At 37.4% G+C, this 121,324-nt stretch overlaps 1 protein-coding gene and 1 long non-coding RNA gene across 3 annotated transcripts; one reads left to right on the top strand and one right to left on the bottom strand.

Annotated features, from left to right (window-relative positions):
• The first annotated feature begins 3,687 nt into the window (after positions 1-3,687).
• Positions 3,688-120,979, top strand: LOC127652635 (signal transducer and activator of transcription 5B-like). Of its 2 annotated transcripts, XM_052138894.1 has the most exons (20): positions 3,688-3,940; positions 74,068-74,132; positions 82,746-82,880; positions 82,999-83,155; positions 85,125-85,214; positions 87,715-87,889; positions 88,463-88,593; positions 89,162-89,313; positions 89,856-90,011; positions 93,710-93,889; positions 95,739-95,826; positions 96,095-96,217; positions 96,609-96,701; positions 100,587-100,793; positions 105,873-105,967; positions 107,405-107,547; positions 113,266-113,421; positions 115,160-115,211; positions 115,964-116,068; positions 117,860-120,979. In XM_052138894.1, exons 3-20 carry the CDS (start codon positions 82,753-82,755, stop codon positions 117,981-117,983), a joined length of 2,355 nt encoding a protein of 784 aa, XP_051994854.1. In that variant the 5' UTR covers positions 3,688-3,940; positions 74,068-74,132; positions 82,746-82,752; the 3' UTR covers positions 117,984-120,979. The 2 variants fall into 2 exon arrangements, with proteins under 2 accessions (XP_051994854.1, XP_051994855.1); XM_052138895.1 differs by lacking the exon at positions 74,068-74,132.
• Positions 43,379-46,589, bottom strand: LOC127652642 (uncharacterized). Its single transcript, XR_007971748.1, has 4 exons — positions 46,446-46,589; positions 45,302-45,397; positions 44,335-44,518; positions 43,379-44,197 (listed from the first exon to the last, which is right to left on the bottom strand). It is a non-coding gene; the product is annotated as an uncharacterized LOC127652642 (long non-coding RNA).
• Positions 120,980-121,324: the final 345 nt, after the last annotated feature.

Below are 121,324 nucleotides of genomic sequence, written 5' to 3'. Positions count from 1 at the left end.
CTTACATTAAACCTTCTGTTAAAACTCATGCATTATTTGAGCTACAAAGTTGTATATCTTTGTTTTTATAGCCTTTATAGGGTTTACTGCATTGTGTCATCATGGCAACGTAGTTGTAAAATTGCTCATAACTTTACACAGAAAAGGTTAGTGTGCAATTTTAACACACTAAAATCAAGTTATCATGTACAGTTGAAGTCAGAAGTTCACATACACTTAGGTCGAAGTCAATAAAAATGTTTTTTTTTTTTAACCATTCCTCAGATTTAATATTGGCAAACTATAGTTCTGGTAAGTCGTTTAGGACAGATATTTTGTGCATGACTTTTAATTGACTATATCACAATTTCAGTGGGTCAGATGTTTTCATACCCTAAGTTAACTGTGCTTATAAGCAGCTTGTAAAATTTCAGAAAATGATGTCAAGCCTTTAGGCAGTTAGCCAATTAGCTTCTGATAGGAGGTGTACTGAATTGGAGGTGTATCTGTGGATGTATTTTAAGGCCTACCTTCAAACTCGGTGCCTCTTTGCTTGACATCAAGGGAAAATCAAAAGAAATCAGTCAAGACCTCAGAAAAACAAAATTCTGGTTCATCCTTGGAAGCAATTTCTAAATGCCTGAAGATACCAAGTTTATATGTACAAACAATAGCATGCAAGTATAAACACCATAAGACCATGCAGCCATCACACCGCTCAGTAAGGAGACGCATTCTGTCTCTTAGAGATGAATGAGGTTTGGTACGAAAAGTGCAAATCAATCCCAGAACAACATTAAAGGACCTTGTGAAGATGCTGGAGGAAACAGGTAGATAAGTATCTATATCCACAGTAATACAATTCCTATATCATAGCCTGAAAGGCTGCTCAGCAAGGAAGAAGCCACTGCTCCAAAACAGCCATAAAAAAAGCTAGACTACAGTTTGCAAGTGCACATGGGGACAAAGATCTTACTTTTTGGAGAAATGTCCACTGGTCTAATGAAACACAAATTTTACTGTTTGGCCATAATGACCATTGTTTTGTTTGGAGGAAAACGTGTGAGGATTGCAGCTGTAGAACACCATCCCAACCGTGAATCATGAGGGTGGCAGCATCATGTAGTGGGGGTGCTTTGCTGCAGGAAGGACTGATGCACTTAAAAAAAAACCGATGACATCATGAGGAAGGAATTTATTGGATATATTGATGCAACATCTCAAGACATCAACAAGGAAGTTAAAGCTGACCTAAGACAGGGAATTTTTTCTAGGATTAAATGTCAGGAATTGTGAAAAACAGAGTTTAAATATATTTGGGTGTAAACTTCTGACTTCAACTGTATTTTGTTTATGTCTTATGGCTATACTTTTGAAATAGTGAGTATTTCAACATTTATGGACTACATGGCCCCCATTCCCTTCCATTGTAAGTGCCTCACTGAAACCAAGATTTTCTGCCTAAACGGAGGTAGTCATATTTACCTCTAATTTTTACAAACATTGATGATGATGAGTGAACCATCACGCCGACCGATCACGGTAAGTTATAGATTCTACTAACTTTATATATCAGTTTACGTAGTGTGCATATCCTTCGTTATATTGTTTAATTAGTATGTAAAGTAGTACAGTGTGTCAAAGGTGTTGGCACACATTTGTTAATAGATTTTGAGTTGTTGAGTGGGCTGCGCAAACTCATATTTGACAAACAGAGTGTGCGCATGTCCTGAACGGTTGAAGACATTTGACTGCTATTTACCCCTTAAATAACCCTTAAGGACAATACCCTTACAATTATAATGTAGGGGTTTCTTGCACGTGGGAGCTGTTCTACTGACACTGTCAGTTCACTGCGACAAGCCAATCTTGAACATGAAATGTTTACGCATGTGTCTGTATTCATATAATTCAACCAGCAGGGGGCAATGTTAGACTGTTGAATGCGACTGTAAATCACAACACCCAGTCAATTAGCATGTGTTTAGGAGCTAATGAGATAACTGCACATATTTCAAGCAAAGCCTATAAAGAAAGGCGTGTTTTAGTTAATCAGATACCTTGTGTCTCTGGTATACATTCTGCTTTGACTGATGATATGAGACATGAATGCATTGCATTCTCTCTTTCCCAGCACTTACAGTGAAACCCATTTAGCACGCCTTGAATGTGCTTTGATCACAGCTTGCATCCATCTGCAGGTTGTTTTTCCAACCTGGATCCAGTTTTCTCCACTGCTGTGCGTGGAGAAACCTGCTCAGCGGTCGTGTTTTACATACTATTAAATCACTGTCTCCGAAGCAAGACAGAAGAAATAGGGGGTTGCAGCTCTGCCAAAAGTTTATGTTCCTCAGGATTTGGCCATTTCCCAAAACCGCACTCTCCTGTGCTGGGTGAAGGTGCTGACCTAACAGCTGAACCCACTGTTCACACACAAACTATGAAGGAATAGGCATTTCATAAAATTGTAACCTAAATTGTAATCTATTTCAATTTCATTTTACCCATAAAAATGACTTGCATTGGTGTAAACTAATTTGTCAGTTAAATGTATTCAGATTCAATATTATTTTTTAGTTGATTAAAACCAGTTAAAGGGATAGTTTAGCCAAAAATGTAAATTCTTTCATCCTTTTCTCACCCTCGTGCCATCCCAGATTTGTCTGACTTACTTTCTTCTGCTGAACACAAACAAAATATTTTTTTTTAAGAATATCTCAACTCTGTTCATACAATGCACGTCAACAGGGTCCAAAACTTTGAAGTAATCAATTTGATTCCAGTGATTAAATCCATAACTTCAGAAGTGATATGATGGGTGTGGGAGAGAAACATATCGATATTTAAGTCCTTTTTTTTTTTTTTTACTATAAATCTCCTTTGCTTTCACAATCTTCTTTTGTTTTTGACAATTCACATTCTTTGTGCATTTTGCCACCTACTGGGCAGACAGGAGAATTTATAGTAAAAAAGGACTTAAATATTCATCAGTTTCTAACCCACACACATCATATTGCTTCAAATAAAATTCGTATTGATTGCTTTTATGCAGTCTGTATGTGCTCTTTGGAGCTTCAAAGTTCTGGTCACCATTCACTTGCATTGTATGGACCTACAGAGCAGAGCTATTTTTCTAAATATCTTCGTTTTTGTTCAGCCGATAAAGAAAGTCATGCACATCTGGGATGGCATGAGGATGAGTAAATGAGAGAATTTTCCTTTTTGGCTGAACTATACCTTTAATTTAGTTATGTTATCAACTGATGCACATTTTTAGGTTACAAAATAAGTTTTACCGTATATATTCTAACGCTCTTTGAACTGTCCACGCAGACTTGCTATTATTACTACAATGTCGCATCTCGCATACTGTATTAACAGAACCTCGCACACCACTGCGGATGAGTAAACAACATAACTAAGACACCCAGACTTATAATACTAATTATATCTCGTCGATTCCAGAGGAGATGTGTTCATATATTTCAGCCTTCAGCATGTACATTTGTGTGAGCCTCAGAAGTTCATAGTCAACAGTTTAAACGCGTTATGTCGCTCAAAGACCGCTCAACACGCTTATTCGCTCATGCCCAATCAGCAGTCCTCGCGCCCATCCCCTTCGTGGCACTCATATCAGCCCCTTTAAACATTTAAAAGAATTGTTGCTTTACCAAAGAACGTCAGAGAGACCATATTATCAAAAGTCTGAAGTGAGTTACCCTAAATTTGCCCGTTTCCTTGCATCAACTGCTCGTCTCTCACCAGTAAAACAACACCGGAAGCGGGTGGTTAGAGTGAAGTAAGCGAGAGGGAGGAGGGGTAGAAGCACATGAAAACTGCGTAGCCCACTGGTAGTTGAGATAGACGGGGCAGAAAGGTTGCCTTTCTGGGTCGCAGGCGCTATCTGGAGCTTTGCTGTACTTTTATGCGAAACGACAGCGGATTTAAAAGACCTGCCGAGGTACGTTCCCTGCATCTATGTGCTTTTAGCGTGCCTTAAATATTGTTCGTTTATGTCAAATGTTGTAGTTCTAAAGGGCATAGTTGTCTATAAACAAATGTCTATGGCTGATCTGGTTGAGGCTTCACGAGGTTGGACTTTTAATGCCAAATACGTTGCTCTCACTGATTTCAAAATGTGCCATTCTCGTGACATGACTGAAGGATCATATTTGAAGGGTTCCTGTTCAGTTCAGACTGCGCGTATTTGGTACTGGTGTTTCGCAAGACACAAGCTCTTGCCCCCTGTTTTTATCGGATCAACAGGAGTGCAGCCCCCTCCAGCACGGCTGTCAAGACTCACGGACAGTCCAGCTAACATTTCCAGCTCCATTCCAGTCTGTCCAATACTGCTCCATAATCGCACGCGTACTTTGAGCGTTCATTCTGACACATTAAACACTTTTCGGAAAACAAACGTGCCTTTTTATATGCTTAAGTTTCTACATTTCGAGAGTGTTTGGTGGTGATTGAAAACACAAAATAGGCCTATATGAGTTGCTCGTGACGTTTTAAAATAACCATGGCATATTGTTATAAAAGGAGATTTATATCGAGCTTATGTGTGTTATTAAAGCCATGCGTCGTGCTGAATTGTAAACTGCCCTTCTGTTTCAGGTGTAACATTCATTTAGCCAAGAGACAGACCATTTTTAGCTCAACGAGTAGCGGATAAACAAGTGCAAGAAAGCTGTGCATGTGCGCACATATGTAAATGAGCTTTAATAATTATGAAAAAGGCATGGGAACTTTTTAGAATCCTTTTCAACATACTGCAGCTACTTGAGTGTATTAGTTCCTGACACCCGGCAGTTGCACATCCGACACATACAGTGAGAAAGTTGAAGGCATGTTCTCTCTCATTTTCCCCTTTGATATTATCTTCCACAGCAGATTCTTTTATCTCCCATCATGCACATTTTTAGTTTCCGTTCCACAGCGGTGCGTGCGTGCGCTTTTGTGCGTTAACTTATAGATAGAAACAAATCGCGCACATATATAGGCTATCAATGTTTTGTTTTAATGTTTGTTGTACACACGCTCGCGTGCGTGTGCACGTGGTACACAGCTCGTTTGTAATTATGCCTTTGAAACAGAAAGAACTTGTTTCCGTCAGCCACAAAATCTGTTGCTAATTTATTCGCATTACAGAAAACATTATCACTGTACAGGTTTTTTTGTTTTGATAAGCGTGCTCTCAATGTTGGAGAATTTATTTTTGTATTATTGAGAAATTATTATTTTTTTATTTTAAAGGTAAGATTCAGAATCCCTTGTTATTAATGACACCTGTGGCCATTAAGTGAACTGCAGTCAGCTACCCGTTGCTCGTGCTTTCGCATGTGTACACACTCCATATGGTTGTGAGCTAGCATCGGCCAAAACAATGACGTAATGTACAAAAAGGCTGAACGTGATTCACTGACATCATGCTGACAGATGAGGTAGCATAATTAAAATTACACAGTTATGATTGTTTTACTACAAACTTTGAGACGAAACTAAAACTACTTATCAGCTAACATAGCATACTCATCCACACATACAGCTACATACTACCGAACTATACCAGACAGTTTAGAGTTATGTTGAACTATTGTATGTTTATATGTCATATGTTGTACTATGACTAAGAAACCAGCATATTTGCTTAAATGTATACTGTATACCTGACTTTTAGCGTAAAGAGAATATCGTTTAAATTATTTGAAAGTTACGAAGCAAGGTAGCTTGCAATTCGCCAGCATTAGCAGGCAAGATCAAGTTAGTTGAAATTACACAGCTCAATCCTTATGGCACTATATTTCACATGTTTTTCAGTTATGTAAGCTTACTTGTCCAATAAGAAGAATGCCAATTGAGGGTCGGTTTTGATCCCCAAAACCAAACAAAAGTCCCTCCAGGAAACAAATGCCCTGCCGATGTTCACTCTAGTTTTCGCTCGTCCACGATCACATTTCCACTTAGCCAGACTGAAATCAGTATATAAATGTTTTGTTTTTTTGGCCTTCTCGGAGATTGTGTAGGAGTCAGTGTTGTGCTGGGATCTCGACGTTTGCTGGATTCCATCTCTAAGATAACGTTACCAAGTGTTGCAGTATATTGTCGTAGTTGAATAGCGCTGTTTGAGGCAAGGCTCTTGGAGCGTGCATAAATGTCACATTCTTTGGATTTTCCCGGCAAAAGCGACCCGCTCCCTTCGCATGAAAATCAGTCTATAGGCTTTAATAGGCAAACTAGGAAGCCTGGGTAGGGCTCATTTTTTAAGTTGTGTTACAAGCCGTTCACACATTGGCAAAAAAGGCCAATATTACATGAAAATTGTTACATAATACACCTTTAAACTCATAATATGAACAGTGAAGACTTGCACGTTGTTGAATTATTTGATTTCAGTAACATTACTAGTTACTACTGCAATTAACCAAATATATCCATTAGATATGACTCAACATATTAACTTTCGGGAAGGCATTTGACACGTGGCTTCTCATATATGTGGCTTCATTAATAAATTACAAGGAACAGCCCATCTGCTTAGTTGCATTTTGTTGAGGTGAAGCACTCCTTTCTGGTAATGGATAAATGCATCACTGACCATGTTACATGTCGTAAAAATGTTACTAGTTTTACAGGCATCAGACTGTGATAAATTGATGATTAAAGTTGATTTTTAATCCAGTTTAGTATATTTATTACATAAGTCTAGATGCAGCTTTGCATCATTTGTTGTGTGTTAGCTGAGATGGAGTAGGTTTTTTTAAGACATTTTTTTCTTACATAAAAGTTTATGTTTGTGATTTAGCCTGGATAAATACAGTTCTTGATAAACACTTTACTGAAGTGGCAGTTTTAGTCTTTCATTGCCGTTCTTTATGTTGTGTTTTCAGTTGGTAGTCATTTTACTCGGGAGGTGTTTAATTAAGACCACACAAGTTTTATAGCAGCTGGTCTGTCATGACAACAAAGAGTAAACGAACAAATAGCCTTTTGTTTCTGCAGGTTTACAAAGACAGTTCTGTGAATGGTTTATATGAATTCATTTCCTGCCATTAGAATGCATTAAAATGTATATTAAATTTATAAACTGGATTGTTTCTAATTGCTAATCAACATGCCTACATTTGCATAAAGATTATGTGTATTTATGGTTTATGCACTAGAAAAAGAAGAAAGATCTTTGGCCGTTAATGTTTGTTTTACAGATACCCTGTTGATTTATTCCACCTGTAGAGAAAAAGACAAAACTGCGCTCTCTCTTCTTAACTAACTTTGTATTATCTAAGCTTTATGTGTCTCTTCTCAGTTTAATCAACATGAAATGTTGCACTTGCACAAAATTGTGTAAGAACCTCAGGTCTGTTGAAATATTACATTTCATAAATAAGTGAACTGGAGGTGAGTTTGAACATTTAGTCCCGTTGGCACGCTGTACATTTATTTAGCTGGACTGTACAACCTAGTGTGTGACCTGTGCTGCCAAAGTTTGTGCAGTTTATGTCCTCTTCTCTGAGTTAACACAGCATTGGAGATGATGGACTGGGACATAATTGCTGTACAGGGAGTATGTTCAACATGTTGACAAGCACACTTTGTACTGACAGAGACAGACAGATAGCAATCCAGAGGAAGCTTAAAGTCTGTATATTAAAATAAATAGGCAAAGTTGTGTGCTGTAGTTTGCTACATTTGTTGGCCATTTCCATGGATCCAAAGGATCTTCTTTATCCAGCTCTTGGAAATGAGAGAGGATTTTAAAGTCTGTACATCAAGATCAGGACAATACCGGTAATGTTAGCATCTTTTTCCAGGCTTCAGTTGTCAAGTACTCTGGTTGCTATGGCAAATGAAGTCAACATATAGCGTGTAGATTCCACTGAAATTCATAAAAGTTATCATATGCTTTATCATTAAAGGCCTTTCCAAGGAAAGCCTCTAATTTACAGCTTCATTCTGGTCACTTTAAATAAGTGTAATAAGTGACTATTTATGTTTGGGGAGATGACATAATCTCCTTGCACTGACGGACAGCCCTCACGGTCCTCCTTTTCAGTCTTTGCCACATGGACTGTTGGATAATAGTTCACTGTGAAGTTCACACCAGTGTGGCCTTGGCAGAAGGGAGCATCTAGGTTGCATAGCGGCCACAAAGGGGGCACTTGTGAGCACCCTTCTGAAACCTAAAATGACAATTCTTCCAGACTGCAGGTTTGAAATGTTTCTGTATAATTTATATATACAGTATATGTATAAGGGATAGTGTGTATTTAAGGTGCTGTATCGCCATCTCATTTCAGCAACCCATTTTTATGTTTTTGGAGTCGGCATTAGAGAATTTGAGGAAACGAAAGCAAGTGAAATAAGAGAGTGATGAAGTGGTTTCCTCACACTGTTTATTTGTTCATAGAAATGAATATGGTCAGTTTCATGCAGTAATGGGTCACTTTTAAACTTGGACTGTATGTTGAGTGGCCTATGTGTCTACACTGTAAAAATTTGTTTATAATTATGTTATGACAAATTCATTTTTACCATCCATTTAACTTGTACATTTTTGTTATTTCAGTTTTCAAAACTTGATTTTCTTCTTCAGTGATTAAATTCAAAGTTGTTGTAAAAAAAAAAAGTGCAACTTTGGAACCACTTTGATTATACTTACACATCTAACACAGCATTAAAGTTAGTTTTCAATTTTAGTGGGTTACATTTTTGTGTAAAGTGTGAGCAGTTGAAAACTATGCAGTTGCAGAGAGCCGTTAACCAAAAACTGAACAAAATACCTTGCACTGACCAACATAATGAGATTTCAAGAGTGTGTTCTACTTTTTTGTTTCCTCATTCTATATTTAACTAGCTCTCAAATGCACTTTCACTTTCTCCCTTTGTTCTCGCTCTGTGCATCTTCGCTGGCCTCTTCCTAATTTTACCTGAGTGTTTGTGTGTGTTACTGGGGTTTACACATTATCTGATGAGTTCTGTTTGTTTTGTGATTCACACGTTCTTGCAACTGACCTTGACTGCCTCACCTCCCTCCACCCACTTCTTGTCATGTTCAGTGCATTGCTTGGATAGATAATCAGAGCATCAGATGAGGAAGAGAGAAACTGCTGTGGTTTATGTAAGCCTATTAGCAATCACTCAAATAAAGTGGTGTTTGTTGTAGAAGAGGTAAGTCTTTGATCTTGAATGCTAATGCCTACATCATTTGTTCTGGAGTTATCCCCACCTACCTGCTGTTGTGTTTCTCGTGTGTTGTTTTGGAGATCTAAAGCCTAGCACACAGTACACAACTCAATCCTGTCTTCTTTGATGTTGTGAGGTGGTGACTGGCCCACGACAAGAAGTCTTTCTTATCTTGCCGAGGAGTCTTCAGGTGTGTGCAATGTCCCAAAAAGCGTGAGACCGACAATGAGCAACAGCCAATCAAATACAGAGAGTGAGCAAGAGAATAGCAATGCATTGACTACATTTGCAGAGTGCAGAGTGCCAACTGCAAGTTGTATATTGTGTGATTGGCTTTTGTGCTCATCCATGCTTTAGTCAATCAGTTATGTGACCTAGCCATTAACAGACATAGCCATTCCATTTGGGGAAAAAAACTAAATTCTTGTGATAAAGCTGGAAAAATTAAAAGATTTCGATTTTTTTTTTTCATGTTTGTATGGATGTAGATCTGATTGAAGTATGTAAAGCATGGATTATATTAAATATTTATACAGCTGTCAAAGAGAATGAAGATGCCTCTAGGGTGGGATTTACTGTCAAAGATATAAAACAACGTAATGACCTCTCTGATTCAGTAATAACAGGTCATGACACGTACAACTTGGACACTAATCAGACTAAAACTTTGCTTATAAGTATACTTGCAAATACTAATAAAAGTGTCTTCTGAGGTTTGACATATAGCCGCTAATATAAGTTTGTGTAGTCAAAAAAGTTGGTAAAAAACAAGCCAAAAGAAATTGTATAATGTAAGGCTGACACTATGTTTTAGGTATATTTTTGTAAAGTGTAGGTTCATTTATTGTTGTATTACTCACCCCAGTATGTATTTAAGCAATATCACATGAGCGAGAGCACTGTGCTGGTTTAGGGCTATATAGCATGATTGCGAGTGTGATATTGCTTATATACAACAGCTCAATAAACAAGTAAATTAAAAATTAGGAAAAGCTGAGTACGGAAATATATAATTTAAACGATTGTGTATAGAGAAATAGGTTTAGAGTGCATTTCAATATGTTTTTTTTGCTGAGTTCAGTGTGAAACGAAGAGATAAACTTCTCTCCAGCATCTGGATACAGCACCGCAAATCTCATGTAGTCAATCTAGTGAACGCATGCAGTCTACTTAGTGTGTCCAGCAGGTCTGTGAAAACTGGATGTCATCTTTTGAAGTGCTGTCAAATTATAATGTGATGTGCTCAAAAACGCATTTTGCATGGAACTACTTTCTTACGCCACGGATCAGAATCTGCTGTTGCTGGTTCAAACCAAATGATTTGTCCAAGCCTCTCAAAAACATGACTTTTGAACATCAAGTATCATGCTTGGGCTGTTTCTAGCATGTTATTGGAGAAACAAGTGTGTGTGTGTGTCTGTGTCTGTGTCTGTGTCTGTGCCTGTGCCTGTGTCTGTGCCTGTGCCTGTGTCTGTGCCTGTGTCTGTGCCTGTGCCTGTGTCTGTGCCTGTGTCTGTAGTCTTTCTCTATAGAAACCGCAATCTCTATTTTCTCTCCAATATGAAAACTCCGGTAAGAGGTAAGCACCTTTCAGCTATGATGAGCCTTACTGCTGAAGTTGTTAATTTAAAGCCATTTAAAGCTATTTTATAGCTTTAGTAGTAATATGAGCGATCATGGAGTGTTGTTGATTGTAAACACTGAGTGACGCTAAGTCACTTCATGTCACCAACTGGCTCATATTACATACAAAAATGTTTTTTTTGCCTCTACCTGCTGGCTTAAATATACAATGTTACAAAATGAAATGTAAAGCGACAGATAGCTCTTTACACATATGGACCACTCTTACACTTTAGTTTAGAACGGCATGAACACAAGCGGAGTGTACACACAGTAAAGCGTCCGAGTGCTGATTGTGTGAGGCCATCAGTACTCATGGAACGTCTCTTGTCCAATCAGATTCGGGACAGGAACAAAGTTGAAAAAACTGTTGTATCGAAATAAATAATGAGGAAGTTTAAGTGATAAATATGGGAATGTTCAATAATAACTGCTTTCTGTAACCAAAGTGACTGTCTAAACTTTTCAGGAGTTAAAACAACATTTAGGGGCAAGTTAATTTCATATATACAGAATTGCATGTGATAGTTGTTTGTCATGCTATACAACAGCCAAAATGAGCCTCTCCCAACCTTTACACACATATATTGTTATTATACAAACTATTTATAACATGGCAAAAATAGGGGCATTGTGTGGTCAAAGAGCAAGACAACTCATGTTAAGTGTTTGGGCAGAGGAGAAAAACAAATAATTGCATGTAATGCCAAACAGTTTAGAATTAAAAGTAAATCCTTAAAGACATAAATATTGATAGTGAGCCTACAGTTATTATCTGTCACTATGATACAGACATTGCTTATGGCTGTTGTGAGTTAGAGGCAATCTTGAAAGTCATTGAAGACCACCAACATCATCAATAAGTTAAACAACAAGTTCATCAATATGTATCATTTTCCCTTAATAAGCAGTAATTAAAAGCACTGTATATAAAAATTAGATGGTAAAATAAGTAGGCTTATGTTGTAATGTACTACTGTATGTGATTGTATGCGGATTGAAATTATGCTTCACAAATTATACACACTCATTAAAACAAATTCAATCTTTAATATTCTGTAATCGATTACTCGATTTAATTTGATTACACAAATTAAAAAAATTCCTCATTCAAAACTTCCTTTAAGGAAATAAGGCGGAAGTGACACAGTCCACGCATAAGTGTCTGAACACATAACATAAAGTATCTCTTGTATTAGAGCATATCACTTTAGATTTGAAAAACAATGTAGTTGACCTGAAATACCATAACATCACTTGCAGCAATGCAACAGCACTTAAAAAGATGACATCCAGTTTTCACAGATCTGCTGGACACACTAAGTAGACTGCATGCGTTCACTAGATAGACTGCATGAGATTTGTGGTGCTGTGTCCAGATGATGGAGAGAAGTTTATCTCATCGTTTCACAATGAACTCAGCAAAAAAACATATTGAAATGCACTCTAAACCTATTTCTCTATACACAATTGTTTAAATGATAAAATATAAAAAACATAAAATAATGTAATGAAAAAGTCATTGTTGGAAACAAATACTTTCTGTTCTGTAAATTAGACTGAATACAGATGATCTAAGAAGGTTATTTTCAGCAAATTGTGGTTTGCATTCTGTTTAATTTCCATTTGAATGTAAATGTGATCTTACTCATGTAAATTATGTTTCATGATTATTAAGTTTGTAATATGCCCCAATTCTGATACATTTTGAATAGTTTATCGCCATTATTACATACAATCGGGAGAACCGGGACCTTTTCAGGTGGGTCGATCGAGTAGTGGGCCACTCAAAATACTTGAAGTTTGACAAAACGGACCTATCTGATTAGACAGCACAGCATATCCGCCTCATAGCGGGACCTGTCTGTCTCACCCACACGTGGGTGGCTGATTGGTGGGAAGACATTGCATCTGAAAAGATAAAATAAATTATTTCCATGGCCTGATTTTCCATATAAGACTGCTGAGTTAGTAGTAGGCAAATTAATATTCAAAAATCTGATTCAGAAAGATTCATATATCTAATATGTCATATCAGGTTGTGAATCATAAGCATTTCACTGTAAGAGGACAGAATCACTTAGTGAGAATGTTGGTGATGTGTGTGTGTGTGTGTGTTAGTTTGTTTGTTTGTGTGGTAGTGGTGGGGGCAGCAGATGTCAAAGTTCAGAGCAGAGGCCCGATTAGATTATCTGTCCATTAGGTTCAAAGAGCAGTCAGTTTACCTAAACTACAGATGACCTGATCCATCTACTTGAATATTTGCAGATTATCCAGTCAGGACAAAATATGATCTATCTCTCTTTCTACCTATGCATCCATTCAGCCATGCTTGCATCCGTCAGCTGATCTTTATTGGTTTATTTGTTTTTGCAGCTGTATGCATTGGCATGCATATATGTGGCTAACATTGTAGTTCTGTTCCAGTTGACTTGAAGTGAATAAACAAATCAAACCTGACTGCTCTCTGTCCACCATGCTGTGTCTGTCTCTCTCTCTCTCTCTCTCTCTCTCTCTCTCTCTCTCTCTCTCTCTCTCTCTCTCGCTGAAAAATCTCTGATAGAAATGCCGGACATAAAGCCAGAGTGAGAGCAGAGAGGAGAGCATTTCTGTCCTGTTTAAGCCTATTACAGGCTTACTGGACCAAGCAGTTCACGTTAAGCATGTAGAAAATGAGAGGAGAGGGACACAGTAAGAGATAGATAGTTAGTTATTCATCTGAGGGCATGAAAAAGGAAAAAACACTCCATAAAGCTGACTCGTGGCGTGGAAAACCTGTACAATGACCGCTCAGAGCTCAGCATAATTATCATGAACCACAAACAGATATACACAATCAACCGTTAATCTTCCCAGTCCTTAAAGAAAATTGCATACAGTAACATCCAATGTCCAACCGCTCAACCTCTCCTGTACAGCCATTTCCCACTGTAAAATGTAATTCTAATGCACTCGGTGTGCCATTCTCAAAACCAATTGAAACCAATAAACACATTTAATATAGGCCTAGACTATGCGATTGGCTGCATTTTAGAACTTATTTCAGATCGAATTATAATGCACATAATTTGTGTTAGTCTGAATTAAGACTTATTGTAGGGTCATTTAGTCGTCAATTTCTAAAAATAATATTGGGTATGAGCAATATAAGCAAAAATGTATATTACAATATTCTAAAAATATTTGGTGGATAACGAAATGCAGTTATACACATTTTTATGGAAAGTGATTCAAAAACTTTGTAACTTCAAAAAAGTTGAAGTCCTAAGTAATAATTGACTTGTCATGTCCAAACAATTCTAACAATAAATATCTAAGTGGTCACACTGAATATTTATTTAGCTTTTGTCATGTATATTGTATGATGTTAATTGTTAAATCAAAAATATTTGATGACTTTATTATTATTCAAAAATGTGAAGGAAAAAAAAAAAGTATAATAAAGGATGTGTTTCAAAACCTTTGACCGGTTGTGTGTGAGTGTATGTATGTTTATACAGTGTAGCGGTTAGCGCGCAGCTGGCGACCCTAGTTCGATTCCCTCTCATGGCCAACACCAGTGACGACCTGGCCTCCCCTAGGTCGACTCAGCCTAAAATGAGTACCTGGTGCGGTGTGTAAAACATCGCCACCGGGGAGACAAAGGCGGTCGGGCATGGTGCTGGCCACCCACCCCCTTGTGTACCTTTCCGGCCTTCATAGGTGCTTGCTAACAGCACTTGCCCCTACAGTCAGTTAAGGCTAAATGGGGGATCTTTGTCTTTGTTTTTTTGTGTATGTGTGTGTATATATATATATATTATACATTTTAGCTTAACACATTCCACGTTTCTAAGGCATTCAATTGCATGTGTACTTTAATTGCTTCCTTAATTTACAATAAATTTAAAAACAAACTTCATCAATCATGATTTCTGTATGAAAACATTTAGGTTTTATGCACAAATATGTGCATATGCAAGGTTTGTGAATGAGACCTAAATTTTTTACTTTACGCAACATTCTGCTTTGTGTTTTTTGGGGGTCTGAGGCACTATGCTATATAAGGACATGACGTTTGCCGTTTTGACAGAGGGATTACAGAATACCTTCAGGAGATTAATTTACCACAAGACAAATCTTACAACAGTGCAGAGGATGATGATGAAAGTTGTACACACACGACAATGATCCATAGGCTTTAGGGATTAGCACTAGCTGCTCAGACGTGTAGCTGGTCTTCTAAGCTGCCACCACAAATCAGCAGGTTGTTACAGTGTGCAGATTGAATGTTATGCCTATATGAAAAGATCCTATACTCCTCTAATTATCGCTTCACTTCTGTCCTTTTTTGTTTTGTCTTAACCACTCCTCTTAGATATTGAAGTACAAAATTGAAACAGTTCAGGACTCAGTGGGTTATAAAGTTTAATGGTGGTGAATGTTTAGTTAAGGGATTTCAATATGATGCAGTGTAAAGACGGAGCAACTTTCTGCTCTTAAGTTTATTCTGTGCATTGTCTAGAGCTTCATCAGATTTGTCGTGTTGTCGTGTGGCAGCAATTATCTTGTCGCAAATATTGTATTGCGCACTGTTGGCATCAAGACCGGAGAAATGTAGCCACACTTTTGATCTTTTCCACATCTTTTACATCTATGGGGGTTGCGACACATACACTCTACAGCCTCACGTGTGAGCCGCGTCTCAGGGCATAACTGCCGCAAACTAGTGGTTTCCCTTGATGCCTAAACACAGCCAATCACCTGCACTTTTAGATTTGGGCACATCTAGCACGCTACATGCTTATCACTGACGTTGATGAGATTAATCCCTTAGGTAACAAAATTTGGTACCGAACTACAAAACATTTTTTGATACTCGATTCGGTCAGCAATTCGGTCGGTGCCTAAAATGTATCAAACTCGATACCCAGCCCTACTTAAAAGTGGTTGTTATGGGGGACCAGGAAAAGTTTTACTAAAGCAATGGAGATACTGACTCTGTTTAGAAATTTTCTGAAATGCATATATTATGCAGACAGAAAAGTAATTTTACCAATACATGACTTTAAAGCTTATATATAAAGTAATTGAAGTGTGTAGTGTCAGTTTCTGGTCTCAACTAAGGCTTCTAGCCCTAACTATTACATTTGCTTTATAGTGTGTTAAACTAAATAGTTTATTTATCATATGTGCTGTAATGCTCCATACAGGAATACAGTAGTTCCCCCAAAAATGAAAATCCTGTCATAATTTTAACGCCCTCATGTCTTTTCAAACCGCTGTGACTTTCTTTCTTCTGTGGACCACAAAAGAGATTGCTTCGCTAAAGCAACTACTGAATCATATAACACTTTTAAATACATACATTTTTCTTTGATTATGAATGTACATGGCCTTCTTAAGGGACCTTTTAGTCCTCTTCCCCAAGCTTATAAAATGCATTTTGTTTAATCCCTTTCTACATATTTTCCCATCCCTCTTTCTCTGCTTGCTGTACAGCTGCTAGTCCTGTGCAGCGTCAGCCAATCAATTCTTGTTGGTGCTGGTGTCCACGTGGCTCAGCCAATCAGCTCTCTCAAATTCACATCCTCCTGCATGAACTGTGGCTGAAAGCCATACTAATCTCTGAGTGGGGAGGTGGTCTCATCCCTTCTCTGTCTTATTTAGATTAAAAGTGTGAATTAAAAATTAATGTTGAAGGCATGAGAAGGAGAAAGAGTGCCTGCAGCAACAAACATCAATGGTTTAACAAAGTAAAGTATCTCATGTCTCACTGCAAGAGCAGCATTGAAGTTGTTACAGTGAATGATATGGATGCACAAAACAGACACAGGAATTTTGTGGTGGACAGACAGCACATTCAACAGATGAGTTTGAGTTTGAGTTTGAGTTTGTGTGTGTGTGTGTGTGTGTGTGTGTGTGTGTGTGTGTGTGTGTGTGTGTGTGTGTGTGTGTGTGTGTGAGCGTGTATTTATCACTTTGTGGGGACCAAATGTCCCCATAAGGATAGTAAAACCCGAAATGTTTGACCTTGTGGGGACATTTTGTCGGTCCCCATGAGGAAAACAGCTTATAAATCATACTAAATGATGTTTTTTGAAAATGTAAAAATGCAGAAAGTTTTCTGTGAGGGTTAGGTTTAGGGGTAGGTTTAGGTTTAGGGATAGAATATAAAGTTTGTACAGTATAAAACCATTATGTCTATGGAAAGTCCCCATAAAACATGGAAACACAACAAGTGTGTGTGTGTGTGTGTGTGTGTGTGTGTGTGTGTGTGTGTGTGTGTGTGTGTGTGTGTGTGCGCGCGCGCGCGTGTACCTGTCCCTATAGTTCTTTGGGATAGAACCACACTGTCACTTTGCATAATACGGTATAAACCACCAATAAAAAATGTAATGCTCTCTAACTTTAAACTGAAGGAATCTTGGCACATTGAAAGGAAGGTGGAAAATTGCAATAAGAATTCAGGCACTCGGTGTGTGTTTGTCATATATGTACAGTGTGGTCCAAAAGTCACAAGTGAAAATGGTTCTGTTTTGCATTTTCCTATTTTGATACAAAAGTTTTTATTATAAATAATTATCAGCACAACATTATGACTAAAAAGTTTAATTAAAATTTTACATGAATTTCATAATTTCTAAATACTTTGTAACTTTCCCTTTTGCATGTTTGAGCGGGCATGAACACCACAAGTGATGCGTGTTAAAGGATAGTTCAACCAAAATGAAAATTCTCTCATCATTTACTCACCCTCATACCTCATATGTATATGACTTCCTTTCTTCAGCAGAACACATTTGAAGAAAAATAGAAAAATATATCTGCGTTCAGTAGGCCCGTATAAGGAAGTGGATGGTAACACATATATTGATGCTCCAAAAAGCACAGACAATCAGCATAAACGTTATCCGTATGACTCCAGTGGTTAAATTAATGTATTATAAAGTCACACAATCACTTTTGGTTAAAAAAAGATAAATATTTAAGTCATTTTTAACTATAAATCATCACGTCTGGTAAGCAGTAGTATGCACGTTCATGAGAGGGCTGAGGTCACTGTCTTTACAGCGATGGCATGGCAACTTTCCATTCGTTGAAGCAGACACTCTCTAATTCTGTTGGCATTGCCTACATGTGCACCACCACGTCTCCTGAGCGCTCTGTCTCTCTAAGGCTTTTTGTTGTGCTGCTGTTGCAGCCTCCTACATCTCCCTGTGCTCCTGGTCAGAGCTTTAACGCTTCATAAGACATTAATTTAACCCTTTTTTTTTTTTTTTTCCTAAAAAAATTATTTCCAGGTGTAAATGAAAAATACAATTAAAAGATCCCAGATTTTAAGTGTGGTCACTTTTGGACACGAATGTCTTATCTATGTGTACACAGTAGCTGACCAGACAGTGGTAAAAATAAAGGTGTTATTGTTCCTTATATAAGGACTGGTACAGTAGTGTTGTATGCTCTGTTATGGTCCTTGTCATCAGTCCTGATAACTACTGTACTACTTTGTTAAAGCTGACCTTGGATTTGCTTTTTAGGAGCTCTAGGGACAGCAATTACTAGTTTTGTGTTTCTGTTTAATAACTTAGTCTCCAAAGCACATTAATTGAATGTTCCTGATTAAAAATAGATAAATTCTATCAAGAGCATCTGTGGCATGCAGTATATTACCAGAGATAATGTCAACTTGTACCTCAGTTTGTTAAAACAAACACAAATTTGTTTACAGCCATTTTTCATAAAATTTGTAATTCTAAGCGTAATGTTCATGCACGTGGTCACGGGCTAGAATGCTTGCTTGCACTGTCTGTGTGCAAACTGTGGGTGTATTGTATATTAATGAAGTAGCACAAATTACAATTTGCTATTTTCCTGAGGAATAGTTAATTGTGCTAAGACGTCTGAGAACCAGTTATATTCTCGCCGCAAAGTCTAAACTCAGTTCCTGCATTTGCAGTTTGGGGATTCCACCATCAGATGATATCAAATAGCAGTCGAACACTTTAATACTAGCCATGATTTGTGATTAATGATGAGCACCACATTTTCCATGCATAGATAAAGAGCAAAGCAGTAGCTGGGTTTCCCTCGAAAGGTTTAGCATTTTTTTAAGCACATTTAATTTTTTTTTCTAAAGAACATATAAATCTTTAGGTGTTTCCATTCACTACGTTATGCACATTATCTTTTGGTCTGAAAAAAATCTTGAATAATTGTGATCTGAGATCACTGAAACGCTTGGTGTTGTCACATCTTAAAAAATCAACAGTAGAACTCACGGCTATGTTTAATAGTGAAAGTAAGAGCATTTACACAAACACATTGCAACGAGAACTTACAGGATTGGGACTAAACAGCTGTGTGGCCACAAGAAAGCTATTTGTTAGTGAAGCTTATCATAAAAAACTAATTCAATTTGCTAGGAAGCATAGAGATTGGACTGTTGAGCAATGGAAAAAGGTAATGTGTTCTGATGAGTCCACCTTTACCCTATTCCAAAGCAATGTGCAATTCAGGGTAATAAGGGAAGCACATGAAATGATGCACCCGTCATGCATAGTGCCCACTGTACAAGCCTCTGGAGGCAGTGTTATGATCTGGGGTTGCTTCAGTTGGTCAGGTCTAGGCTCAGCAACATTATGCACCAATATAATGAAGTCAGCTGACTTCCTGATTGTACTGAATGACCAGGTTATCCCATCAATGTATTTTTTGTTCCCTGATAACACGAACATGTTCCAAGACGACAATGCCAAGAGTCATCGAGCTCAAATTGTGAAAGAGTTGTGCAGGGAGCATGAGGAATCATTTTCACTCATGAATTAGCCACCGCAGAGTCCTGATCTTAACCCCATTGAAAGTCTTTGGGAAGAAAACTTTACGGAGTGGTTAGACACTCTCATCATCAATACAAGATCTCGGCCAAAAATGAATGCAACTCTGGATGGAAATAAATGTTGTGAAATGTTGCATAAGGTTGTCGAAACAATGCCACGACGATGCACACTGTAATCAAAGCTAAAGATGATTCAACAAAATATTAGAGTATGCAAGATTCTTTGAATTATATTACACATGACCAAACTAAAATAAAATTTTTACTAACCTACCAAGGCTTAATGCATGCTTGCACGAAAATACCAAAACTCAATGGCCATGCCCACATATATGAAGCATGTAACGTATCGCAAAGCACTGATCTTAAGATGTAGTGCTCTTAAAACAGTGCCCATAGACTGCATTTGACAGCATGCTACTGTCGATAGAGCTTTACTTGTCCTTAACCAGGAATATTCCTTGTTACACAATCAATTGGAATCTTTTAGTGTGTGTGTATGTGTCAGGTAATGGGTTAAATTATTTGTTTTTGTGTGGGTGTGTGTGTGTAACGGTGTGTATTGGCACTCTTAATATGCTGCACACACACAAATACACAGAAACCAGAGGTCTTGCCAGTTTTCAGTGACTCTAATTGTATGTTGCATGCATTTGAGGACCAGATATGTCATGCTATTGATTAATTCCTTGGACACCATAGCAACTAGTCTTGCTGTTTGCATCAAAACAGTAGAAAAATGTTGAGTGAGAACTCATGTAGTAAAGAAATGCCACTCTATAAACTTCCGCAGTACTTTCTGTTACAGCAACACACAAACAGCTATTTAATGCTGCTGAACAGACTGTTGATGCTCACTAAGGCTAATGCTAGTGTCAGCATTTAGAAGTTTTAGTTGAAATTACTTGCCCTACATGTATTGTAGGCTAAGCTAACTCTTAGAGGCTAATCAGCGAGAGGGAATTTAAGTGAAGGATATGAACAATTTGCGAAATCATATTGCGATTACTTTGGCAAATATGATTGTGATTTGAACTGTGATATGATAAACATTCAAATCTCATATTTCTGCTTAGTTGTCAGGGCTAAAAGAACATAAATCATTCTCAAAATGATGATATAAATCAAAAAGAAAATCCTGACTTGAGTAATACCTATCTCCTCTTTTCTTTGCATTTACATTGATAGACTATAAAGTGGTTTCCCATCTCTTTTTTTGTCCACATTAGTTGTGATGAGATCTCTGTCTACTTCTCATGAACAGTTTTTTTCAGAATGTGACATTTAAGAACACAATGCCTTATAGACTATATGTGTGCTTACTGGGGTTCATTGTTGTGTTGAGGAAAAACCTTGTTTGCCATGAAAATACTGTCATCTGGGAGACATTTTTTTTTTGTATGAATATTTTTTCATACAAAAATACTTTTTATTCATTTTAACTATTTTTATTAGCTTATTATTATTATTATTATTATTATTATTTTATTGCACCTTAATAGCCTTTGTTGCTGCCATGGTAAAAACCAATATAAAGCAAATTAAAAGGAGAAAACATTTTTACATTTACTCAATACATTTTTACATTACATTTACATTTATGCATTTTGCGTACTCTTATCCAAAGTGACTTGTTGGGCATTCAAGGTGCGTCTATACTAGTGTTGTCAAAAATATCGATATTTCGATAAATATTGATACTGAAATATCTGAACGGTACCAATACTAATTTCCCTAAGTATCGATACTAGCCGAGCTGTCACTTTCACTTCTCTCCAAAGGCGCGTTGACAAACACCACACACACTCGCACTCCTCTCATTCGCTCTGGTTAAATAGCAAAAGTGAAGTGAATGTAAAGATGGCGAGTGCATGCGGCGCCCCCGCGACCAGTTTTGTTTGATAAAGAACACAGCAGGAGTGCTATCTGGAAATATTTTTGATATGAAGCCAGACATCCCAAGTCTCCGGAAGTTCCGGAGTCTCCCGCATATTGATAGCTTCTCCCTGATGCCCGCAATTTAGTTCAAATCTCCCGGAATCTATAGCGCACATGCGAGACAGAACATACTGCACGCATAACATAGATAGCGCGCACACAACATACATAGCGTGCACGGCAGAGAGGGAGAGAGCGAGAGACCTTATGAAAGCTAGTCAACCCAACCCCCTTGACGTTTAAGTATCTTTTGTTGACATTGAGATTGGATTTGATTTGACTTGGAAATACAAAAGATTGCACTTTTTATTTACTTGCACTTTATTGGTTTTTGAATGTATGGCAATCTGAGAGGCTTTTGAACAAGTGCAATACCTCAGGACATTTTGTTCATGTAAAATATACCTCATTGTCATGTTCTAGACAGTTCTACCCTCTTAATATTGTGGCAGTTTTTTTCTCTGTGGTATCGAAAATGGTATCGAATATCGATATTTTTCAAGGTATCCTATCGAAGTTAGAAATTCTAGTATCGTGACAACACTAGTCCATACATTGTCAGTATGTGTGTTCCCTTGAAACCAAACCTAAGACCTTGGTGTTGCTAACTCAGTTGTGCTACAGGAACATAGATTAGTTCTAATCTGCTCCAGCAGGTAATGCTCAGATGTGGTTTGAGGTAACACTGGTGCTGTTTGTCATTTATTTGACACAGTCACTGGCATAACTAAAACATTCAGACTGAAAAGCAAGCAGATATGAAACAACTTTTGTAAGTACATTAGTTTAAGCCCTGCTGGGTCTGTGTGTGTGTGTGTGTGTGTGTGTGTGTGTGTGTGTGTGTGTGTGTGTGTGTGTGTGTGTGTGTGTGTGTGTGTGTGTGTGTGTGTGTGAGCGTGTATTTATCACTTTGTGGGGACCAAATGTCCCCATAAGGATAGTAAAACCCGAACTTTTTGACCTTGTGGGGACATTTTGTCGGTCCCCATGAGGAAAACAGCTTATAAATCATACTAAATTATGTTTTTTGAAAATGTAAAAATGCAGAAAGTTTTCTGTGAGGGTTAGGTTTAGGGGTAGGGTTAGGTTTAGGGGATAGAATATAAAGTTTGTACAGTATAAAAACCATTATGTCTATGGAAAGTCCCCATAAAACATGGAAACACAACTGTGTGTGTGTGTGTGTGTGTGTGTGTGTGTGTGTGTGTGTGTGTGTGTGAAGAGGATATGTGATCTGGTGAGGGTAATTGAGAATCAGTGGCTATTTGACCCCCGTCACATGACGGACTTGTAAAGGTTAAAGTTTATGGCTGAAATGCTTGTGTTTTTATCTGAGAATGAGAAGAGAAGAAAATGAAGTAAAAAGGTGAAGAAAAACATTGTCTGTGATTGACTCCAAACACTAATAGAATGTTAGCACAAAATAATTTCCATAATGAAATAAAAGGTTTGCACTGTGCTAGAGGACAGAAAACATCAGATTTAATCAAAATAGTGAGGTTAATTTGGCCTTGTGCCAATCACAGCCCTGTTCACACGATGCTTCGAGCACATCACAACCGACCAGGATAGGAGGCCTAGGTGAGGGCTTCTGGATTTAATAAATCATAAAATCTCAAATAACAATTAATATTATATTCAAAATGTTACAATATACGTCTACTCATTTTACAGCAACAACAAAAATACACAGCTTTGAAATATGTACCATTTGACTTAAGAGGTCAGTTTGCCCCCCACCCACCATGCTGAGTTTGTTGTTTATGTAGGGAAAACTGTGTGCAGACGCAAAAACGTGTTCAGTGCGAACGGCCCATTAAATAGCTCATGCACACACTCAATTAGCATTTAAGTGACTTATTAATAAACATGTTAGATATACTAAGTTAAAATAAAGTTTCTGAATATATTCAGGGGTTTGTTTTATAACACAGGGTTATGGTGGTCAGGGAATACTTGGAAATATTAAATTGATTTCCAGGCCTAGAAAAATAATGGAAATTTCTATAGGGTTGTATTTGTGATCAGCTAAAATATTCTATTGACAAGATGTTTTTCTTTTTGAGTGCAATATTGATTAAATCCTTACCCAGGAATTACAAACAAGTGGAAAAATCATGGAATTTCATTGGTCAAAATGTGATGGGAGCCCTGATAATTCATTTTCTTCACCCCATCTTCCTCCCCTCTGTCCCTTCTCTTAATCCATTTCCTGGAAGAGAAATGATTCTGGCGATGCTAGTGTAATTGGTGGCTTAAGTGACATATTTCTCTCTGGCTTTGCAGGAATGAAAACCTATTCACCTCATGCTATGAGATGATGCTTGTGTGTGTTTCTGTGGAGGAGGTTTGCATCAATCTGAGACATAAACAAGGCGGTCTTAAGGCAAATTCACACTGCCCCAACAAACACCAACTGGGTTAACACAGTTTGTTGGGGTAGTATGAATTTTCCTTTTAAGGATCTTCAAGGCATGTCCCTCACAAGTATGAGAATGCAGTGCAATGTCCAGTGTTTTTACATTTTTTTTGTAATTACGTACGTGTGTGTGTGTGTGTGCGGGTTTGGGTGGTTTACGAGTACAGTTTTTTTTGGTTACAAACTGGTAATTTCAAGGGTATTATCCTATAAATGTGGTATATGAGGACATTTCTAGTGTGCCTATAATTCAAATAATAAAAAAAAAATCATACTAAATGATGTTTTATTGAAAATGTAAAAATGCAGAAAGTTGTTTGTGAGGGTTATGTTTAGGGGTCGTGTTCGGAGTTAGAATCTATATTTTGTACAATTCAGATGGAATTATAAATGTACACACAATAGATTGTCAGTGAAAGTGCTTTCAAGACCTTATCAGACAAGCCTGAATAACCAGTGCTGTGTGTTTGTGTGTGAAATAAAATGGGCGTGTGTTTATTTGTTTGGATTGATTTTCTTTTTTACTGTAATCTCCTGATTTCACATTAGTTAGAGGAAATTCTAAGTGGACACAGATTATATTTTGAAAGTAAATGTACCGTCCGTGCCTTTAATGGAATAGTTCACCCAAAAATGAAAATGTTCTCATAGTTTACTCACCCTGAGATGTGTATGACTGTCTTTCTTCAGATTTTTAGAAGAAGATAGAGCTCTGTCTGGTCCTTATAATGGATTTCCAATACATAGATGGACCAAAAGAGCTGATATATTCTTTAAAACCTTATTTGTGTTCAGCTGAAGAATGAAAGTCACGCACATCCGGAATGGCATAAGGGTGAGTAAATGATGAGAGAATTTTCATTTTTGGGTGAAGTATTCCTTTAACCTATAATTCTGAATAACCAGTGCTGGGAGATTTGATCTGTTTTCAGAATCTTTGCTTACTGTCATGCATGAGTCCATGTTGCTTGTGAAAACAGGCTGTGGGGAATCCTTAAAAAAAAGAGTTTTAAATTAACTGACTTTTATTGATTTCACACTGTTGAATGAGCACAAATTACACCTTATCAGAGCTTTTGCTCTTATCGTAATACGAATACTTGCCGACTAAGTAATTAATCACAACTTGTACTACATAGAGACATAATTACAGGTTTTCACCTAAATGAAGAGGTTTAGTTTGGATGATTTGAATAGTAAAGGCCAATACCTGTGCCTAGACAACTTCCATTTTTGATACAATTATAGTGTGTTAACTTGCCTAATATAGAGCTCAGTGTGATAATATACCTCATCCAAAACTAATTTTTTTTTTACTCCTTACTGAATTTACTCCTTTCCATGAAACACTTACCAAAAACCCTTCTTATATACTAAATAAATAAATACAAATGTAAAGGTCAAGTGTGTAATTATCTCCTTTCTCAGTTAAACAATCAGAGATAAACATTGACTTCCTCAGCTGTGTAAACACTGTGGCTCTGTGCCGTTTTATTGAGTGGCCCGACAGGTCACCTTGCGTGAGTTTGAGGAAGAGTTACATGTTTGTCTGAACAATGGAACAGTGTGTTTGAGAAATCTGCTTTAGAACAATTCTTATTAAAGCAGTTGAGTTTGATCAAGCTAGTGACTCAAGAATTACACACTTCGCTTTAAAAGACTAAAATACAATAGAGCATTACAATGCACAAGAATTGACATGTATTTTTGAATGATGTAATTGTATTAAAAATGATGGGAAAAAGTATTGATTAAAAGTTGTTGATTACAAGTAGAGAATAAATAGCCTATATTTAAAGTACAGTATTTTACAACATATTCAGATATATACAATTTAGTGCTGCTGATTTAACATGTTAATTTAGTGTGATTCATTCTGAAAAATTTATTTGTGAAAAATATTATAAAAAAAACTTTATCATGCCCCCGACCTGTATGTAAATTCCTTAAAAAGGAATATTCCTACCATCAGAGCAATTAGTTTTGCCTTTTTAATTACTTGTACAGCTTGACACAGTGTCCTAAAAACAGCATTTATAACAAGAAGCACTGAAAAAGACATAATGCAACCAAAGTGAGACGCTCAAAGTGTTACGCCATTGGCTCTCGGGTGTCTTGGGACCGATTACAACGGCCTCAATTTTGGATGTGCATGTAGTTTTTGAATGAGACGTGCCGGTAGAATCAGGATGACACAGGATCAGGATGCCTCTATGCAGGGGGGGATATTTGTACCAATTAAAACCTTCAGTTTCACTCTGCTACTCACACAATGGCATCATATGGTTTGGAATATTATAGTGCATTTTTTAAATAAATGATGGTGGCTGTGAGAGGACACTAGGGGTCACCTTTGACGTCATCATGCAGACGTGGATGATAATGGGTTGAAAATGTTTTGTCATTCTTTTATTCAAAACATAATAATAATCTTAAAGATTTAAGAACTATATCAGATGGTATAATAAAATAAAAAAAAACAGGGCATTGTTTGCCCTACATTAGAAATTTGGGGCATTTTTTGGTCACTTTTGGGGGCATTTTTGCCACGAGAACCCCTTAATGTCTGACCCTGCATCACTGTTCTATTACAAGCATTCTTGGTGAGAGAAATGTCATTTATTAACACAAAATTTGATTAAAACTTGCATAATATAAAGCATACCATATAAAGATGCAATAGTGGCATCTAGCAACAGTGTGGCCCATGACACCATATTTCCTCATTTGCCCCAATAGAAAAAGTTTAGACACCCCTGGTCTAAATGCTTTACATGTCTGTTGCCACAGTATATATTACTTAAATGATCTGAATTATAATATTTATTAAACCTATATATGATCTTTATAATTATTTTAATTATTGTAAATTAAGTTTATTTCTGGGCTTTTTTCAGGTAATATTGGTATTCAGTTAACTGCAAATATTTTGATGAATTAATCGCACACCATGCAATTAACCTGATTCAAATATGTAATCGATTAACAGCCCTACTACAAAGTAGTTTGAGTGTGTTCCTTTCAAACACAAAAGGAAATCACTTTTTATATGGAGAAAAGATGCAATGAAAGTGAATGGTGACTGACACTAACATACTGTCTAACATAACAATGTGTGATCCACAGAAGAAAGTCATATGGGTTTAGAACAACATGAGGGTTTGTGAATGAAGACAGATTTTTGGGTGAACTATCCCTTTAACTGCATTCTGCTTTCAGGCAGGGGACCAGACAACATTGTTCATTAGTCTTGATTAAGCCTCTCTACCTCCTCTCTGGAACTTTAACCTCATGGGTCCTTGTTACCACACATAGACTGCATCTGAGCATGTGTGTGTGTGTGTGTGTGTGTGTGAGAGAGAGAGAGAGAGAGAGAGAGAGAGAGAGAGAGAGAGAGAGAGAGAGAGAGAGAGAGAGAGAGAGAGAGAGAGAGATGAAGGATAATCTTGGAAGTCCTTGTTGGCCTATTTGAGTAAGCATGAAAAGTTTGAAAGGGCTTGTATACATGGGATCACATCCTATGGGCCCTTGTTACTATCACAAACTATAGGCCCTTTTTTTGTTGCACCTGAAAGTCACCAAAAGGTCAGTAACGCGTGTGTGTGTGTGTGTGTTTCCAGGTAGGGCCTACAGGCCACTGTTGATACAAACGGATCCACTGGTCAAAGTTGGAGAAACTTATAGGCTTTTGATTTACATTATTCTTTGCTACTTTACTGTGTAATCATATTGTTGTTTTAATGTAGAAAGTAAAAAAAGAATTATTGCACCTCGACTTGTAATTGACCAAAATGCTCCGTTCGACTTTTCGGAGACCCACTACTCTTCCCTGTGGAACACGGAAGCTTGACCTCTGACCCACTTTCTGTAGATCTGAATTTCTGCAGTTTGAATTTTAGAATATTGAATTTGGTGTTCTGAATTTCTTCTTCATCTTGAAAACTTGAAGCTGTATTTTTTAAAACGGGATATTTACGGTGTTAGAATTCAGAACCAAAAATGTGCTGTTTGAAAATACATATAAAATTGTGCCATAAAAACAAAATTCTATTTGAAATTCAAAAAATTCAAATTCAATATGAAATGTCAAGGATTGGAATTTAAACCTATTTAAAATACAACGTAATTTTCATTTGGCAAAATCACACTTATAATTAAAATTCAAAAGTCTATAATTCAAATTTACACAATTCAAATTCTAATTGTTTTGGCATATTTCTGGCTCCATACTAATTGCTATAGTGAATCATTGCAGACTTGTGCAATTTCAGCGTGCCTCAGCAGTTCAGCAAGTTTCAGTGAACCGGAACATCTCTCGAGGCTTGGAGGCATCATTATATCACTAATAGCAGTGACATGGGCTCTGAATGGCTTTTGTGATTCTTAAAGTTTGCATTGAGTGTACACTCAGTGTTCGATTTGTAGAAACATTTAAAGGGGGATGGTGGGGTGAAACGTCTCTTTTGTTGGTGGGAAATCCCTCAAAGATCAACGGCAGCCTAGCTGTTTTATTTTCTTTTACAGGTAATGCATGTGATTGCCATACAATTCTTATTTAATCATGACAACCTTTAATATCATTAGAAAGGTGCCCTCCAGCTTCGATATTTCCCCCACACTTTAACTATATAAATGTTACAGTGAGATTTATTTCTAAACATGAGATTTAATATCTAAACATCAAAATGACTGTTATGAAAATGAAAACGTAATAAAATCTCACAAACCAATTCAGTGGTGTAATCTCCAGTCAGTTTTTACTTTCATTGTTTTGTAAAAGATGCAAGGAAATTGAATGGTGCAAGGAAAGGGTTTGATTGTAGTGGACACATAACTGAAAAGGCATATGTGACATTGGAAAAAGATATGTCTCCTATATGATAAAATATGTAATCTGATTGTGTCTTTCTGGCTGCAGTGGTTTGCTGGTGGGGTGGTGTAACCTTTTCTCTCTGAATCCCTGCTGAGATAACAGAAAATTTTTTTTTTTTTTTTTTTCAGTTCAGTGACTGGTGATTGTATGTATTGATGTTCTTTTGCAAAGCAATGCCTACCAGAGAACCTTATTTAAATTGAAGTGAAAATGATGACATCTCAAAGATGAGTCAATTTTGAACTAGCTCTTTCCGATCTGATTTGTGTATATGTGGCTGCATGTGTGTGAGTGCAAGTGTGCATATGTACAAGTGTGTATACAGTGTGTTACAGATTGATGAGACAATAGTGCACTCAAGCATTGAATGGGAAGCTCACTCTATGTGAGGTGAATAAAATGGAAAAGAAAGTGAAAAAAAGAAAGAGACGGATTGATTCGTAAAGACATATGTTCTCTTGATTGTGTTCTTCTTCAGGCAGCCTATTCGCTGTCGAGAAATATGTAATATAAGCCTGGATAGACTGAAATATGAATTTGTTCACCACAAAATGTTATCACAAAAAGCTCTATAACTCTAAAAGAAATCTGTTATATATATATAGATATATATATAGATATAGATATAGATATATAGATATAGATATAGATATATAGATATATATAGATTTTGCTGTTTCGGGAGGAAATTAGTGCTTTAATTCACCAAAGTGGTATTCAACTGATCACACAGTATAGTCAGGACATTACTGATGTAAAAAACAGCACCATCACTATTTGAAAAAAGTCATTTTGATCAAATCTAGACAGGCCCCATTTCCAGCAGCCATCACTCCAACACCTTATCCTTGAGTAATCATGCTAAATTGCTAATTTGGTACTAGAAAATCACTTGCCATTATATCAAACACAGCTGAAAGCTATTTGGTTCATTAAATACATGTTAACATTGTCTTTGTGTTAGTTTCGAGTTGTCACAGTATGCACTAGACTGGCATGTCTTAAGGTCAATATTAGGTAGAAATGGCAAAATAAAAGAAACTGCTTTCTCTAGAAACTCGTCAGTCAATCATTGTTTTGAGGAATGAAGTCTATACATTGCTTGAAATTGTAAAAAAATGAAGATTTCATGCAAAGGTAGACACTACATTCTTCAAAGACAAAAGAGAACTGTCTCTAACAAGGACAGAAAGAGATGTGGAAGGGCAGATGTACAACTAAACAAGAGGATAAGTACATCAGATTCTCTAGTTTGAGAAATAGACTAGAGACTGACAACTTCATTGAATTCTACCCGCTCAAAACCAGTTTCATGTACAATAGTAAAGAGAAGACTCAGGGGTGCAGGCCTTATTGGAAGAATTGCAAAGAAAAGATTAGAGTGGGCAAAGAAACAGACATTGGACAACAGATAATTGGAAAAGAGTGTTATGGATCTTAACCCCATTGAGCTTTTGTGGGATCAGCTAGACCGACAAGACAGCCACATCTATGGCAAGTGCTACAGGAAGTGAGGGGTGAAATGTCACCTGAGTATCTGGACAAACTGACAGCTAGAATGCCAAAGATCTGCAAAGCTGTCATTGCTGAATTTTTTTTTTCAAATTGTAATAGTAATTTTTCACGTTATTAATGTCCTGACTATACGTTGTGATCAGTTGAATGCCACATGGTGAATAAAAGTACCAATTTCTTTCTATAAGAGCAAAATCTGTACATTATTCTAAACTTTTGGCTGCCAATATATATATATTTGCCATGTGTGAATACGTTTTCTTTTATTATTATTATTATTATTATTATTATTATTATTATTATTATTATTATTATTATTTATGGTTAATTATGGTTAATAGTGAAACTGTTAGTTACATCCCTAACACTCACCCAGCAATGTGTGTCAGGTTTTGCCTATATTGGCTCATTATCTGCATGTGCTAAAAGGGCTGTGCAGTGTTTTAGCACCAGAACCTCAGCTGTCGCTCTCTCTCTTTTACTAGAGGCAGTGTGCATTAGTTGGCACATTTGCTTTTTGGTTATATAAGAAGATTAACACACTGCTTATTCCCTCTTATGTGGAAGGCACACACACACTTACCCACTTGCACAAATCACTCATGCACTCATTGGCACTGTTCCCTTGCCTCTTCTTTTAAAGTTCATTTCGGGTGAAAAGGGGAATAGGAAAAGAACCTTGGACACCATTAACAGCCAAACAGCTTTTTTACATGCACTCACTACAATATATTTTTTGATATTATGACATACTACAATAATTCATGATAGAGTAAATTAAATTTTATTAAATGTTTTTATTTAGTTATTTGTGTGTGTGTGTGTGTGTGTGTGTGTGTGTGTGTGTGTGTGTGTGTGTGTGTGTGTGTGTGTGTGTGTGTGTGTGTGTGTGTGTGTGCAGTGTTTCTATGTGTACAACAAATTTTGCCTAAATCTGACAAAACCTCCCTTTCAGGACATTCAGGAACATCCTCGTTTGGAAAAACATTTCATAAATACTAAATATTTATTAGTATTTTTTTATTTTTTTTATTTCAATTCTAAATTGCAAAAAGTATTCATTAAGGGTAATTATATTTTTATTTTAGAGTAATTATAATTAGTTTTATATAAAAACAGTAGAAGTCTGTTTAATGCTATTATTTTGATATCCAAGTCAATGTGTGTGAGTGTTTGAGTGTTTGAGTGTTTGAGTGTGTGAGTGTGTGAGTGTGTGAGTGTTTGAGTGTTTGAGTGTGTGAGTGTGTGTGTGAGTGTGTGTGTGTGTGTGTGTGTGTGTGAGTGAGTGTGTGAGTGTGTGAGTGTGTGAGTGAGTGAGTGTGTGAGTGTGTGAGTGTGTGAGTGTTTGAGTGTGTGTGTGTTTGAGTGTGTGAGTGTGTGAGTGTGTGAGTGTGTGAGTGAGTGAGTGAGTGAGTGAGTGAGTGAGTGAGAGTGAGTGAGTGAGTGAGTGTTTTCTACATTTTCTGTCGATGTTCCTGGACACGTAGTTTCCCAGTGTAAATTACTGGGAAGAGCAGCCTGGCCAGATGGTCTTGAAAGTGATAGAGTACCCTGACATCACCTCTGAGTAACCAGAACAAGGTGTGTGTGTTTGTGGTAAAAGGAATTTTAAGTGTTATGCAGCATCAATTAGCTCAAATGACAGGAAACAGTCAAATGTAGTTCATAAATCAAATTAAAATTCATGAGTTTGTGTTCCTGTTTAATTGTTGCATAGCCACATATTATGAACTGATTTCAGCTACACAATTAAAGCTAAAAAGTGCTTTAAAGTGTAGATTTTTTCCTGCAAACTTCCGCCACTAATATAGATCAGGGTTTCAATTTTTTTATTTTTTTTTTTTGGTGCCAAGCACCAACAAAAATGATGGTCCCCTCATAGAGGACCCTTTTTCTTAAAAAATGAAGAAATCTATATGTTGTCATCTATAAAACGAATTTACACTAATGAGTCAAAACATTGTGACCACCTGCCTAATATGCTGTTGTCCTCGTGTGCCGCCAAAACAGCACTGACCCGCCGAGACATGGACTCTCACTGAAGGTGTCTTGTGATATCTGGCTCCAAGACGTTAGCAGCAGATCCTTCCAAGTCCTGTAAGTTGCGAGGTGGAGCCACCGTGGATTGGACTTGTTGGTCCAGCACATCCCACAGATGCTCAATCGGATTGAGATCTGGGGACTTTGGGAATTTGCCATCAGGGAATACCATTGCCATAAAGGAGTGTACCTGGTCTGCAATGATGTTTAGGTAGTTGGCATGAAATTGACGTCCACATGAATGGCTGGACCCAGGGTTTCCCAGCAGAACATTGCCCAGAGTATGAACAGCTCACCGTCCAGACGCACTCCAAACTTTCCAAACAGATTAGGTGATGTAGATTGCAGAGTATTATAATACAAAAATGGAAAATAATGAAGTACCGTGTCGTCGTGAAATAAACTATCCATACCTGGTGTTCCGCTTGAGCAAAACTTGTCTGTCAGGGCATCTAAAAAGGAAAAACTGCACCGTTATATAATGTATTTAATGCATCCTTTAATCAAGTTCAAATAAATAGGAAGCGGGCTGTATAAATAAGCACAAACTCCGAAACTGGCATATAGTAGTCGCGAGAAAAATGCTTCTCAAGTAAATTTATATTGTTTTAAGGATTTTTAGATAATGTTAAATGTAAAAAAATACGAAAACACTTAATAACAATAGTTTTTTTTTTTGCAGTGAATTTTTTATTATTTAAACAAAGTATAAATCCAAGTAGTTTTTCTCCTTTAATTCAGTGAATGTCATTTATAGGTATTTTTAAAAGATGATTCTGTCCTCTTTATTGTTAGTAAGCATGTTTAATACAACCTTTTAAGTCGGGCACAAGCTGAATAGTTAGTTAAGATTTAATGATTAATCGTTGCAATAATCGTCTGAATAGTCGAATAATCGTTCTAATAATCATTAGATTAGTCGATTATAAAAATAATTGTTCGTTGCAGCCATACTTCCCACAGTGCATCCATCACTGCCATCACTTCCGAATGTAAAAGGCACACACATACACAGCCGTCCAAGTAATGTAACAGAAAACGGGACTCATTAAATAAGACAATATTCTTTCCCTACTCCAAGGTCCAGTTCCAACGCTCGCGTACCCATTGTAGGCGCTTTCAACGGCGGACGGGTCATAATGGGCAGCCCCATACACAGCAGGGTGTGATGCACTGTGTGTTTTGACACATTCCTCCCTTAACCATCATGAACATTTTCTGTGCCTTGTGCCACTGTAGATCTTCTGTCGGTTCAGACTAGACGGTATAGCCTGAACTGATTGTTCACTTACCATCTAATTTACCCAGACTTTACTATGTGGGTTTGTTAGGAGATGATCAATGCTATTCGCTTCACCTATGAGTGGTCATAATGTTTTGGCTCATCTGTGTATACTGTGTGAGGAAAGACGTAAGCAAGATATTATAAAGACTGACTTTTGTCTTTGAAAATGAAACTTGATTTTATATTTACATTTTACTAAAGCCACAAGATATTATCATAATAAAAAATATATATATATACAGGTGAAACTCAAAAAATTAGAATATCGTGCTAAAGTTCATTAATTTCAGTAATTCAACTTAAAAGGTGAAACTAATATATTATATAGACTCATTACAAGCAAAGTAAGATATGTCAAGCCTTTATTTGATATAATTTTGATGATTATGGCTTACAGCTTATGAAAACCCCAAATTCAGAATCTCAGAAAATTTGAATATTACATGAAATCAATTAAAAAAAAGGATTTTAAATACAGAAATGTCGGCCCTAATGAAATGTCGGTATAATCATGCATATGTACTCAGTACTTGGTTTGGGCCCCTTTTGCATTAATTACTGCCTCAATGCGGCGTGGCATGGATGCTATCAGCCTGTGGCACTGCTGAGGTGTTATGGAAGACCAAGATGCTTCAATAGCGGCCTTCAGCTCTTCTGCATTGTTTGGTCTCATGTCTCTCTTCTTTCTCTTGGCAATGCCCCATAGATTCTCTGTGGGGTTCAGGTCAGGCGAGTTTGCTGGCCAATCAAGCACAGTAATACCATGGTCATTGAACCAGGTTTTGGTACTTTTGGCAGTGTGGGCAGGTGCCAAGTCCTGCTGGAAAATGAAGTCAGCATCTCCATAAAGCTTGTCTGCTGAAGGAAGCATGAAGTGCTCTAAAATGTCCCGGTAGACGGCTGCGTTGACTCTGGACTTAATAAAGCACAGTGGACCAACACCAGCCGATGGCATGGCTCCCCAAACCAACACAGACTGTGGAAACTTCACACTGGACTTCAAGCATCTTGGATTGTGTGCCTCTCCATTCTTCCTCCAGACTCTGGGACCTTGGTTTCCAAATGAGATGCAAAATTTGCTCTCATCAGAAAAGAGGACTTCAGACCACTGAGCAACAGACCAGTTCTTTTTTTCTTTAGCCCAGGTAAGACGTTTGACATTTGAAGCCCATGTCCAGGACCCGTCTGTGTGTGGTGGCTCTTGATGCATTAACTCCAGCCTCAGTCCACTCCTTATGAAGCTCCCCCACACGTTTGAATGGCCTTTTCCTGACAATCCTCTCCAGGCTACGGTCATCCCTGCTGCTTGTGCACCTTTTTCTTCCACACTTTTCCCTTCCACTTAACTTTCTATTAATGTGCTTTGATACAGCACTTTGAGAACATCCAACTTCTTTTGCAATTACCTTTTGAGGCTTTCCCTCCTTGTGGAGGGTGTCAATGATGGTTTTCTGCACAACTGTCAGGTCAGCAGTCTTCCCCATGATTGTGAATTCAACTGAACCAGACTGAGAGACCATTTAAAGGCTCAGGAACCCTTTGCAGGTGTTTTGGATTAATTAGCTGATTAGAGTGTGACACTTTGAACCTACAATACTGAACCTTTTCACAATATTCTAATTTTCTGAGATTCTGAATTTGGGGTTTCCATAAGCTGTAAGCCATAATCATCAAAATTATATCAAATAAAGGCTTGAAATATCTTACTTTGCTTGTAATGTAACTAATATATTAGTTTCACCTTTTAAGTTGAGTTACTGAAATTAATGAACTTTTGCACGATATTCTAATTTTTCGAGTTTCACCTGTGTGTGTGTGTGTGTGTGTGTGTGTATATATATGTGTGTGTGTGTGTGTGTGTGTGTGTGTATATATATAATTATTTCATTATTATTACACTTTTTTTGTTCTCTGAAATTTTCCCCTAGCACCCCTTGGCGGCTTACCTGAACCCCAGTTTAAAACAAATCCTCATTTAGGCCAACGCCTCTCTCCAAGACCCTGCTTTGAGGGTGCTTTCACACTAGCACTTTTAGTGCACACCCGAGATCAAATGACATCAATGTTAGGTTTGTTTGGATAATGTGAACGCTGTTTTCCAAACTCGAGTGCACACCTGCAAACCGCACTCGAGTCCGCTTGAAATGGTGGTCTGGGGAGCGGTTCATGTGAACTTCAGTACTGATTGCTGCTGATATGAACGCCATCACCTACAAACATACTACTTTCTCTGGATTTCTCGAGGATCTATACTACACGACCACTACACACACAAGCCTACAAACACACCATCCTTCTCCACGCTGCATCAGATTATTATCTCCGCACTTGGATCTTTTGTCTCATCCTTTCTGACAGTTATCTAATTACAGTAATAAAACATCTGCCGCTTGTACTCACGTTGATGACGTAATTGGAGACATAAAACGGCCCATGGTTCGGACCCAAATAACATGATTTGTACAGAGACCAGGGAGAGGGGGGAGACATTTATTTAGTTTCTGGCCAAGCATTCGAACCAAGTGTAAAAGCTCCCTAATCCTTTTATTAATGCTCTGAAAGCATTAATACGATTTCTTAAATGTTTGAATGCTGTCATTCGATTACATTTTTTAATCGTTATTAATTGCTTAATTTTTTTGTAGTCAATCGTGATACATTTTTTATTTTTTTTTCTATCAAAATGTATTTATTTCCATCTTAGAAAAGAAAAGAAAACAACATGTAACAATATATCGCTTTATTAACATTTTCCAAACATTGACTTCCACAGTATAAATATAGAAGTAGCATTAAACGTTTCGCAAAGTCTAAATTGGAGGTTAACTAATGGGCATTAAATCTCTTAAACTCTCATCCTCCACAATAATAATCTGCTGGTAGTCTGTGGCTATCCACTTTCCTACATCTTGAATCGTGAAGCTGCGTTCATGATTCGTGTCAGGGCGTCAATGCCAGCATCATGCGCCACTTTGAACTCCACATGAAAAGCGCTTGCAGACAGAACTATCACCACAACACAGAATGAGACATTTAAGACATGATGTGCTTCTGTGGTAATTAAAATGCACCATACATAGGCTAACAATATATGATTTCAGTCCCATCTGGGCTTGTTTTGAACAAAAGATAGCGGTAAGAGGTCCTTTCTCTATCATTTGATCACTAACACGGAAAAACTGTTGTGTGTTTTGCAGTGTGCGTCAGTGTAATGACTCCGAGCAGACACATTACAAAGGTTCTGCCCTTCCTACAAGTGTTTATGCTGGTTTATGCTGTATTAACAATAAATGTGTAATGCCGAGTTTGCACTACACTATTTTAAGCCTGATTTTCGCTCGCTGACAGTTTTGTGGAGATCGCAGGCAAAAGCCTGAAATCATAGGCAAATCAGAGCTCGCTCCCGTGAGCAACGATCGCAATGTATGATTATCAAAGACGCGACCTGAGAGAAAATCGCTGATGCGTCGCTGAAGTCAGCAAGATATTGTTATATTGTTGAGATATTGTTGAATGTTAAATATCTGGACCTATCTGCGATTCCAAATCGTGCAATGTGAAATGTGTTTTGACTGAACACAACTGCAGCGTTGACCTACAGCCAACGAGAGAGCAAGAAAAGGGGCACGGGAAGTTTCAGTTGGAGGAGTCCTGATGTACCTGCAGCAGAACATCAACTAGCATGTCTGCGGTATCAAGAAAGTCTAATTTGACCGAACAAATGGAGGAAAAATTTGTGGAACATTGGCAGGAGCCCCAATGCCTTTTTGATGTTTGAAATGACAAGACAGACAGTTGTGTAATATGAATGGTTAAACTTTTTAAATGGACCACATGCCCAAGTGCATGACCTCAATGTTGTTTTACTGTAAATAATTCAGTGTTCCATAACAATAAGAGTCTGTTGCAGTGGAAAAATGTCAGTACACACTACAGACACTACTGTTCAAATGAAGTGTAAATGTTGTTTTTCATGCCTCTCTCTGTTTAACACATTTTCTTTTTTCTATAGCCCATCTGTGCCTAACATCTGTATAGATCAGTAAGCAACATTGCTATTTTCCCTCTCAAAGGGGCTTTTTTCATTTCAGTGTTCAGTGTCATGTGAAAATAGGAATCTACCCTATTGCGCAAGTTGTTTCGAGAATGCTTCAAGGGCCAGATTTTTCACATTGATTTGTGAGGAACACATTACTATACAGATTTTTTTATACCGTAGGTCAGTCATATTTGTAGAAACTGTAAGTTTTTGTAATTGGTTATGGTTAGGGCATAGGGGTTTGTACAGATTCCTAGCCCTAGAAATGAGCATTAGTAATATGAGTTCATTTTGATTTGAATGGGAGAACCAGCAAGATCAGAAGAACTTTACCTCTAGGGCTGTGTTGATACAATCAAATATCGATATATCGCAATTTTTTTTCTCATGATATTGTATCTATACTTTAGATCCAAGTATTGATATTTATCTATTTGTTTATTCATATAATGTAAACACACAACAAAGTTGGCACACTGTTACTTCTAAATCTTTTTAATGAGCTACATGCTCTTCATCGCACATCAGTATATAACTGAAATATACCCAAATGAATTGGAATTGATTGGTAATCTAATCAAATTATAATATCGTGATGTATTGCAATATATAAAATCGTGACATGTATATTGCAATATGTATCATACCTTGAGGTATGAGGCGATATCAGGGCTCGACAGTAAGGACCGCCCGATGGCCCGGGGCCAGTGTGAGAGAGCTTTGGGCCAGTTGCTAAATTTTTAACAATAGTGCAAGCAAACAACAAGCGAAAGAGCACAACATTTCCACCGAGAACCAAATCTTCTAACCGACGATTGAGCGTGATTCTATTTAGCTCGCAAAGATGCTCGAGCACATAATATACTGTGCACGTCAAGGCACAGTCGCGTCCATGCACAAGAACGTGCAGACACAGAGTGCACTCTCCTAGCACTGTCCTCGCTCTTTCAAGTGTCTTAGCAGCAGCTATTACCAATGTGTAGAAAATAGAAGGAAAAAAAACCCACTTAATGAATTTCATAACAGGATTGCACGTCTTACGCAACGTTTTAAGCAGACTTTGCAGTCTGCGTAGGGGACCAAGTCCCTTGGGGGGCACAATCTTACCCTAGGAGGGCACCAGAAAATCCACCGACTGCCCTTACTCACACGTTATATGTTATTCAAGGACCCGAAAGCAGTTCCGGAACACAGATGATCACTTCACGCTCATATCACTGATTTTAAGTATCCCTGCACATTCCGTGTTCACAGTATGCAAAATCACCACGTTTTTGGTTTATACATGTTGGTGAAAAGCAATAATCCACACATTGGAACACAAAAAATCTAAAGTTTCATTCTATTGGACTGAAAAAACATGTCTCTCCATGCATAATGTCTCATCATCATCATCTCTCCATGCAGCGTAGTCTGTTTAACATGCATGCGCTCTTGTAAAGGGACAGAGCGCTAGTTTTATTCCCACTGTAAAAAAGAAGATTGTGATTAAGTGCGAATGAAACGTAATGAACTTTTGTTAAACCCCAATTATACACATGTCAGGAAATCACGAGCTACTCAATATCCAAATGTAAGTATACATTTAATTAGATAATGTTTCAAAACATAACATTAATTCGACATGATAATGGCATTTGATATGAAAAGAAGCAAGATCACTATGGCTATTAGGATATTATTATCAGAGCTGTTCAGCTGTAGGGTGAAGATGAATATTCAAAACAGTCTACCTCATATCATCCTCATGAAACTCCTGTTACATTTCTCATTTCTGGACCATACAGGTATTTTAGTTTTTGTGCTTTGTGCATCAGGCTGTGTTGGTCTTTGTGTTATTTACACATTATTAATTCACAGATTAGGCCTAATATCCCCCTAATGTATATTACACTTCACAACCGATTTGAAGTCTCTTCTCAGGGATGCATATGTTTATTACATTCAGTCAATAATCACATTTTTAATTCTTTGAATCTTTGATCCTGTGCGTGAATACACCACACATGGCCAAAAGTTGCATTACAGCATGACTAAACGGGTGACCGAAAACCCGTCATCTGCACAACAGAACTCTTTGCTTAAACACAAGTGTAAATGGCAGGAAGGCTGAGGTTAAAATGATGAATTTATGAATTGATATCTGTAAAGTGCTTATATGGGATTACATAAGGCATAAATCATATCTTGCAAATTATAAATATGATTCAGTTTGGGGGGTCTTAAAACCTAAATATATGTAAAGAAATGATTATCTTCGGACACATTTTTAAAGCCATGATGGTAAAACAGCCATTTATAATTTTTGTGTTGGGGCCAGTGAAAATTTTGGCAGGGCCAGTAAAAATCTGAAGCATTGGCCCTACTGGGCCAGTTGAAAAAATTCTTAGCATTTAGCCCTGCATACCCTGCCCTAATCACCTCCAAGACTTGTTAGCAGACCACAAATAATGTTCCCTAACGAAAGTTATATCAAGATATAATCTAAGTTTAGCACATGAAAAAGTTGAATTTTTTATTTATTTTTAATCTGTCAGGAGCTTATTGGGAAATAAATTGCAGGATCATTTACATAAGATCTATTGCCCAAAGGAAATTGGGCAATTTTTGTACTTGTTTGGCCAAGCTGTGCTGTTGCCCAGTTTCCCTCTGCTGCTCTTATTCTGATTACACAGCAACCAGATGACAGGAACATGAGTGTGTTCAGTTTAGGCTCGCGCCCTTCAGCACGGACATGAGGTGTGCCCTTTGACCAAGTGAAACACTTGTGTTATGCGTATTACATACTGTAACCAGAGATCAATTTCTAAAAGATTTGATTTAAACTGTCTGGTTTAAGTTCTTCTAAAGCAGGGGTGGGCAACTATTTTTGGGATATTTGGGGACACATCGGGATTTAAGTAGTGCATGGGGTACACACTGTATTCCTTTTGAGATACAATGTTCTGCATTGATTTGGTTTTTGTATTTTTTTAAGCCCAGAAATAGTTGTGTACTCAATTTTCTGAAGTGTATCTGTGACTTGTGGGACTATTCTGCAATTGCCTAAAATATTGTATTGCTCAACAAAGATAAATACTTTTCTATCAGGCATTAAAAAACTGAATAAAGGCTCAGCTTATAAATGTATTTTACCATCTCTACTTCCCTGTTAATTTATTATTCAATTTAACAAACTCTACATCAGGGGTCTGTTTTAATATAAGAAAAAATTAAATTTATAGAACTTTGAATGTTTGTCGCAAAGTGCCCGAGTTTACTTATATTTTTCTAAAACATCCGTTTACATGCTAAAAGGGTCATGATGCGGGTCTCCTGGATGGTTTGACTTTCAGCACACAACTGAATAACACAGGCTGCATGACTATGATAAATGATTACTGCAAGAGTTAGATTAACATACAGGTGCGAAGGGACTTCAATATTTCTAAATTGCACAAATACAAAATACATTTACATATTCGTCTCTGGCTTGCTTTTGCTCGCATGTCAATGATTACCCCTCCTTGTGTATAAGTAGATATCTGTATGATGCAGATATCTACTTATACTTACTTATATTTAATTTAATCACTGAGAATATTTACCTGCAAAGTAGCACCAAACATCACAAGCAGCCTCAAGAATGGACACAGAGTAGCCGTATAACATTTTTCCTTGAGCAGAATATTGCGCTACAGATCGCTAATTTTGACTCAATGCAAGTTAACTGAAATATCAAATGGAAAAAAAAAAAACGCTTTTACCATAAATGAGCCATGGGCCACATTAAACCATGTGGAGGGCCTGATCTTTAAACAGTTGACATTGACAGTTGACATTGCCCATGTCTGTTCTAAAGACTTACTGCAGGTACAGAGAGCTTTTAAGGGTGATTGTTGTTCAATTATAAAAATATGTATATCAGCTTAATATGCAGAGACAACTAAGTAAGCCAATCTTATAATCAAGTATATTAATGATAAATGTCTTTGAAACAAAAAGCACACTGAATTGCACTAATTGAAAAATAAAAGCATTGCATTAACAGTGCTTGCATTTTTGGCAATTTCATATGGTTGTATATTTAAGCTGTGAATATTTCAATTGATTAAAAATGCAATAATATATCATGTTTTTTACAAATGTATTCTTTATTATTTAAAAGTTAATATTCAGTGCATTACAGTAGTGCCCAAGTACAATCTTCATTTGCTGCTAGTAGGATTCACCACTAGGTGATGCAGTCAGGTTTTGATGAAGACCAAAAGCAACAGGAAGAGTTCCTCACCAAATAAACCTTCATCACGATCTATGTGTCATCACATTCGGCTCTGATTATAGAGTTATCGAAGTTCCATCTTCCAAGTTACAATCCTCTTTTATCCTTTCCTTGACCATGTGACCAGAACCGGATCTGATGCATTTAAACTGACCAGTCAGCATACCACACTGTAACCCCCACTTTACACTACCAGAGTTGTGAACATTTGCAGACGTCCAATAACCAAACACCACAGCCATTGGGCTGATACAGTAGATCACTATCAGCACCATCTGAATGATTTGGAATGCAAAATGTCTCTTTACCTATAGAGAAAATGGTTATTGTAAAGTAGAAATGTATTCCATATGTTAATTTTAGTGTTTTTGCTTTAAAGCAACTGTTTCTTGCTTTGATTAAAGCAATATTTTCAGCCAAGAGTTTAATTACTCAAAAATACCTGGTTTTATCATGTGAAAAGCAGAGTTATATCCTCCTGGGTTGAATGCAATGATTGGGGAAGAATTCACTTGTGAATGACAAGACAAATGGCAGTCTGAGTTTGAATGTGTTGTATGGGCTGAAATATGTGCCACCAGAAACTGAATTTGAACCATTTATATTTGAATTTGAATGGCTAAACTTGAATAATTGCATTGAAAAACTGAATTTGAATCACATAATTTGAAATTGTATTGTTTAATTAAAATTGAATTTATTCAAAAACTGAATCTGAATTGTATCATTTGAAATTGAATTTATTCGTTTGGAACTGAAGTCCAATAAAATTTGATCCTCACTGAAAATTAAACTCTCTATATATCTTCACATTCACTTCTCACAATTCAGATTCAGTTCTCAAATTCAATTTCAAGTTACTGAGACAGACATCCGGGTAGTTGGAGGATGAAGGAAGAGCAATCGAGCGCAGATCGATAGATAGCGTTCATAGGTTGGTTTCACGTGACGTCACGCTGCTGCATCGCGAGAGCGCGCAATTCAGATGGAGGGCAGGAAGTGAAATAGCTGAGGATCTGCCGTCTGGCAAAATGCCAATGTTTTGTGTAGTTTACGGCTGCTCCAATCGTTCTAATCGAGAAAAGGGAAAGGGTTTTTATAGAGTACCGAAGATTGTCACTCATAAAGGTGAGAAATGTAAAAAGCTCACAGAACAACGCCGTAAAAAGTTGATTTTTAACGTACGTCTGCGGTCGGGAGGAGCAGAGTCTGTTAATGCCCGTGTCTGCAGCGACCACTTCGTCGGAGGTATGTTAGCTAGCCAACGTGTTTTTTGTGTCTGTGTTTATATAGCATTAGGTTGTCATTAAATGCTCATTTACTTAGTAATGCTTATTAAGTTACCGGTAGTCTAATATAGACTTGATTGGGGCTTTTAGGTTGCCCTAGCGCTTGTCTAATCTTTCGGAGTCTATTGTCCCATTGGAGTAAGGAGGAGGGAGAGGGATAATAATCAGTCAGTCCAGTACCTGAGCCCTCACACATGTAGTGTCCAATACCTGATCCCTGCTTCTTGGCTCTGATGATGATAAGTAAGAGGACATGGAGTAGTAGTACCTGAGCCCCGACACATATCAGTCTGTTAATATGTTTTCAACAAGTGTAATACTTTTATCCACTAGTCCAATTGTACTGGCTATATGTATTATATGTAATGAAATGGATTCTAATCTGTTATTGCACACCATGTTCTTGTTATTATAACAATTGTTGAAAAATCTAATCTTGTAAATAAACCACCATGTATAATTCTGTCTTCTCAATGGCATTTAATCTTTTCATTTAAATTATACAACAGCCAGAACTCACAAAGACCACACTCATAACAATAGTCAAAATGTAATCTTGTCTCATACAACCGTATTGATATAACAGCAATATCACACAGCCCACTTTCAAGAGTGCCTGGATCCTTTCATTACATTACACATGTGAGTTTGTAACTTGCTGTCCCAGTATTTCTGGAAGTATGCCGTTTCTAAAAAAGCCTAACATCATCCTAAAGTTCAAGATCGGGCAAAATCCTTTCAACAAAAATGTCATTGTGGTTCCACACAACAAAATCACAGTACTCAGCGTCTACAATGTGAAGCTGTCCCTGAACTTGGTAGTAGTAGTCATGAGTCCGGTCCAGCATGACATTATCCCCATCATTGATGAGGCAGAAGCCCTTTTCCCCAGCACACAAGCGCAGATTGGCTTCATCTTGGTGAGAGTGTGGACACTAAAATCACAGAGAGAAGGACACGTGAACAATAGATTAACAAATATATTTTCTGCCTTTTTGCTCAGTTTAGGACTTGAGACACGACTCAGTCTCGAGATTTAGGGACTTTACTACAACAGAGACTGTAATGTTACCTTAATCTTGCAGATGCCAGTTCTGTGACAGTCACAAGCAACAATCCCATCAGGGGAGGACCCCATGTATGGCCACTTGGGGTTCAGTCAGAGACCACTGTCCATACAGGAGAAGCCTGCATGCTCCCGACCCATCAGCTTCTCATAGACTCCTCTGGCTTGTGCTTCATGTTTGCATCCATAACTGTACACAGTACACATGCAAAACATGAAAAGGAAATGATTACTTAGTATTGGATGTGTAGAGCCAGTTCAGTGATTTAAATGCCATTTCCCTAACGCCTATACTTAGTTCTACTCCTGCATAACCATAGTCTTATAACCCTATAACTAACGTGCACCAAAGCAATGTGTTACTATACATTTCATTTAATATTCCACCAGTAAGATACATTTACTTAATAGACAAGCTTCTTTTTATCCAAATTATACCCTCTGTTGTCAGTGTTTCTTTTCTGGACATACACACTGTTTACACGAGGCCTTACCTCTGCCTTACCCTAATTCAAACCCTAAATACCTTGTAGCGGCTGTGGTGAACCTATATGCTTCTGGGTAGCATATGGCCTTGATCAAGCTCTTGGATGGTTGCTGGGGTTGGTCTTAATAGCTTGTTTCAGCTTGGAAGCAGTTATGCGTCCAGCTCTTTGCCTAAACCAAATCCTGCTTGCACTCTGACTTCGAGTTGCCCTCTCTACAGCCTGGACCTGGGACATGATGAGCTCTTCTAGCTGGAATACCTGGCATAGCTCTCCAAGCTCTTTGGGGGGTAGCTGCAGAGTCTCTGGTGTTCTGTATTCAAGAACAGTTTTAGGAAGCATACTAGATTTGGGGATGAATTCTTTGTAGTAAGGCTCCCTAGCCATCAGTGCTGCACTCCTTGGACAGTTTTTGCTTAAAGTCTCAAAAAACTAGCATATGTTTCTGACCCTCTCTTCACTCTTGGGCATGAAATTGATTTCCCAACCTGGTTTTCAGTTGTCCTGCCATCAATAGAACGGTCAAGCTTTTTTTTTTTGGCTTTAGCAGAGAAGTCGATCAGAGCTACTGGAGCAGCAGGAATCTGAAAATAAGTTAACACAAAGAAGATCATTAAGTCCACATTTCTGTGGTCCATAACATATCTATATGCAGTATAAATCTGGCGTATATCCTATGGCTGTGAGCAAAACAGGTAAGGCTATCATCACAGGATTGAGATGCCAAACTGTGTTTATGTGGGTCTTTGCTGTCTTAGCTTCTCTTTGTCCAACAGGGAAATTGTGACTGACCACATTGTCACAAGCTACACATGTTAAGGCAGAATATAGAATAGAAATAATTTAATAAAACCCCAACATTAGGTATGATGGAATATAATGAAAATCCCCTAAAAGAAGATGAAATGTAGGCTAGATGAAGACAAGCAATCTGCCTGATTAAGTAACCAAAGGGGCACAATATAAACATTAATTTAACATCATAATTTAGCCTACAGTTACAGTGTCCAAAAAATACAGTGTCACCTTACCTTTTTTACATGTGATGTCATCAGCCACTTGCACTGCTCTGTTGTGCAGGAAGCTGTATCGCTTTCTTTCGAAGTGTAAATGTGCTATTTTTGTGTTCTAGTCAAACGGAATTAACTAACTTATGCATTCAATTCAAATGAATAGGGCTAGTGCTATGGTGTAATTGCCCTGAAGTTTATGGCCTTACATTATGCTAGCACCTGCCAAACACAGCGACACATAACTTACACGCTTACTACTCTCTCTCTCTCTCTCTCTCCCTCTCAGTAACGTTACTCTGACAATGACAACCACGAGGAGAAGTTATCGGGGAAAAAAAATCACACTGAAGACATGACCAGTCTACTTGGCGGCGGCTAACACTAGCTACGTTTGCAACAACATTTTCACCGGAGGAAGAGGCAAACGCTTAGAAATAATAAACACCAGGCAAAAATGTTGTTACAAGAGCTAGTAGGCTACCATAAAAACGTGGGATTATAGCTACTGTTTGCAACGTCGGGAGAAAGATTTAATTTCCCCTGTTTCTACAAAATAGCTATAACATTAACAACAGTTAAACAAAAGATCGTTAGATCGTAAAAAAAAAAAATTCATTACCGTATTTGTCCCAGCCGAATCCATGGTGGTGGTGGTCACGCAAGTCAGGCAAGCACTTCTTCTTTGTTTCATGGCGGGTAACGTACTGTGCTCCAAAACATTGGTGCTGATTGGCCCAAGAGGAGTCCTGTGCGCCAATGAACGCTATCCTCCAACTACCCGGATGTCTGTCTCAGTAACTTGAAATTGAATTTGAGAACTGAATCTGAATTGTGAGAAGTGAATGTGAAGATATATAGAGAGTTTAATTTTCAGTGAGGATCAAATTTTATTGGACTTCAGTTCCAAACGAATAAATTCAATTTCAAATGATACAATTCAGATTCAGTTTTTGAATAAATTCAATTTTAATTAAACAATACAATTTCAAATGATGTGATTCAAATTCAGTTTTTCAATGCAATTATTCAAGTTTAGCCATTCAAATTCAAATATAAATGGTTCAAATTCAGTTTCTGGTGGCACATATTTCAGCCCATAGTGTTGGTCCTTGTCTGATTTAAATGCAAAACAGTCTTTTGAGACTTGAGTTGTGTAAATTAACCATTAGCAGCTCCTAATTTTTCCTCATAAACCAGGAACACTGTGCCCTGACAATTGACACACAGATAGTAAAGGGGTGTTTCAAACTGAAGAAACTATTTAAAATGACTTTTATTATTGACAAGTTAGTTTAATTTATTTATCAATACTGGCAATTGTCCAAGATCTCTCCCTGTCGCGCTTGGTCTTCATCAACACCAGATTGCACCACCTAGTGGTGAAGAATAGTAGCAGCAAGTGAAGATTGTGTATCGGCACTCTACTACTTTTCCTGCAATGCCAGGATGTACAATGTTGAATTTCCCCCCCAAAATATGTACCACTGAAATTTAAGAGACGAATTTGCAAAGCGAACTATAATGGACAGAATATTACCTGTAGAATAATAAAAATGAAAAAGAAAAATAAAATCTTTTAACTAAACTAAACTAAATCAGCTTGCTTTTTTCAATGATATTTGTCATTAATATACTTCCATAAAAGAATAAGCACTGTGACTTTGTGGACCTGTTGACATTGTTCTGTTTGTTTAAGCATCCCAAAGTGGTCTCATATACTTCGTAGCATTCCCATTTGTCTCAATGGCAGTTACTAAGGTGCATACAGCTCCGAAAGTACACAGCCATCTTAGCTTCGTAGTTTTAACTTTAACTCAGGGATTTGGTAATGGGTTCTTGGTGGTTAAGTCTAGTGACTTTCATAAATATGGTCATAAAAATGGTCTCCCTGTCGCACTAATGGATTCCTTAAAATTATAGAATCAGCCTGTGGATTACCAAAATCACAGCCCACAAACAATGGAAGATGACTAAGCAGATGCCATTGAATTTGATGTGTGGTCGTAAAGTGTCAGCAGTTGTGGCGTTACAATTTCTGTGTCACCCATGTAACTTATAGCTTTGACCTTCTCAGTGTCAGTGTAATTTGAAGAATGTATAAGAATATTCACAGCCCACAGGAGAAAGGGAGTTGTCTGGATAGAAAAGGGTTTCAATGGGTGATATGCGTAGCTGATGTTTGTGGCTTCCAGCATTTTATGTTTTATATTTTCAGGAGACAGCACACATAAAACATTGTGTTGTCTAACTGGAAGGAAAATATTGAGTTTAAATTGTATAATATGCCAAGGCTAACTGTGGAAATAATGTGCAAAATGGATCATTCTCAGGAATAATTTTTCATTTTTCATAGTTTCATCACAACTCCTGGCACAACGATATTGTTTGTTTAAAATTTGCTGCAACTAATCTAATAGAATGATTAATGCATTGGCCAATTGCTCGTCAGAGGGAAAGTTTTAAACTTACTAAACTATATAATATATATTTTGGATTATTATATTGTGTTAATGTCAATTTTCAGTTTATCTACATAGATCAATACGATTTTCTAACGGCTACAAATATTGACAGCTGAAGATTGTCAATAAATCTGAGAGATGAAAGAGATAGGAGGCTAACGTAACAGCATCTTACTTTTAACCACTTTAATCAGTTAAGTAAGACCTGATGGACAAGCATAGTCTTAAAGCTGCAGTGTGTAATTTCTGCTCCACTAGTGGCCCATAATATAATTGTAATATGTGTGTTTGCATGCCCGAAGAGACCCGGCACAACAACATTTGCTCAACCAGTGCTGTGAGTTGGGATGGGAATTCATGGACTACCTTTCTAAATTTGGTAAAAGGGGGGGATTGTTTGAACATGCTTTTAAACGGTCATTATTTTTGCAATTCTGTTTGATGCTGTTAGTGGCGGAGACACTTTTTGGCACAATCAGATTCAACTTTACATTAGATCATATTCCTTATGATAAAAGATTGCTCCATTAATTCCAATTTAATTGTTGAAACCTGCACTTGCTGCAATTTGTGGATCCTAACTATTATAGGTCAGTGCTGTTGCATTCTGTCTGATCTAGAATCAGAATCAGAATGAGCTTTATTGACAAATGTTCTCACGTACACAAGGAATTTGTTTGGGGTGATAGGAGAAAGAAGTGCACACAGAACATTACTGTGAGACACAGAATATAAAACAAGGCAAGAGTATAAATAGACATACAAATAATAGGACATAAAATAGAAGGGAGTATGTACATGTGCAAGTGGTTATGTACATTTATTGAATGAAAAATGTGAATTACATTTTTTTTTTTAATATGAGATATTGTGACAGGGCGGAGGGCAGGGCCGGGTCAGGATTTTACTCACCCGGTCCCTTATCAGGCTAATTAAGCCTTGGATAGGGATAAAGGCCGACTGCGGATGGTGGTGCGAGAGAGAGCGAGATCGTTTACGGGCAGCTGACCATCGTGTGTTGATGTTTGTGTCTTTTGGTTTCAGTTTTACATTAAAATATTATTTATATTGTCAAGCCGGTTCTCTCCTCCTCCTTTCCATTGAACCCCTTTACAGATATGTATTTGCATTATTGCACTATGGGAGTCCTGAAGCAGTTTAATTGTTCATGTGGTAAATGGCCTGAGGGTAAAAACTGTTATTGTGCCTGAATGTCCTGGCATTCAGTGCTCTGTAGCGCCGGCCAGAGGTCAACAGTTCAAAGAGGGAGTGGGCAGGTTTTGTGGGGTCCAGAGCGATTCTACCTGCACTCTATAGATGGGGTCTTAGAGGTGGGCAAAGAGGCACCAATTATCCTCTCAGCAGCCTTGACTGTCCATTGTAGTTTCCTTCTGTCTGATTTGGTGACTGAAACAAACCAGACCATTATAGATGTACACAGGACAGACTCAATGATGGCCAAGGAGAACTGTGTCAGCAGCTCCTGTGACAGGTTACTCAGCTGGCGAAGGAAGTACAACCTCTGCTGAGCCTTCTTCACTCACTTCATCATTTACAGGGTGACAGATCTACCATTAGATCATGGGTCTCAGTCTGGCTGGATTAAAGTGCGGCTGGAATTTGATGATTTAGCATATGGTGGCAGGCAGTCCCTTCTGCTATGTTTCAGTCAGTTTAATTCTGCTGTAGAGTGTCAATCTATACTGCAGCCTGTTTTGAGATTAAGGAGTGAGAGGGGATAAAAACCCAAACCTACTAAATGCAGATTTTACATTAGAATATTGACGTTTCTTATAAATTAGATCCCATGTAAGTCATGTCATTCCAAACCTGTATGACTTTCTTTCTTCTGTTGGATAAATGGAGAGAAATTTTGAAGAGCATTGTCATTGCTCTTTTTCCTAATGAAAGAACACGAAGCCCTTTCAGTTTGCATGTGTTTGAAGACAGCTTCTCACTTTCGGGTAAGCAGTTTGCTGTATGGCTTAAATGACAAAAGGCTGCAATTTTAATCATATAAAGATATAGTCTGCATGTGCTGCACACTTCAAGGTTAATGAGTGCTCTGCTCTCTATCATCTACTCGTAGAGCATGTGTGATGCACATATTGCATGTTTAGATGTATGAGCTGCCGGCTTGACATGTTCCTTTTGAAGTGTGCAGCACATGCAGACTGCGTATTTATTTCGGTTCTGGTGATAGCATAGTGTGTTGTAGAAAAGACAATGTGTGCTGTTTAGAAATGCAGCAGGATATGTAACCCTCAATAACTCACTGTTTAAGATGTATCTGATTACATAAAATGTGCAGTTTTACAACAACAAAAAGCCGTAATTTTTTTTTGAAAATGGAATTCTTCAATTGCTTGACAAAAATGTATTCATTTAGCAGATGCTATCCTAAGTGACTTACAAATGCGGAAAACAAAATGCCGAAAGTGTCAGATTTAGCAAGTGTAAGCAAGTGATTAATCATTAAAGTGCCACAATACAATAGAACATTTCAAAATTTACCATAACGTTTCTTTTAGGGGCTATACTTCCATCTGTTTTTAATTTTTCTGTGTAAACATGCGCTAGACGGAATTTTTTTCGCCCAGCATTTTAAAGATGCTTTATCAAGTAGTTCAACTTTGAAAACATGTTTCGAGACCCCTGCATTCTGTTACATTCTGGTGTGCTCCGTCTATTTGTCTTATTATTATTATTATTATTATTATTATTATTATTATTATTTCCTTTATTTTAACCTGGAGAATCACATTGAGATATTACTGTCTCTTCTTCCAGAGAGACCTGGTCAAGACGGCGGCAACATAAAGTTTCACACACAAAAATCATAAGATAACAATGCCACATTTTACATAATTAAGAACTAAATAGATAAAAGCGGATCAAGAAAAACAATTACAAGTATCCTTTAAAACATTGTGCAGGAGACGTTTAAAAATGGCCAGGGTAGGAAGTGCATCTAGATTAAGTACATTTTGCAGTTCATTCCAGGCACAAGGAGCATAAAAAGAAAAAGCACCTTTACCAGATTCTGACAGTACCCTTGGGACATTTAGCCGAATGTGAGAGCCAGACCTAGTATGGTAACTGTTTGTGTAATAAGTTAAAAGATTTGATATATAGGAAGGTAATTTACCTAAAAGAGCTTTAGCAATAAATAAATACATATGTAGCTTTCTCCTTTGATATAAGAATGACCAAGCTAGAGAATCATATAAAATACAATTATGCGTCCGTGACTCTGCACCCGAAACAAAGCGTAAAGCAGCGTGAATCTAATCTAATTTTCTAAGTAGAGAAGTAGCTGCGTGCATATATAAAAGATCACCATAAGATCACCATAATCAATAATAGATAAGAATGCACTCTCTACTATTTTCTTTTGGGCCTCATGTGGAAAACAATTTTGTAAACGATAAAGGAAACCTAATTTTGGCCTGAGCTTCTTCAGCAATCTATCAATATGTATGTCAAATGCTAATCTTTCATCCATACATATACCTAAGTATTTATAAGAACTAACTCTTTCTAGATGTGTACCATTTAAAGTTGTAATTGACATATCAGTTATCTTAGAGCGACCACGACTGAAGATCATGTATTTAGTCTTTTTTGAGTTTAAAACCAATTTTAACTGCGACAGTGAATGCTGCAATACTTGAAAAGCGTTCTGTAATTGCTTCTTGAAACCCAAGGACGAGTTCTGCGTGAACAGCCCCTTACACACTTGTGATATGAGTTGAAACTTGGTCATCACACCAGTCTCATGTTAACATGTGTAATGATTAAGTGTTACAGTTATACTTATAAAATAGTGTGATCTCTGGTGTTACCATCTTAGTTGCTAGCCTTGTATTGTAAATGTATCATTGTAGATACACAAATAACCAGTAGAGAAGAATCAGTGGTACTTAATGTTCCTTCAGCTGATAATTAGCTCAAATAATCACTCCCAGCACGCTATATTGATCCTCTTACAGTATTAGTCAGGGTACATCTAGAAATTTGCTCTTCCCTTTCAGTTTGACCTCTGTTTGATCCCTCTTCTTTCTCTTGGTCAGAGGTGCTAACTGTCATCATCAAATGACATTTGGTACACAGGATCATTGCTGACCTGTTTAAACTAAGCTTTGAACCTGTGATTATTAGCATACCAGCCACACTCTTAAACCTTTGCTCTACAAGCACGCTACCTCCCAGTGCAAGTGTCAAATTACAAGTTGATGGTCTTTTATTGGAAATTTGTGTGCTGATGAATTGCGTTAACTGAGCTCTGCCTCATTATGGCTAAAGTAATCAAAACGTTACATTAGTGAACAGAACACTGTCATTTCTGATGCCTTTTACAAGTGCCAGCTAAGTAAATTCCACACTGATGCAAATGTGTCTTTACAAGGACTGGTTTACCAGGTTAAAAAAGGCTCAGTGTGGTTTGCAAAAAGATTCTCTTTGCTAAAAACTAATGTTTTTAATTAGTTACATATGATATATTTCTTTTTTTTTCTCTCCCCTTTTCTCCCCAATTTGCCCAATGCCCAATTCCCAAGTCCTCGTGGTGGCTTAGTGACTCTGGGTGAAGGATGAATCTCAGTTGCCTCCGCGTGTGAGACCGTCATTCCGCGCATCTTATCACGTGTCTTGTTGAGCACATTACCGCGGAGACATAGCACGTGTGGAGGCCCACGCCATTCTGTGCGACATCCTCGCACAACTCGCCACGTGCCCCACCGAGAGCAAGAACCACACATTATAGCGACCACGAGGAGGTTACCACATGTGACTCTACCCTCCCTAGCAACTGGGCCAATTTGGTTGATTAGGAGACCTGGTTGGAGTCACTCGCAACTCCAAGGGTGAAAGTCAGGTAGTCAAATATGAGTTCATGAAATGTTCTTTTTTTCTAGTTTCATTATCTTCCTCGAGGTCCACTGATAATGTTGACGTGTTTTTTTTTTTCCACCAAAACACAATTTAGTAATATATGGTCTTTTTCCACCTGTATCAGGCCTTCTATCTGAAAATCTTGAAAAACCTGAAAAGGTTTTTGCACTTAAGATGTTTCACAAAAACATATGTCTTAAGATGGTTATTTATATCTTCAGCATTAGTGTGTCAATAGGAAAAATACATTTTAGACTCCCAAACATTACTTTTGCAGATAGAAAAGATTAGAATAGAAGACAGGGCACTCTGCAAGAGATGGCATTGCCCCCACAGTGCCCCACACTGAACATCGAGTCAGTCTGGAATTACATGAAGAGACAGAAGCATTTGAGACAGCCTAAATAGAGAGAAGAACTGTGGCGAATTGTCCAAGATGCTTGGTACATCCTAAAACTGTGTCCAGGTGTACCTAGGAGAATTGGGGTTGTTTTAAATGCAAAGGTGGCCACACCAATATTGATTTAGCTTTTTTATGTTTACTGGACTTTGTATGATGTTAATTGATAAATAAAAACTACTTATGGCATTATAGTTTTAAGACATTCTCACTATGCAACATTTTTCACAAGTGCCTAAAACTTTTGCACAGTAGTGAACATATAACGCACATCCAACACATTGCATCCGATTATATTATACTGTTCATCTCAAGCACAACTCTTAACACTCACACCCTGTCTACACCGGACACGAGAGGCGCGTTGCATCAACAGTAAACGGGTGTCCCGTTCCATTTTGCGCTGCCGCTACTACTGCCATCGCCAACAACACAAAGTAAAGTTTTAAAGTTTGTGTTGACGTGCCAGGTGTAGACAGCGTGTCAGCATCATAAACAATTAAACAACCATGACATTTGAAATATTAATGAATTGAAATGTTAACCTACATTTTTGATTGGGTCCAATTGTGTTTTTAACTCCCCCATATCCTTCAGTGACAATTCCTTGGCAAAGCTTGCCTTGTGTTATGTCTGCTTCACAAGACGCACACATCCAGTTTCCAGTAACATCCTGCACAGGTGCACAGCGCCAGAAACAAATCAAAATGGTCAAAGATGTCCATCCAGTGTGTTTCCATACACCAAGAATTAAAAATAGCTCTAATGGGTGAAAGAACAGTTTGTGGAGCAGTTTAAGCAACATAATAACAGGTGGCAGCAGCTGATGTAACCTCGTCTTCTCTTCAGAGTTGAAACTTGACATCTCTTTTAAAAGTGTGCCAGCACAACAGTCAAAGACATCTGTGTAGGGCATGCTTATATACAACCCCCCCACACACACACACACCCCAGCCCCGCTCATTTTAGTGTCCCTTATTTTAACCTTCAAAAGTGGCAATCCTAGATCGTCATGAAAGGTCAGTTGTGCTCTTGTGTGTGTACTTACAGTAACTATATAACTACATTTATTTTTGGTTTAGGGACATATTGTCCCCAAAGTCTCCCTTTGAGGTTGAATCATCCCGTTCTGGGATGTGCAAAATTGGTACATATAGAAAGCAATGTAGTTTTCTTACTCTAAAAATGCAACAAGTTTTTTTTTTTTTTTTTTCGGTGATGTATGGTTAGTCTATTCTTAGGAATGTCCCCATTTAGACAGCTATATAAACACGTGTGTGTCTGGACATTTCAATGAACACAAAGTTTATCAAGTGTAACAAGTGTGCATCTTTGCTTTATCCACATCATGTAATGTGACACAATGTAGGTTAAACTAGCTCCTTTTACAACAAAACCAATTGTCAGACAGTGAAACACACACCCACACACACACACACAAACACTTTTGCTTGGCTGTCTAATAGGGAACATACCATAGACTCTCATTAATTAATAAAAATTATTGATGGAAATAAAGTCCTACATTCTGTAGGAATTGAAGGAATCAGAGGAAAAAATAATGTTGATTCTAGCCCTACGTTTGCAGAGATATGTGCTTACGGTCTCTGACAGCCAGATACATTTAGGGCAGAAAAAAGAAAAAGAAAATCAGTACAAATAGGGGCATCATGCACCTAATTGTTTTGAGGCGGCTCCAAGGTCAACGTGTAGTCTTCCCCTGAATGAGGTGAATACTGTAAATGTAGTTTTCCATGTTCCGTGTAAGTTATAGATAATAAAACTAACTAAATGAACTTACTAAAAGAAAATTAACCAAATAAAATGGTGTATAATTTGTGTCTTGTATTTCTCTTTAAATCATCCATGCAAACTCTTATCTTATCCTTAAATAGGATAACAGACATTCAAACAATAAATAAGCTTAATAACTATAACAAAGGTGTGAAATAATGTAATGTTATTTAATTATGCGCAAATTTAGCCTGCCTCTATTTCATAAATGAATATCAACAGCTAAATTCTTTAGTTTGACATCTAATTTAAACCTACAATTTAAAAAAATCTAAATATAGAAATAAAATGGCACATAAAATATATCAAATATAAACTTTAGAGTAATCAAACCAAACATTATTTTACAAAACATAGCCTAACTCCCTCTTAGATGATAGCCTAAGAGCAGGGGCGGGTTTATGATTTCTGAGGCCTCAAGCATCCGACCAAGCCGGGGCCCCATTTTGAATATGTTTGTTTAAAAAATGACATAAAATGTATTTTAAATCATAATTTATTCCTACATTTAAAATGTTTAATGAAATAAAAATCTTGTTCAAGATAATTAATGCATGTTTTCCAGTTTTTCCACAATACAGTGACAAAAAAAGAATATTTACCTACATATACAGTGAGGAAAATAAGTATTTGAACACCCTGCTATTTTGCAAGTTCTCCCACTTGGAAATCATGGAGGGGTCTGAAATTGTCATCGTAGGTGCATGTCCACTGTGAGAGACATAATCTAAAAAAAAATCCAGAAATCACAATATATGATTTTTTAACTATTTATTTGTATGATACAGCTGCAAATAAGTATTTGAACACCTGTCTATCAGCTAAAATTCTGACCCTCAAAGACCTGTTAGTCTGCCTTTAAAATGTCCACCTCCACTCCATTTATTATCCTAAATTAGATGCACCTGTTTGAGGTCGTTAGCTGCATAAAGACACCTGTCCACCCCATACAATCAGTAAGAATCCAACTACTAACATGGCCAAGACCAAAGAGCTGTCCGAAGACACTAGAGACAAAATTGTACACCTCCACAAGGCTGGAAAGGGCTACGGGAAATTGCCAAGCAGCTTGGTGAAAAAAGGTCCACTGTTGGAGCAATCGTTAGAAAATGGAAGAAGCTAAACATGACTGTCAATCTCCCTCGGACTGGGGCTCCATTCAAGATCTCACCTCGTGGGGTCTCAATGATCCTAAGAAAGGTGAGAAATCAGCCCAGAACTACACGGGAGGAGCTGGTCAATGACCTGAAAAGAGCTGGGACCACCGTTTCCAAGGTTACTGTTGGTAATACACCAAGACGTCATGGTTTGAAATCATGCATGGCACGGAAGGTTCCCCTGCTTAAACCAGCACATGTCAAGGCCCGTCTTAAGTTTGCCAATGACCATTTGGATGATCCAGAGGAGTCATGGGAGAAAGTCATGTGGTCAGATGAGACCAAAATATAACTTTTTGGTCATAATTCCACTAACCGTGTTTGGAGGAAGAAGAATGATGAGTACCATCCCAAGAACACCATCCCTACTGTGAAGCATGGGGGTGGTAGCATCATGCTTTGGGGGTGTTTTTCTGCACATGGGACAGGGCGACTGCACTGTATTAAGGAGAGGATGACCGGGGCCATGTATTGCGAGATTTTGGGGAACAACCTCCTTCCCTCAGTTAGAGCATTGAAGATGGGTCGAGGCTGGGTCTTCCAACATGACAATGACCCGAAGCACACAGCCAGGATAACCAAGGAGTGGCTCTGTAAGAAGCATATCAAGGTTCTGGCGTGGCCTAGCCAGTCTCCAGACCTAGAGAATCTTTGAAGGGAGCTCAAACTCCGTGTTTCTCAGCGACAGCCCAGAAACTTGACTGATCTAGAGATGATCTGTGTGGAGGAGTGGGCCAAAATCCCTCCTGCAGTGTGTGCAAACCTGGTGAAAAACTACAGGAAACGTTTGACCTCTGTAATTGCAAACAAAGGCTACTGTACCAAATATTAACATTGAGTTTCTCAGGTGTTCAAATACTTATTTGCAGCTGTATCATACAAATAAATAGTTGAAAAATCATATATTGTGATTTCTGGATTTTTTTTTTTAGATTATGTCTCTCACAGTGGACATGCACCTACGATGACAATTTCAGACCCCTCCATGATTTCTAAGTGGGAGAACTTGCAAAATAGCAGGGTGTTCAAATACTTATTTTCCTCACTGTATTTGTACAAAACTGTGTGTGTGTGTGCGTGTGTGTAAAATCTACTACTTCACCCAGTAACAGTTTGGAATTGAGTAATATTGTAACCCAACAAATATTTATTGTTGTCCAGTTTGTCATTATAACATGATACAGTATTATTATTATTACTTTTAGGATTTATACATTAGTATTATATTCCTGTCTTATTTACTTTACTTTCACCTGGAGTTTGTATTAAACCATTGCCGTTTATCAAGTGCTGAAACAATCTGGGATAATGTTAAACATCGTAACAGTCCCCTCTTTGCAATCTGAACTTGTTCAGAACGTTAAATCTTTGTGACACCTGCGCTAAAAAAAACCCAATCTAGATACAGTTACTGATACAGAACGCAGGTGTCTCGGCATCCATTTTTTAAACCTGAAGCTCATGCATGTAAAGCTTAATTTTACAGTGTCTAAAAATGTGCCAGTCCTCCACGAGACACTGAAGAAGCAGCGAGACGTGGAGCAACATTTATGGATGTTCATCCAGTGCGTTTACACAGGAAACAATGGAAAAATAGAGCAGACGCAGGCAAAAACATGTTCGGTGTGAACATCCCCTAACTCATCCGTTCGTGCGTCTCTCGATCATGTGCGCGAAACAAGTTCGGATGGCCTATATATATATATATATATATATATATATATATATATATATATATATATATATATATATATGTGTATATATATATATGTATATATTATTTTTCATAAATCACAAACCGCAACCCACTTAAAGGGGTCATGACATGGGTTTTTTATTGTATTATTATGTTCCCTTGGGTGCAATTATAGTATTAATATATTTTTTTTAAGAAAAACTTTTAAAATCTAGTGATTTATGACCTTTTCCCACCCTGTTTCTCATCCTCTGATTCAAACAGTCTGTTTTGGGGGCGTTTTCCATTTAAGACTTCAGTGTTAACGCCCACTGTTATGATTGGCTAACGTCAGTGCCTATGTATCAATTATTGACGCCCCCAGCCAGAACAATATGCAAGTAAACTAAGTAAAAACACTGTGATTATTCATAATGAATGAAATTGCGCTTTAAAAGGTAGTTTAAAGTTTAAAATAGATTACTTACAGTTTGCGTCGTCGTTGTTCCCAGAATAGTCGGCACGGACTTATCTTTGAGCAACAGTTTTCTGGCAAAGCCAGCATCATATTGAGATTTGTTCTCAAAACAGTCATCCTTAAAATGTACAGAACAAACGCTTAAGTTAACACTGCCGTGACTGGGACGTCCGCAAAAAATAAACTGCATCCATTTTTCCCTGACGTCTGGATCTTTCGGCAGCTTATTCAGAGGTTTTGTTTGACCACAGCCAGGAACAGCACATTTGTGTGGCATCGTAATTTTCCTGTGCACAAGTAGTCTCTGTCAGAGCTCGCTGTCCATCGACTGAACACTTGTGAGGCGCACGGCGATACTGAAATGAGCGTAGTTGTCTTGCGCTTAAAGCGTAGTTATCTTGTGCTGGAGGCGGTCATATGCAAACGCTGGTACGTCACTTCTAACCGTCACGTCACTTCTAACCATGAATCCAGAACGAGCTGTATTTTGAGCTTGATTAAATAAATGATTCGTTTAGAATGGGGAGGACGTCTTAAAATATTAAACTTGCAGGACGTTTTAATGATACAAAGACCTCTTATATACCAAAAGATCAAGGCAAATTTGGTTTCTCATGTCATGACCCCTTTAAAAATCTCACCTGTCCTGACTCTGGCGGCTTCTAACGTGAACCACTCTAAGAGCGCTGACAACAGCGTATTTGCGCATGTACCCAGAACATCATGTCACCCCTCAAGCATTTTTTGCAGAGCTTTCCTTCCGAGGTGGGGGACCCGCGACGTCTGGGGCCCCACGCAATTGCGTGGTTTGCGTGGTGGTTAAAACTACCTACTGTCTAAGAGTCTAAATTCCAGGTTGAACGTCAGTGTTTCAAAATATTACGATAGTAATTGAATGGCTCAGAATACCAGTTTTTTTATAATCTGTTATTCATTAGTAAATCAAAAAGAAAATAACAAGGTTCCTCCCAAAAATGCTCACAGTAAAAAATACAAATAGTCTTTATATTCCACAGAAAATTTGCAAAGAAATTATGCAAGGAATAGGAACGAGGATGTACAATTTTATAAAAGAGAGAGAGTCACTGCACCGTTTGCAATAACAGTGATTGGACGAATACTGTGGAAATGTTGCCAAGCAAACCATATCTGTTTGTTTTTCATCTTCTGAAAGATGCCAAGATAACACGGAATACTGTGTCTTCATGATGCCAGTTATCGCAATTGCCATTACTGTTCGACACTGTGGAGGTGAGGGCGTGGTTGAGTACCCATCTGGGCAGAGAGAAAGAGGTAATGACATCCACATGAGATGAATTGTTATTGGGCTGTCAATCGATTACAATTTTTAATCGAATTAATTACATGGTGTCCCGATTAATTAATCGTGATTAATCGTATATACAAATATTTGCTGAGAAAGCCCCCCATATAACAATAATTCAATATATAATGATGAAATAATGATACGTAGCTATCTTTAAATATAAAAAAAAAATATATATATATATATATAAAATAAAACAATATTCAGATAATTAAAATGTATTACATTCTTGTGGCAGAAGAGTTCATCATTGATGAGACAATACAAAAAGCGGCTTTAGAATACAATGTATTGTTTACTACCATAAGTCAATCATTGGCATACAGTTCACAGCAATCCATTTCACAAGTGAATTTGTCAATCAGTTTGAGATTTATTATGAGGGCTTGTTTAAGAAACCATCAATGAACAGCTGCGTCAGACATGCTTGTGTAGCGTCTTGGATGCGTTGCGTCATAAACATAAAATGTTTAGGTCACTGTGTCATGTTAAATATAGTTTAATACTTAGAACACATATTGAGCTCCCTTAGTTCGGATTTGCGCTCCATCAAGTGTTTAAACGCAAGAACGTAACGCATGTTTGTGTTGTTCTACTGCTCAAGGGTGTTTTTCTTACTATATAAACTGCGCATTTTCACACAGCTTACATTTCACTTATTGCCCTCTGGAGTAAACAGGTGATACTACAAGCTTGCATTTCTCAGGAATCTTCCATATTTAGGGGTCGGGGGCATTGCGATTAATGGCGATAATCTTTTTTTTTTTAAACATGTTATTTATATCAAATTAATCGCACTGAATTATCGCATTAAATCGACAGCCCTAATTGTTACTAATTATTGTTTCTATGTGCACAGTGAGATTCAGGAGAGATAAAAGATGGCCCAGTACACAGAGAGAGAGCAGAGAGAGATGTACGAAGCTGAATGTGTGTAGTTTTGAGCTGAAAGCCAACAGTGTCTGGGGCCAGTGAGCCCATGTCTATCTGTGGACTGGGCTGTCTTTTATCTTCTCCGAAGCTTACTTTGCACATAGAAACAGTTATAAGTAACAGTTCATCTCAGGTGGATGTCCTTACCACTTTCCTCTCCCCAGACGGGTGCTGGTCCACGCCCTCACCTCCACAGACACATTACAGTTTTCCCCTAGACAGAGAATGTAAACAGCGCGGGTCGTCTTGATACATTCAGCCGCCCGCCACCTTTTCAACAGATTCAAAATCTGCTGCTACAGAGAAACCATGTAATACTGCCTTTCATTACTTAAAAAAACTGTTTTTATAATGACTGGAAAGGAGAGGAACTGCTGCTTTCTTTAAACATGAAGAAAAGAGTGTTATTCTGCAAAACCAGTCAAACGCATTTCAGCACCAAAGGAAATAAACAGCGACCGATCAAACAAAAATATTAGACTTTGAAAAAAAAAAAAGGTTGACTGTTCCACTGAGACAGACACAGTTAGGAAAGGTTAACTGCACATAAGTTGATTTAATTCATTAGTTTAACATCGTGCTTTCCCATATGTGCTTGACCTTCCTCGCGAGCTTGATTCAAGGCAGCCATGGGATGTCGCCTTAAGCAGAACATGTGACTCAAATGGACTGACAAAAGAACTACATTTAGAATGTGAATAAAGAGAACTGCCACATACACTTTCTTTTTTACATGCATAATCATTCAATTTAATTATCAAAGTAAAAAATATGTTTTTGGTTCAAATAATCCATTTAAAATCCTCTTGGCTCAAATATCTGAGGGGGCAGATGCCCCCTTACTTGTCTGTGAGCTTGCTTGTGTGAGTAATCCAATGTTATATCTTAGATGTCCAGAACAAAATATGCAGTCCAGAAGTAAAAGCATGCTAAACAATTCATTGGAAATATATATTATCGGCTATTGATGATAAAATGTTACATATCAGGATCTCAGCTTTCTAATGACACCTAGATTGAGCTTGTAGTCCACTCAGAGGCCGAGATATTCAATGAAACAATGTAGTTGGTTCATGAACTGAAAATTAGACTGAATGTCTATGGGCGAGCACATCAGTGAGGGCTAAAATGCATTAACGCCACCTACATTTCAGATCTGCATATTATGATGGAATGTAATGGAGAAAACAATCTAGTAATTGCTGCCATCTAGTGGAAAAAAATAAGACCTTTTGGGGGGAGAAAGAGTGAACTAAACCAGAATTATGTTCTTGCAAAGTTAGGACAACAACAAAAATTGTTTATAAATTTTTTCTATTTGAGGATTTTCTGAAAGATTTGGCAGTTTGTCCACAGTATATGTGAATGAGATTTTAAATTTGAGTTTGACAAATTGGGATAACATGGATGATCATGTTATGCACAAACATGTCATGCCACCTTGAGTCCATCTCATCAGTAATCATATCAGTAATCGCATTAGTAATCAAATAAGCTAATTTGTGACATTAACTGTGTTAACTAATTTTGTACAAAAGGACAGGATTTCATTCATTAAAGCACTTTCACCAGATGTGCTGTGAATATTCACATGCAGGATCATAATTATATCATAATCGGGTTTTGCACAAATTTTTTACTCAAAATGTTATGCTGATAATATCATTTGTAATGAAATATAAATGATTAAATTCGGGAAAAAAAGGAACATTTTCACAAGTGGACTCATACTTTGGAAAATCGCATACATGGGGGTGGGGGGGATAGCACAGCCATTGACCAGGAAAGTAAAAAATGGCACTCCATGTCAAAAAGGTCAAATCAGGGGTGATTTATAAAATACATAATTTAGATTTACATTTTTATATATTATTCAACAGCTATAAATTTGTGTTTAACTGATGTTGGGCTGAGAGTACAAAGTCTCTGATAATGGCTTTCAAGCTTTTCAAATTTTGTGCATTTATTACAGGTAATATAAAGACCAGGGGTAAATACATCCCATACATTTGTGTCCACCCAGCTTCAAGCACTGTGATGTTACTGTCTGCCTAGTCCCAAGAAAACAGTCCATTCATTACACTAATTAAATGATTGAATGAACATCCCCATTACAGGCACTTTGGCTTTGATCTTAATAGGGCCCAAGAGAGCCATCCACATGTTTTTCAGCATCCATTGTGTATGTTCTCTTTAAAGATGACTGGGAAACATTTACATTTACATTTATGCATTCGGCGCTTTTATACAAAGTGACTTACAGTGCATTTATTACGGGGACAATCCCCCCGGAGCAACCTGGAGTTAAGCTCAAGGACACAATGGTGGTGGCTGTGGGGCTCGAACCAGCGACCTTCTGATTACCATTTTAGTGCTTTTGCCAACTACACCACCGCCACTCCAGTGCACCGTAATCAATAAGTCAACATACAAAACCATGATTAACTTTGCTTAGCTAGGAAAATAGTTAGTCATTAATCATATAAAATAATGGGCTAATAATTTCCTAAATGTGGCTTGATTTCATTAATTTCTGTGAAGATTACAACGAATAAATAACTGATCAAAATGCACTTGAAAAATATGAATGTCAGTCTGTTACCCTGTGTTCCTCCTGTGCTTTAATGTAATCACTGCACAGAAGACTCTAAGCTATTTATACTTTGTAGAGTGTGTGTGGCTACTGTCTGTCTGGTCCAGAGGTCATTGAGTTTAAACAATTAACCTTCGGACTGCAGTGTACTTGGTACCTTTGTTTTTTACCACAGCAAACCGTTTTTGTGTGTGTGTGTCAAGATGTGTGTGTGTGTGTGTGTATGTGTGTCATGTAGGACAGTCTGTGTGTGCCTTCAGGACACACACATAGACAGTATGAACAGATACATGTTCACACACATACGCACAAAGTTAAAACAAGGCTTTCGAAGCTCTTAAACATGAACCCATATTAATATCTGTAACAGTCACAAAAACACCCCTTCCTTGCACATCCCAAATTTCTGCGAACAGTCACACGTTCCGATGCAATCCTATTGGCTGAATTTGAATAAAGCCATTTAAAATGCCTGTTGCATCTCTTCAGTGGTTCTTGTTTAGACAGGTTTGTAAGAATGTTGCTCCTCACTGAAGCTAAACTAAAGTTTGATGATTTTATTTAAAGAAAAGAAAAAATACAGACCTTATTTTTTTTATATTGTTAAAAATAATTTTTTTTTAAACCTGTTTGTGATTTAATTTCATGTATTTATTTAATATTAAAAGCCAATAGTGCTGCATTAATGGTGCAAGGCAAATAGTGCAAATATATGTGAATATATCGCATTCTTTAATAATCCTCATTTGTGTTGGAAGCGAGTTTGTGCTAAAAAGGTGCAGCACTATTCCAGTGCATTTTGCATCAGCTTAAAATGGATTGTGGGTTGTTTGTGAATAATACTCAGGGTTTTGCGCTTAAATGCCACGTGCTAATGTGGCGCAGTTGTTTGGTGAAATCGGCCCTGAATGTGTTTTGTTTGTTTTTGACAAATCAGCATCAGACTGTAAAGGCTGAGCACGAGTGCTTTTCACTGCCAATGGAAGATTATTCTCACAGATCCTCTCGAAGCAGTCCAAAATAATTCCAACAAGCCTTCATTTTGTCACTCTGTGTCCCTGCATTTGCATACAAACACGAAGAGCTGATTCCACACTGCATACTAACAAACACGAGGAGCAGGTAATTAGAGAGCATTCATTAAAACATGATAACATGTAATTGTTCATGCACATCATTACAAATAAACAAACCAAACATAGAAACAAACACTGCCAATGCGTTTTCTTGTGTGTGGTGTTTTCTTCGCGAGTTAGTGCAATTGCCCTTTTCGTCTGTAGGCCTAATGCACCATTCACAAGTGCTTCATCAGTATGGCAACCAGAGGTTAGCGGTAGGTGGGCAATTATGGTGAGTGAGTTGGTTGCTGTTGTTACCTGCTCAGGAAGTTTTTGAGTCACACCAGAATCGGTAAGATTTTTGTTCCTGTGTATTTAAAATTAAAATGCTGAATCTTTCCCTTCAAGAAATAGATTGTTGTTTTTAGTATTTTAGAAAAGGATGTATTAATAGATGTAATGCGGGTCTCTCTGGTGGGTTTTGTCCAACTTGATCTGATATGTAATAGCAGATGGTATGCAAACACACAGTCACACACATCAACTCACACATACAGGCATTTGCACAGCCTTGAGTCACTGCCTGTGTCAGCTCAGAGAGGCTGACCTTTTAATCAGGATTTAGACTAATGATACTGAACACACACATGCTCGCTCTCTCTCTCTCCCTCTCTCTCTCTCTCTCTCTCTCTCTCTAACACAAATACAAACAGCACACATAGAATCCTAACATCCTGTGCAGTTTTGATGGGTTATTATTTTATTTATATATATATATATATACCTGTATACACACCTATCAGCCACAACATTAAAACCACCTGCCTAATATTGAGTAGGTCCCCCTCGCGCCACCAAAACAGCACCAACCCGCATCTCAGAATAGCATTTTGAGATGCTATTATTCTCACCACAATTGTACAGAGTGGTTATCTGAGTTACTGTAGTTTAATGTGAACATTAACTGAAGCTCCTGACCCATATCTGAATGATTTTATGCACTGTACTGCTGCCACACAATTGGCTGATAATCGCTTGGATGATTGTTGGTGCCAGATGGGCTGGTATGAGTATTTCTTTAACTGTTGATCTCCTGGGATTTTAACACACAACAGTCTCTAGATTTACTCAGAATGGTTCCAAAAACAACAGAGAATGGCCAGACTGGTAGACAAAGTCTACATTAACACAGATAACTGCTCTGTACAATTGTGATCAGAAGAATAGCATCTTAGAATGCTATTTTGAGATGCCGGATGACGCTGATTTGGCAGCACGAGGGGGACCTACCAAATATTAGGCAGGTGGTATCTCTTCATTTAAACCCAGAAAGACTCAATGTTCAGTTGGGGTGGGGGTCTGTGGGGGCCATGCTATCAGTTGTGGGGCTCCCTGTTCTTCTGTTCTAATCTATTCTATTTACAAAAGTAATGTTTGAGAGTATAAAATTTATATTTCCTATTGACACACTAAAGCCGAAGATTTGCATAACTATCTTAAGATAAATGTTTTTATGAAACATCTTATGTGCCTACGACTTTTGCACAGTACTGTATATACAGTTGAATACACTTAGGTTGAAGTCATTGAAACAGATTTTTTTAACCTCTCCACAGATTTAATATTAGCAAACTATAGTTTTGGAAAGTCGTTTAGGACACCTACATTGTGCATGACACGAGTAATTTTTTCCAAAAATTGTTTGCAGATTGTTTCACTTTTAATTACAGAATTACAGTTGGTCAGAAGATTACATACACTAAATTAACTGTGCCTTTTAAGCAGCTTGGAAAATTCCAGTAAATGATGTCAAGCCTTTAGACAATTCGAGTTAGCTTCAGATAGGAGGTGTACTGAATTGGAGGTGTATCTGTAGATGGATTTTAAGGCCTACCTTCAAACTCAGTGTCTCTTTGCTTGACATCAAGGGAAAATCAATAGAAATTAGCCAAAAACAGACCTCAGAAAAAACAATTGTGGACCTCCACAAGTCTGGTTCATCCTTGAGAGCAATTTCCAAATACCTAAAGGTACCACGTTCATCTTTACAAACAATAGTACGCTAGTATAAACACCACACAGCCATCATACCGCTCAGGAAGGAGATGTATTCTGTTTCCTAGAGATGAACGTAGTTTGGGGCGAAAAGTGCAAATCAATCCCAGAACAACAGCAAAGAACCTTGTGAAGATGCTGGAGGAAACAGGTAGACAAGTATCTATATCCACAGTAAAATCAACATAACCTGAAAGGCTGCTCAGCAAGGAAGAAGCCACTGCTCCAAAACTGCCATAAAAAAGCCAGACTACAGTTTGCAAGTGCACATGGGGACAAAGATCTTACATTTTGGAGAAATGTCTTCTGGTCTGGCCACAATTTTTCATTGTTATGTTTGGAGGAAAAAGGGTGAGGCCTGCAAGCCGAAGAACACCATCCCAACCATGAAGCATGGGGGTGGCAGCATCATGTTGTGGGGGTGCTTTGCTGCAGGAAGGACTGGTGCACTTCACAAAATAGATGGCATTGTGTAAGTAAAATTCTGTGGATTTATTGAAGCAACATCTCAATACATCAGCCAGGAAGTTAAAGTTTGGTCGCAAATTGGTCTTCCAAAAGCATACCTCCAAAGTTGTGGCAAAATGGCTTAAGGACAACAAAGTCAAGGTATTGGAGTGGCCATCACAAAACCCTGATCTCAATCCGATAGATAATTTGTGGGCAGAACTGAAAAAGCATGTGCGAGCAAGGAGGCCTACAATCTTGACTCAGTTACACCAGTTCTGTCTGGAGGAATGGGCCAAAATTCCAGCAACTTATTGTGAGAAACTTGTGGAGGGCTACCCAAAATGTTTTACCTAAGTTAAACAATTTAAAGGCAATACTACCAAATACTAACAAAGTGTTTGTAAACTTTTGACTTACTGGGAATGTGATGAAAGAAATAAAAGCTGAAATAAATAATTCTCTCTACTATTATTCTGGCATTTCACATTCTTAAAATAAAGTAGTGATCCTAACTGACCTAAGACAGGGAAGGCTTTCTACTATTAAATATCAGGAATTATGGAAAAACTGAGTTTAAATGTATGTTTTTATTGAACTCTTGGGATGATGTTTTCATGTTGGTATGCCGTTCCCATTTTTAATGCCATACATTAGTGCTGCGTGTTCTTCCCAAACAATTCAACCTTAGTTTCATCAGTTCACAAATTATTTTCCCAGTAGTATTGTGTATCAAGTATCAAGGTGGTCTTTGGCGCATTTCAGCCACACAGCAATGTTTTTGTTGGAAAGCAACGGTTTCCTTCATGGTGTCCTGCCATGGACACAATGCCTGTTTAATATTTTACCACTTCCAATGATACCTTCAATCTTTAGCTGACACTCTAGGTTTCTTTTTTACCTCACTGAGCATTCTGCGGTGTGCCCTTTGAGTCATCTTTTCTGGATGACTACTTCTAGGTTGAGTATCCACAGTACTAAATCTGACAAATCTGACAACTGCGGACAGATGAATATCTCAGCTCTTTGAGATAACTTTGTAGCATATTCCAGCTTAATGCAAAGCAACAATTATTGATTGCAAGTATTCTCTTTTTTGCGAGGCATGGCCCACGTCAGCAGATGCTTCTTGTGAATAGCAAACTCAAAATGTTTGAGTGCTTTTTATAAGTCAAAGTAGCTCCAACCCACATCTCCAATCTCATTTCATTAATTGGATGCCAGGTTTGCCAACTCCTGACTCTAATTGGCTTTTGTTGACGTCATTAGCATAGGGGTTTGCATACTTTTTACAACCTACACTGTTAAGGTTTGAATTATTTATTCAATATGTACAAGAACAATACAATAATATGTGTGTGTTATTAGTTCAAACAGATTGTGCTTGTTCATTTTTGTAACTTACATGAAGATCAAACCAGATTTTAAGACAAATTCATACATACTGTAAATGCAGGTAATTCTAAAGGGTTCACAGATTTTTCTTGCCACTGTATGTACAAAATTATGAATATATATTGGCTCAGATTCTTTTAAAAGTGTCTTTAAGGATGAAATCAAACAATTTGGAAAATACTCAAATTCATATTTTTATTCTAATCGTTTTGCATAATAAGCTAGGCTTACTTATAGTTGTCTCTGTATATTAGTATATTAACATTGCAAAAGTTACACTCTAAAAAACTACTCTATTGATTTAGTTTTGTATACTTTAAAACCATTAGTAAATTTTCTGTCAATAGACTGATGAGCCACATCTAAAGACAACAGAGCCTGTAATGGTGTGTGTGTGTGTGTGTGTGTGTGTGTGTGTGTGTGTGTGTGTGTGTGTGTGTGTGTGTGTGTGTGTGTGTGTGTGTGTGTGTGTGTGTGTGTGTGTGTGTGTGTGTGTTTCTATTCCATAAGGTCAGGTAACACCAATCCTCCCCTCTGTCGGGACTGTTATATCCTCACCGGTCATAAATATGCTTTTATTCATCCTCCCAAGACCCTTAACGTGGGTCAGTGTGGAAATGGTGGGGAGATTTGTTTGGAATTGCTTCATCATATTAGTGTTTATACTGCAGCTGGATAGAGTTAGGAATGCTCTTTTGGATATCTGCTCGAAAGTATTTACACAGTGTGACTGTCGCAACAGCCTCAGGGTTGTCTTTGTGCAGCCACAAATAAACACACAAGTGTACACATACACATAGATAGTGTGTGTGTTTGTGGCCGTTTGAACATTGCCCCCCTTTAAAAAATTGCCCTTGGCTCCTCTTGCAGCCTTTGGAGAGTTGAGTGTTGTGTGTGTGCGTGCATGCGTGAGCGTGTGTGTGTGTGTGTGTGTGCGTGCAAGATCACTGTACATAATTGTGTCACCATATGACATAGCGGACAAATGCAAGTTTGCCATCTAAAGCAGTTTTGTACTTAATTGTATTTTTTTTGTTCTTTAGTATAATTTTGCTGGACTATCATTAAATTGTACAGAACATAACCAACTGAAACTATTTAAGAAATAAAATAATATATATATTTTATTTAAAATAAATTATAAATAAATTATTCTAATAAAGTATTCATAATGATTATTGTTGTAGTATAGTGATTATTTAATTAGCAATCATTAAAATTAATTTCTGCATATCGGTTATTGAACACACATTTAAAAAATATAGATATTTGTATAGAATAAAATACACCGTATCAGTCTCATATTTATATTCATTTTTCGTATTATTTTTCTACTATTTTTTTACATTTATATTATGCTTATAATGTTTATACTACCTAAAGTTTATAATGTTCATACTTATGTGTACAATATCATGATTATTAAATGAGTCTGAGGCATGCAGTATATCTATTATCTTACTGTGTATAAACATCTAATTGAGGCCAATTTATTGTTTGTAATTGTCTGTTGTAGCAGTGTTTTTCACTACAGGGCAGATATTGCATACTGTTTCATATGTTTGTTTGGATGTACACTTATTATTATTATTATTGGGTTCTATATAGAACCCTAGGGTACTCAGCTCCAAAGAACCCTTTATGCCAAAAAGGTTCTATTAACTAAGATTTACAGGAAAAATAACTCTTTTTGCACAAAAGGGTTCTTTGGGTTGGCAGTTGCTTAATGTGAGTATGTGTGTTTATGTATAAATTACATTATTGAAAGTTTTCTTTATAAATAGTTTTGAACACTACACTATATTCCTTTTGCATCTGCATTTTCATACTGCAGTAGACATTTTTACAATGTACTACATCTTTGGGTTTGATTAGAAAATAATAAATGACAGAAGATCAGTTCTATCAGGAAGACTTGCAGACTTGAGTGAGATTCAAAATGACATTTTTTATGAATATAAAAAGAAAAAGGTCTCTCTTTGGCATAAGCCCCGTCTGGTGGTCCGAAGTAGTTGTACTCAAAACCGTCATATCCTGCCGGACATAGGAGGCAGGGGCGAGGAGCCTACCCCCGTACAGGACGGGACTCGACTGGTGGTGGTGGGGTGGTGGAGGTTGCTGTGTTAGCACAACTGAAACAGCAATGCGATAAAATGTGAGCAGACTTATAAAGCAATGGCTTAATTGTGATTGGCTAGAAGTTACCTAGCTAATGGTGCGATGATGTACAGCTGCTAGTCTCCCCGCTAGAACTACGCTATGCTTACATATCCAATGTCCTTTCTCTTTTAGACGACAGGTTTATATGGTATAGTCTGTTCTTGACTCATAACTAAACAAATGATGCAAAAAATTGTGTTTATCATAAACAGCAAACAACTTGAGGATGCAGCGCTGTTTTTTCTCCCTATCTACATAGCGCAAAGACTCATTTAAGCCACGCGCTCACAGACGTTTAACTCACACGAGTGATCAAAATGTGCGAGCATCCTATTTCAAATTTTAACGCTCATAGAAAGTCGGTTGAGCTGAAAGCTGGAGGGCGACTTTACCCTGGTAAGTAAGAGAAATGTATTCATTTGTTGATACATTTTTTATTTTTACCTTACTTTTAAATAATTTATGATTTACGCATTTTTTTCAGCAAGCACAAATAAATGTAGACAAAAACTGTCCAGGCCTGTGATATTCTCCACCAGGAGGTAAGTAATTTCCAACTTGAATCACTAAAATCTCTGTTGTGGATTGACTAGTAATCCTGATACCAGTTTATGTTATAATAACATTTTCTTTACATCTAGAAAACATGGGAAAAAATGAAACCAGTTTCCAGGAGCACATCACAGCATCAAATTAAGCTAACTGCACTGATTAATCAATCTCTATTCAAGAGTGTGAATATGTCAAATGTCCAAAGTCAAAGAGAGGAAGTGATGGAAATCTTGTGAGTATTTGGTGTATGTAGTTCTATTGTCATGAACAAAGATATGATAATTGTGTATTTATTGAAGATGTCATATTCATTTAACATATTAATACTATATGAATCATATTAATATCAATATATTAATATATTCATTAATATCATATTTATTTTAGCAAAGACCTTCACCAAACTCAGAGCACTTCTGAAGTTCTGGACATCATCATCATCATCAGAGTCATGACAAGTGATAGTCACAGCGGACATCTGACTTAAACAATATCATAAAAGGTACATATTTTTCTATTATTTCTCATTATAGTGCATTGCATTTAGGTTTTTATGATAATAAATAATGGTTATTTTCTGCAGTGGCTCTGGAGTGCAGCATAATTAGTTTGACCATCTTCTTACAGATAAAACACAACACTCCTATTCATGTAAGTTTATTTCATGTTTCAGCACATCCATCCTCAACTTGATCTTTCAAATGGTGTCCAGACCCTTAAGAGAGTGCAGAGAGTCGGCATCAACTGATGACATGGAGATGGCTGAAGTGAAGTGAAGTTTTGTACAATTTGTTGTATCAAAAAGACCTCACTCAGTTTGTCAGACCAGCAGCAACAAAATTATTCTGTATCTGCCCCAGTGCTAAAATTGTTTAATTTCTTTTCACTGGTCATTTGTTTTTATTCATTATTACTTGTTTATTAATCTTACTTATGGTTATAATGTTAACTTCTAGTTGATGTAAAATGATTTAATAATATTATTAGGGTTCTTTTGATAGAATCCTTAAAAAGGGTTCTATATAGAACAATTTAGGGGTCCCAAATATGAAGCGAGCGATAAAACCCTTAAGGGTTCTATATGGAACCTTTTCTTCTAAGAGTATGCAGTATGATACATTTTGGACTGTAGTTTCTTGATGGGAGCTCATTTCGTTTTGTCCATTGTTCTGTAAATTATAATAAACCTGACTTTGACTTTTTTCCCTCTTCACAAGCACTTGCACAGAAATGGTTTTGTTTATCTTTCTCTGTCGGTGCTATCGCATCAGATCACACACAAACTTCCCCTCCTTGCTTCATTAACACCTGTCATGCATAGTTCACTACATGAATTCCCTGTAATCTTATCATGACCTCTGTCAAAAGAGAGTACGGTCTCTATGAGATTGCATAATCTTCCCCATGGGGTCTTATGCAGGCCGGCTTTCAAAAGTCACTTGTGTTGAATGTGTGTAAAAATCTCATCTATTGGGTTATTTGACAAAGCTGCGAGCATGTGTTTAAATGTCCAGACTGTTAAAGGAATAGTGCACACAATTTTAATTCTTTCATTTATCTAGTCAGCATCATATCGCTTGAAAAATTATTATTATTATTATTATTATTATTTTTTTGGGGTGAAAAATACGAATTTTGGACAACACAAAGGGAGTTATCTCGTCGAATGTTTAGGCTCATCTTTTCCAAACAATGAAAGTGGATGGTGCCATCTGACACACACTCAACAACCTTTAAAATGGTGTGATTGGTTCTTGTGACATCATTCACGTCAAAATAAACTTTCTTGCTTGCAATGTGGGCGTGGTTCACAACCATGCTGGCTGCAGCTGATCTTTAATAATTTTTTTGGAGGTGTCAGGTTTTGATTTAGAAGAGCTAGCTAAGTCTTAGTCCTAGTTCATGGCAGAAACTCGGGCAGTTCATGTCTACAAGATTGTTCCAAAACACATCAATTCTCTTTATTTTTTTTCAAGCTGTTTTTTATGAACGAACCACAGATTATAATTGATTCAGCATGAGTACTCATTATGCATAGTTTCAGTTATTCACTCAGTTGGCTCTCCAGTGTTTTAAATTGTCCCCAAAAGTGAGCCAAATCTGACAAACCTTTTATTTTTGAAGACATTTTAGAAAAATTATTCCAAATAAAATATATACTTACATTTTTTTAAATATGATAAATATTTTCTTTTAGTGTACTGTATAAATAAGGTTAAGGTTAGAGTCAGCCTTGAGCAATTATAAGTATCATTAAATAAAAACAATAGAAGTCTATGGTATGTCCCCATTTAGATCGCTCCAAGTGTGTGTGTGTGTCCTCTCAGTTTGCTAATTGCTGTGGGTTGCGAATGTGCCCAGCACCCGTAGATCAAGGTTGAACACATTTCATGCTTCAACTGTCAGTGGAGATATACTGTATTCCTCTTTTGCTCTCTCTCTCGCTTAGTATATCTTTCCTTCTGTAGAGAGGAGGACCTTTAATCAGAGGCACCATTATTTCAACCAAACATATGTAGAAGTAGATTCAAAATGTTTAATGTTCCACAGTTTTTTCTCTGAATGAACACGTATGAATAATATTTTTAATAATTTTCATTTATATGCACAATTATACAACTATACAGTAAAAAAACTAAAATAATAATTTTTTATGTTTATACTGTCTATTTTTACTCAAACAGGTTTTCTGTGAAAGAGCATGGTGTGCAAAAACTTGCTTTACTATTTTATACTTTAATAGTATGCTATTATTATTATTATTATTATACTGAATCATAGTTGTGGAATATTTTATTATTTTGAGGATTAGATTTGTTTTAGCCTATGCAAACCACTCATAAAATTCTCTCTCACACACAGGTTTTCTGGGTTTCCTCTCCAGAAGTTCCTGTTCTTAGATGGTAACAGAGAGCTTAAGATAAGAGGTAAAGCTTATTTGCTGGTATTTATTCTCTTGTGATAACAATTGTGATTGATTCCTGATGTTGTGTGATTACTATTAGCATATTATTGTTGTAGCTGTAATTATCTGTATCATATATTACTGTATGTGGTTAGAAGAGGGGCAAAATAGATGTAGGATTAATGAGTTATTGTTACTATGCTACTTACAAAGCTGTGTTAACATTTTAAAGACCCCATGAAGTCAAAATTGGAGTTTTGTGGCTTTTGGTTTTTGCTGATTAGCTTCAATATGCTAGGGTACTCAAAGTTGACAAAATTAACCTTTAGCCGACATTCACATTTAAAATTTACAGCCTTTCTCTTTCTGAGAAATTGGACCAAAAATATGAATGACTCCTGTTGCATTAGACAGATATTTGTTCAGTCAATGTACATGAAAAATGTATTTTAGTTTAATTGTTTTATCATGTTTGAAGAAAGAGACCATGGACTGATATCAAAGACATGAAACTAGCATAGCAATATAGATAAATGACATAAATGAAGAAATAAATATAAAAAGGAGTGTATTTTTAATATTTTTCTAACAACTTTAGTATTTAAAAGATTGTTTCCCTTTCATGAACATAATCGATGAAAGATCATTTTCTTTTAAAGAGAAATACGTTTTTGACATCGTATATCACACAAACTTTGAAGTGAGCAGCCTGAGCAGACTATTTATTTATTAAATTAAATTGCACACCATTTAATCATTGTAAAGCAGACCAAGGTCATTGTAAAGCAGTTCAATGGAAAGGAGGAGACTAGAACTGGCTTGACAATTTAATTAATATTTTAATAATGAAATAAACCAAAAGACACAAACACACACATAGGACGGATGGACAGCTGCCCGTAAAGTTCTCTCTCTGTCGCACCACCGTCCGCAGTTGGCCTTTATCCCTCTTGGAGGCTTGATTAGCCTGATAAGGGACCGGGTTTGTAAAAACACGACCCGGTCCTGCCCTCTGCCCTGTCACGTTCCTCCCTCATTCTCTCAGGCCAGGGAGCCCCTCTTTCTCTGGGGGAGGGCTTGCCTTATGCCCCGTCTGCCTGAATCTGGGAGGGGACAGGGGGAGGGAAACAATAATGAAAAATAGGGGGTACTCCCTGTAACAGTGCAGTACCCCCCAACAAAAAAAACTGTAACATTTAAAGGAGAGGGAAAAAGGCCAACGTGGAGCGACAGTGAGAGAGAGGTGAGAGAGAAAGAAAAAAAAACTCACTCGCCGGTTCTCCGATACGCCGTAGTCTGGTCCTCGGCCACTCCTCCACCCTCTAGTGGACAACAGCCGTGCCTCCCTGGTGGACAGAACACCCCGCCGCATTCTCTGGGAACAGAAGGGGTCTCCCCCGCCCCTGGCAGCGGTTCTCCAGTCGGTTGGCAGCGAGCCCATCCCCGCTCATGGTCGGCTGTCTCAGACCCCGCCGCGTTTCAGCGGCTGGTAGGGGTCTCCTCCGCCCCCTGGCAGCGGCCCTGACATCTCCAGGCCGGCGGTTAGGAGCCAATTGTGATTAATTGTGGTTAATAGTTGATCAGTAGTTAAAATGATTTTATTAGCTTAATTGTAGAGATAGCACAGTGATCTAAGAAGTAGGAAAGATTACTCTGAATACCCGGATGACCGGTTTGATTTGTCTTAATCCCGGGATGTGCGGTTGTTATTCGAGAAATATCAGACAGCAAGATGGCACCATTGACCAATCAAAATCGACAATTCAAGAGACCCATCTAATAAATTATATAGTCTACTTTGTCATTAAAGTATCAGCACTGACAATGTGCATCCAATGCCCACTTGGTCAGCATTGCCGTTGTTTAAAGGCTTACAGCCAGGGGAATGAAACTTGCCTTTTTTATTTGTTTGTACTGAAAGGAGGAATTATGTTCCTCCTCCCTGAAGGTGGAGGTTTAAAGTATTTGAGAAGACTGTACATGTAGGATACTTCATTATTTTCTTAGCCTCCTCCATAGCTCTGATGTCACAAATGTCCTGGAGCTACGGAAGGCCACAGAGCTTGCTTGAAGACACTTTCAGTATTACAGTTTTACACCAATGTACAGAAATTGAATTAACCTGTATGCTTCATAGCACACATAGATTGCAGTGTGCTGGGTCACAAGTCTGTTCTGACTGCAGGAATAAAAACAATTCTAAATTCAAATAATAAAATGCAGCAAACCATGTAATCTTGCAAAGTTGGGATGGCAAAATAAATGGGCTCATCAACTTTTAAAAGGAAGTAGAAAATGCTCCCCATATTTTTTGTTGTTGACTTCAAAGGTTGTGCATCCAATCAAACTCACAAATTAATCTTTCATATGATAGCCCATGTTGACTAATAAGAAAATATGACCCAGACTACATTAAAGACAGGTTATATGTCTGGTATTGTGTAAGTTTACCACTTGATTTAAAATGTAAAATCTGAGTCCTGAAGATTAACCAGTTCAGAATCACAGTTTAAGCTTTTAATATCAAAGCATAGCATATTATCCAGGACTGTATAACTACATATTTAAACTGTGATTCCACAAAGAAAGCTGATCACTGCACCTGCATTTCTGTTAAAGTCAATCAGTAGCGTTTCGATTCCTGAAATCTCCTTAAAGTTGTTGCAGCCTTATTTGTGGATCATTCAGACAGTGAACTTGAATTCTCTGAGAAGTTTGACAGGTCTTCTGTGTCATCTGCTTATTTAACCATGAAACAGCTCTTCTCTGAACATATGGGCAATAGCACTGGGAAGATCCTTGAGGAGCCCCAGAACAAACAAGCAAGCATGAGGCAGTAGTGCTGTTGATTTTACACATACTGCTCTCAACAGGGAAGAAATCCAGAATTCACAATGTGATGGAATCACAGCTTGATCTGCAGTTTAGGTCAGTAGAGACTAAGGTAGTTAAATGCAGATGAAAAGCTTATTCAGTTAAATGCAGTGTTTTATGCATGACAGATTGTGTGCTGCATAGAAAACGTTATTTGCCCCTAATAATCACAATTCAAAAGAGGCCAGTTGACCTCAGGGTTGTGTTCACAACTATAAACCTGTTTGGCAAGAGCCTGTTAGACAAACAAAGTTGGACTAATTGTAATTATTTAAAATATGCCATATACTAAAAATATACTACCTACCGTTATACTAAAATACACCTAAAATATTGACTTGAAAGGACTTGAAATATATTTAATTTTATTGATCAGAATTTACTTGAAATATATATATATATATATATATATATATATATTGAAAAAAATTAATTACTGGAAAAATTACTTTGAAATATTGACTTAATATATTAAAACTGGACCTAACTTGACTGGAATTGACTTGACTAGAATTAACATGAAATATGCAGAAAATATAACAAAAATACCACAGGAAAAATATTTCAGAATTTACTTGAAGTATATGGACTTCACTCAACTTGACCAGAATTGACTTGAAATATATAATTTTTTTAAATACTACAGAAAAAATACTTCAGAATTGAAATTAAATATAAGTACTTGACCTAAATTGATGAAAATTGACTAGAATTTACTCAAGCCATGCCAGATGTCAATGACTTTCTTTATCCTGCAGAAAACAAATGAAGATTTTTAGAATACTGTCTCAGCTCTGTAGGTCCATACAATGCAAGTGAATGGTCATCAGACCTTTTGAAGCTCCAAAAATTACATAAAGGCAACATAAAAGTAATCTATACTACTCCCTTGGTTTAATATGTGTATTCAGTATTGAGATGTACAAGGAAGTGTTAATAGCAACAGAGGCCCATCAGGGTTAAGAATGCTTCACAAGTTCAGATGGCATCTCTGACCTGATTTCTGCAAGCAATGGCAACTGTCCAAATCACATCAGCCATCAGTCTCCTTCATCCATCACATCAACCGGAATCAAGTGTTTGTCTTTGTGGTTAGTTCTCTGGCAATGAGTGTCTTTTTTATGTCTGCATTTTTTTAAAATATATATATAGTGTAGTGTATGTGGTAAGCTAACTGGAAATCTGTGGTTTTTGCGTCTGTGTAGGTGTGCAACTTTCAATATAAGTATGTCTATGCAGCGACACTGCTTGGAAACACACACACATGATCACACATAAACGCACACACTAACATTGTAACAAGACAGGAAGAGGCGGGCTGTGAACTCCCTTCTTAGTTACTTCTGTTTTGAGACAGCTCACCTTAACAGCTCAAATCAATGTTGATAAAAGTCTGTCTCAAATGGATCTGATTAGTTACTGTGTTCTTCTTACATGAATGTTCCTAGCAGATGCTTTCTTACCAGAGGTTGTCAACATATGGGTTACAAAACAAAAATGGGTCGCTAGGCTTTTCTGATAGGGTTGCAGGGAAAATACAAATAATAAAATGCAAACAATCATATAAATTGTGCATAGTTAGAATAGCAAAATAAGCTTATACTGTAAACTTTTAAAAGGATGGAGAAAACACATATTCAATCAAACTCTACAGTATGTTGGCTGACATGAATTCATCAGTCACTTGGTAATAGGGTTAATAATAAAGCAATGTCTGGCTTTGTGTTTGTTCTTTATATTAGGATTGGCTTGCCATTTAATTGCCAATGTAAAATCTGTGTCCTGAAGAAAAAAAAAGTTTATATAGAGCACAATTCTGTTAAATAACATGACAGGTAGCTGAGAATACACAGCACCTGATAAATGTGCTTTAACAAGTAAATTCTAGGACTCTAGATTAATTCACTTTCATTCACCCTACTCTTAAAGGCCTTTATAAATGTAGTCTTTACATTAGCGGATGCTTGCTGATAGTCTGATGCACAGTAATTGAGAACAGTGTGTTTTTAGAGTAGGAGGAGAACAAATGAAAAATATCTACAGTAGCTACTCAATGTTTTTATTCACTGGAAACCCACAACAAAGCCTGCAGAAATTATTGTGGCCTTCAACTCTTCTTCTTGCATGAAAGCTGTTCATCTCCAAAGTGACCCGAGACACTCAAAAGGAACATGGAAAACAGAATTTGCACTTCTCTTCTGAAATAAAAGTTAAATATACTAATTACTGTACATATACTCTTATAACAGTGGTTAAAAAAAATCATTGCAGGTCTGGTTTGATAGGGTTACGGAAAGCAGGGAAAAAAATAACTGGAACTAACAAATTGGAACTAACCATATAGTCAGGCATTATGTTAGCCAAATATATGGGCTTCTAAAAGGGAGGAGAAAAAGCTTTTTTATATTTTTTTATATTTAATTTACAATGAGGTAATTTACATAGAGAAGTAACTGTAGCAAAAAATCAAGTCAAGAAAAAAAAAACTATGGTAATTTAATTAAATTGTGCCTGTTTTTATGCAAAAACCCTAGATGAACATTTTAAGTGGACTTTTCAGGAGAAACAATAAAATGCCACTGAAGTGAAGAATAGGGCCTCTTCTTTAATGCATTATGCTTCTGTCTAAATCGTTAAAGCTCTTAATATCCAGTGTTCCGCAGTTGCTAATGGTTTCTTTCAGTCCGTGCAATCATCATCGTAAAAATATGTCAGCGGACTGATCAGATGACCCGACCGGCACTGATGTTTGCATATGCAGTTTAGAGTACATTTTTGACAAATAAAGTGTCTTTATGTTTGTGTGGAATTGTGTAGATTTTACTGTGCCAGTAGGCAGATTGAAAAGTAAGTCATGCGGGGATGTTGAGGTTAAAGACAGACTTATCCAATGAGATTAACACACATAAACACAGAGACACTCAATCTACTTCCTCCTCTGTGCAGCACTGTTTTGTGTTTCGTCTTACTCTTTGAAGTTTCCTCATTTTACCTGCATTTTCTATGCATTTGTTGTCTGTGGTACTTTAAATGAGTATAAATAAGTAAGAATGGGAATTTTTGTGTGTGTCTCTGTCTGACATGTAAAAACGAGATTGAGAAAAAATGAAGCACATTCATTTCCTTCCTCTTCATGTTGTCTACTGTTGTCTCTAAAATCCCTCTCTCTTGCACACACACATAGACTCAGTGCCAACAAAGTGCCTGTTTACACAACAAATCCATTAAATGTGTACGAGTGCTTTCGCCGAAATCCACAAGGAGCGAAAAGAGTGGACATAACATAGCCCACGGAGTGTCACATAATGAAACATCCCTCCATCATGTGTATTACGCAGGAGGTTTTCCATCTAAGTGGGAAATCTCAAGACTTCTGACTGAAAATCAAAAGAAAAGAAAAAACTTAGATTTTGCCTAAAGAACATAAAGCCCCTTTTAAGGACCATAAAAACATATTTTAATAAATCTTATTAAAAGTAAAAATAAAGATAAATAAAGGTATTATTTATTTATTTGTTTAATTGCATTATATTCATGACACATTTTACACTGATATTCTCATTACTGTAATGGGTCTGGGCATTTTCCCTTTTTTTTTTCTTTTTTCTTTTTTGATTCTCGTTAGATTTTCATTGTTGTAATGCAGTATTTATTGATGGATTATTGTAAAGCAATGATTAAAAATTTTAAATAAGGCAATGGAACATTAAATATTGTGGTGTGTGTGTATATATATGGTTTATACATGTATGTATATGTACAGTGGGTACGGAAAGTATTCAGACCCCCTTACATTTTTCACTCTTTGTTATATTGCAGCCATTTGCTAAAATCATTTAAGTTCATTTTTTTTCCTCATTATTGTACACACAGCACCCCATATTGACAGAAAAACACAGAATTGTTGACATTTTTGCACATTTATTAAAAAGAAAAACTGAAAAATCACATGGTCCTAAGTATTCAGACCCTTTGTTCAGTATTTAGTAGAAGCACCCTTTTGATCTAATATAGCCATGAGTCTTTTTGGGAAAGATGCAACAAGTTTTTCACATCTGGATTTGGGTATCCTCTGCCATTCCTCCTTGCAGATCCTCTCCAGTTCTGTCAGGTTGGATGGTAAACGTTGGTGGACAGCCATTTTCAGGTCTCTCCAGAGATGCTCAATTGGGTTTAAGTCAGGGCTCTGGCTGGGCCATTCAAGAACAATCACGGAGTTGTTGTGAAGCCACACCTTCGTTATTTTAGCGGTGTGCTTAGGGTCATTGTCTTGTTGGAAGGTGAACCTTCGCCCAGTCTGAGGTCCAGTGCACTCTGGAGAAGGTTTTCAGTCCAGGATATCCCTGTACTTGGTCGCATTCATCTTTCCCTCGATTGCAACCAGTCGTCCTGTCCCTGCAGCTGAAAAACACCCCCACAGCATGATGCTGCCACCACCATGCTTCACTGTTGAGACTGTATTGGACAGGTGATGAGCAGTGCCTGGTTTTCTCCACACATACCACTTAGAATTAAGGCCAAAAGTTCTATCTTGGTCTCATCAGACCAGAGAATCTTATTTATCACCATCTTGGAGTCCTTCAGGTGTTTTTTAGCAAACTCCATGCGGGCTTTCATGTGTCTTGCACTGAGGAGAGGCTTCCGTCGGGCCACTCTGCCATAAAGCCCCGACTGGTGGATGGCTGCAGTGATGGTTGACTTACTACAACTTTCTCCCATCTCCCGACTGCATCTCTGGAGCTCAGCCACAGTGATCTTTGGGTTCTTCTTTACCTCTCTCACCAAGGCTCTTCTCCTCCGATAGCTCTGTTTGGCCTGGATGGCCAGCTCTAGGAAGGGTTCTGGTCGTCCCAAACGTCTTCCATTTAAGGATTATGGAGGCCACTGTGCTCTTATGAACCTTAAGGGCAGCAGAAATGTTTTTGTAACCTTGGCCAGATCTGTGCCGTGCCACAATTCTGTCTCTGAGCTCTTCAGGCAGTTCCTTTGACCTCATGATTCTCATATGCTCTGACATACACTGTGAGCTGTAAGGTCTTATATAGACAGGTGTGTGGCTTTCCTAATCAAGTCCAATCAGTATAATCAAACACAGCTGGACTCAATTGAAGGTGTAGAACCATCTCAAGGATGATCAGAAGAAATGGACAGCACCTGAGTTAAATATATGAGTGTCACAGCAAAGGGTCTGAATACTTAGGACCATGTGATATTTCAGTTTTTCTTTAATAAATGTGCAAAAATGTCAACAATTCTGTGTTTTTCTGTCAATATGGGGTGCTGTGTGTACAATAATGAGGAAAAAAATGAACTTAAATGATTTTAGCAAATGGCTGCAATATAACAAAGAGTGAAAATTTTAAGGGGGTCTGAATACTTTACGTACCCACTGTATATGCAGTGCTTATGTGTGTGTGTGTATATATATAATACATACACACACACTCACATATGCATATATAATAATGAAAATGTTCTGCCTTATGATAATGAGAATTGGAGGGGAGAAATGTGCTTAGCATGAACATAATGAAAATGCAGAAAATCATAATAGGCCTCAGATAGACTTAATTCTATTCCTTTTTTATTTCTAGCTATATTTTTTATTTTGGGGTGAAATATGCCTTGGACATGTTCTTATCAGGTCTTGTGAGATTCACCCTGTGGCTCTCTTTCTTTTTTCTCTTCTCGCTCTCACCTGCCTTCTACTCTTCTACTTACCTGACTTTTCATTCTCTCTGTTTTTCACTCACTCTCTCAGAGAGAAAATGGCAGTGTGGATCCAGGCCCAGCAGCTGCAAGGAGATGCTCTACACCAGATGCAATCTCTCTACGGGCAACACTTCCCCATAGAAGTTCGACACTACCTGTCCCAGTGGATAGAGGGCCAACTCTGGTATGTGAAGTGTTCGCCTGAGTGAATTTTAACTGCCACTGTCAGTTTTTTTTTTAATCAATAGTATTGTGTGTGTGTGTGTGTGTGTGTGTGTGTGTGTGTGTGTGTGCTCTGTCAGGGATGCGATAGATTTAGAGAACCCTCAGGAGGAGATTAAAGCCAAGCGTTTATTGGACAATCTGATCCAGGAACTACAGAAGAAAGCAGAGCATCAAGTGGGAGAGGATGGATTTCTACTCAAGATCAAATTAGGACATTATGCTTCGCAGCTAAAGGTAGCACACAAAACCTGGGAAAACCTGATTTTCTGTTTAAAGTGTCATTCAACCCCCCTGGTTCGTTCACACATCAGATTTAAAAAAAAAAAAAAGCTTATGAAATGGTTGTGAAAGTATGCAAAAATTTAGGCAGGAAGGTGGAGAGGTCGGGAAAGGGTCAAGCACAACAACTCACTCAAGATAGAGATGGCTGAACATCCAAATTTGAGAGAAAGCTAAAGTGTTTTCAGGCACTTTGCTCTATATCAATCATGAGACAAAATTATGAACGTGTGAAGAGTGAAGATGATAGTACAGTCTGAAAATCAAAGATTCTGTATATTTTGTTCAAGCTTTTGAAGATGAAGTAAAAGCAGGCATTGCCACCAAGACTGCTTAGAGACCAAATACTGTTTAAATTCATAGATATTTATTCTTACAACGAATGTTTCGGGGTTTAATACAAGTTAAACTTTATTGACAATATTTGTGGCAAAAAGTTGTTAACATAATTTCAACTCATCCCTCTTTTTCTAAAGAATTTTTTTTGCATTCAGTAAGACACATAATGTAATTTTAGTGTTCACGTGCCCATATAATCTTTAGGTTTGGCTGCTTATCTTGACCCTGTTGCCCTAAATCCTGCTCTCTTTCGCACAGTGTAAAGGAAACCAAAAAGAGAGTTGACATGACTTTGAGATTTGGGTTTCTATCAATGTTATCCTTTCTATGATCAGATGTATGGAGAGTACGCAATGGAATATGTGCATCTCTAAACAAACTGCCTCATGTTTGGCGCGCGAGTAGCAGAAATGCGGCGAACCTGCTCACTACGTTCTGGTTATGGACTGCGGCCCATTCTGAAGAGTGATTCCTATCTTACCACTTTGTTTAATGTAAAAGTCTGCTCTCATATCTTGGACAGGAACCGTTGTCACAACCATGTGTGATTTTATATTTCTCAGCTGTAAATGCGTTCTCACCACAGAGCCCCTCTCATATCTGTTCTGTGAGTTGAACTTGCGCCAGCCAGGAACAGATGTCACATCCGTGCATGATTTCGAATTTTCTGCTGTAATGCAAACTCATGAATGATGCAGTTCAGTAAATGGATTTCAGATTCAAATGATATATAATTGTACTAACAATCACAACTCAGAGTTTAGGCATATACTATAAAAAAAGAAAAGCCTACCACCACTATACCCTTAAAAATAAACATAAAGAGGGCTGTAATTTTTTTCAGTGATGTGCAACATGTACATATCTATTAACATCTCAAAACATTTTTGGGGGGTTTTCTTGACCCTGAGTTCCAGGCTGAAAAAGTTATGGAAATGAGTCAAATCTTATATATGTAAATATACCTTATAGATATATTTTTAAAATTATTTATTTCAAGTTTAGCTGTAGATCTAAAATATTTCATCAGCAATATATTGCTTTCGGTAAGTTCTTGTGTAAAGTAAACCTTGCCTGCAAACCAGCTCGATAACATTATTATGTCCTATGAAGTTCTTATTGGAGACATCTATACATTCAATTTATTATCGTTTAAATCTTTTCATTCAAAATATTGGTACCTGACATACATTTAGACAGTAATCATATGGTCATGAAAATGTCTTCTACCTACTGGTTAAGAACAAGTTGTGACAGTAATGTGGTGTCTGTGGGCACCTACTACATATGAACGTTGAATATATCTATGCATAATGATTTCAAGAACAGGCCAATCAGGAGAATACTGGCACACCCTCTGTGTTTACTGTCATTAGTGTTATAGGGTGTACTGAGTGTATAAAAGTAAAACAAGACAGTAGGTAGAGGTGTGTTTATTTCTGATTAATTTTCTCTATTTTCTGGTGTGTGTGTGTGTGTGTGTGTGTGTGTGTGTGTGTGTGTGTGTGTGTGTGTGTGTGTGTGTGTGTGTGTGTGTGTGTGTGTGTGTGTGTGTGTGTGTGTGTGTGTGTGTGTGTGAATTTAGAGCACATATGATCGTTGTCCATTGGAGTTGGTGAGATGCATCAAGCACATTCTGTACACAGAGCAAAGACTTGTCAGAGAAGCAACTAATGTGAGTAGCGCTGGGAGATATAATTCAATATGGTGAATCAGTATGTTGTTGTACTGGTTAAAAAGAGACATCACAGGTGTTCCCAGATGTCTTCACACTGCATGTTAAAGGGATAGTTCGCCCAAAAATGAAAATGTTCTCATCATTTGCTTGCATGACATCCCAGATGTATATGAATTTCTTTCTTCTGCTGAACACAAACAAAGATTTTTAGAATACTATCTCAGCTCTGTAGGTCCATACAATGCAAGTGAATGATGGCCAGAATGTTGAAGCTCCACAAATTACAATAAAGGCAGCATAATAGTAATTCATAAGACTCCCTTGGTTTAATACGTGTCTTTTGAAGTGAAACAATCACTTTAAGTGAGAAACAGATCAATATTTTAATCCTTTTCTACTATAAACCTCCACTTTTTAAATTCAGAGTTTAAAAGGACTTAAATATTGATCTGTTTCTCACCCACACCTATCGTATTGCTTCTGAAGACATGGATGTAACCACTGAAGTCATATGGATTACTTTTATGCTACCTTTATGGGATTTATTTTACTCTTTCATTGTATTCATTTTACTCTTGGCTATGCAAATCTAAGCATAGCCAAGCATATCTACATAGGTGGCAGCCAATGATTTTCTTCGACGTTTCGTGAAACATGGTGGGTCATGTCATTTCAACATGGTGAAACCCAGTGAAGGGGGTGACCCACACCATGTATAATAAAAACACTTTTTATAGAAAACTATTATGAGTACAGTCTCATGTGAGTGTACATTACTGAATGCACCTTTAACTACTGCTGTTTGTCGCTATGTTTGTCAAGTGCTGCATTGTTGATTGTTCCAACATGTCACCCACCTCGTGGGTTTAATCCCAAAGTTCCCTTTAAGATTCAAATGATTAACTAACACTTAATGAATTGGTTTGAATGAATCTTTAAAAAGAACCGGTTACACAGACAAGACAGGACAGACATTGGCATAACACATAAATGAATATAAAATACTAATAGAACTAATAATCCAATGACAAAATTGAATGCCCTGCTCTTGCGGAAAAATTACATTTTGATCTATTCATCCAGGAAATAATTATGACCTCCTTTAACTTAGTTTAAATCAAGGGCATTATAAACTGTCATAGGTCTGTAAAAGAATTCAATGGGAACATCATGGTTGATAAACCAGGCCAGTGTACATGAGATTGACTTTTATGAGCATCACAGATTAAATTTGTCTGTTTGATTTGTGCATGCACTGATGGACATACATATTCTGAATATCTACCCCCCAAACACATATCTGCCACATATAAGTGAAGGCTTAGTTTTACGAGCGCAAAAGAGGAAATTTCAGATTTTATAAGATGAACTGACATCTCATAAAACCATATATCTGAAGAATATATCAATAAATCTAGAAGCCTGCATAGACACATAAAAATGCCCTCTCATAATCTATTGTCAAGTCAATTTTATTTGTATAGCACCTTTCACAACACACATCGTTTCAAAGCAGCTTTACAGAAGATCAGCATTAATAGACGATAAAACTGTAATGTCTATAATGTCGATGAATCATCATTGTGTAATTAGATACAATACGATTGTTAATCGTAATTGTATTAATAACCCCAGTGAGCAAGCTGAAAGCGACTGTGGCAAGGAACACAAAACTCCATAAGATGTTGATTAATGGAGAAAAATAACCTTGGGAAAAACCAGACTCACTGTGGGGGCCAGTTCCCCTCTGGCTATCATCATGAATATAATGTAAATATTACATATTGCTTAGTTTTTCGGCATCAGCAACAGAGAGCATGAGCAATATTTCTTAAGTGGAAGAATGCTGTTCTACAAACATTGGTAATTTGATTTTCAAAGGACAGATTGGTTTCAAATATAACATCTAAGTTTTTCCGCTGTTGAAGATGATGTAACAGTACATCCATCCGAGTTTTTTGGTCCAATAATTTTGTCAGAAATTTTGGTCCAAATCTGTTTTGTCAGAATTGAGAATTCTTCATAGACACACCCACTCAAAGACTATATATTTATGTTATACTTATATTTACGAGTCACAACACCACCACGAGGACTTAGAGAGCATTGGGAAGTGGGTATTCCAAATTGGGCGAAAAGGGGAGAAAATAAAAAAAAAGATTCACTGATAATCTACTGTGTTCTATTTTAAGTACTCAACTTCTAAATAATAAAATGGTTCCTTGCATGTTTTTGAATATTCGTTACACAAGTACTGTAATTAAAAATGCAGGCAAAACATCACAACCAAATTATAAAATTACATCCAGAAGGAAGATTCATAATTATATTTTTCCATCATTACTAACTAACATTGTTCTCCTAATAGAAGGTAAAGGCATATAACTCATTTAGAAGGTACTGAAAGATGCTCCATAAATAACGACTTGTCAGCTTATGATTAATGAAGTGGTGGAGTTGGATGTCACTCATGTGTTTCTGTGACTCTGATTGGCAGTCGAGCTCACCAGTGGGCGGGTTGATGGACAGCATGTCGCAGAAGTACCATCAGATAAATCAGGTGTTTGAGGAGCTCAGAATACTGACTCAAGACACAGAGAATGACCTCAGAAAACTACAACACAACCAAGAGTACTTCATTATACAATACCAAGAAAGCCTCCGGATACAGGGTATGTATACACACACACACAAAACCAGTAGTACACGCAGACATTATACCATGTATCTCATAATTCAATTCATCAAATTTTAATAAAAATATACATATAATAAACATGTATGATGCTCCCATAATGTTTGAGTTCAAGTCATGATATAGCAAATCAGAGTCAAGTCTCAAGGCAAGACTCAAGTCTGAATTTAGGTCTCCTAGTTTGCACAACTATAAATATAGTATCAAAAAAATTAGTTTTTGTCATTTTAATTGTTCTAACCAAAATACTAACATGACTAGCTGTATTAATACTTGATAGATAAAGAATAATATATAAAATATATATTTTTCAGATGTTTATATATATTCAGAGAAACTGAGCAATTATGAAATACTGTACAAATATCCAGTCTTCTGCAAATCCAGTATAGCCCTCTACAGAACCGTAAACAACATTGAATGTCCAGTGGCCAACTAGAATTATTTAGTTGATTCTGTAAGATTTCTACATAGAACAATATGGCAAAATTGCTTTTTTGTTTGCAAAGCTTGTATTTGTTGTCTAAAGCCTCCACTCTGTTGTATGCAGCTCAGTTATCGAGTCTGGCCACATTGCCCCCAGCAGACAGACAGCTCAGAGAGCCTAGTCTGCTCAACAAGAGAGCCACTGTAGAGGCCTGGCTGACCCGAGAGGCCAACACCCTGCAGAAATACAGACTGGTACACACACTCGCCAACAAACACACAGAATTACAGTTCATAACATAGCGGTAACATAAGGGGCCATTTCCTATATTTTTGTTGCATTTTTCCCTTGAAATCCACTTGTAGGAGTAGAATTAAAGGGATAGTTCACCAAAAATGTAATCTATCAATGTCATCAATTACGCACCATTCCCTGTCATTTCTACTTTCTCCATACAGTGAAAGTGAATGGTGCCTGAGAATGTCAGTCTCTAACATTCTCCTCTTGTGTTCCTCATAAAAAATTAAATCATACATTTAAATAAGACCTCTTTATGTTAATGAACTTTGTTATGATTGGTTAACCTCTTTGTATGTGAAATAAGGATCTCTTTCTTTTCAAAATATCAAAATTCTGCTTTCCATTATACAGTATGTCCCCCTTATAATAAAAGTGACACTTTCATATAATCATAAATCCATGGTGCTCCGCCTATTTGTTTTCAAGAAGAAGTCAAGTGGGCTGTAGGTATTTAAATAAGCACAGTACAGAATTACACATGTGTGTGTGTAATGTTATAAAACCTTGTGTGTGTGTGCTCAGGGCCTTGCAGAGAAACACCAGAAAACACTGGCATTGCTACGGAAACAGCAGACGGTGATTCTTGATGACGAGCTGATTCAGTGGAAGAGACGTCAACAGCTGGCTGGCAACGGAGGACCGCCTGAGGGGGGACTGGACATACTACAGTCATGGTACATACACACATATAGAGAGCAAATCTTTATTTTATGCTTTTGTTTTAAATGCAAATTCCAAATCTTTTAGCAGTATGATCCAAAAAGTACAAGAACATGTGACTGTATTTATGGAATCACTGTAAATAAAAATATTTGTTTTTATGTGCAACCATATCTTATGCGGGGTGTTGTTATTGTTGTTGTTGTTTTAATTTGAAAATAATTTGGTTTTCGCTTTCTAAGAACAGTTTTCTTAAACAATATTGCCCTCCTTCCCCAACCCACTGGAAGCTTTGGTATAATTTGAACGCTTGTATTGATGGTCATTTAGGAGAAGACAATAGAAGATAAGCTAGACGACAGACGGACAGACGGACAGATAGATAGATAGATAGATAGATAGATAGATAGATAGATAGATAGATAGATAGATAGATAGATAGATATCCATCCTATAAGTCATTTATAGAGTGTGTAAGTGGTACAGATTGTGCAAATGATAAAGTGTCTATCCGTTTCTTATTTCTGTGTGTGTGTGTGTGTGTGTGTGTGCACAGGTGTGAAAAGCTCGCTGAAACCATTTGGCAGAATCGACAGCAGATCCGGAGGGCAGAGCATCTGAGACAGCAGCTGCCCATTCCCGGCCCCATCGAAGAGCTGCTCACCGAACTCAACAGCACCATCACTGACATCATCTCAGCTTTAGTCACCAGGTGGGTGTGTGTGTGTGAGAGAGAAAAGAGGTTCAGTGATTGCACATTGCAGAGAAACAACCAATATCCTTCCTGCAAACAGTGTGAACTTGATGAATGTTGTGTATATATATGTGCTATTTCTAAGCACTGTTAGAATTTTAATGATGACCTCATAATGCAGTTCTGCTTTCTGTAGAATGAGAACAACCCCTCCCTCTAATACCTCCTGCCCATGACTAGAAATAGCAGGTAGAATATTATGCTTCATTATGGCTGTGATGTAAATTAAAGGCTATTGGTTAATTAATCAAAAGGAGCAAACCCTTCTATATGTACCATCCTAACTTTCTGTTTCAATAAGAAGTATGTCAATGCTGGAACAAAAACTACATTCGTCAAGCCATTTCATTGAGTTTATAAATTACAAAATGTTTTTTGATGTTGTTTTTTGCTTGTTTGTTTGCCAAGTTCCTGCAAAGCATGTCTCTTTCTAGACCCATGCTGTTAAGTGATGACCTCACAACATGGCTCTCCCAACCATACAAAGCCATACAGTACATTCCCTTCCTATTGTCTGTCTGTGAGTGTTTGTATTGGCCTAGATCTAAATGTCCATAGGTTTCAATCAGGTTTTACTATCTAGATGTGAAGAACAAAATATTTAATATATAATCTAGAAGTTTGGTAGCAATAACAAAAACACACCAGGTAGAGGTTGTAAGGCAGAATGTTTACAATTTCTAAGTCACTATTCACTTTTATTTCATATTTTTTTCCATACAATGAAAGTTAATGGTGACCTTTTGTTTTCCACGGAAAGAAGAAAGACATGTACTGTATGCTTGGAATGATACTAGGGTGAGTAAATTATGACAGAATGATCCCTTTAATTTCACATTGCACATTTCCACATCATGAAATCGAAAGATAAGCGTCTCGGTGGCAAGTAAATGAGTATTTATGTATTACTCCCCATGCATGTTCTTGTGTAAATGTGTGAGTAATGCGAACAGAGGCTGTGTGTGTGTGTGAGTTTCATAGCCCTTTTCCACTGAAATGGTGCTGGTTCTTGGTCGGGGGAATCTGGAGCCAATCGCAAACCGGCTCACTTTTGCTATTGCATTTAATATTGTGTTTATGTCTCGATTGAGAATTCCACCAGTTTACTTTACAGATAGCCGCTATTTTAAGTGAGTACCTGGTCAAAAATCCCCTTATTGAACAAAAACATTGCACAAAATAAGGCGAGAAGAGTGCAAGGAAGGCTAACAAAGTTGGCAAATGTAATAACAAACCAAGATCAGCTGCAGAGGACACCGGCGATTCTGTGTTTGTCTCGAGCGTGACTGTCGCTGAATTCAATTCCTCGATTAGTTAAATGGCTGGTTGGGAGTCTAAGACATCGTAGTCAACGGTTTTATTGCCTAGGTCCTTCTTCTGGTCCATGTACTCCTTTTACATTCGTTTTTTAAATTTTTACTGTATTTATGATTTGGTCAATTGTCCGATTGAAGCCGTCATTTATCATTTCTTGCCATATCTCCTTGTACTCTCTTAGATCTCCATAGAAGACCCTATCGCAAGTTGAGAGCTGCTTTCCTTATTGGAACACCGCTGAACCCTTTTAATGGTTTTTGTTGTTGTAAATGGTGCTGTAAGCAACTTTAGCTGTTCTAGAATTTTCACAAGCTGAGCCGTTGGATTAGCCACGCCTGCTCTTTCCAAAACCCTGCACTCCAAAAATACTAAATGAGCTTTATTGAGACTGACATGAGTTGAAGCGGTTGTCAAAAACAACAGCATCGATATAGCACCCTCAACTGACAACTGTTATGGGCAACATGCTATAAAAATAGCATTAAGCCTCAATAATTCGCTGCAGCTACAATACCATGAGAACATGCAAAATGAGTGCTAAACTGGGGAATGTCTACAAACTTCTGCTCTCCTTCAGACTTTTCTTCATATCAGGTCTTGCTGTCAGTGTTCACACCTACCACAAGGGATCAGTGTGGGGGTTCATTCTTGTGTGTTAAGTGCCTCAGGCCATGTCGTCTCTGAAATACTGAGCTTAATGGGAGATCAGCTGCTTTTAAAGACCATCGATGTCTGAACTGATTTCCATCAAGAAGTGCGACTGTTGATCTGTTCGGTGTGTGTGTGTGTGTGCTTTTACCTAGCTAAAGATAAATGGAGACATACCAAAGACTTCTGACTATCTTAATTTATTCTAATTCTAACAATGACACACTAATCTTAATCTAATACCTTAACCTAACTACCCTTTTAGAATTTTCTGAAGAAGTGGTGCTTGCCTGTGCAAAAGTCACTGCCATTATACTAGTGTGTTGTGAATGATTGCCTGGCCATTGCTATGAGGTTGCTAAGGTATTCTATGTGGTTGCTAGGGGGTTCTAGGTGGTTGCTAGGTGGTCACTTAAGGTGGGGCCACACTTGCCGAGTTTTACGCAGTTTTCAGGTGTGAGCTTTTTTTAACACATTAATGACCAGGTGGAGTGAGCACACATTTGTTAATGATTTGACAATTCTGCACTCCCTGCTGAGTTAATGGTTACAGCTATGGGAAAAAAGGATTAAACATGACAGAAACAATCTTTCTGTTGCCAGGGTCAACTCTTGTGTTCTTGTCAAGTTACTAGTGAACTTCTTCTTTTATCGAAAAACTGACAAGATGTCATGCTGATCTGAACATTTTCATCTGCAATCGCACTCGGCTGCGTTTTTGTCCTACACTAAAATTATTTAAACAGAAAGTGGAGGCACAACAGTTATTGAACATAATTTATTTTCTCTCTGAATGCTACTTATGGACATACACGTTCTATGGCAAGCCTCAAGGGGATAAATACGCAATCACACACATTCACAAGGCAAAGTTACTCCATGAATCACATCCTAAATCACTCTTTTACAATTCTTTATGCTCACGTGGTACTCCTGTTGTTATTCTAGCGAGCTCCATGTGATTTTAGGTGAGTTGGTATGTCTGACATCCCTCCACCATTCTAAATCGGCAAGTGTGTCATACCTCTGGCTGAAGAGTGCGAGATCCAAGAAAAACCGTCAGCAAGTGTGACACCCTCAGCCAAAATCAAGTTGTTTTGAGTCTGCTCGTGTGGCGCCGGCTTAACTGGCCTAAGTCAGAAGTGGCCACCCCCTCACCCCAGTCTCTATAATATAGAGATATGGTAGAGGTCTCTCATTCAATGAAAGTCTATGGTATTTTGTCACCGTTTTGTCGTATCCCTAACCCTTGGTATTAGCAATAATAATAGTGCTGTTTGCCTTTATTTATGAACCCATATCCCCTTTGAAAAAGTACCCAAAATAATTTTAAACCCATGTATCCCCAAAATATAGTAAGGTTAGAAATGCATATGGCTTATCGGTTAGTGCACATATTTAGCCAGTGCAAGTGGATGGTAATCTGACATTTGAAGCTCCAAAAATCACAGACAGTCAGCATAAACATCATCCATATAACTCCGTTACGGATGTAATCTCACATTTTTCTCTTTCTCTTGGTTGTGACATCCAGGATGAGCACACATTGTGAGCAAATAAACAGATACCAATACAGATGCTCATACGGGTGGTGCAAGTTTGAATCTGAATCCTACATTTAGTGTGTTTTAAATGGATGTACTGTACAGTAAATGTGTTTATGTGTGTATTTATTTGTTTTTCCCCTGCAGTACTTTCATCATCGAAAAGCAGCCCCCTCAGGTGCTGAAAACGCAAACGAAATTTGCGGCGACAGTGCGTTTGCTGGTGGGCGGGAAACTCAACGTGCACATGAACCCGCCACAGGTCAAAGCCACCATCATCAGCGAACAGCAGGCCAAAGCCCTGCTCAAGAACGAGAACACCAGAAAGTTAGTTGAACCAGCACACATACAAATACACTATATTGTATTTACTAACTTCTCTGCACCACCCCATTCTGTCATCTTATACTCATTTACTCGCACACTTTTAAACTATAAATCATCAACACACACACACACACATATACAGTATTTTACAGTGGCCTCAAAAAGTATTTGGACACTTTAGCTCACTTTAAAGCATTAGATAATAACAATATCAAACCAAGTGGAACCTATATAAAAAATAAATATAAAAAAAGCACATGCACACTTTTCAAGCGAAACATTTTACAAAAAAAAGTTTGTAAGGTTTAAGTTTAAGATACTGTTTAAAATTAAGACAGATTTGGACGCTTTCTGGTTATCAGATGTTAGTAGAACATGTCCATATTTAATGTTCTGAACTACACGTGCGGTTTGTCTGCTAGGACACCTGTGTGAACTTGAAGGGAACTGCCTTCATACATGAAGTTCTGAGAAAAGGTCTAGGATCTTTTGTTTGCAGATGACACTTTGTGTTATCTAATGCAGTGACATTCACACATTTTTACGTGTGCCTCAAGAGTCCAAATGTTTTTTGGTCCATTGTGCTCACACATGCTCTGAACATGAAAAATGAAAAAATGCTTAAAGGGGACCTATTATGCAAAATTCACATTTTCACATTTACTTGTGTTTGTAGATAAATGTGAGTCGGCAGTGTGTGTACACAACCACCCAACAATGTTAAAAGTCAACCCACTCCTCTTTCTTATATTTCGATTAATCAAAAACAGTATGTCAAAATGAATGGTCACGTTAGAGCAGGCCTCGCCCACGACTGGTGACGGACTCTACCCTATTATCATAGATTCTCCCATGTGATCTACACACAGTCTGCCATTTTTTTCACGCTGGAACAGATACAGTGAGAAGAATAATGTCTCAGCTTCGTAAGCATCATAACTGTTCTGTTGTTGGCAGTAAAAGTGAACATAAGAGTCTTCATGTACTCCCAGCATCAGAGCAACTGAAGACGCAGTGGACACGTTTTGTTTTTGAAGGAAACGTGCCCCAAAACATACAAAAATGTGTGTATGTTTGTGTAAATAATTTTACACCGGACTGCTTTGTGAATGAGTGTCAATATAAAGCAGAATTTTCAAATATTTTTATTCTCAAGCATGGATCAACTGTTCGTGTTCCAGCTTTATATCCTGAAGATGAAGTATCGAGTATTTTGTGAATGTTTGCAAATCGCCTTTCCGAATGTGCTTGTTAGCTGATTCCACGGCTAATGCAGCTAAAGTTACCATTGTCTCTGATTGTATTCACGGAGACCAGAGCTATGTTGGGGGCGGGGAGCAGCAGCTCATTTGCATTTAAAGAGACACACATGAAAATAGTGTGTTTTTGATTCCACCCAAAAAGAGGCATTTACAACATGGTATAATAAATGATCCGTGGGGTATTTTGAGCTGAAACTTTCCAGACACATTCTGGGGAAACCTGAGACTTACATTACATCTTGTAAAAAGGGGCATAATAGGTCTACTTTTAAAGGACAGTTCACCTAAAAATGAAAATTCTCTCATCGTTTACGTACCCTCATGCCATCCCAGATGTGTATGACTTACTTTCTTCAGCAAAACACATTTGAAGAAAAACAGAAAAATATTTATGCTGAGTGAGCCATCTATTTTTCTTAAAATGTGTTCTGCTGAAGAAAGGAAGTCATACACATATGGGATGGCATGAGGGTGAATAAAAGATGAGAGAATTTTCATTTTGGGGTGAACTATCCCTTTAATGCCATGCAACATTTCCATCTTTCTGGCTTTAAATAATAATGTCTGTCTCTGTGTCTGTCTTACAGTGAAAGCAGTGGGGAGATCTTGAATAACAACTGTGTGATGGAGTACCATCAGACCACAGGCACCTTGAGTGCACACTTTAGAAACATGGTGAGTGCAGTGTGGCCATCAATAAAGACTAACTTTAGAGAGCAGAGACTGTGCTAACTTTCTTTAAACATATTTATTTCTTTATTTATATTTTGTCATCTAATACAATCAACATTCAGACAAATTTAAGTGTGGTTTAAGTGTACAAATACTTTTTAGGGTCAATCTGTATGCAATAAACCTAGTGAAAGAATCTTAAATACAGAGAACAAATTGAACTGCTTTCATGAAAGTGTCTATTTCTTTCTTCTTTTCATTTGTTCTGTAGTCTTTGAAGAGAATCAGACGCTCAGACCGTCGAGGAGCGGAGTCTGTTACGGAGGAGAAATTTACCATTTTGTTTGAGTCACAGTTTAGCGTTGGGGGAAATGAGCTGGTATTTCAGGTTAAGGTGAGATTCAGAAATCTTGTGCTTATGAGCTACATACCATTAAACGTACAGTAAACTGAATCTGTTTAAAATCACAAAAGGGCATAGCAATCATTAATACTCAACATTTTCTCCATTGGTTTTAAAGGTTATCATTCCCTTCCAAAGATCCATGCACATTTAATTTGGACTAATGTTGCTTTTCCAGTTTATTCAAAGGAATACTTTGATAGCTTTTGATGTAGCAGAACAAAGCCAACCATTATAATTATTATATTTACTTTATATTAGAATAATGATAATTACTCTATTACTATTCTTATAGGAATTGTATATAACAAGTCAAATACTACCTGGTTCATCCTTCTCTCTCTCCCTCTCTCTCTCTCTCTCTCACATCTGTTTTTCCCAGACTCTGTCTTTGCCAGTGGTGGTAATTGTCCATGGAAGTCAAGATAACAATGCCACAGCCACCGTTCTGTGGGACAATGCTTTCGCTGAACCGGTTGGTTTCAGATAACATCAGTTTTTCTATTTTGAGTGGGTGGTGGGGTAGTGGTTAAAGACACCATGAAATAGCTTGAGCTGAGTTTTCTGTCCTTGTTGACGTACTTCTTTTAAAACAGGAAGGGGGGAAAGAAAATTTTCATTCTAAGGTGTATTTGATTGGCCAACTTTTAGGAGTACACTAGCATATGGATGGCTTTAAAGCTAAGATGCATGAACTAATAATAAAACTCCAATTTTGATTCTTTAATAGGGTCTTTAAAATCATAAGTTTATTTTATTTATTTTAGTTTTTTATTTTAATGAGTGAGCCAGGATCTACAGTGTCACCATTGTACATTTGAACAATGCACTTAACGCGGCTTACTCCAATGGGACTTTCTGTGCAATAAGTTAATTGTGCCGCTTAATGACGCCATCACACGAATGTCGAAGAGACAAATTGCACCGGTCCTGATCATGTGCCGATAAATAAAGATTCTATTAAGCTCTGTAAAACCTTTGCATAGATATCTGGCATCACTTGAAAACACACAAGACCCATTCTCCAAACCATACATCCTTTCATTTTTGCCCACTCACTGGGACATCTCAAACTCCCCACAATTTATAAATAAAGTAGTCATGTTCAAAGCATGGGAGTTGATTGGATGGCTGTTGGCATATGACTCATGTTCCTTTACTGTACATATTCTACCTTTAATCTTCTTTAAGCGATGCCAAAGATCAGATCATCATGAGTCATGAAAACATTGAATACAAAGTGAGTTTTCTTCAGGGCAGCAGTGAGTGGCATGTATGCAGAACATTTAACATGTTTTGTTTCTTCTAATCAAGCGGGATGTGTCAGGTAGTGGAGGCATGACAGAGCTGATGTAAAGTATCGCTATAAATTCTTGCGAAATCGTCCTGTACATTTCTTTAAAGGGATCATAATAGGGGTGGGCAATATGACCAGAATTCTAGTAATGTTATTGTACAGCAGCAGTATAAATCAATAAATATTTTTTTCTTTCTGGAAAATCAACAAAAAAGGTTTATTAGGTAACCATGTTTTATAGAGGTGGGTAATATAAGCATCAAATTATAGAGAGAAATTCTTGAAATATGTGGTCGATAACAATATACATGATGATGTAGCCTACGCATTTTCATGGAAAGTGATTCAAAAACTTCTGAAAAAATAATACAAGTTATTTTTTATTCAAAATGATGTCCTAAGTAGCCTAATGGTAGACCCGTCATGTCCATTGCATTTAAAAATCTTGATTAATAAATATATAATTATTAAAAATAGTATTTGATCTGTTTTATCTACTCTGCATCGTTTTTCAGTCTAAACAAAAAATTCTGCTTCTGTCTAGTTAAATATAAGCGTTAGCTTTTATTCTGAAGCAAAACCCTCTATAATATATTAGTTTTGGCTATAGCCTTCTGTTGGAAAATGGAAACCATTTTTTTATCTATATAGCTTACTAGACATAAATGCACTGTTGAAAAAGGTGTTTTCTATAATAACTCTTGAGGTTATTAACTCAGTGCAGTCACTTCTCTCTCCATGTTTGCTGAAGTACAGATACCGGAAGGAAAGCTTCATCCAGGAACGTGAGAAAACGGCACCTTGTATTGCCAAAAATAAATTCCTCCTCCTGCGTTTGACTTATTCAGGGTCGTCCCACATTCTGTGTGTTCATCTTTCTCCATGTTTGTTCGTCTCTCTCACTATCAGTCTCATGTGCAGCCAAATGGAGCGTCGTGCACCCAGATATTTACATACCACGACACAGATGGTATAGAAAAATCTCTACAGGTTAAAACTTTATACCTTTGCCACGATATACACTCACCTACCACATTATTAGGAACACATGTACACCTACATATTCATGAGATTATATAATCAGCTAATCATGTGGCATCAGTACAGCGCATAAATTCATGCAGATATGGGTCAAGAGCTTCAGTTTATGTTCATATCAACCATCAGAATGGGGAGAAAATGTGATCTCAGTGATTTCAACTGTGGCATGATTTTTGGTGCCAAACGGGCTGGTTTTTGTATTTCTATAACTGTTGATCTCCTGGGATTTTCATGCAAAACAGTTTCTAAAGTTTACTTAGAATGGTGGCAAAAACAAAAAACATCCAGTGAGCGGCAGTTCTGTAGATGTAAACTCCTTGTTGATGAGAGAGGTCAATGGAGAATGGCCAGACTGGTTCAAGCTGACAGACAGGCTGCAGTAACTAAGATAACCACTCTGTACAATTGTAGTGAGCAGAATAGCATTTCAGAAAACATGTAGAACCTTGAGGTGGATCTACAACAACAGCAAGAGACCACGTTCGGTTCCACTTTTGTCAACCAAGAACAGAAAACTGAGGCTGCAATAGGCACAGGCTCACCAAAACTGGACAGTTAAATACTAGAAAAATGTAGCCTGGTCTGATGAATCTTGATTTCTGCTGAGGTACACAGATGGTAGGCCCACTGCAGCCTCAGCTTTCTGTTCTTGGCTGACAGAAGTGGACACTGACAAGGTCTTCTGATGATGTAGCCTACACATTTTCATGGAAAGTGATTCAAAAACTTCTGAAAAAATAATACAAGTTATTTTTTATTCAAAATGATGTCCTAAGTAGCCTCATGGTAGACCCGTCATGTCCATTGCATTTAAAATTCTTGATTAATAAATATATAATTATTAAAAATAGTATTTGATCTGTTTTATCTACTCTGCATCGTTTTTCAGTCTAAACAAAAAATTCTGCTTCTGTCTAGTTAAATATAAGCGTTAGCTTTTATTCTGAAGCAAAAACCTCTATAATATATTAGTTTTGGCTATAGCCTTCTATTGGAAAATGGAAACCTTTTTTTTATCTATATAGCTTACTAGACATAAATGCACTGTTGAAAAAGGTGTTTTCTATAATAACTCTTGAGGTTATTAACTCAGTGCAGTCACTTCTCTCTCCATGTTTGCTGAAGTACAGATACCGGAAGATTCCTCAAGGTTCAACGTGTTGTGCATTCTGAGATGCTATTTGCAAGTTTGAATCCAGGGTGTTCTGAGTTACTCCAGCCAGGCTTTCAAAGCAACCAATTGGCCCTGTTGCTAGGGTGGCTAGAGTCACGAGGGTTACCTTCCTCGTGGTCACTATAATGGTGAGTTTCGCTCTCTGTGGGGTGTGTGGTGAGTTGCGCGAGCCTCCACAGCCACTAGGTCGCCTTGGTAATGCGCTCAGCTAGCCACATGATAAGATATGTGGGCGAGTCACTTCGCCACTACCACAAGGAATTAGAGTGCATTGGAAATTGGGCATGCCGAAAAGGGGACAAAATATATATAAAGAAAATCCTAGGAGTTCAGCAGTTACAGAAATACTCAAACCAGCCTGTCTGGCACCAAAAATCATACCACGGTCGAAATTCTGATGGTTGATGTGAACATGAACTGAAGCGCCTGACCCATATATGCATAATTGTATCCATTGCACTACTGCCACACGATTGGCTGATTAGATAATCCCATGAGTAGGTGTACAGGTGTACCTAATAAAGTGGTCGGTGATTGTATATCGCCATACTTCTCAGCTCTAGATCATAAACATTTTTTAAATAATTTTTTATTTCTTATAATGTTAGACATTTTAAACTATTTAAGATACTGTGAGCTGAAATGATTTTGTTCAAAATAAACTTTAGCGGCTTTTTTATAACATTGGAATTCTTTAGAAGGATATGCAGAGTGGAAGGTGCTACACACAGTCAGCAACATCACAAGCTTTGATTAACTTTTTGCAAGGTTCAATAGATATACTTTCCAACTGACAAATTTTAATAGAGCGTTTTGGAGGGGGTCCTAATTGTCATGTCCTCTCTCAGGGACGAGTCCCCTTCATAGTTCCAGACAAGGTGTTATGGCCGCAGTTGTGTGAGGCTCTGAATATGAAGTACAAGGCAGAGGTGCAGTCGAATCGAGGTTTGTCTGAGGAGAATCTGGTCTTTCTTGCTCAGAAAGCCTTCAGCAGCTCCAGCGTCAACCCTGAGGACTACCGAAACATGACCATGACCTGGTCGCAATTTAATAGGGTAAGAAAATGCACTACCCACACTTCAGAATAAAACTGACAGCAACTATACCTTCATCAGGATACTGGACTTCACTACCCAGTGTTTAACAGGTCAGTAGTTAGCACACATTCTCCGACTCATTGAGATGGGGTGCTCATGTGGGTAATGCAGGTTCAAATCTGGCTTGTGACTTTTTCTGATTATGTTCCCCCTTTTTTCCAATATAATTTACTCATCCTTGTGTATTTTCTGGATTACATATCAAGAAAAGGGCCAAAATTAAGTGGAAAAATTATTTCTTAATGTATGTTCCTGGTCTTATTGTGCTTGATGCATCACTGCACAATATTCCAAATAATTAAAAGAATGTCTTCATAAACTGTTATCAAAATATAGTAACTTCCTCTAAAACGACAACTCACCACCCAACAAAATTATTTGGATAAAGCTATACAATTGACATCACAACTGCTGGTGTACCAATCATGTTTAAGCAAACAAGGTTTATATTTGTGGATATTTGGCTTGTGGTTCAAAGGTTAAAAAAGTCAAGAGAATCACACAATTTGTATTACTAGCCAAAGCTCTTAAAAAACAACTTGCCAGACAGTTATATTACTGACTGCTCAATTTATGGAAAGTTCACAAATTCATTCTTGCTTACAGCATGATGAATTTGACAGCTTTGTGTCAGCTCCAATGAAACTCTGAAATTAAAAACAGCATGGCCTGTTACTTTGTAACAATAACTCTGACTGTGACCTTATGCATGTTACCCAACAGAACCAATGAACAATGTTCTCACAGATGGTTTAATCATAAACTAGTCTCTCATCTTTTCTGACTTTGTTTTCTTAATATTAAGTGGCGATCTTGACAGCCCGGGGCAGAATCTGATCAACATTGTTTCTCAACCATTGCAATAGTTAATGGTTATTCAGGAAGTGAGGTTTGATCACAGAGCTTTTGATGTGCAGGCCTAAGGCTGTAGCTGCCTTTGAAATGGCCTTGTGCTGATATGCTACAATGAGCATGCAGTTTTACTATCAAAGGACTGTGGAATTCAGGCATCTTTTATGTTTATGGATATGTTTATTTACACATTCTAATTCATTGCTAACAGTACACACACACTTTTGGAGAAATAGTGATACCTTTATCGTTTTAAAATACCATAATCTTATTAAAAACATGCAATTGGGGCCTGGGTAGCTCAGCGAGTATTGATGCTGACTACCACCCCTGGAGTCGCAAGTTCCAGGAATCCAGGTTGTGCTGAGTGACTCCAGCCAGGTCTCCTAAGCAACCAAATTGGCCTGGTTGCTAGGGAGGGTAGAGTCACGTGGGGTAACCTCCTTGTGGTCATGATTAGGGGTTCTTTCTCGCAATGGGGCATAAGTTGTGCGTGAATCGTGGAGAGTAGCATGAGCAACTACATGCTGGGAGTCTCCGCGGTGTCATGCACATCGAGCCACGTGATAAAATGCGTGGATTAACTGTCTCAGAACTAGAGGCAACTGAGACTTGTCCTCCGCCACCCTGATTGAGGTGAGTAACCCACGAGGACCTACTAAGTAGTGGGAATTGGGCATTCCAAATTGGGGGAAAAGGGGGATAAATATAATAATTATTAAAAACATCATGCAGTGATTTGATGCTTTTCCAATGCTTTTTTTGTTGTTGTCATATCCAGTGTCCAAATGAATACTAGCCAAGCGCCAAATGCAAGTAAATATTAGAGGAAATAAAACTCACTATGTACTCACCAGTTTGCTAGTAAATTTATTTAGAAGTGGAAAGTGGGATGTTCGTATATGATGCTGCGAGCGACTTGCTCAAATGTGCAGTGAAAAAGCACGGCTAAATAGTCTATTGCCATTGCATTTATTTCTTTTGGAAAGGCGAAATATAGTTTTATGAATAAGAAATAGTTCTATCGGGAAGACACGCAGGCTTGAGTGAAGTTTGAGATGTCATTTATTTGATAGATGTAAAACGGGAGGTGATGTCTCTCTCTTTGGCGTAGGCCCCGTCCGGCAGTCCGAGGGAGTTGTACCCGGAACCGTCATGTCCTGCTGGAGATAGGAGGCAGGGGCGAGGAGCCTACCCCCCCTGCGGGACAGGGCTCAACTGGTGGTGGTGGGGAGGTGGAGGTTGCAGTGTTAGCACACCGAAACAGCAATGTGATAGATTGTGAGCGGACTTATAAAGCAATGCTTACGTGCGATTGGCTAGGAGTTACCCAGCTAATGATGTGATAATGTACACCTGCTGGTCTTCCCGCTAGAACTACGCTCCACTTCCATTTATTGCCAGAACATTTTCTCAATTCACCTTTAATAGGCAGGTTAGGCAAGATAATTCTGGACCATTGTTATATCTATTCAGGAGCCATCAGTAAATCCAGGTGTTTATTTATTCCTGTGTGTGTCCATTGTTCTTCCATGTTAACTGTTGAAACTGATGTTATGATCAGAATACAGGACACCATGTTCTATGAAAGAGAGTGATTAAAATAAAGAAGAACACTTGTTGTCTTCAGTCCTAAGTACTGTGACTTTGCCTGTGGATCAGTGATTAAAAACTGAATGAACATTAGGCAGAGGATCATGCTCTCATTCAGACAGTCATGCCTGCGTTTCTTTAGCACTGAACCTTTCTTTTACCACACACTCTCAACCTAAATCTTGAGCTGTTTACTGTCTGATCTTTACCTCTTTGTCCATTTTCAATTAATAAATTGCTCATTAGGAATATGTACCAGACAAAAACCGCACTTTCTCTATTTTTTTTCTTTTTCATTTTTTGTAATGTGTCGGCACATGTGAGCAAACAGTCATCATACATGCTCAAAAAAGGAAGTTTTATAACATTTACATGTATTTGGCACACACTCTTATCCAAAACTACTCGCAGGCTAGTCTGTATGTTAGTCTTAGTCACTAATCACTTTTATTGCATCTTTTTCATACAATGAAGGTGAATGCTAAATGAGGCTAGCATTCTGCCCAGCCTCCTTTAGTGTTCCACAGGAGGGAAAAAGTCATACAGGCTTGGAACAACTTGAGGATGAGTAAATTATTAAATAATGTATTTTTTGGGCAAACTATCTCTTTAAGGTATATGTTTAAGTGGCAAGATAAAGTATGTGAACCCTTTGGAATTACCTGCATGTATGTATACATTTTTTTATTACATTGAACAAACAAAATCTGTTTTAACTAATAACTGTATTACTCACATATTGCAAATATTGAATACATCATTCAAAACACTCACAGTGAAGGTTGGAAAAAGTATATAAACCCCGAGGCTAATGATGTCAACAAAAGCTAATTAGAGTCAGGAGTTGGAAAATGTGGCGTCCAATTAATTAAATTATATTGGAGGTGTGGGTTGGAGCTACTTTGAATTATAAAAAGCACTCAAACATTTTGAGTTTGCTATTCACAAGAAGCATCTGCTGAATCTCACAAAAAAAGAGATCTCAGAAGACCTACGATCAAGAATTGTTGCTTTGCATGAGGTTGGAAAGGGTTACAAAGTTACCTCGAAGAGCTTAGATATTCATCTGTTCACAGTTAGACAAATTGTTCATAAATGGAGATGATTTACACTGCAAAAACATTATTTTCAAGACAAGTATTTTTGTCTCGTTTTTCTGTAAAATTATTGAAACATTCTTAAAACCTCATTTATTTACTTTTCAAGCAAAATGGGATAAGATATTAAGTTTTGTTTTAAGATAAGTCTGACAAAATGTTATGAACTTTAGACTAAATCTGCCAATGGGGTAAGCAAAATGATTTAGTTTTTCCTTGGAATTAAGTTTATTTTTCTTACCCCATTGGCAGACAGATGTTTTAAGCATAAATCTCACTAAATTTGATTAGATTTATCGCAAGTAAAGTTTCAAGTAAATAAATCACGTTTTTACGTATTTTTACTGGAAAACAAGACAAGAACACTTTCCTTGAAAATATTTTTTGCAGTGTAGTATTTTGACTAATCTCTCTAGAAGTGGCCGTCCAGCCAAGATGACTCAAAGGGCACACCACAGACTGCTCAGTGAGGTAAAAAAGAACCCTAGAGTGACAGCTAAAGAATGAAGGAATCATTGGAACTGGTTAACATCTTTTTTCATGAGTCTAATATACAAGAAAACATTAAACAGGCATGGTGTCCATGGCAGGACACCACGAAGGAAGCTGCTGCTTTCTAACAAAAACATTGCTTTATGACTGAAGTTTGCCAAAGACCACCTTGATACTTCACAATGCTACTGGGAAAATGTTTTGTGGTCTGATGAAACTATGGTTGACTTGTTTGTGATAATCATGTAGCGCTACAAATGGCATAAAAAGGGCACTGCATACTAAAAGAAAACATCATCTCAACTGTTAAGTATGGTGAAGGGAGCATCATGATTTGGGGCTGCTTTGGGGCCTGGACGCTTGCCATCATCGAGGGAAATATTAAGTCCCAAGTTTATCAATATGTCCTACTGGATAATGTCAGGGTGGCTGTGCAGCAGGACAATGACCCTAAACATTGAAGTAAATCCACCTTTTGGTGTGGCCGTCAGAGCCCAGACCTTAACCCAATAGAGATGCTGTAGAATGACCTTAATAGAGCCATTCTAACCAGACATCCTAAGAATATGACTGAGCTGAAGCAGTTCTGTAAGCAAGAATGGTCCAAAATTCCTAATGAAATTCCCACTGGAAATGCTGGTTGAGGATATTGTTGACGCAGGAGGATTGACCAGTTATTAAATTCAAGGGTTTACTTTTTCCAAAGCACTGTGAATGTTTAATAGGATGTGTTCAATAAAGACATGAATTATTAAAATGTTTTGTGTGTTGTTAACTTAAGCACATTGTCTACACTTGTGACGATGATGAAGATTAAATTAAATTTTCTGGCCAGTTAATGCATAAAACGATCAAAATTGTTTTGCCACTGTATATGCCTAGGGATTGAACCCATGATCTTGGCATTGCTAGCACCATACTCTACAGGAACATTTTACTTGGTCTTTACAAACCCTCTGTGGACCTTGTTAAACCCTGTATTTTTGTTTTTTTGCCAATACAGGAGAGTTTACCAGGCAGGAACTTCACTTTTTGGCAGTGGTTTGATGGTGTCATGGAGCTTACTAAAAAACACCTAAAGCCTCACTGGAATGATGGGTAAGATGACTGAAATGACCTTTGGATGCACAATATATAGACAAATATACATCATACACAAACACCTACAGATTTAGCCGTCATGACATGATTATGATTCATCAACATTTTAAGAATGGGGTAATGTTCATTATTGCAAAATAAATGGAAGTTTATGTCACTGAAAGGATTTGTTTTGCTATTATCAACAGCTGACTGTTCATCATCCAACTTTTAACTGGAATAAAATATTGATTTGAGTTTAATGATTTTTTATATGATCAAATAGAGACTGCAGAGTGCTGTGAAAGACATGAAACAAGCACGGCAATGAAGCAAATCAATTGTCTGGGACAATGGAAAATTATACAGTTTACAGCAACATTTAATGGCAGAATACAACACAAGCAAATAGATAAGAGCAAAACTGAAAGGAAAGATGACAGTGACTCTCCTGTCCTTACATAACAATGACATAGAGTATTTCACACTAAAACGGGAACGCCGTCATTTACGCTGTTTGACCTTACTCCTCTAATGGGCCTCTATACTTAAAGGGTTAGTCCACCCAGAAATGAAAATTCTGTCATCATTTACTCACCCTCATGTTGTTCCAGAGCTATATTACTTTCTTCAGTGGAACGCAAAAGCAGTTAAGCAGAGTGGCTGCCTCAGTCACCATTCACTTTCAATGAAAAAGATTTAATGAAAGTAAATGGAGACCAAGATTAACATTCTGCCTAACATCTCATTTTGTATTCCATTGAATAAAGTCATAAAGATTTAAAAAAATATATATAATAATAATAATTTCTGGGAGAACTTTCCCTTTAAGAGTATTAAGTGATGGTGTCATGCTTACACACTCTGAATTGAGCAACATGCAAGCCGACCCTTATGTACAATAGTGCAACAATATAGATCAGTCATGCCATTGTTTATTAAACATTGTTATCTATCATGTGCATAGATTCAGCATATTAGACTCTATTCATGTAAAGAATGCAATAAAAATGTAGCCTAGTAATAACAAATACAGTACTATAAGATTGTGTTGAGTTCTTGTTCTTTTGTTCCTCTCTTTAAATCAGTAAATAATGGATATCTTCATTATGGAGTGGTTCTTTGCCATGGCAACTGGCTGATTCTAAGATAGGGCTGGTTAAGACTATACATTAAGGCATTAAGCCATGGATGGATTAACACAGCAATAAGATCTGAGAGGTTTGTTAAGGGCTTGATAAGATCGTCGCTCGTTCTCCAACTCTATATAGTTTGCTGTCTTTTCCTATTCCCCCTCTTCACCCCATATCTTGTAATACTTTGTATACAAATCACAGCAATACCGTACAGTACACATTGATTTTACGGCTTCTTTACCTTTACTGTTTATATTTCGCTATGCATGTTTGTGTTCACGTGTGTATTCATGCTCTTTTGTGTTTGTATATATTTTAGGGCAATTCTTGGCTTTGTGAATAAACAGCAAGCTCAGGATATGCTGATGTCCAAACCCAACGGAACCTTCTTGTTGCGCTTCAGTGACTCAGAAATAGGCGGTATCACCATAGCCTGGGTGGCAGAGAACCCTAATAAAGCAGGTAGATACATTTCTTTTTTGCAATACTGCCATTTCTTAGAGCAGCAATGCCATACTTAAACAATATATATATATATATATATATATATATATATATATATATATATATATATATATATATATATAAAATGTATTGCGACAAACAAATTAGTATATACTAAGTATATATTAGTGTAGATACATTGCATCACTGTATTACTGATATTGTAGTAGCCATGTTCTTTGGCAAAAACCATAGTTTTAATGCAATTAACAATGGTGTTGTTAGTACAGTAATATGGTGCCAATATAGTAACCATGGTTAATTTAGTGGTTCCTGTAAATTTACAAAAAAATACCATGGTGAAACCATGGTTACTGTAGTAAAACCAAGGTTCTTTTTTCTAAGGTAAGGTTAAGGTTAGGTTTAGGGGTAGAAGTTAATGTAGTGTGTCTGTGGGACTCTAAATATACACAATAGACACACTGCGATGATGCCCACACTGTATGTTACTATTTAAACATGGGTGCAAATAGTATTTAACTCTATTTTCACCAGGGTGCAATATGTTAATAATATACAGTAGCAACCTAATATCTATAGCCCAATATGTGTAGCTTTGGTGCTGCTGGATAAAGTTCTCATTACCCACTGTTGCCAAAATTTCCAATGAATATCAAGGTTAAATGAATGATCTTGATGATTTGGTGGTGACACCATTGGACCAGCTTAAAAACGGGACAAATCGCATTCCATATTGATTCGATATCATTCATCATTTCATATTTAAATACAAGATGATCCCATATTTACAGGACGAGTGGCTACCCTACTATGGACTGCAGCTCTAAAATTATGATGTCCAGAGATTGGATTGAATTCAGACTAGCACGGTAATGCATGGAGCTAGCACATGCAACGCTACGTAAAGAGACCTGGTCCAAAAAGAACGATTTGTAGCATTGATGGATTATTGTGATTGGATAGCTAATAATTAATAGACAATAGAGGTCACTATTGCCCCAAACATTGCAAATGTACAGTTCTATGCTTCTAATTGGTCATTTGTAATCATGACAGAAGACCTTGTGACCAAGAAGACAATGATCAGTGACCCAATTTTGGGTTGTGACCTAGTGGTTGAGAACCCCTGCTCTTGGTTATAATCTACTCAGTGTATAATCACTTAATAATAAATGTATGTGGTATTGTTGATTTTTGATAATCATTGTTTTTCCATAGTGTTTCATGTAAACATGCGATAGATGGATGTCTTGGACCCGTGTCAGGATAAATCCATGTATACAGTAGATCAGTTTAACCGGTATAGATCCATGTCAAGTTAAAAAGAACCTAAACTTTTTCAAGTGCATCTCGAGACACCTGCGTTCTGTTTTCTTTGGTTATAGTGCATCTATCTTTTTTAGTGCATGAACACGTTCGGTCTGAACTGCCCGTTAGCTATCTTGTGAATTTCCACCACACTTGCCCCTGAATTAAACACATAGCCTCTTTCCAAAATCCTGCCCTTCTAAAACTTGTTAGCAAACTTGATTTTGAGTCAATTCAAACTTGCACATTGATTTGCGGTCAATGGGGTGCTTCTAAGTTTCTGATTGGCTAACACAATCAGCCTAGGACTGTCACCTTGACAGCTGTGATTTAAGTACATCTGTTTAACAATAATAATAATTTTGTATTTAAATAGCATATTTAAATACAAATATGCTATTTTCTTCCATACAAGAAATCCAGCTCAAAGTGCTTTACAATAAAAAATACATTATGGCAACTTGGCATGATGGGATAGGCATGCTGACTTGACAAGGCAGGGCTGGCGTGGCAATATGGCATGACGAGGTAGGAACGGCAGGTGTGGCAACATTGCATGACGTGGCAGACATGGCAACATGGCATGACGAGGCCAGCAAAGCTGTTTCTGGGATGGACGAGGCATGCAACGCTGGCTCTGGGATGGACGAGGCATGGGCTCGTGGAACGTTGCGGGCGTGGACGCTGGCTCGTGGCAGATGACATCAATGTGGCAGCCTTTGTGGGAGTATTGAGTCCCTCATCAGCCACTCCCACAGTGAAAGACGAACTGCTCAGCACCAGGGCATAGTCCATGAACTGAGCCAGAGTCCATTGAATTTTGCTTCTGGGCATCATGGAGCAGACTGACTTTTTTTTAAGCCCACACAAAAAAGGTCTTTGAGGACAATATCATTAAAGTCCACCAAGTGACACAGTCCACAAAACTCAGCCATGTAGTACTTAAGGGAACGATTCCCCTGGCGTACTGCAGAAGTGCAAATGCTGGGTTCATGCTGAGGTCAAATATTCTGTAACACTGAGGCAGGCAAACAGGTGCAATACAGAGACAATATTTTTGAGAACCCAAGCGCAGTTTTATTTACAAAGAGCTGGTATCCAAATACGTGAATCCAAAGAAAACAAAAACAGAACAGAATATAAAGACTTGACTTGACTCGGACTTGATGTTACACCAACAATACTTGACAAAAGACAATGGCAAACGTGAGGGCTTAAATACATGGACATGGGTAACCACATGACAGACAACCAATGATGAGACTAAACTAATGAAGATGATAAGATTACGAAAACATGAACCAGTGACACAAAAAGACTGATAACGAGTTAACAAGACAATAAACCAATGAGAACAAGACACATGAACATGGAGGGAAACAGGAAATCACATGACCAGAAAGAGAAAAAAGGAACAAGGAACTAAACTTTCAAAATAAAAGACATGAACAAAAACACATTTAAACATGACATACATAATCTCCAAAATTAAAATAAAACTTTCTCACTTGGATATACTGTATGTTTTAAGTCAGTTTAAAACACAATTAGAATGACCCACCAACTTTTCACGACGATTGATTAGGATGTAATGGTCAGTCTTATCAAACGCTGCAATTAAGACTAAAAGGACAAGAACTGAGAACTTATTTTTATTTAAGTTTAGTCTGAGGTCACAGATTATTTTAATAAGAGCGATTTCAGTGATGTGGTATGTTCTAAAGCTGACTGAAATTCCTCCAAGATATAGTTTTCTTTAAGAAATGAATTTATCTGCACTGTAACTACCTTTTCAAGGAAGTTACTAATAAATGGAAGGTTGGATATCGGTCTATACCTTGCCAGAGCATTACTGTCTAGGCTGGGCTTCTTCGTTAAGGGTTTTGCAAACGCTGTTTTAAAGGCATCTGGAAAGATGCCGGTTTGAAGAGATGTGTTTATAATCTTCATAACATTACTTGAAACACTGCCGAACAACCGCTTAAAAATGCTGTGTGTATAGGGGTCAATACATGAAGTGGTGGAGTTACACTCAGTGACAATCTTGCAAAGTTCAGTTAGTGTAATACAGGTGAATTTTCCCATGGTTACATCTCTTTTACAGGGTTTGCTGAGGTTATCTGTGTTTACATCAGCAGCAATACTAGCTCTTATTAATGTTATTTTGTTATTGAAGAACAATGCGAGCACTTCACATTTTGATGAAAAGAACGGTTGGCAGTGTTAAGTAGCTGGTCAATAGTGGAGATTAATATTCTCTATAACAATCTTGGAAAAGTAATCTAGCCTGAAGTAACTTATATATAACTTTGTTATAGGCAGCCATGGCTTCTTTGTATATATCACAATTAACTGTCAGCCTAGTTTTCCTCCATTTACTTTCGGCTTCCCGACAGATTCTCTTAATATCTTTAACACTGTTATTGTTTAACCATGTGGAAATTCTATCAGTCGACCTCTTTGTAACCTTAAGCGGAACAATTGTATTTAAAACAGATGACAATGTCATTTAAAAATGTTCAACCATGTCATTTAAAGAGCAGAAACAACAATATGGTTCAAATAATCTGATAACTTTAGAGAATTTTGGTTCTGCCATGCCGTCTAAAAATCCCTTTTGAACCAAAAATACCCTTCTAGACTTTGTTAAGATTAGGTTGACATCAAAGAACACATAAAAAAATGTCAGAAATAGGTACTTGAAATACTGAAACATTATCAATATTTAACCCTGTTGTTATTACTATGTCTAGAGTGTTTTCATGCTGATGAGTGGGTTCATTTACATGTTGGGTGAGTTCAAAGCTGTCCAGTAAATTCATGATCTCCATAGCTTTGGAGTCACTCTTTTTATTAATATGAATATGCAGGTCTCCATTCCGGATTAATTTGTCATCTAGTAATACCAAGTGAGATCAGCTCTTAATCTATGAGAGTGTTTTAGTATTGAAGAGTGCTTTCATTTGTCTACAAATTTATGTTATCGACAGTTACCATTGATGGTGTGTTGAGCAAACAATTAAAGAGACTGACTGTGAACATAAAGGAACTAAGTTTGTGGGCAATGGAGGAGTCAGGAGACAACGAAACAGGTTCACTATCAGTGTCTTTAATTGCTTGCACTATATTTAGAGACGTTAGAGGCGTTAGAATCATCATAACCCAGGTGAAAATCTTTACCGCTCTCCTCCAGACTGACACATGACCCCCCCATGCCACTCACGCATCCCAAATTCTTTTAAATTATCAGATCATTAATCAAAAAATATTTGTTAACCAATGATCTGACATTAAGAAAGGCTAATTTTAGCTGTAAGGATTCTGTAACAGGAAGGGAGACTGGATGTGGTGGCTGAATACTGACAAATTTAAGATTACTGAGACAGGTACTAGATGGTTTAAAATTCCTACGATGTGTTTCACCATGTCACCAGCTATTTAAGGTCACTGGTATATTTACGGAAGTGGCATAGGGTATGTCTCATCTCTGAGACACACCGGAGTGATGATGTCTATTGTGATCACTTTTCAATAGTGCATCAGTTTGACTCAGCTTCAGTGTAACAGCTTTGATTAACTCCTTGATTGATAAATGTGATGGAGGGGGGTTGGAGTGTCATTGGGTCCATGATTGGGACAGGGACATCCCCTGAATGCCTTGGGTGATGTGGAGCATGGGGTCAAGCGAGGAGGGAGAGTTACAGGGTGTCTACCTGTGTGTGCTGTCCTTTGTACTCCTCCACACTTTCTTGGTTAGTTTAACATCCCAAGGGCATGACGCAGGTTGGCACCGAGTAGTCTGGATCTAATAATGTTTGGATGAACCCCATCAGGTTTAAAGCAATCTTTATAGTTGCAAAAGATTTTAAAGTTAAATAAAGTAAATAAACTTTATCCCATGGATGAGGCATGAAGATGTCAGCCATGTATTCAGGCTGAGTCTGCTAAAGGATTCGATTCCTTTTCCCAAATTTGGAATGGGGCCTGAGATAAATACATGTTGCGATTGACAGTCGCTCAGTTTCTCCAGTAGCAGGTTAAAGTCTTTTTTTTAGGATCTCAGATCCAGTTATCCTTTGTTGAATTTCAAAGAACCCAGTATGGAGAATGATCCTCATATTAGTTGGATATGCAGAGAGGATAACTGGCAACAGTTCGGTTAGCTCTCTGACAGATGTATCAGCCATAGTCAAAATGTCAGTCTTTGCTCTACATGCTTGGTTATAATGTCCCAAATCAGAATAGTGTCTGGCTTATTAGATGTGGAATAAGCAATGTTTCTTCTAGCAGTGGTGTTGGTTAGCCTTAATACAAGTACTGGAATTAACTTATCTAGGTTGAATGTACTTAGTATTATCACACATTTCGTTCAAAATCAATCAAAAATTATGTTTGTGTTCTTTACAGGGGAACGGATGGTCTGGAACCTCATGCCATACACAACCAAAGACTTCTCTATCCGCTCTTTAGCGGATCGCATCAGTGACTTGAACCATCTTCTGTTCCTCTATCCCGACCGGCCCAAAGATGAGGTCTTCTCCAAGTATTACACCCCTCCGCTGTGTAAGCTCCCTCACTTATACTGAATTTATGTGTGTGTAAATTAGTGTGCAACAGTCTATGTAACTGGGTTCCCACAGTCATGGAAAACCTGGAAATAGTAGGAATCTTAAATTGTGATTTACAGGTCTGGAAAACATCAGTAACACTTTATAATAAGTTTGAATTCGTTAACAATAGTTGACTACATTTATTTACATTTAGTGAATTTATTTTTTTAATACTTTTTAACATACTAATACATTTTTAATATTAAAACTTGTATACTTTACATTATTTAATGCAATTTGAACTTTCATGAACTGAAAATGACCAATGGAATTTTCAAAAATGAACATTAACAAAGTGTAACAGTTAAAAAGGATGGGCAAGGAGGAGGCAGAACCGGTTGAAAAGTTAATGTCAAACTCAACTTAAAACGAACATAAGCAAACATGCAGCATGACTGTGAGCGTCTATCTCTCTCAAACCGGTGCTGGCCGTGCTCCATCGTGGCCCGGCCACGCCCTCGTCCTCGTCACATTCCTCCCCTGCCCAAATCAGGCTGGGGCACCACCAATATACCACCAGAATAATTTACCAATTATATTATATTGAATTTTTCATCATATTGGTCACATTCTACCTTTAGAATATGTTTCAAATTCAGTCTGTTCTATCTATTAATGTCTTGAAATTACACATATTATGTTGCATAAATATTTTTGTTACATTTTTATTGTTTACTTGCATAATTTGGTTCTTTTTACAAGTATGTCCATTGATATGTTGAACACATGCTAATTAGTTACTGTCTCTTTAAGACTAGAGGCATCATGAGCGCATATAACGAGAGAAGATGTGCGATTCTAATTAAATGTGTCTGTTTTTGTTAGTTTTTTTTTTGTTTGTCAACAATTGACTGTAAAGAACAGAAAGGGTATTAAAACTGACATTATTCAATGGCATATGGATCTGTGAATCTCGTCTTTGGACACAGTATGAGTTAAACCACACTTTTACTCTCAACATGCAGTGAAAGAACCTCTGTGCTAATAACTTCTCCACAATACTACTCAAGCACTGGTGAGTGAAATCTGAACATTTACCAACCAGTTGCTAATGATAGACATTTTTAGTTGCATAGCTTGTGATTTGGTCGCATATGCAAGTGATTTACTTGCATTGTAGAGGGTTGCCACATTGGGATTTATGAGTCGATATTAAGATCATTAAAACGACGATCGCAATGCACTGGAAAATCGATATTTCTACCCAGCCCTATTCATGATGCCTAATTCATTTGCTAATGTTAACATATAGAACTTTATTGTAGTGTTGCCGAAAAATCTTGAAAATTTCTATAGGGAATTTAACTTTTTCTAGATATGCTATTCTCTCAAATATTGCCCACAAACAATCTTGATAACATTGGTATGTCCATTAGGGTCTTATTGGAGATAATTGTATCCTAATAATTAGAACCATTAAATACATTGATTAAAAGATTATTACCTGACATAAAAATGGAAATATGTCCCAGCAAACTCTAAAATGATTTTAAAAACAAATCCTCATCCAGTTAACTTGAACAATTCAAAATGTCATGAAAAAGTCATAAAACAAATTCATTTGTCAAAAAGTATGGGAACTATTTAGAAAACATGTGATTTATATTTGTATGCATGTGTACATAGCAGTGTGGGTAAACATGATGTTATACTCCAGAATTCATCCCTCTGTTTTTCTCTTACCTCTTTAGCTAAAGCTGTGGATGGATACGTCAAACCACAAATCAAACAAGTGGTGCCAGAGTGAGGACACACACAAACACACACCATCCTCTTCCTTTGTCTGTTTTGAGACTCTTTGACCTCTTCTTACAGGTCTTAACATATTTCATATTCAGGCAGCTAACTTGTCATCTCTGAGCTGTGAGCCTAATTGCATGCTAGCATAGTGCTGGCCTTGCTCAGCAGGAAGTTATAGGTTAGATGGAGGATGGAAACTTCAGACTCCGTTGTCTCATTCCACTCTTAGGCATATACTTAACTCTGTTAGTAGGATTATTTGTCCATTGGTGGACAAGCTGCTAGCGTGTTAGCGATGTGCCCACTTTACTTAAACTCAGCAGGGAGATATACACCATAAGAGTGTGATAATATACTACTCATCAGCTTTCTGAGGGAGTGATTATCAAACTAGATCTTAATTTGGGGGGTTAGCAAGGGCTTTCTGACAGTACATAGAGAAGCTAGTGTGTATTGTAAGCTTTGAAGCAGTTTTTGTGTCCTTGTTGTTAAAATGTTTTATTATTTTTATTTAGTTATTTTATTGCAAAAGTAGATAGATGACAGGAAATGATAAAGGAAGGGGAATGGAACTGCATGTACTGGATTCAAAGCCATCTCTCCCATATACAGTAGTTTTTGAATACATTTGTTAGCCGCTAGGCCATGGCTCTGACTAATCAAAACCATGTAATCAATAAAGAAGATTCTAATAGGTGTACTCTGATGGTAAATATACTAATTGTCTATTTTTGTGTATGTTTGTGTACATATAGGTTTGCAACACCTAATCCTGATCCAGCAGCAAACCCCACCTACATGGACCACGCATCCTCTCCAGCTGTTAGTCACCCTCATAACTATGCACTCTATCCTCCCATGTGAGTGTTTCTGTATCTTTCTGCATACCTCATAGGATCAACACTAATCTTTTTATAAAGCATTCGGTAATGGACAGCGTAAACGAAATGCTCCATTTTCAGTGGAAGAAAACACTGTTTTAGTGTGGATGAGAGGCATAAAGGTAAATCAATGCGTTTTCAAATGAAAGTCTGTTGTTGTGGATGCGGCATAGTCAGGCTCAAATGAGATCTAACACCATGTCTACACCAGACACGAGCGGTGTGATGCGACAAAAGCAAATCACTCCCATTTTATTCAATTATGCCGTTTACTACACAATTTTATGGCCATTTTGTGCTGCATGCGCTGGCGCTACTACTGCCAAAAATACATTTAAATGACAAATTAGAACGCACCCTTCATGTCCAGTGTATAGACAGGGTATGAGCCTGCAGAATTTTGCACATTTTCCCCAGAATTTTCAAACTCTCACACATATTTTGCCTAATTTGATTATAATTTCAGTTGGGTTAAGAGTGTAGTAATAAATAATATTTTACCATGTTAAAATTAAATCAGCAGATTTTGCCCCAAATTAGCAGTAAATGAAAAGTCTGCACTTAATGTATAATACCAAACAACCATCTAAAATTTGGTTTATAATAACGAATGTTGTCAACCTAAAAATTACACTTCATGGGGTAGAGCTGTACAATTGATTGAAAAAATTATTGAAATTACAACTGCTGTCGCAGTTATATAATCATGAAGAGTGTCAATTACAGCATTCCACTTAGGTGTACTCCCATTGCACCAATATTTTGTATTTACAACAAATTTTTTGGCTGTTGAGTGCTTAAATGCAAAGGCAAATCTGATGCGTTTCAATTAGTCTAAGGCGTTTCAGTAGTGCCCACTATCTAAATTGTACCGTGTACAAATTTATTCAAAATGTGAAGTACACTTTTTGTTTTTCATGCAATTAAAATACTTAAGCAATTCAGTAACACCGTTTTCAAATTGTTTTAATGCATAGCCTACATAAAGAATATGGTGTGCAACTGCCCCACACAAAATGTAATGTTATTAGTATTTTTAAGTAAATTCTATTAATCTAAATGAATAATCGCAATTACAATATCAAAGGAAAATATTGTGTAGCACTATCATGTGGTAACATTTAATTAACTGGTTTTCAAAATGCTCTAAAAGAAATCTCTTTAAAATTGTTCCTCATTATTTTTTCCTCATTAAAAAAAAGTTTTGTTAGGAAGAAGTTTGTATTTCCAAGTATTGCTCCTCAAGAAAGAAAATGAAAATCATGACCTCTCACATGAGGCGAAGACTCATATCAGTCATATCAGTAACCTTATAAAAGCTGTTTAAATCTATATGGAGAGGGTCCCCTCATGGTGGTGGCCATGTAAGAATCACATGACCAGCTGAATACCACTCGCTTAATCTCAGTAACCACCCTGTTGTTGAATGCTTTTGCTCATTGATTAAATTAATCATGGCTAACTGTCAATTTCTACAATGGCATCGGTAACTGAAAACTATTGTGTTTGAATGATGCTGAATCCATGTCCTTAGGTGTCAGTCCAAGACGACTGCCATATTGACCAACACAACCACAACAAAAAATTAAATAAAATTTAAGGGTCAGATCAGGTTGAAATAGCTCCTTAAGGTAACAACTGCATATTTTATAATTTTTACAGTATATCAAATGATAAAAATCAGGTGTGAAAAATCAAGATTGTTATCAAACCACACTATACCCATTGTGTATCTAGTGTTTATTTGACTAACTTGCTGTCCCCCTTTAGTGGTGACTCTATGCTGGACGCTGATGGTGATTTTGATCTGGACGACACCATGGATGTAGCGAGGCATGTGGAGGAACTGCTCCGTCGACCAATGGAGAGCCAGTGGAGCGGACAGCAGTCATGACCTCTTGACCTTCACCTGTGATTTCTCTGCCTAAATGTTTTTATTTTTAAATGTATTACTCTTTCTCCTTCTCCTTTATTTCCCCCTCTTTATGACTTGGTTCTTTAGCTTTCTCTCTCTCTCTCACTTTTTCTTTTATTTAGTTTCTGTTCTTTTTCATTTTCAGTTTACATCTTTTTTTTTTATCCATTGTTTCTATAGAAAAGGAAGGAGCTAATGGAAGAAAAAATACCTTGAGCCTTCTTCGAATTAAATACCACCAAACGGTATTGTAGAAAAAAGAGAGAGACGCATGTAACCTCTTTTCCTTTGTGTGTTGATATTTTTTTAATTGACCTTTTCGCCAGACAAGTCTGTGAAACCTTTAAACCGAAATGTACTACTGTAAGGAACTTTTTTTTTCAAACTGTTTTGTAATTTTATTTCTGGGGTGTTCAGAAATCTGTTGCATCTAAAGTAAATGCATATTATCCTTTGCACTCTTAAACAAATGTATTCTTGCAGATGATGACATTATTGTTACCATGGCAATTGCAATGTAATGCTTCTGTACACTAAAGTGTGTTTAGGTTGCAAGGCTGTTAATATTCGGTGCACCTACAGACTTAATCATTCTTATTAGCCCTCGACTATCTGTTTAATTTGAAACGCGTACATGCAGATAAACGCACACAGACACTGCACAAATAATTTTCTCAAACAGTATTTTTGTCTTGTTTTCCAGTAAAAAATATCTGTAGATCCTTGAAACAAGATAAATGTATTTGAGAAGCAACATTTGTTGTATTCATCATGAATTATGTTTATTTTTCTTACCTCTTTGGCAATTTTTCTTTTTTGTTTTTAGATTTTTTTTAGTTTTAAGCATTTTATTAAAAAAATCGAATAAATCATAAATAGAGGTTACAGTGAGGCACTTACAATGAAAGTGTATGTAGTACATTTTTGGAGGGTTTAAAAGCAGAAATGTGAAGCTCATAATTTAATAAAAGCAATTAAATTAATTCTTCTGTTAAAACTTCTGAATTATTTGAGCTGTAAAATTAAATTGTCATTTTTATGATCGTTTTAGTGTTTTAGGGATTACACGTTACATTGTCATTTATATTTACATTTTTGCATTTGGCAGACGCGTTTATCCAAAGCAACTTACAAAGCAGCCTGCGATCTTGCCGTTGCTAGTGCCATGCTCTACCAGTCAAGCTACAGGCTAACTTCATCATGGCAAATAAGTTATAAAAATTGGAAAGAAATGTATACAGAAATGGTTAGTAAGTGATTCAAATCATGTTGAAGCATATTATTCTCGCCTTTGGGCTAAACTTTTGAAACAGTGAGTATTTTAACATTTACAGATTGGCCCCATTGACTTCTAAGTGGAGTATTCCTTTAAAGCAATTTCTAAAATATATATGTATATGCACTATATTATGTTGTTTTAAGGGTGTTTAGATATTTTAACTGAAAAACAAGACAAAATACTGATTAAGAAAATAGCTTTTTTCTGTGCAAGTACACCCATGTCAAAGCAAGCATCACTCAAACCAGCAACACAAAACCGGCCACTCACATCATTTAAGGTGAGGCACACATGTCTGAGAAACACACAAACCTGCTCTCATTTTGTCCCTTGAATTGGGGAGTGCTGTTAAGGTTGTTACTGCAATGTAAACACACAGGGGGTATTGCTACACTACACAGGCTTTTATTCTCTCTCTCTCTCTATCTCTCTCTGTCTCTTAACCCTAAACATGTGCAAAACAAGAGCCCCTTTTGTCATGGTTGCACAAGGTGCTCATATGCTTTTAATTGGCCATCCTATAGGTTTAGCATTTCTTGATGATACTTTGCCACCGACCTGCTTTTTCTTTTTCAAGCACACATTCAATTGCCCAAAAGCCTTGCCCACTCAGGACATTGACACACAGTTCTAATTCTAATAAAATTAACTTGCAGGCATAATAGAAGTAATCTATATCAAGTATATATGAAATTATTTTTTATTAACATATTTCTATTTTATTACTGTGCATGCTCTATGGCTCCGTCCTGCTGTGTCTCGGTAGAAGATGCCCTGACATGCTGATCTGAAATATCTTTCTGCTATAGGCTTACCTAAAAACCTCTGCATTCATCTGAGGTAACAGCAATGCTGCCATCTCTGTAGCTTTGCATCAAATCTCAGCTGAGCTTTCGCATGATAGAAGCCATAAAGTGAAGACATTGAAGTTAGCATGAAGAGAGGTTTCCTGTGTGCTTACGTGTAACCTGCAAACCAAATTTATGAAAATTCACAATTTTAGATGCCTCATTCTCAAAAAATGGTTTGTTCCTTTAAGTGGATCTTTGTGTCAAGTTTTTTTTTCTCCTTTCTGCACAAAAACAGCAGAGACAAATAGGAAGTTGTGTGATTTTTCTTCATTTTTTATTGTCATTGTTTTAAAAATTATCTGTCTTGTTGTTGTGTACACTTTCACACTGTAGGTGTGTGTGTGTGTGTGTGCGTGTGTGTGTGAGAGAGAGAGAGAGAGAGAGTGAGTGAGTGTATGTGTTTGGCATGTTCAGCTCTGCTTTGTGTTTGTCTCATGTTTGTGGTTTGGCTGTCGAGAAGAGCAATTGACTTAACAATAAAGTTTTGTTTTTTTATAATTTGGACTCAAGAAGTGGTGTAAGAGCTTTGTCTTCCCTGTAAGACTAGTGTAAACTTGGTTAAATAACTGCTGATTTCCAAGAATTGAAATGTAAAATTAGAGCATCTTCATTCAAATTCAAACTATTTCTACTCTTGTAATGGATTGTAAAAGAGTGAATGCAACATCCAAAAGAGAAATTCAAATTATTGTGCAATTCACAAGCACTCCTCCTAACAACATGTTTCTAAGAAAATTCCCTTTTCACATTTTTAAGTGTTTGTCTTTTTCTTCATCAAATGAAAACAGACAATCAGGTTTATGGTCTCCGGTTGTTGGACACTCCTTCAAACTGGGCAGTTTTCAGAGCTGTTGGGGGTGGGGGTGGGGGTGGGGGTGGGGGGGGGCAGTAATGAGAAGTATTATATTTGTATATCTTTTATATTTCTACCTGGCTATTTGACAGTTTTTCATATTCCTCCCAGCCCTTTTAATCACGTTTCAACCAGTGATTTTAATTGAAGTGAAATTGTTCTTTCTTTTGTTCAAAATATGTAAATGCAGCTCTATTGGCGATAAGCCCACATTGAGCAAGTTAATCAAGTTCAACAGACTAAATTATTAGAACACCCGAGAAATTATTAGTTCCGTTATTACTACTACAAATGAGAGAGAAAAATATCTTGTCACATGGAAAATAGTTTTCGTTTC

This window comes from Xyrauchen texanus, chromosome 12 (genome assembly GCF_025860055.1).
Source record: "Xyrauchen texanus isolate HMW12.3.18 chromosome 12, RBS_HiC_50CHRs, whole genome shotgun sequence".
NCBI classification, from domain to species: Eukaryota; Metazoa; Chordata; class Actinopteri; order Cypriniformes; family Catostomidae; genus Xyrauchen; species Xyrauchen texanus.
The sequence above is the reverse complement of the archived record's forward strand: the minus strand, read 5'-3'. Positions and strand labels throughout refer to the sequence as shown.

What these genes read in the sequence shown, in the direction of transcription:
- LOC127652635 (XM_052138895.1), top strand. Translation starts at nt 82,753, where the DNA reads ATGGCAGTGTGGATCCAGGCCCAGCAGCTGCAAGGAGATGCTCTACAC. An exon ending in ATTATGCTTCGCAGCTAAAG is followed by an intron (nt 83,156 to 85,124) that starts GTAGCACACAAA and finishes GTGTGAATTTAG; the next exon opens with AGCACATATGATCGTTGTCC. An exon ending in AAGAACGAGAACACCAGAAA is followed by an intron (nt 93,890 to 95,738) that starts GTTAGTTGAACC and finishes TCTGTCTTACAG; the next exon opens with TGAAAGCAGTGGGGAGATCT.